The 144179-nt window shown below is 48.6% G+C and overlaps 1 long non-coding RNA gene across 1 annotated transcript; it reads right to left on the reverse strand.

Moving 5' to 3' along the window:
* Positions 1 to 50689: 50689 nt before the first annotated feature.
* LOC101902228 (uncharacterized) lies at positions 50690 to 98350 on the reverse strand. The gene is made up of 5 exons (XR_003037536.2): positions 98199 to 98350; positions 95797 to 95890; positions 54050 to 54121; positions 53255 to 53399; positions 50690 to 51564 (listed from the first exon to the last, which is right to left on the reverse strand). It is a non-coding gene; the product is annotated as an uncharacterized lncRNA (long non-coding RNA).
* Between the last annotated feature and the right edge of the window lie 45829 nt (positions 98351 to 144179).

Below are 144179 nucleotides of genomic sequence, written 5' to 3' on the forward strand. Positions count from 1 at the left end.
AACAAATGTACCTATGACATTTTACCTTTGGGGGATCAGAATTTCTGCCACACAGACATGGCACCTGAAGCAGAGATAGGCCCCACCCACAGCAGCCTGGCTGTCCCAGCCACACCATCACAGGCACCCAGCAGAGCCGGTGGTCTCAGACATGACTGCATGCCTCTGTTCTACCCAAGACACACAAGTCCCGGGACAGCCTTTCCTGGACAAGCAAACTGTGCGTACCCGTCCAGGCTGGAGCCCGAGGAGCAGGAGAGACGGGCGCCACTTTCTCCCTCTGGGCCATAAGAGGGAGACCAGCATGTCCCGGAGTCACAGCTGCAAGGCGTCTGCACAGCCGCGAACAGGCAGCCCAGCAGGCTCCCATCAGCAACAAGCCCGCTGCCCGTTTTCACATCTGAGCTCTTCCAGCCTCCTGCCAGGACTACAACACTAAGTCTAGGAATGGGGAACCGCACAGATGCACCTGGGAGAGCCCCCTGTGCTTGCTCCTGAAGAGACACATGCTGCAGAGGGAAAGAAAGCCGCCTCCACACAGAGTTCTCCTGAATTTAGAGAACACAGGGTGGGGATCACTGAGTGGGGACCGGCCAGCCAGGACTGAACCGCTCCCAGACCCACTTCCTGGGCAGACCCTGGCTGAACCCGCGGTGCAGAACTGACCACAAAGGTCTTACTTAACACGGACTCTTGAAGCCAAAGCCTGGCCAATTTCGTCTGTGTGGTTTGAGGCAAGTTTCGGTTTACTCAGGAACAGAAATAGAGAAAAAATCCTTATGCAAAAAAGCGAAACACATCAGACAGCTAAGGGGTGATTTTATCAGGCTGTTGCCCCAAGAAGGATGTGCACTATTGAAAACTTGGGGTCTTATCAGAGGGAATAAATAAGGGAGTCACTGCAGCCCCAGAAGCCACATGGGGATGGGTGAGGTGGGTCTCACCTGGCAGTGTGTGAGAACCGGGGCAGGGGGGTCCTTTGTGGGTGGCCACTGGTGGTAGCACCAATTGTGGGGTGCTGTCACAACACAGGCTGCATCCCCCAGAGCACAGGACTTGTCACCTGCCTCCAGGTACAAGGCATACACCCAGAGCCCAGCACCAGCCCCAAGGCACCCAATCAGTTGACTGGGACAGCCTCCAGGGAGCCTGACTGGACCGCTTTCACATGGGGACACGACCCATGGCAGGCTCCACTAGCACCTTCGCTTCTTGAGAAGATGCGACCAGGAGACAGAATGGGAGGACGCAGACCCACCAGCAGAGGACGGAGAGGTTGAGAAGCCACGTGGACAAAGCCTGAGACGGCAGGGCCAGGGGTGTCAAGAGGAAGCCAGGAGGAAGGGCTGGGAACTGGGGAAGGGAAGGCAAAGACAGAGAGAACCACGCTGCCGCTGACAGCTGAGGGCACAGCCTCCTGAGGAGCGGGGGTCTGGACCCTTGAGTCATCACCCCCAATGCATCCTTTATGGCCACCCTGCCCCAGAAAATCTGCTTTGAGGATCTAACATAGTCTGCGTAATTCTACTATTAATAAAAACATTAAGTGTTTTGTTTTGTTACAAATTTTACCATATACACATAAACAAAAAGAAAAATAAAAAATTACCTCTTTGGTTCCACCAGCCAGAGAAAGTATTGTTAAGCAGATGGGTTTATTTTTTTTCTGTATTTCCTCAGGCAGACTTAACCAACCATATATTTTGGTCCCACCTTTCTGAGAGGTTTAAAAAATTAGATGAGCCCACAATAAAATAATAAAAATCTAGTAAGGTTTTCATAATGCAAACTGTAGTCTGTTTAAAAGACTCAAAGATTTATTTACAGACTAGAGACCTAAGCTTTTCAAATATTTTGGTGTTGAAGTTTTATTCCTTTTATGAAATATTCAGTGGTTTTAGATCAAAGAGGGAGCAATTGTTGATCTGATTTTGATTGTTTTTTTAAAAAAATTTTTTCAAATGTTCTTCGTTTTCAGCAAAATTAAAAACTGACAAACATGTCAGGATTCTGATGTTTTGGGAAACTGTACTGTGTGTGAAATTCCAAAGTCTGAGAAGGACTAGCCTCATCTGTGGGGACACTGAGGCCCCCTGGGGTGCTCTCCATAACAGAGCGATGGTTACGGAGAAAGCTCTGAATTCCCAGTCCTGACGGTGCTCAGCCATGTCCACACGGGCGTCCTCTCAGAGGCACTGGCTCCCGCCGCGGCTGCAGGGTCTGGGGGAGCAGACCCCTGCCCCGCTGTGGACTCAGAGGCTGTTTGTTCATCGGGTGCTGGAGACACCACACCTGCCTGTCCCCACGACGCCTCACTGTGTTCACCACTTTGGGAGAGAAGGCACATTTCCCATGATGGAGTAAGTCACAGCCTCGGTTCCACCTACAGGAAAAAGTCAGCTCATAACACCCCTGGCCTTCCCATCACCTCTCAAGTTACACCTGAAAAGAGAAGGAAAATGACTGAATCCACTTGCCAACAGGCAATGACCTCCAGCCCTTCAGATGACAGAGAGGGAGGGCAAGGCGGGCAGCAAGGGGGTGACTGGCCCACATCACACCCTCAGGAAAGGAAGGGTGTCATGCAGACCACAAAGGTAAACCTCACATCGGCGGGCGCCATCAACCCTTGGGAAAGCCTTTCCAAGCTTGGAGGGAAAGTGACTTTTTAGTTAGCTGTTGGAATCATGGTGGCCATCCACCGTAAGCCCCGCTCCTGGAGACGTCTGTCACAGCTGGGGGTGGGGGTGGTCAGGACCTGCTGCCACCTAATGGGAAACAGCAAGTTACCTGCCAGGAGAGTCGGTGCGGGGCTCCAGGCTGGGGGGTAGAGAGCCCCCGGCCCCGTGGCAGAGGTACAGTGGAGGACAACACCCTACCAAGCCTCTCAATGGGGAGCCCATTCCCGCAGGCCAGAACTTTCTGAACAAGCTGCAGAAGCGATTGCAAAACCTGTTTTATGACAGAGAGTAACTCGACGGGCAGGGATGTGTGTTCTCAGTACATGCAGATGTCCAACCATAACACTGCACACTGGAGAATTCCATAACTAAACAGAATGGAAAAGAAGAGGAAAAGGAATCTATGCGTGACTTTACTGTACAGCAGAAACTAGCACAACATTATAAATCAGCTCTATGCCAATAAAATATATTTAAAAACTAAAAAATATATATATATTTTAGAACAGGTCCCCTTTTTTCCATCCAAACAAACACAGACTTGAATTCAATCCCCAAATAGCATCCCCAAGCCTCAGTTTTCAGAGGTGTAAAACACCTAAGCACCCATCCTTTGGCCTCTCAGGCTCAGGCCTCACACCCTGAGGAGCTGACCCTGTCAGTTACCGTCCTCTAAGTGCAGACACACGGCCATGAGTTGGATCCCAAACATCAAGCCGACCATGGAGCCAGCTTGTGTCCGTGGTCCAGCTGGACAGCGCGGCCAGAAGAGAAGGGGCAGCTCATGGGTCGCACAGGAGTCGCCTCCGTGAGAACGGGGTGGCCCAGAGGCAGAGGCCAGCCTGAGGGTGGCTCTGCAGGTCGGGGGGTGACACCAGAGTAGGGGCGCTCTACACACTGGCTGTCCCCTCATCTTCACAACACCTGCAGCTGGATCTAATCATTTCCCCCAATGCGCAGCACAGGCAGGGGGGCTCAGGCCCGTGGTAGTGGCAGGACACACCCCAGGCGTGACCACCTCCAGCTGTGCGCTGGGGTCAAGCAAGGATCTGGGGGTGAGTCCAGTCTGGAGGAGCGTGGCTGCCCTGAGGACGCACCAGCCGCCAGGCTGGACACCGGGACCCACCTGCTCAGGGAACCCATTCTCTCTACCACCAGTTCTGGTCCTGGCACTGAGGGTCTCTTAGCTCCCACAGGGTTTCTCCTCCAGGCCTCTCAGGGTGCAGAACTGCCATGACTTACTCGAAATTCAGTCAGACAGTCGTGAGAGCCTAGAGGAAGCCTAAGACCCAAGCCCGTCTACGTGGCCTCTGAAGCCGTCTGCTTGCAGTCGCTGAAGGGGACCCTGTGAAGGACCCATGCCCCCTAGCCCGACCCACCTAGGCTCCAGGTCTGCTTATGGCTGAAGGACAGGGCTGTGCCCTTCGGTCCTCTCGTCACCCTCAAGTCAGAGAAGGAGGATGGATGGAGTCAGGAGGGCCAGCCCCGTGCCCTGAAGGGGACCCTGTGAAGGACCCATGCTCCCCAGCCCGCCCTGCTTGGGCCCCAGGTCTGCTCATGGCTGAAGGACGGGGCTGTGCCCTTTGGGTCCTATAAAGGCAGCCTTCGGTTCTCCTGTCACCCTCAAGTCAGAGAAGGAGGATGGATGGAGTCAGGAGGGCCAGCCCCGTGCCCTGAACCCCTCAGTCTCCCACTAAGTCCCTGGGCAGACCTCCAGCAGTCAGGCTGACTCCCCCAAGGGGGCTCACTCCAGCCCAGGCTCTGAGAGGGAGGCCAAACCCCACCCTCCTTTGACTGACAGCGGGAAGGAAGCTCAGCCCGCATCTCCCCTGGGGTCACAGGGACCCACCACCAGCATCCACAACACAGTCACAGCGAGCCGCCTGAGCCCCAGTCGGGGTCCCCAGTGTGACCCCCAGAGCCCGGGTCCTCATCCGAGTAGTGAGGACGGGGCGATGGAGCATCCCTAAGGCAGGGCACATGGCCGGGACCCGTGACCACTAGGGCGGGGGCGGGGTGGGGGGGGGGGCGGCCTGGCCTCCAGTCCTGACGGGCTCAGCCTGGGCTCCCTCCCAAGCGCTGGCTTGTGTTCCTTCACCTTCTACTTTTTCAGTTGGATCTCATTTAATTGTTGTCATTTCATGCATTCACCCTGGGGCCCCGGGACGCCCTCTGCACCTTTAAACACGTCAGGCGCAGAGCACACAAAAATAAATTCAGTCTCAACCTTGCCACATGGTGAAAGGCAGCCACTTATAATAGAACCCTGATGTGTGTGTCCAGAACCTTTGAGGAGCACCTCCTGGGGTGTGGAGTGGGGAACGACCATGCAACAGTTTCACAGTCTCCAGAGTGAGGTGACAAGGAAGAGAGAAAAGAGAAAGAAAAACAGTGAGGGAAAAGGAAAGAAATGGATTTTGTTCTTTTTCTTCCTAACTCATTATCCTGCTGTGCTAGTTTCAAACAATTTTGAGGCCATTTCACCATAAATATTGAGCCGAATTCTACACACCTTGGCTAACGAAAATTTGTTCCAGCTGGAAAATCAGATTGCTGGTGATTACTTGATGCAGATTGCTTTATTTTTCTTTCTTTTCCCATGTTTTAAAAGTCTACATTCAATTAAATTCATCGGGACCATGGTCAGAGAACAGAAAATTGAAGATCCACAGAGAAACAAACTCAGATTCTATTTTCCATCAAATGGAGTGGAAATGCTGGAGAAGGGCATGGCAACCCACTCCAGTATTCCTGCCTGGAGAATCTCATGGACAGAAGAGCCTGGCGGGCTGCAGTCCACGGGGTCAAAAAAATAGTCAGATGTGGTGAGCAACATACATGTTTATCAAAAACAATACATGGATGATACCATGAAAAATTTCAAGAAAACTTTCAACTTTTTAAAGCATTTGCATGTAGAATGGATATGCCATGAAGGCAACTCTTTGCCTTTGCTGTCAGCATGGTTCCTGAAACCTGACAGTGAAGAATCAGTAAGTAAAGGGGGACATGAGCATAATGGGAAAATGCTCCTGTCACGTGAACCATGTTGATATCAGTTGAGTCTCTTTTTGAGGAAGTGCCTATCCGTTCTTTTTTCATAAACATTTCCTAAGAACGAAAGTATTTCTGAACATATGGGCCATGTCTCTGTTTTGGATATAAAAACTTCTGGCATTCCATTGACTTCATTTCATTCTGAGTCATGCTCTCATTTGCTATAAACATCGGGGTATTTTGATCAATTAGGAATAACTGAGATGGTCTGAGAACCACATAGCTATCACTGTCTTTCCCATGAGGGTGACGGATGGCCCAATGGGCTGTCTTCCTAATTATTTTTAAATTTGTATTTTCTATTTATTTAATGTTCCCAAAGCAGATGGTCTGAGTAGAGTTTTTGCTAAACTCCAGATGAAATGTTGCCTTGTCCAGTGTCCACAGTAAATGAAACAGAGGTTGACCAAGCCAGGCACTCAGCTGGTTCACCCCGTGCTGCCTTTGTAACACGGTCGCTACTCTCAACCCTTAACAGGAAATGTAACTGGGAACCTGTGATGCTAATATGGACAGTCCCTGTGAGGGGTCCATGAGCTCCAGGGATGAATGACCTTTTAAGACTGTGTCCTTGTGCCTGGTCTGCCATGCCCTGGAACTGTGTGGTCACGGGTCTACAGGTGCGTGTGCACACACACACACACACACATTCATTCTTTCCTTCAGAAAAAAAAAAATAGTAATCAAGGTCCTGCAACACAGCCTAAAGCAGTGGCCAAGACACACATAGTCTTTTTTCCCACAAAACTTAAATTCTAGTGAGAGAGGCAGACAAACAGGTAAATAACCACCTCAATTTCCAAGAAAGAGCTGGGAAGATATAAATCATGCAATTTGAAGGAAAAGAAAGCATAAAAAGGGTGAAACCTATTCTAAGGTCAGGAAGTATTTTCCAAGAGGGTGACTTCTCAGCAGAAACATGTATGTTGTGCAGGAAGAGGCAATGTGAAACGCCGCCGTCTGGGGGTGAGGTCAGTCCATCCTGTGGACAGAAACATCCCGCTTATGCTGGTCAGTGGTTTCCCCTCGCTGGGGAAACAAGAAACGGGGGGAAGGGGGTCTTGGCCCCAAGACAAGCCAAGTGGGTGCTTTATAGATGTGGGGCCTTTTCTTCACTGCTGTTTGCCAGCTTCTGGCCCGACTGAAATGGGGGCTAAGTAGAACAGGCTCTAGGCCCCCACGTCTCTGCCTGTCTTACGTGGTATGAGGCCATTTCCAAGTGGCTCCTGAGCTGTGTGTCCTCCACACCCACGCACATGGTGTGGGGGATGGATGGGAAGCTCAACCCACCTGCTCTTGGATTTTGTTACTATTTGGCTAGTCACACACAGGAAGTATTTATTTTAGAGACATTTTTGAGCACTTCTGTTTCCCCGGGGACCACCCTAGACACCAGGGGCTGAGCAGAGATGACACTGGGTCCCTCTCCACGGAGCACCTGGCTGACAACACTTCCCATATGCACTCTCTCAGCTCACACTCCTGACACCCCAACAGGTAAGGTCTCAGTCTCCCCAAGTGTAGAGAGACTCCAATCTCCCCAAAGGTCCCCAACTAGCAAGTGTCAGCATGTGGCCCTTGATACATCAGGAGGTAAAGTACTCCCAGAGCACTGCTCCCTGAGGCTCGCTCCCCATCTACTCACTCCCACATGTTTGGAATCCCAGAGTGAACTGTAGAGAAAAATTAAACCAAAGAAAAATTCAATGGGAAATTGATCAGCTTTCTTACCTATCAAGTCTAGACACACTATTCAGACAGTATAGTTTTTGTGCTTTTAACTTTCCATAATATTTCAATCCTCAGGTCTCAAACTAGAATCTAAGAAAACATTTATACACACACATTGCAAGCACACACATGTACACACAGGCACCTGGACATCTGCACACACACACACATACAAACCTGCACACACTCAAAGACACCTGCACACACACACACATACAAACCTGCACACACAGGAACACACCTGCACACTCAGACACAGGCACACACATGCACACACCTACACACACTCATGTACAAACCTGCACACACACCTTCACACACTTACACACAGGCATATACAGGCACACGCCTGCACATACTCACACACGTGTACACACCTTCACGCACATGCACACACTTACACATGTACACACATGCACACACATCTGCACACAAGCACACACATATACGTGCCTACACACACATGTACACACCTGCATGTACACACACCTGCATACACAGACACACACCTGCACATACTTGCACCTGCACACACACACACCTGCACACACATACCTTCACACACACAGGCACACATGTACACACCTGCACACACCCACACACATGCGCACACACTTACCTGCACACATCTGCACACACTCACACACACACCTGCTCCCGGGCAGTGAAGCACCATGTCAAATGAGAGGAACACATGCCAAGTGAGAGGCATCCACAGACTCACTTCGTTCCGTGTATTTTCTGGGTCATTTCTTCCAGCATAAGAGGAGTATTACTTGGTATTTTAGCAAAAGTCTACACAGCTCCTGGGTGACACAGCTAGTGGTCAACGCTGCCTGAGTCTCTGATTCCATAGTTTCAGGAGCAGATAGTGACAGTCTGAGATGTCAGGGGTTTTGCCAATGGCTGTCCAAAGCTATGTGGCCTCTGAGGACAAGAATCAGGGCCATAAGAGACAAAGGACATACACAACCTGATCCATTTGCCAGTTTAACCAAGATGGTGAGTTTTCAGCCTTTCCTTTTGTTTTGTTTGAGCCAGGGACCCTGTCTCCAACTCAGATCACACAGTGACACCACCACCAACCACCAAGAGATCAAGACAGAACTGCTGTAAGGAGGGGGCCAGCCCTCACCCTTCTCAGGAGCTGAGCAGACCCCTGAGAGACCCCCCAGTCCCCTCTGGTCATATGGATGCAAAGGCCTGTGTGACGAAGGCAATGAGTTAAGCATCCTTGAGGGGGTGGGGGGGCAGGAATCCCAAAGAGGGCACCCTGAAAGCGGGAGCATCCTGGAAAAAGCAGCAAATGAGGAGGAAACGTCAGAGAGAAGGAGGGAGGGAACATGTGAGCCGACCTAAATTGTCCTTTTTTATACCTTGAATAAATGTTGATCTTGTATTTTAAGATTTGCTTTTAACAGATAATGACTTCAGCACAAATTATAGGAAGGCCAAAAACACGAAGGATTACAGGGAAACAATATGTTCAATGTCATTTTCAAAGGTCCTTTTTGTGAGGAATTATAGTAAATTTCTCTGAATACAAAGTGACTTTGAACTAACTTGCACTGTGTGGCCGTCTGCTCTGTAACTCCGGGCAGGGCTATTATTATGCTGTCAGCGAGGGGGCCTCTTTTCTGTACCTGTCTGCTCCCTATTCACAGAAAATCCTGCCTCTGAAATCCTCTAACAAGTTGCTAAAACTAATAAAGAGGGTCATTATGCACTCTGAGAAGTCACACTGTTGTGTCGCCAGGGAGTCTTTGACTACATAAATGAAACATATTCCAGACCTTTCTTTTCTTTGTTTTGAACTCTTTTTTCCCCTACTCTTTCTACAAGAGCTCGGATGAAATCTTCGTTCCTGAAAGATAATAGACAGGCTTACTCCTCGCACTCTTTCAAACAGACCACACAACAGCAGATTTTCAGGGCAACCCAACGTGTCAAGTAGTTCTCACAGTTATCAGATCATCTGTTCCTCCTGGGGTTCAGAAAACAGGGTTTCATGCCCTTTGGGATGTGGCCGGAGAGAGAGCTGAGGATGCCTCAAGTCCCTCACAGGAACCGTAGGCCCTGCCCACCCAGCTCACTGGCCCTGCCCACCCTGTTCTGACCCCGCCCTTCCCTGCCCATTGGCCCCACCCACCATGCTCATTGGCCCCGGCCTACTCGTTGGCCCCACCCACCCACTCGTTGGACCCGCCCACTATGCTCTCTGGCCCTGCCCCCTTGCTCATTGGCCCCTCCCTGACCTGCTCCTCTGGCCTCCATTCCTCTAACCATGGAGGGGGAGGCCCTCCCCAGAAGGGACCACCCCTGTGTTTTCATTCAGTCTGAATTCTCTGAGGTTACAGAAGTTTCAGTGATATCTGAGGCTTTCCACTTCTCTCAAAGGCAGTGTTCTGTTTGTGTAACAACGATCCTTCTGGTACTTGGTATGTTGTGTGCCTGCACAGGTGACTCCCCCATAACCGTGGTCAGGGTCCCCCAGCTAGGAGAACTGGTGTGGCCGCTGAGGCTGACCTCTCACCCTGGCCTCCCTGCCTCCTGGCCCCACCTGGATCCTCAGCTCCAGCAAACACTGGGATCCTTTCTGTCATATGAATACTCAGGGCCCATCCCCACCCCTGGACCTTTGCATGTGCTGCTCTGCTCTCATCATGTACTTCCCCCTCCAAGAGCCTTCTCTGTTGCCCTCGATGAGAGCAGCCACATTCACCTCCTCCCAGCCGCTCCCCAGCTCAAAGCCTAGTTACGCACGTGAGTGTCTAAGACGACACTGCATTATGTATCAGTGTCATATTATGTATATGGGTCAGCTGCCTGCCCCTCCCAGCAGAACTGTGAGTCCACCGTCTTGCTCATGCCATTATTCCTGGTCCCAGCACTGAGCTGGCAGACAGAGGAGCTTGCCGTCTGTTTCCTGACTGAACACACAGGTCGGAATTAATGGAGGTCCTGCATTCCCCACTCGCCTCTCCAGCTGCAGCTCTTTTTGTTCAGCCAGGCATGTACTGCAGCCTAAGGCTTTATGCACTCATTTCATATGGAGCATCTTTCCATCACAGATGCTAGGATATAAGCAAGGGATCGTTGCTGCCTGAAGGTGCTCCCACCAGCCGCACACTTCCCACAGGTGCCCAGGCATCGTGGAATCCCCCTCGGATACTGGACCAGGCTCAGTGCAGCCCAACATCCCCACATGGAGCCCATCCCATGAATCTCTAGGACACTGTACGTTTTCCCCCACTGAATCCTTTATCGCATTTCATGTAACTGTCTCCCCAGATGTCTGCAGACTTCCTGAGGGCAGAGACTCCCTGCCTTTTTATTCTTTCTTTTCCTTTTCTTCACATTTTATTGAAGTATAGTTGATTTTCTATCTTTAGCACTTACTCCAGTGCTTTCGACATGATGGAAGCTCAACAAACATCTGTAAAGTCAATACAGTCTTCTTCCATGATTTACTTTCTGACAACTTTAAAGGCAAGCTCTTTATATGAAGTTTCCCCACAAGCACCTACATTCACAGACGCTCTTTCTACTCTAAAGTGCAGTGTATAAGGCTAACCGCAGTCTGCTAGAAACTTTGCAAGGGAGACTTTTAGAGCTAGACTCCCTCCTGGCCTGTAGCCTGTGTGGTCATTCTTCCATCAGCGAGTGGGATGCAGATGAGACTGCTCACTGAGCAGCTTCAGTTCCATGGAAAGCTAAGCCGGAGTGGTCACATCATCACCCTCCGTGCCACTGCATCTCCGCCCTGGCCCTGGCCGGCAGGAACAAGAACAAGATCTAAACCCATCGGCCACCAGAACATACTTGTTGGTGAGGATGACTGTTTTGATGGCCACATTCCACCTGAAAACCATGAGGAGCGGTCCATACACAAAGCCCGCGACAAGGCCGCCATAGGGAGGATGGGTGGTCGTGGAGGGCGACCCTCTCCTTAGAGTTCTAATATACCATTAAAGCTGGGGTGGTACCTCTGACACTGAGCATCTTGCACTAGAGATCCAGGACTGAAATCAGAAATGATTGATGATGCACTTCTCTTGTTCCAGAGAAAGAGTAAGACAAGTAAGACCCCCGCTCAGCACTCAGTGGGAACGTGAGGCTCTAGGGATGAACAACTTGGGGTTAGTACTGAGCTGGAGCCTATGGAGCAGCCCCCAAGAGGCAGCCTTTTCAAGCAGAAAACACCTGAGCTAAGGGCCAAAAAGTATGATGTGGGAAGCCAGCCAGTGGTTGAAGGAAACGTGTCACATGCCCCCACAAGCCGTTTGTGTGTGCATGTTCACACTGAGTCCTCCGGTTCACCAGGTGCCCCTGCACTTCAGACCCTATTTCTCATGTCCCACTAGGTGCGTGTGGCTCTTACATTTTGCAAATGATGACACTGAGGCTCACTCAGCACAAGAAGAAATGAAATTTATAACTACATGAAGTGACAGATGTTAAGTACACGTACCGCGGCGATCATCTTGCAGCATAGACGGACCTCAAATCCTATGCAGTCTGCCATAAACTTGTGCCATATTGCAGGTCAATGGTATCTCAATAAAATGGGGGAAAACTGAGGCTCAAAGCAGCTAGGTAACACTTGCAAAATGGCACAGCCAATAAGTAACAGAGAATTTAAAGTTCTCTCCAACACACAGCCTACATCCATGAAAACAGAATATAAGAAGGAGAAATCTCCAAAGGGCGTGCGTGCACAAGTTTTATTTTATAAACCCTGTTGGGGTTGAAGCATGTCAGAGACCCAGGACCAGGAAAACAGGAGTGAACATGGAGGGTATTCAGGAAAGTGATGTGCGAAGAATAAGAGAAATTAACTGTCTCTGACAGGTGATACATGCCTCCAGTTCCAAGATTCTCTTCTCAGGTAAAAATGGGCACTCATGAGGTGAATGTGTTAGGGGACACATGTGGGTTCTTCAAGAAGAGAGGGACCCTGCCCTGGCCTGAAGACAGCAAGGGAAGGAGGAAGGTTGAGAGGGAGGAAAAAGAAGGGAGAGAAGCACCAGACCCAGTAAGTGCTGCAGTCAGGGTCTCTTCTATGACCCTGGGCATCCAGCTCCCCCCACCCCACAAGAAGACCCATGTCCATGCTCTGCTCAGCCACCAAGAACCGTGTAATGCATCATTACGACCCAATCAGTTTCAACAACCTTCCTCAGGGAAGTCGCTTCCTACATTTCAAATGTCAGACTTAAAACAAATCATCAGGTCATCTCCCCATGATCTATGAAAAAAAGTATTTCCAAATGAATGCTGTGTACAGCCACCACTATCTCATGACTAAATAACAAGACCTGTTAAAATATTTTTATAGCCAAGATCCTTCCAACTTCAGGAGACCTCTGAGACCCAACAGACCAAATGTTTAAATTCAGAATCTCTTCTTAAGTAGATGCCAGAGTTAAAAGCTTCCTAGTTTTCACAAATAGACATTATAAACCCTGTTTTTTTCCACTTCTAGATAAAAACTCTGGCAAGAAAATGGGTATTTTCTGTGCTTTTCCCAAGCAATCACTTCCAAATGCTCTTCCCTTCTCTGTTCAATAGGTAATCAGACTTCACAATAAACGCAGGTTCTCTGGGCCATCCAAAGCTAACTGAGTGTGCTTGCAAGATCTTCAGGGCACAGCACACAGCCTCTCCCAGGGCCCAGAGAGCCCAGATGGGAGCATCACGTACTTGCTCTGAATCCACTCTTCAGAAATGAGGAGGCCAATTTTTCTGGAACAGACCAAGCAGCTCAGACTTGAAGACGTTAAAAATAAAATCATTTTCTTAATTTACATCTTCTTGACCCTTCTTTACTAAAATTGGTTATCTCTCGTTACACCTTTTTCTCTTCGCTATTTGGAGAAATTCACACATGTGAGATTGTAACCCCTCTACAGGGGACAGATGATGGCCGACTTTGGACCCAAAGGTGGACATGAGACAAAAGTCCATCAGCCTTCCACAGGCTTGATTCCACTCTTGAGACCTACTGTGGCCCCACTGTTTCTCTGGAACTTCTAGCTCACAATGCATTACCGTATTAATTTTGTTGACTTTAACAATCACCTTGGAAGGTAAGCAGCATGGCCACAGTTTTCCAGTTTCACAGCTGAAGGAACTAAGATGCCAACATTAAACATGGTGTTGCCCCAGGGAGACCCAGGTCAAGCCCAGACCCTCTTCTCAACACCTCAGGTGACCCCTGCCCACCACCTCCCCACCTGCATGCACCAGCCGAGGCCTGCCCAGAGCCAAAGTTCTGGTTCTCCTACCTGGTTCCCACCTTCACCTCACTTCTCTGCCTTCAGAATCCACTCCATCCACCCAGACCTCAGTGAACCTAATGCCCTTCTCAGAGTGGAATTAGAGTGAAATGACTGAAAACACCAAAGACACACTGAACAGCACATATTCGTCTTTTGTTTAAACTTCATTTCAGTCCTCAGCTTTTCAATATTAAATTGTGAGTGTTAAATTGCAACCACTTTGTTCTTCTAAACCACAGGTGATGGATGAAACAGTGAACCTCATAACCCAGAGAACCATGAACTCACAAACAAGACATTCATCCAGGGCTTGAAAGGTGTTCCAGTGTACCTGCTGGACCTTAGGGAGACAGTGTGACATTTATAAACAGATCTTCAGCCTCTACTCCCTGGTTGTTCAGTCACCAAGTTGTATCTAACTCTTCACAACACCATGGACTACAACACATCAGGCTTCCCTGTCCATCACCATCTCCAGGAGTTTGCCCAAGTTCATGTCCATTGAATTGGTGATGCCATCCAACCATCTCATCCTCTGTCATCCCCTTCTCCTCCTGCCTTCAATCTTGCCCAGCATCAGGGTCTTTTACAATGAGTCAGTTCCTCCCATCAGGTGGCCAAAGTATTGGAGTTTCAGCTTCAGCATCAGTCCTTCCAATGAATATTCAGAACTGATTTCCTTTAGAGGTGAATGGTTTGATCTCTTTGTAGTCCAAAGGACTCTCAAGAGTCTTCTCCAACACCACAGTTCAAAAGCATCAATTCTTCGGTGCTCAGCTTTCTTTACAGTACAACTCTCACATCCATACATGACTACTGGAAAAACCATGGCTTTGACTAGATGAACCGTTGTTGGCGAAGTAATGTCTCTGCTTTTTAATATGCTGTCTAGGTTGGTCATAGCTTTTCTTCCAAGAAGCAAGGGTCTTTTAATTTCATGGCTGCAGTCATTTCTGCATGGCTACGGATAATTTCACCATCTGCAGTGATTTTGGACCCCAAGAAAATAAAACCTATCACTGTTGCCATTGTTTCCCCATCTATTTGCCATGAAGTGATGAGCCCAGATGCCATGATCTTAGTTTTTTGAATGTTGAGTTTTAAGCCAGCTTTTTCACCTTCCTCTTTCACTTTCATTGAGAGACTCTTTAGTACCTCTTTGCTTTCTGCCATAAAGGTGGTGTCATCTGCATATCTGAGGTTATTAATATTTCTGCCAGCAATCTTGAGAAGCTAAAGGCAAAGGATGCTGGTGGGTTTCTCCAGATTCTGATCTAAAAGTGGAAAGTGAAACTGTTAGTAGCTCAGTTCTGACTCTTTTGTGACCTCATTGACTGCAGCCAATGGCACCCCACTCCAGTACTCTTGCCTGGAAAATCCCATGAACAGAGAAGCCTGGTAGGCTGCAATCCATGGGGTCACTAAGAGTCAGACATGACTGAGGGACTTCACTTTCACTTTTCACTTTCATGCATTGGAGAAGGAAATGGCAGCCCACTCCAGTGTTCTTGCCTGGAGAATCCCAGGGACAGGGGAGCCTGGTAGGCTGCCGTCCATGGGGTCACACAGAGTTGGACACGACTGAAGTGACTTAGCAGCAGCAGCAGCAGACTGCAGCCCACCAGGCTCCTCTGTCCATGGGATTCTCCAGGTAAGAATACTGGAGTGGGTTGCCATTTTCTCCTCCAGGGAATCTTCCCAACCCAGGGCCTGAACCCACGTCTCCTATGTCTCCTGCATTGGCATGCAGATTCTTTACCGTCAGAGCCACCAGGGAAATCCCTGTATCTAAAAGCAAGCAAGTATGTAAAAAGTGTCTCAGTCACCTCCCCCAACCCCCATCAGGCTCCAGCCCTGGTTATCAGTCTTGATGTGCTCACTCCAAAGGCAGAATTTCCCGGCGTTCAGCGTGCTCCCAGTGCTTGTTTCATAGGAGACAGAGCTATTGGCCAACTTCACAGCATGTGACCATCGATGCCAGCAAACCAGCACCTCGCCAGGCACGACATCAACAGCAAGTCAGGCTGTACCACTCGGTCAGACGTGTTTATCTTTGCTAATATGTCATAACCTCATTTACATTTTTGCTGGATGACTGAATCAACACTTGCACATTTAACTCCACAGATAAGAGACTCTACCCAATGGGGCAGACACGTGAGGACAGCCGCTCTGCTGCCTGGAGCTTCCTGCTGTCATTTCTCTGCCTACTTTCAACATAGAGGATCAAGTTACTCCTTCAGAAAATAAGCAAAACAAATCATTAGTGATATTAATCATTGTCAGTTTATTTTTCCTCCTCTTTTTTATTTAGTTAGGTGCTGACATGTATAAGCTTTAAGTAAATTGAACGTCCACTTGTATTTTATTGCTCGTTACAAACCCTCAACCCGCAGCAAGAGGCTCCGTTTATGTTAGAAACAGCAAAATCAACGTAGGTTCTGAGTCGCCCCTGACGGACGGAAGCCCCTCGAGGATGCCCCCTGCTCTGCAAGTCCCTCAGGGACGCTGCTGCCTCGAGGGGCTCAGACGGCCTGGATGACAATTCTCCCACCCATTTCCGCTAACCCCACCACCCCCATTGCTGGGTTTAGCTCATAGGCAGTGCAGACCCACATCATTGGCTAAATTTAAAAAGCAAACCCAGCAGGAGAGCAGTGTGGGCCACACATTCCGGGGTCTGCAATCTGCCCGTTGCCAGGGCAGCCCTCCCATGGACCTTGGACCTGTGCTCAGATCTGGAGCCAGGGGAGGAGCCGCAGGCCTCGGCTGTCCGGTCAACAGTCAGCTTCGTGTGCCCCTTCACGTCGGTGGAGGACCCTGCAGGCTGTGTCTCCAGCAGCTGGGATGGTTTTATGCTGACCCAGCTGCCTTTTCTCCCTGCCCGTAGAATACACTGTCAAAGCACCGGGTCAGCTGTAAGCTCAAGCTTGGAATCTCGTAGCAGAGTGCAGTGTGTCACCTGCAGTGTGTCCCCCACGAGCCCCAGACCAGGGCCACCCAGTGCCACCAGACTCAGCCACCAAAGGAACACAGCCACTGCTTGTGCCCTTCCAGAAAAACCAGGACACAGCAGCGTGCCTTTCCCCAGCACATCGCAGGTACAGATGTCTTCCGAGCAGGGTCTCTGCACTTCTGGAAGTGTGCCCAGCACACCGTCTGTGGAGGCCAAGTCCCTGCCTGAGGTCTGTAGCTCGTGAGGACTGGAGCCAGGACCCGTTGACTGAACCCCAGGGCTCTGCGGGCCTTTTGAGAAGCCAGCTGGAGAGGAGCTGGTCACATAGTTCCATTTCCTGTGGGCGTCACTTTGAAGATACTTTAGGTGAGGAGGTCCGTGCACCTCTCATCACTGCCTTTGAGGTCCTCCCCGGGCTCTTCCGCAGCCCCAACAGCACCTGGTCCCTCTGCCCAACAGTTGCTAGGTCTCAAGCACACCACCCACTGCATGAGCCCACTTGATTTCATTAAGGACTACTTTTACTATTACTCCATTACTTTTACTATTGACTCAAACCACCACATGTGAAGGACCTTTCAGACCCTCTCAAGTCTGGGCATCCCCTCGGAGACTCAGAGGACTTCCTGGAAACGGAGGCCCTGCCCTCAAAGGTAGGTGAGGCCACCTTGTCTGGAGGGAAGAGGGAGGGGGGATGCTGCCTGCTCACAGCAGAAGCGCATCCATGTTCCTAGCGACTCACATTCTTGCCATAAAGTTCAATCCAGTAATGCGTGTAGATGTAACATCTCACACCACACTGAGGCTCATTGTTTTTTTATTGGAGAGTAACTGACACCCAGCATCATCCTAGCCTCAGAGGTGTGTTCTGAGATTTATATGCATCTCAAAATGGGCCCCTGGAGGAGGGCATGGCAACCCACCCCAGTATTTTTGCCTAGAGAGTCTCATGGACTAAGCAGTCTGGGGGTCTACAGTCCATGGGGGTCGAAAAGAGTCAGACATGACTAAGCCACTTTCACTTTCACTTTCCCCCATCAGAGGTGTGGCAGGACAGTGCCCACTTGCTCAGTGGGCTTGCCTGTGTCAGCTTGCCCACCTTTGATGGTCGCTTAAATGGGGCACAGTAAGGGCCCAGTGCCTGGGTCTCCTGGGGAACATTTTCACTGTCTCCTGTCCTTCCACTGATGCTCTCAGTTTCACAGACAACGCTCCTTCACATATGGTCTAAGAACTTTTCAAATTGTTGTTTCGCTGATCTCCGTCGGATGAGCCCCTGAGAGGGGTGTCTCGGCATCCTGGGCACCCTGGGACACTCGGACGTCAGCCCTTCTGGTTTCTGAGCCACACACCCTGGGGACTCAGTTCTGGGGCAGATCCAGGGGCCGGCGGGTCTGATGGAGGCCCTGCCTCCAGGGAGTCCTCTCACTCATCCTATGAGCCAAACGCTGGTGCCTGCCCCTCTGTTAGAGGGCAGGGAGGGGTGTGAGGGGCTCAGGAAACCAGCCATGGTCCTGGGGTTGGGGGGCAGGGGTGGGAGGCGAAGAGCAGCTGGGAGTCCACAGAGTCCACAGAAGCCACGTTCTATACAGTGGCTGTCTGCTCCAGCAGGAAAATTTCAGATTGCTGAACTACCCCTAAGAACCACTTCCTTGGGTATTCCTTGGAATACCGCTTACCAACCCCCAAATCTGTAAATTCTGGGCTGACAACAGTACCAGCACACTTGATTTTTAGGTCTTGACTGCATGCCACTTCCAGTCTGCCTGCTGGAGGAACATCTTCTGCAATGTTCCAGCACATCTTGGTTCCAACAAATAGGATAATTACAGGAGGGGGAAGGAGGAAGCCATGCGGGCAAACAGTAACTGAAGCCTTTGAAAAACCCTCAAAAAATGCCATGCCCAAATGTTGGTTCAGGCTGCAAAACAAAGCTTTGAGGAAAAACTCATTTTCCCTTTGTCTCCTGAGAAAAAATGCAATTTTCATCAGACATTGAAGTCCTTTGAGGTAAAGAATCCATCCCAGTTGGCTAAGTTTAACCAAAAATATCAATGCAGTAAAAGTATGATATAGAACTAAAGACCGGATACTTAAGGATGACTTCTCAGGAAAACTTTCAACAAACATGAAATTATAGGTGACTCATCCTTCCAACTCTTATGAGTAAAAAAGAGGCTTGTGGCCCCCAACAGGCATACAGGACATGTGTGAAATCCCTGCCATACTGACGGGCTTCTCTGAATTTGAAGAAATCCTCCCTCCTTCAGCCAACATAAGCTTGAAAGCCTGAGAGTTCTGTGGTTGTCAGAAGCTATACAGCAAACCCAAAACACAGAAGCAATTTGTATTCCAGAGGTTTTGGTCTTTTTATGAAAGTCAAACCAAATCGCAGAATCTCTTTAGATTCTTGAGGCCACAACGTCCCATTAGAAACCAAAGCAAGAGTTTTCTTACAAAACTGTACCCAAAAATTGTTACGGTGAACGATAAATCCCAACCAGTCTCTCTCCAGTGCCAAAACAGCAAGGAGGAATTACACAACATCCTCAGCGTTTTGAATGAAGGAGGCCCTGCACCTCCGCCTGTGCTGGTGCCTCTGGCCTGAGTGACCACCCCTCCCGATGGAGCCCTGGGGCCCTCGAGGCCGGCCCTGCATCACCCCTCCATCAGGGACAGGAACAGCAGCGTGACTCGGCCAGGGCTCAGCTGCTGGGCCAGACACACTGACCGCTTCAATACCCCCACCTCACAGGTCAGTCGACACTTCATGACATGTGACACCTGACCCTGCAGTGTCTCCAAGCACCCAGATCACAGACGTTTCCCAAGGAACAGCAGTAGGGAGCCTGGTGGCCCTGCACTGCGTGACTGCAACATAGGGGTCCTCATGCTGCCCCGCATCAGGGCGTGTGATCTGGGAACCACTCGCCCTGCCCCCCAAGCCTGGAATCACTAGACTTGCTCTGAATGCCACACAGGCAGAGGGCTGACCACAGAGGACAGAAGCTTCCCAGGCAGAAGCTACCAGGCATCTCCAAGCAGGAGGCATGTCCCCCTTGATGGTGTGGCAGGTGCGTGCCTGGCCCTGACCCCTCCTCCACACGTGCCTGCACCGTGGACACGGAGACTAGAGAGCCGCCCCAGGTCCTGTGACACCAAGAGCCACGGAGATGCCGAACACCGGGACAGACTCCCGTCCACCTCCCCACCTGACGGCCCCCCCCACTCACTCCTCAGGGCCACTTCCCCACAGACATCTGCCCTGCTGCAGGGTAAGTAACCAGTAACTCCCATAACCACAGGGTAACTAACTAGTCACCCGGTGACTACAGGGACGAATAACTAGTAACTCCCGTAGCCACAGGGTGAATAGTCATTCCTATAACTGCAGGGCCAGTGATTGCTCAGGGCTTCGATGGTAAAGAATCCGCCTGCAGTGTGGGAGACCTGGGTTCGATCCTTGGGTTGAGAAGATCCCCTGGAGGAGGAAATGGCAACCCACACCAGTATTCTTACCTGGAGAATCCCCGTGGACAGAGGAGCCTGGAGGGCTACAGTCCGTGGGGTCTCAAAGAATCAGACACAACTGAGCGACTAAGCACAGCACAGCACACAGTGGCTAAAAGCCACACCCACTGTCATCCCATCCCCTGGCCCAGATCAAAACAAGGATGACAAATGCCCACACACCAGGAGAAAAGCATGAATGTGGTCTCCCCATCAGTCCTGGAAGGACTCCCCAGAGGAGATGAGCTTTAAGGAGAATTTAAGAAAAGGTATATGCATTAGATAGACCCTAAAGTCAAATGCCTAGAGAAACATGAAAGAAAGGGGAAACTGTAATACCATAGGCACACGTGTTTATAGCGCTGTTTGAAGGCTGAGCAAGGAACAAGAAGTCGGAGTCATCCTGCAGGGTTATGGAATAATTTCTGGCTTGAACCTTACAAAATAGTAAATTTCTCTTGGAGAAGGAAATGGCCACCCACTCCAATATTCTTGCCAGGAGAATCCCATGGACAGTGGAGCCTGATGGACTACAGTCCATGGGGTTGCAGAGAGTAGGACATGACTTAGCGACTGAAGAACAATTTCTCTTGCTAGAAAAATAAAACAAGGTCAGGAGAGGTGGACTTAGGGTAAACTGGCCACCTGCGGTTGTGCCCACCACTCGTCCTCCCCCAAATCTCTCTCCTCCAAAACAACCTCCAGCCTGACAGATGAAAACACACCAATGCGCCAGAAGTGAAGAGCCATCACAATAGACATTAGGAGTAAGTGATATGCGCTAAGATGCTTCTCACCTCACGCAGACAAGCTATTATCTTAACAGAACCGTGTGCTGGGTGCTTCCACCTGTCCAAATAGCAGAAGCAAGTCTCTGCAAAGCGCGAATCCGAACGAGACGTGCACAGAAGCTCAGAAGATTAACTGTACGGAAGCAGAGCGCCGGAGCGGCCGACAGCACCCCTCCCTGGCAGCCATCAAAGTGGCCATGTGTTTGTCTGCCTGTGCGCGTCGCATCCTACTAAATACTTTCACAGCACCCACCACATGCCAGATGCTCACAGCTCTAGACCATCTCCAGAATGTGCGTGTGATGTGTCCATGTGTGTCTGTGTGCGCATATGTGTCTGTGTGCATGTGTGTCTGTGTCTGTGTGTGCCTGTGTGTCTGTGTGTATACCTGTGTGTCTGTATGCATATGTGTCTGTGTGCAGGTGTGTCTGTGTGTGTATACTTGTGTGTCTGTGTGTGCCTGTGTGTCTGTGTGCAGGTGTGTCTGTGTGTGTATACTTGTGTGTCTGTGTGTGCCTGTGTGTCTGTGTGCAGGTGTGTCTGTGTGTGTATTCCTGTGTGTCTGTGTGTGCCTGTGTGTCTGTGTGCATATGTGTCTGTGTGCATGTGTGTCTGTGTGTGTGTGTCTGTGTGTGCCTGTGTGTTTGTGTGCATGTGTGTCTGTGTGTGTGCCTGTGTGTGCATGTGTATGTTTGTCTATGTCTGTGTGTATATACCTGTGTGTCTGTGTGTCTGTATGCGTGTGTGTCTGTGTGTGCCTGTGTGTTTGTGTGCGTGTGTATCTATGTGTGTGTGCCTGTGTGTGCCTATGTGTGTGTGCATGTGTGTGTTTGTCTGTGTCTGTGTCTGTGTGTGCCTGTGTGTCCTTGTGTATCTCTGCGTGCATCTTAGTAGGTGTGGGGTGCCCCCTCCAAACAGGTCACCACCCTCATACTGCCACAGGAAGGCAGGACCGGCCAGGTCTCGAGCTGTGTGACCCACAGAAAGGATGCAGGCTACATGTCTTCTGAAGACACAGCTCCTGTTTAGGCCGCATTTTTCCCTTCCTTCTGCAGCTGTCTAGCTATGAAAAGCCTGGAAGAGACATCAAAATGCAGTTATTTTTTACATGGGGCACATTCCATAAAACCCGAGCTTCTCCTGCGGAGTTGACACTTCTTTTCTGCTAATCCCCTGCCTCTCATCTTTCTCCCTTTCTCATCTCCCTAATCCATCTGATTCTCCACTCACCTTCTGTGGCTCCAGGCCTGGGGCTCCGCCCCCGCCCCCCCTGCTCTCGGACCTAAGAACAGCACCACACACTCTTTGAGGCCCGGGGTGGCAGGGCTGTGTTGCCGGCAGCCCAGACTCGGCTGTGCTGACCCCAACTCCAAGGAATTCAAAGGTGTGTGTCTGGTTATGAAAAGGTGCCATGTACACCGTGCACTAACTAGACGCTGGGCAGTGAAAACACAGACTAGCTGTCAGCAGCCAGGGGGTCAGGAAGCGTACTCGGAGCTCTGCAGCTCCGCTCAGAAACCGTCCTAATGGCGCGCCTAGCTCCTTGAAGGTGGAGTGGAGGATTTACCAGTACCTTCTGGGATTTCATTATATTTATCCATTCAATTAATGGATGAAAAAATAGTTGCCACAGTGACTACAGAATGACCCCCCAAATGTAAAATGACCCCAGGAGAGAAACTGCTGCTGCCTGTCTGCCCAGTTCTGTCTGGAGTCTCAACACGGACATGTGTATAAGGACTGGGGGTGGGGGGTAGCCAAGGTGTGCGTGTTAATAAGCAATTGATCCATCATGTAGCTGCTGTACATGCCAGCCTGGCTTTACTCTGAACCCAGGAGTGAAGGACAAGACCCCATCCCATGGGCCCCTTGGGCTGGCCAAGAGGAGAAGACCAGAAACTCCTAGACAACGGGAGAAGTGTCCAGTGTTAATTCATTTGTATGGACTGTGAGTGCAAAGAAATTCAGAAAAGGAAAGATTCCAGCAGGTTAGAGCCACGGAGGAGAGGAACTCGAGTGTGTCCTTGGAGGGAGGACAGAGCCATGGGCTCTGCTCATGTGGCCGGGCCGGAGCTGGGGCCGGAGTGGAAGATGGCTCTGGATCAGATCTCACTGGGAGCCCCTCCTATGCAGCATCGGGGGTCGGGGGTCCGAGCACTGGTCACTCTACCTTCCTGGGCCTCGTCTGTTCAACCACAAAATGAAACAGACACATCTCCTGCATTTCCAAATCCTGTAACTAATGGTTCATACAGCAAAGAGTATTAGCTACGGACTGTGTGCACATTAGAAGGCGTTAAGGAAAGAAACTTGGACAAAAAGCTATTTTTTAAAAAGGTGGTAGGTTTACTCTGGATCAATGAAAACTATGTTCATACAGAAACCTGTGCATGAACATTTATAGGAGAGCTATTGAAAAAGTCACCTAAAGATGGAAACAACTAAAATGTCCTGCCATGAGCTAATGGATTTTCTAAAAATTGCGGTACATCCAAACGATGGAATTCTACTCATCTGTAAACAAAAGGACTTTGATGAACAGGACAAAGCACACGAAACTTAAAGGTTACACTGAATAAGAAAGCCAGTCTCAAAAGTCTGTCTGCTGTATCATTTCATTTAGACATTTGTATAATATCCTCAAAGATACAGGGTTACAGAAGAGATGAGTGGATGTTAGGAGTCCACTGTGGGGTGGGTGTGAATACAAGGGGCTAACACAGAGAGTGGGTGTCATGGGGTGTCAAGAGTCTTCTGGTTTTCGTAGTAGTTACATGTGTATGAGCTTCCCTGGTGGCTCAGAGGTTAAAGCGTCTGCCTGCAATGAGAAATACCTGGGTTCGATCCCTGGGTTGGGAGGATCCCCTGGAGAAGGAAATGGCAACCCACTCCAGTATTCTTGCCTGGAGAATCCCATGGATGCAGAAGCCTGGTGGGCTACAGTCCACAGGGTCGCAAAGAGTCTGACACGACTGAGCGACTTCACTTTCACTTTCACTTTACATGTGTATGAAGTTCTCTAGACCTGTATGCCAAAAGATGTTTAATTTACCATATGTTAAACAAGGAAACTATAAATAAATAAGTAAAAGGCAAAGGTAGTGGGGAGAGGGGGGCTGCTGCATGGATGAGATTTTCTGTGTCGAGTTCCCAGGTCAGATGTGGGAACAGGCAGTGGGGGAGCAAGTAGGCCTCCAGCTTCCCCGTCCCCCAGAGCTAGATTAGCACACAGACCCAGGCTCAGCCAGGCTAGCTAGGAGGAACAGCCCCAGGTTTTGGGGTGAGCGAGCCGTGAACCCACAGAGTCTCTGAGGCAAATCCTGAGGACGGTGGTCCAGGGACCGTTGACTGGCTCGTGTCCTAGGCAGCCAGCCCCCAGCCACCTGGGTCCCATGGAGCACCTGAAATTGGACCTTAATGGAATAAACCACGCAGTGTAAACAAACCAGCAGAAACGTATCTGCAGCCATGAGGAGCCCCTGACGTCTAAGAGTATGGTGGAGGCTGGTTCTCTGTGTGTTCTGGTCTGGACTGCATTTTCTTTCAAAGAATTCAATTTCTTTCCAAAGCAGGTGAGGAGAAGGAATGTGAGGCCAAATGATCAGATTTCATCCGCAAAGAACAGGAGTGATGGAATCAGCCTTTACATTAATCCTCATCTGCAGACACGCTTCTCTCCGAGTCAGCAGGTGCCGAGGAGGGGGCCAGAGGTGACAGCTGACAAAATCTGCTCCTTCCTCTGGCATTGCAGAATTTCTTCCTTAAACCCTTGGGCTTGGGGTCTGGCATCAGAGTTGCCCTCACTTGCATGAGAGGCTCCCAATGCCCTGAGGGGTCCACAGGCCTGAGTTGGGCAGGGGCCACGTCTCCGGGAAGCAGGGCAGGAGGATCTCCTGGGCATGTCTCGCACAGTCGTGTGGCTTGAACAGGACGTCCCATTCTCTGTGATGCCCCAAATTACTGAAATGACCCACCCTCTCTCCCTGGAAGGGCTGTGCAAGGGCCGTGCATGCTGCCAGCAGGGCCCCCGCAGTGTGACCACCAGCCGGAGGCCAAGCCACACCTGCACGGCTACACTGAGGTCCAGGGCGGGAGGCCGCCCACTGGACTGGATGGTGTGGGTCCCCTCAACTGAACCTCACCACCTTCGTTCCCAAAACAAAGGGTTAAGGGAGCCTCCCTGTTCCTAATATCCTTCATATCAGAGGATCCTCAATACTCCTTTCGGGAATAGAATTCTGATTTTACCATACAGCAAAGTGCTTTGCAAAGTGTTGGTTTTTACGCCGACATGAGGTTGTGTTAGCAAAGTGCTCAACAGGCCTGAAGTGAGTGCCCTGAAATGGAGCCAGGGCACTCCACCTTCTCTGGCCCCATTCTGTGGGACCAGAGCTTCTGCCCCGGGACTCTCCGAGGCCTGGCATTAGACAAGAAAGCACAGCCCTTCCGCGAGGATGCTGGTTTCCTGGGCAAGGTGAGGAGTGTCCCAGGAAAGCACCCCCACCCCAGGCTGACACCCCAGTTTCCTCCTCTATACAGTCCAAATGCAAACCTTCCATCCCCAAGTCACTTCCAGAAAACAGGCTTCTGGAAACAGAGTCCTCCAGCTTAAATCCATTCATGTATGAACACTGTCTTCATTTCGAAGAGTGACCCTTTCCTCAGGCCTCCTAACACATCTAATCAACTGCAATGATCATTTTATAACGTTGGTGAGGATACCTTTATTTTCAAATGTTCCATAGATATCTGATGAGCTCTTACAAATCTACAGAATTTTTAAAATATCCAGTTTCTCTTCTTTAAGCTCAATACAGCATGGAGACAAATACTGCTCAGATAAAAATCTGCCTGAGGACATTTGAGAACCTCCTAACACTCAGAACTTCTCAAGTACTCCATCCAGGTCCCCTAAGAACAAAGAACCCTGGTGAATACCCCCAGAAGTCTGAGATGGAACCTTACGTGGGCTGAGGTCAAGCAAAAAACCATCGCTGAACTGAGTGTTTTAATTTCAACATTCATGCAAAATATTTGTGTTTTATCTTTTAAATTTAATATTTATTTTATATTGTGGTATAGTTGATTTACAAAGTTGTGCTCGTTTCAGATGTCTAGGTTTGTCATAACTTTTCTTCCAAGGAGCAAGCATCTTTTAATTTCATGGCTGCAGCCACCATCTGCAGTGATTTTAGAGCCCAAGAAAATAAAATTTGTCACTGCTTCCACTTTTTTCACTTCTATTTGCCATGAAGTGATGGCACCGGATGCCATGATCTTAGTTTTTTGAATGTTAACTTTTAAGTCAGCTTTTCCACTCTCCTCTTTCCTCCTCAACAAGAGGCTCTCTAGTTCCTCTTCGCTTTCTGCCATTAGAGTAGTATCATCTGTGTATCTGTGGTTGTTGATATGTCAGACTTCAACCGACATTTATTAAACCCATTTGGTATACACTTATGGAAGTGCAGTGTTCATCCTCCTTCATATGACATTAAAGATGCCACAAGAGAGCAGAGCATTTCATGGCAAGTCAGTGAGAAAAGCAACCTTTTCTCTCACCAGCATTTCAATGTTTCTAAGATGAGTGTTTCCATATAAATTGGAGTGTGCATGTGTGCGCACTCCATCTCTCAGTTGTGTCCAACTCTTTGCGACCCCATGGACTGTAGCCCGCCAGGTTCCTCTGTCCATGGGGATTCTCCAGGCAAGAATACTGGGGCGGGTTGCCATTTCCTCCTCCAGGGACTCTTCCTGACTGAAGGACTGAACCCTCGTCTCTTAGTCTCCTGAACTGACAGGTGGGTTCTTTGCTGCTAGCACCACAGGGAAAGCCCATATATTCTCCACACAAACGTGGCTGTCCTGTGTGGCAGGAGGGCAGGGGGGAGGGTGGGGCCATGGAGGCGGGAGAGTCTAGGAAGAGGAGGGACAGAAGCCACCTGGGCGGGTCAGAGGGCAGGAAGGACCCAGAGCCTGTAGCCGCACAGGAGATGGCCGGACGCTGGACCAGGCCAAGCCCACTGAGGACAGGATGGGGCCTGAGGTCCATGCCAGGCGGCACCTCCATGGAGCCACGATGCTCAGGGAGCAGGTAAAGAGCATTTCTGGGGGTGTTGGCAAGGGTGTCCTGGGAGGGCAGGAGCACCTGAATCAGTAGTAGGTGAAGTCGACCCCACCATGTGACCCACTGAGGCCTGGATAGGACAGAACAACAAGGCCCCCACTGCCTCCCGGCTCTCCAGCTCTGGAACCCAGGACTCACAGCCATGCTCCCTCCAGCTCTCAGGCCCTGGCTCTCAGGGTCCCTAGGTGAGCAGACGGCAGCAGGTGGGCCTCTGGGCCTCCAGGACCAGGAGCTGGTCCCTCTGATTCAGATCTCTACACATGACTCTCGAGTGAACCCTGACTACGCAAAGGCTACTGGGTGCCCTGAGGTTCTGATGCTGGCTGTCCAGGGTCCACGCACAGACCAAGGACTCAATGCCCCCCCAGACTGCCGTCCGCTCACTCCCAAGGCTGGGGACCCCCAGGCCACCCGTGCTCTGACCAACCAGTTAACAGTTTTGGAGTTCACTCTACCACCTCTGGACTGGTCATTCATTGGTATGCTTCACAGAACTTGGGAGGAAGCGACATTCATGACAACTGGTGTCATAAAGAAGGAAAGTCCAGACCAGTGAAACGAGTTGTCGCACAGGGCCGGTCTGAGAGGACCCCAGACACACCTTCGGATGCGTCCTCCACCCGCACAACTGTGTACGGCACCAACAAGGAAACTCACTCAAGTCTCCTGACACAGGGTGATGGACAGGACCTCCGGCCCCATGGCCGAACCCAACCTGCAGCCCCACCCCTCCCCAGAGGTCAGGAGATCAGGCCCGCCCCAAGCCCCAACCCTAATCATAGGTTGCTCTCTAGGCACCAGCATCCATCCTATAAGTGTCCACCCTACAAGTGTTCAGGAACCCGCTGGCAGCCACCTCACAGCACAAACCGCGGTGTGATCTGAGGGACCCCGACCAGCAGGAAGACCCAAGGATCAGGGTCAGGGTCAGGGTCAGGGTCAGCAGCTCCCTCCCTGGACCAGGCACTCTCAGGATGCAGTGGTTACTGTGATCTTATTAACAGTCAGGGGGCTACTGAGGACACAGTGGGAACAGTAAGAAACCGTCTCATCCGGATCAAGGCTCATTTGGACACACAGAGCCCTTTAGCCAGACCTGAGAGAAGAAAACTCCTAGGAATATCACATTGCAAGTGGTTAAAAAAAAAACAAAAAAACAAGCACAGTTAAAATCATGAGATTTCAAGGATTGCCTAAAGGAAAACAAAAGGGGAAGCCCTTAGGAAATAGAGACAGCTAATAGAAAAATAGCAGGACTTACACAGAGATGGAAACCAGAAATAAAAGATATACCAAGTATATAAGTATAAATATTCATTTTTCTGGGGAGAAAAAAAACTCAAAATATGGGATTGCAATGAGATAGTCTACTTTAGGTCATGGTTTCACAGCTTCAGAGAGGCAGGGAAGCCCCTGTGAGGCCAGGAATGAAGGAGATAGGCCCACACGCCTTCTCCACAGGAAGACTGGGTGCAGCTTTCAGAGCGCACTCCAAGCCTTTAACAACAGGTATCCTGGGATTTGTTATAGAAAACTATCATTAAGAAACAGAAGATCCACTTTCCCTCCTTTCACTTCCACTTGCACGGCCACAGGAAAGGAGGAGGCAGAGGCGGGGCAGAACCCAGGCCGGTTCAGGGAGCAGGACGCAACCAAGGGGGCGCAACACAAGAAAGAAGAACACTGAGACGGAGTCTTCGCCTCTGGCTCCGGTGACCGTAGACAAATCATCACCCATTAACCAAGACAGAAAAGACGAAGGAGAGGAGAAATGTGAAGGCACAGCTTAGACATAGATTCTCCAGCACCCACAGGGGCCGAGTGCCCTGTATCAGGATGGCTCCAAGCAAGAAACGCCAATCTTGTGTTTTGAGGAAGACAAACCTCCAGAAGACAGAGGGCGGCTTTCCAGTCACACACAGCTGTGTGTGAGGAGTGGGGCCTCATGGGGTGGGGGAGAGGACCTCAGAGGGGGACAGACAGAGACTGCCAGCCATGGGAACCTGAGCAAAGCCACGGCCTCAGCCCCAAACCCTGACCAACCAGGCTGCGCTCAGGACGGTGGCCTCCCTGCTCCATCTCCTTGACGATGGAGCATCTCACAGCCACATGACCTGCCATCCGAGAGGCAGCATGCACACCTTCTCCTGAGGCGTAGACACCCACCTCGTGAGGAGAAGGCCATCTTCCTCCCATGAGGAGCTGCCCCCACTCCGTGGCCTCAGGTGAAGAAGAGCAGGGAACAGGAGCAGGGAACCCCAGACTGTAACTTCCAGGGAATGCGGAAAGGGCATCTCTGGTGCCTGAATCAGCAGGACTGAATCTGGGGTTGTTTTAAGTCTGTTTCTCAGCCTTGAACTTACATTCAGATGAAGCCAAAACAACAACATTAAAATATTATCAAAGAATTGTCCTTGGTGCAAGCAATTGTAGAAATGTCCTCTTCTACAAGGCATTTCTTTAAAGAAAAAAAAAAATCCCTGGGTTCTGTCTTTAAATTCAAGCATCCTCAGAAGAAGCAGAAGCCACGACCTCTGTGTGATACAGTCCAAAGCACACTAAGACCTCACATAGCATCGCAGCGTCCATCTCAAAGCTCTGCTGCGTTAGACAGCAAAGAGGGGTAACCAACCGCCAGCCTCTATGTGTGCTCTTCTAACAAGACGTGGAGTAATCGCAGGCCACACGGAAGTCTGGGCATGGGAGGGGAGGTGGAGGCCAGGCAAGGACCTCGAAGGTCCTCTGAGCAGACACTGGCCAAGAGGGAGAGGCTTCTTCCTGTCTGGCACTTGCGACTGTCTCGGAGCTCACCTTGACTTGGGCACATTAAATGCAGCCAGTCAGGGTGACGACCGGCACCTAGTGAGGGCTGAGCCCCCATGTGGCGGGCAGGCCATTTCCTTCCTGGAACCCCATTTTTGATGTAGTCAGTCTCGTCCCCCCTGCCCGTGCCAAGAGTGAGAGATCCTCAGGAATGTGGGGAGGGAGACTGATCTGATGATCTCATGTCCCTTTATGAGTTTGGCAGGGGGGGAGGATATTTTTTCCTGCCTTTTTATTTTGTTTAAATTCAGGGCTAGTGTGTGCAGCCCAGAGTAGTCCAGAAGAGAAGAAGTGGGTCCTAGAAGAGAGTCCTGAGCGGGCAGTGGGCGGGGGGCACTGGGGCAGTGCAGAGCAAAGCCCCCTGCTTTGCCTGAGCCTCAGAGGGCCCCAGGCTGAGCACAGACCCAGGTGGGAGGTGGGCAGCCTCGAGGTAGCAGCTGTGCAGATGGACCGGGGGCCCCGCGTCCCAAGTGTATCCTTGGTGTTTCTCCCACTCCTGCAATCAAGCTGAAGTCCACCCCAGCCACCTCAGGGCGCCCCTGCCAGCGTGCACTGCAGAGGGTGTTGAGGCTGGAGGATCAATTCTCTTCTCTCTGCAAAGACTCGCGTGCCTGTCCTGGCCAAAGCACTTTTCACTTTGTGAAAGGCAGCAATTCAGGACAAAAGGAGGAAAGATCCAGACTCAGGATGCAAGAAATCCAGACACGAGAAAAAGGTCTAGCACCCATGCAGGGAAGCCATGATCCACAAAGTCACCAAGATTTAACCACATTACACGCCTGAATCTAGCTGTAAACCTGATAGCGCGTGTTTACAAAGTCATGGAAGTCCACATATCACATTTTCAAAACCAACTCTGCAAACCTGAAAGCAGACTGATTTGACTGGTGGACATTCCTCGGCATGTTTTTCTACTTGAATTCTGTCCCTCACTGGAGCACGATGTCAGAGCTTCATAGACGCATTGCAGAAAACACGGGAACAGCTGAGGAGGTGGGGAGGGGCCGCTGCCCGAGCTGAGCGCCTGGCGGAGCCATCCCAGGCACATGGCGCTGAGGCTGCCCGGCGGGGTGGTCTACTTACACCCGACTGTGATGCACACACGGCAGGGCATTTTAGGAAACCTTCAGAGGTCTGCTTCTGGTTTCCTTTGCTTCTCCAAGAGGTAGTGCCACCTTCGCCTTGTCTGTGGGGGAGGAACAAAACCTAGGTCCTCGTTTCTCTCTCTGGGTGTTATCACTGGTCCTCCTGTGGAAGCGGACCTTCTGTTGTCCCAACAACAGGGCAGGACGAGGCTTTGACGCGCTCCTTTCACAGGGTCTATAAGGTCTGGGCACACTTACCAGGCCATGCTGCGTGTATCACAAAGCCAGCTGAGCTGACAAGCTCCAGAGCTCACAACCCCGACTCACTGAGCTGCTGCACAGCCTGCAGCTGCAGAAAGGCAGGGGAGGGGGTGGGGGGGGATGGAGTCCCAGGAGGACCCCAGAGGCGCCAGGAGCCCCTCATGACAGCAGCTCAGCAAGGCTGGAACCCAGCGGGAGGGGCTCCAGCAGTGCTGGGAGGGACCCAGACCACCCGTCACACCTGATGTTTGCAAACCGCTGGGTGTCTTAAGAGCACTTGTAAACCTGCCGGTGAGTAGATGTGCCTACATTCTCTTTCCTGATATTTGCAAAAGGTGGACGACCAACAGCCTGGATTTTCCCAACCAGAAAGCAGCCCTGGGCTGTAAGTCTTTCAAGGGCCAGGACTGGGTGTGAAGCAGGCATGAGGCAGGGTGAGACGCCTGCAGAGGACCAGTGCTATGCGTCTACTAGACAGACCTGTGCTAGAACGAAGGAGGAACCAGGTGGGGCATGGGGGCAGGGGAGAGGCCACAAGTGGGCATGCAGGAGAGCCGTCCTCACCCCCTCCTTACCCGTAAGCCTTCCCCTGCCCCAGCCTCAGGGGCTGTTTAAAAAGGGCCTTGGAGGAAGAGATGGGATTTAGCAAAAATGACTGGTGCTGAGTTCACAGAGCCATGTCACAATGAAAGTTGATTAAAAGGGTGAATTTACGCCAAAGGGAAAAATGAGCCAAGTGTTGACAGCAGTATAAGCATCTCAGAGAAACTCAAATGCTGAGAACTTCTGGCTCTTTCCAGGGCCCCCTGGGTCGTCGATGTGTGCACAGGCCTCTTTCTGGCTCCTGCTTGTGGCTGAAAAGAGTTCCACAGAACAATGCTCCTCCCTGCCCAGGCATCAGCCTTGGGTAGGTCCCCATGCGTTCTCCCTGGAGCATTCCCTAAGTGCCTACTACACGTCAGAGAGAAAGCAAACAACCATAGCTACATCCTCAGGCTTTTACACTCAGGAACGCACAGTGTCACTGGGTTCACTCGAGGAGATAATTTACTTAGGTCTGGCTGTCAAGACAGGAAAATGACATTCTAGTTCAAATGCCACTTTCTGCATTTAAACAGATGAAATCTGGGGACCAGAGCATCTCAGAACCTGGCTGCTCTGAGGGTGGTCCATGGTCAGCCGCATGGGCAGCACCTGGCAACGCACTAGAGCTGCAGACTCTAGAGCCCACCCAGACCTCAGACCACAGCCTCCTCCTAACAGGACCCCAGGGCTCCTCAAGCTCATGGGAGTCTAAGAACCAGCGGTCTAGAAGAACAGTTCTCAAACGTCACCCGAAGGGACAGGCGGCTGGTGCCACCCCCGAGTTCCTAACTGCTGGTGCCCCCGAGCTCCTGATTGGGTGGGTCTGGGTCTCCAGGAACCATGCTTGGAGAACTCATCTCGGGCACCCTCACCACGCCACCAAGCCTGCATCTGTCCTGCCGCCGACTGTGGGAAACTGATCCAAGTCACTAAGCCTCACCTGACCTAAAGCAGAATCACCAGGAGAGCTTTTAAAACATGGGCTGCTTGTCCCAAAACACGGGCTGCTGGCCCCAAAACATGGGTTGCTAGCCCCAAAACATGGACCACTGGCATCCCATCCATGTAGACACCTCAGGACATTCACATCAACATGAAATTTAGGGATATCAAAGATAAGAAAATCTTCTTTAAAAAATGAAGAGGTGGTTGAATTTCTGAAGATTTTCATAACGTTTCTGAAGAACTGGAAGCAAGAAGACAGTTTGTAAACTGTGTTTAAATGTGAATATACTTCCTTTACTCTATAGGGTGCCGACTATCTTTGGCCACAAAAGTAAATGCAGTTTTTTCTTTCCACTTTCACTCAGCATTCGTGACGTGATTAAAGCCCATTTCCTCATCATTCTACCCCTCCTGTACATCTAACTGCAATTTTAATCAGTGGTCATAAGTACAGAAAAATTCTTGATTTTTCCTCTTGTCTTTTGCCTTGGCCTTAGCGGCCGCCCCCATAAATCTTCACTCCTCACCTGGCCCACCTCCTACCCAAGAGAAGACAGAGTCTGACTTAGTGCCCAACAGCTCTCTGCTTTGGATAAAGACCTGGGGAGAAACATGGCATGGTGGGAGTTTTTTAAAAACATTTTTAAAATATCTTTTTAAAATAATGTTAACTAGAGGGTGGAGACTTGTGAAATCACAAAATGTTAAAGTTCAGGAGGGCTGACCTGTCTTTGAAACAACATTCTGTTGATAGTGGCTTATTGAACAGGGCAGGCGGAGGGGGATAAATAACCTCAAAACAGATGCAAGCAGACATCTCTCCCACCCACAGGGCGGCAGTGGGGGATGGGGGGGGGGTGTTGCCTGGCTTCAGGGTTCGCTCCCCAGACCCACCTGCTGCCGCATACCTGGCATGCAGCGGAGCACTCCTAGAGAGAACTGAGCACACTGCCTTGCCTGAACCAAATGTTCTGGGGTCGCCTGCAATCGGTGTCTCCAACAGCACTTCAGCATCAGAAGCAGCTGAAACCACTGAGAATCCTGTGGGCACAGCTGGGGGCTACCCAGGACGACCTGCCGGGATGCTGCAGAAGCTGGGCCAGCCTGGGGGCCCACCTGACCTTCGCCAGCTTCCTGCCCATCGCTTCTTGGAACTGAGTCCTTCCCTGGCCCTTGACGCAGGCTTCTCGAAAGTCTTGCACAATCAATCCCTGGGCGCACACTGGCCCTCCTTGCCCTCTCCTGCCTGGCAGAGCACACGATAAGGGAAGCATTTGCTTCAATTCCCTCCTTCTCTTCGCAGTCTCCTGGGGTGGACTTTAGATATCGGTGCGTCTGTATCTACATCTCTGCCCTCCTTCACCTGAAAGACTTTGTTATCAGAAAGAAAGCACACGCTCCGCTCAGAAGGATGCCAAGGCCTTCCTGACTTCCCTCTGCCCAGCCAGTCTTGGGCACGAGGTGTTTCCTGTGTCCTCGGGGACAGTCACAAGTAAGAGAAGCAGAGGCAGATCTCTGCCTGTCTTCTCTAAAGCCACTGCTCGTCCTGCTTCTCTGGCCTCTTTGAGAGAAGACGGCTGATCCTTCCACATCCAGGCTCCAACCTGAGCCAGTGAGCCACCCTGCAGCCCAAAGAAGCCCACGTGCTCTCCAGATTTGGATTCTAGAGGAGGAGGACAGGGTACTCCACCATTCGCTAAACCTCAGCCCTCCCTAACCTGGTGCCCCAGAACCACCCCCATGAAGTCAGGTGAAAACTGCAATCTGTGCTTTCAACTTCTCAAAGTTTTGATTTTTCAGGAAGTCCACCAACACCCTGGACAGCACTGCCACAAGCCTCGGGGTCACCCCAAGCTCCAGGCTTCCTCATGGCCACCTGATTAGCACACGGTCAGTGCTGGACATATATTTGGAGTAACTCCCTGCCTGTCCCAGCCGACCTGCACTCAGCCTGCTACAGGCCATGACCATGCACAGCTGGCCTTTGTGGCTGCAATCCCCAGCTGCCTTGAGAGCACAGGACAAAGCCTGGAATCCCCAGGACTCACTAGTCCTGTCAGGTCCTATACGCTGCTGCTCCAAACCCCTCCTGGAGGTCCCAGCCTCCGCCAAGCCGCGTGCATTCCTGAAACCTCATCTCCATGTGCACTGGCCCCAAGCCTCAGCAGTGGGTCTCCAGCAACCTGGGAAATGGCATCTGGCTAGTGTCTGGTCCAAGGAAAGCCACAGTGCATCCTCGAGACACTGCTCCCGCCTCGCCCTCCTCTGTCCAGAGAACCCCACGTGAACTCCCACCAGCCCCCGAGAGCTGCAGAGGCATGTGGCAGACGTCTTCCACACCAGGGCCACACACACCTGGCAGGTCCCACATCCAGTATCCAGGGCCACCGTGACGGACAGACAGACCCTCGGAGCTCAGCCACTCCCACCAGCCGCCAGAGGGAGGAGCTTCCCACCACGTGTGCGCCAGGGAGGTCCTCGAGGGGCCGATGGGTGAAAAGATAGAAGGAGATGAGAAACAAGATGCAGGAGAAGGTGCTCTGGGGTCCCGGGGGCAACAGGAGAGAGAGCAGGATGGCAGCAGTCACGTGACAGCTGGCAGGGAGCCTGCGCTGGTACAGGCCTCCCTGGGTCCCGCACCCACACACCATCCTGCTGAGTCCACAGCAAGACTGTGGGAAAGAACAGCACCACCTCCAGTTTCTCCCCTGTCCATCCCCCATGGGAGCTGAGATGTGATCCCAAACGCAGGTGAGGAGTTTGGTGTGGGACCCTGACCCACTGCTAGCACGTTCTTGAAAAAGCCACAGTTTTCCCCTCAGGGGACCACATCCAGGGGCAGAGGCCATCCTGCCCCTCCTCCAGCAGCCCCTGGGCCCCGAGCTTCTCCACGGCCTCTCTGCACAGAGCACTGCGAATGCCTGGCCGTTCCCACTTTCAAGGCCACTGCTGTCCAGCCCTCCTCACGTCACACTTGCGTGTTTTCAGACAGCCCGAGGGCACCTGCAAGGACCTGGCCTCGCCAAGCCACCAGCCCAGCCACGCAGCTCAGACAAATACCCACGGTAAAGTCATTTGTTCCAGACAGCCTGTGTCACTAATGGAAACGCCAAAGTGCCTTGAGGTGGGCAGCCTGGGGTGTGTGCCGGTCAGGAAATCTCATCAGATTGCTTCAAGATTTCCTTAGTCTTCGCTCCAAAATACCAACTGCATCGCAGCCATATGAAAATCGAATCCACCAAGTAGATGGGTCTGTTTTGAATTTTTATGTAATTGGAAAAATGAAATAAATTCTTTAAAATTTGATTCTAATTTGCCTTAGCCTTTTATGGATTTTGTAGCTAATCAACCAAGATAGCACTTATTTCATTCTTCCTTAAAGTTGCCCCCTATACAGAGCCTTCATTTGTGAATAAAGATGATTGACAGATATTAGTATTCTCAGTGATTGCTGTTATTTAAATTTAGGTTACTTATTTACTTTTCCATCACAGAGGAATTAAAAGAAATAGAAACTGTTTAGCCGGCCATCTGAAACATACTGGAAAATGCTCTGGAGATTTATGTAGTGACTTAAAAAATAATTACAATTTTCTGCTTTGTCTAGAACATTAGGGAATTTAGGGGCCCATTTTGAGAGTTGTAAAAGCCAGAAATTAAAAAGAAGAAAAATGCTTTTCTTAAGGCGAACCTACTTAACATACCAACTACCAACTAGGGCTTCATGTCTAGGAACAAATGAACGAGTCCTAAACACACAAAGAAAGGGAATGAAGTAGCTCTCATCCCACGGAAACAAAAAAGGAGTGAATATGACTTCGGGACTGGACTGTCTAGATCCTCTGGCCATGCTGGGTCAAACCGTAAGTGATACAGGTTCCAAACTGACTGAGCAGAACGAAATGCCACTCACCATCTTTCCGTCTTGAACGTGAGGCTGGACACTCGGTGTGAAAGTGGAGGCTGACGTCCAGCGCCCTCTCCTCCAGTGCCCTCTCCCCCAGCACCCCAGGTGGCCCGTGATCTGCCTTCATCCAGCCCTTTCCACTGTGTGTTCCTCACACATAGGACTCTTTCAGCCTTTGGGACAACACTACAAATTTTAGTATGAAAACCCTGGGTGTGAGAATCCAAGTCTAGAACTTTGGGAGCATGGTACAGGGCACCAAATTCCATCCACCTCTTTCAGACAACTCATTCTCAATTTGCAACAAATAATTTATAGTCAGAACATAATGCCTGCTAGACCACCGTCATTGGAAACATATGTCAGTGCTGTTGTGGCTTCAGAAACCATCAGAAGTCATTTTATTTCCCATTTCAAAGACCAAAACAGTAGCTTACATTTTTAATACATAACCAATTGTTTGAGAACATCTGGAGAGCTATACCTTTCTACGTTTATAGACAGATTCTTTCTTTAAAGGCAAATAGGAAAATCTTATGAGGTCTCTTTCCTACAAGTCCAATGCTCCCCAGTCCGCCGGTAGAATTCTTTTGCCTGCGTACTCACTGTTTCCATATTATCCAGACTCGGAGATACATCACAAGCTCAGTGCCATTAGAATAAAAATTATCCTGCCTTGGATTGCCTATCAAATCTCACACTTTCCTTAACTGTAAAGTTTCACCAAGACACACATGTGAACGCACAAGCACAGACACAGGCAGCAAAGAGCGAAAGTGAGGCAACCGCGGCACCTCCATCACTGCTCCTCAAGGACCAGTGAGCCCAGAAATGCTGACTCTGTTTCAGAGATGGCTTCCCAGAGACCAACACGCCTGCAAGAACCTACATCTTCAACATCTTCGAGTTTTATAAAGTGTAAGATGTAAGGGTGTGTATGCAATTTTCCAGGAAATCCATCCATACATTTGCAGTTGTTCCGTTGCATCTCAGAAAACAGAAAACCTGTGCTGATTCAAAACCAGCATCCAGTGGCCTCCCACTCTTAGGACCTGGTTTAACTGTGGCCGACACCGGTCACCACGCGGCAAGGCTTTGAGCAGCCCCTGAGGGCCAGCAAGCACGAGAGACGAAGGACACACTCAAGCGGACTTTGAGTGTCAGTCACTGGATTTGCTGGACAGTCCGGCGCTTAAGACAGCCACCTCTGGGTAAGGGAGTCCACGTGCATTTAGGACTATGTCTCCTCCACCTTGAACCCAAAGACAGTTTTTACTAAATGTTCTACACTTTCCCCTCCTGTGCACCCTGTGGGGGCTCCATTTATAAACCAACTTGCCCTCTGAAGGTGACTCAGCCCGGGAAGGGCAGTGACATCCATCCTGTCAGCACTTCTTCGTTTCTTCTTCTCCTTGACCCAGAAGACCGCAGACTGTCCTACAAGCTATTTCCCAGAGTGTGGTCCCCTTTGACTCCAGGCCTCACATCTAAATGAGTAAGTGCACACAGACACACACACACATGCAGATGCACAGACACACACTCATGCAAGCACACACACACACACAGACCCCGGCAGAACTGGCTGCTCACAGAGTAATCACACAGCCATGGATCCATCGTCACCGGAGGGGCTCTGAGTCAGGTGAAGTAATGGATAACCAGCAACCAGCCGCTGACCACTTCATTTTCTTATCGAGCCTGAAATGGGTCATGGGACCAGCTGGCCTGGTCGGCTGCATGGGCCTCAGTTTCCCGCGGTGGCCGAAGGAGCAGGTCTTATTTTCAGCGGCAAACTCCATGTGACATCACAGCTTCTAATGATGCTGAACGTTCAGCAGATCTTACTTCACACACAGGCAGTGGTTACTCTCCAAAATAAGAGTGTTTCATTGGCTCGGGCACTCATTTTCAGCTCCCAAATCTCTGCTGAACCTCTTCAGTCTTTCCTCTGCCCAGAAACACGTCTGCTCTTTTACTGTGGGTTTACAAGGCACACTTGGCATGCGGTGCAGCCCCAGATGCTGACTCGGGCTTATTGAAGGCAGGTGCACACTTTAATATACGTGGGCAAGGGGACCCCCTTCCATCCCATAAAAGCAGCCCTGGCGTGTTCTCATGCAGAATCTCTGAGCTCTGTGTTCACAGCTATCGCTTTTACATATCAACAGGAACAAATCAGAGCAAGCACAAATCATGTTCCAACCCTACAACAGGACCATATAAGAAGGGTCTGAACCACACTTTGGGCCCTATTCTCTGGCTGAAAGGCACCCACGAGCCGCACTCCTCTGTCCTGGGCGTCTCTGTGCTGACGTCGTATAAACACCACCACACAGCACCTCGGGGACAGGTAAACGCCAGCCCATGTTTCCATCAAAGCAAGATGTGTGCCCCCTTCATCATCCGGGAAAGAGAAGCAACTCCAACAGACAGACTGCTGTCTGTGCCAGACGGAGCTACGGACAGGCAGCCCACAGGAGACCTGCGCCCTCTGGGGACCAACCCCACACGCCCCAGCCATGGTGCCTGGCAGCAGGCCCAGGAAGGAAACACCTCCTGGGCAGGCCTGCTCAGCCCCGGGGGCAGTCCAACGAACACGAGGAAAGAGGCGCAAGGCTGGGAGCCCTCTGTCCATCTTCATTTCACGGATGAGGAGACTGGCTTGGACACCAGCCCCGGCTTAAGCCTCCATAAGCCCGGACGCAAATCCAGGTTGGTCCCAGCAGGAAGTCTGGCTCCGCGTTCAAGGCCTCAGAGACAGGAGAGCAGGGCCCGCCTGCCCAGATCCAGACGACGGGTCTGCAGAGACACACGCACTGCTTCCGGGCACCCAGGCGCCCCTCCCTGCCCTCTTGTCTCCTCCCTTCCCACCTCCCCTGGTTTCCACCTTCCCTACACGGGTAAAGTCCTGCTGATCCAGACGAGATGCTTCCATCATTCTGTCTGATGTCTTCAGAAGGCTTCCCGTCTGAAAGCTGCAACAGCACCGCAGGCCCAGCAGGAATGGCCTTGCCAACAGCACCTCAAAGAAAATGGGCACGTTGTGCAGAGGATGGGTGGACAGCACCCGACCTGCAGGGCCCCTCACATGCAGGTCAGCACAGGAGCCCTGGCTAGAGGTGACCTGCACACAGATGCCACCGTGGGGGCCCCAGGCCTGCGCACTGAGGGGGCTCCCGCTAGGCCAGGAGCATCCCCACCAGGGCCACCAGCCAGCCTTCCGGCGCAGTCGCTGGTGGTGAACCCTGGGGGTAAGTGCGGTGTCATCTCGTCCCCGGTCACTCACATCACTTCACACTCAGGAGCGGGAGGCTGGGTATTAAGCTCCCTTGTCCAAGACTGAGCATCTTAGAGCTGCCTTGGTTTCCTCCACATGACCACTGTAATGGAGCATCCACCAGGCACCAGGACAGGACGCCACACACACCCAGGCTCTCCTGACCACAGGGTGTCTGGTCACAGAGCCTAATGGGCGACAGTGTAGTTTTGGTTAAAGAGACATCCACACGCTCATGGAAGCAGAGAGTGACCGCGAGGGTAAGACTTCCACGACAAGGACGCGTCTCCAAGGTGACTGCTGTGTCCATGATAAAGGTCCTGGGGACCAGTATCCCCCTCAGGCTTGCTTCAGGTTGACCAGACTCTGGAGTGGGCATCTACCACCCACTGCCAACCGCGGCTCCAAGGCCGCTGCCCACAGCTCTTGTGGCCTGGTCACCACAGTGCAACCGTGGTCCTTGGACAGGGATGCTTGCCCCAGGGAGCAGGATGTGCTCACGTGGGAGTCACCCCTCCACAAGCACAGGCAAACAACAGGCTTTCTTCTCGGACCACAGGAAGTTACTGGACTCCACCAGGGGGCAGAACGCAGTGTAGATGGCCTGAGTGGCAAGAAGACGAAGTAGACAGGCAGGTGGTGGACAGGTCTGGCATGGACCTGGTATCCCCAGGCCTGGGGGGCGGCCCCTCCCCTGCCTCAAGCAGCAATCAGAATCTACACACTTCGCAGAGGTGAGCATTGGGCGGCCATTGTGACTGGTGGATAATGAGGAGCTTAGACTCAGAAGGTGAGAATCATCTAATGATCATGAAAACTGCGGTCTCCGGGGCACAGAGGCTGGCAGCCCAGTGATCCTGAAAACCAGGGTCATAGGGGCACCACAGAGGCTGGCAGCCCCGTGATCATGAAAACCAGGGGTCACCAGGGCACCGCTGAGGCTGGCAGCCCCACGATCCTGAAAACTGGGGTTACCAGGCCACCCTAGAGGCTGGCAGCCCCATGAACCTGAAAGCTGGGGTCACTGGGGCACTGCCGAGGCTGGCAGCCCTATGATCGTGAAAACTGGAGTCACCAGGGCCACCAAAGAAGCTGGCAGCCCCATGATCATGAAAACCGAGGTCACCAGGGCACCACTGAAGCTGGCAGCCCCGTGTGCACCCGTTGCCCCCTGCAGCCAGCATCTGGAGTCTGCCCTCAGAGCGAGCTGCTGAGCTACAAAGAGCGAGTGTGGCCGGTGATGTCCCGAAGTGGGGAACCACAGCGGTCTCCTGGGCTCTCCACATTCGCCAGCCCCTCTGCTGAGCGCCTGAGACTGACCACTCCTCTGAGCTCACACCCACTGCAAGGGTGGGGAGGCTGTGACCCGCACGTCTGTGGGTGGTGGGATAGAGGCAGAGAGAGTTTAAGTCACTTGACTAAACCCACACAGCAGGCCAGCAACAAAGATGGGTTCAAACCCAAGCCTGGGTGAATCTGAAATGCATCTGAGGGCCAGGACGGGCTCATCTTCAGTCCTGCCTGCAGCCGACAGCTCAGGACTGGCCCTTGGCCTGCACCCCCTGCAGTCCCTGCACACCTGCCGTGGCGCTCAGGCCGGGGCCCTGCTCGTCTGGGAAGTGAGCAGGACGTGGGCTGATGTGCAGTGCTGAACCAACACACCAGGCACCCAGAGCCACTCCCCGCGCAGACAAGTGACGCTGTGACACGCACGCTGGAGCCTGACCTCGCAGAGGACGCTGCACAGAGGGGCAGACCCCTCCCACCCAGCTGGGAAGCAGGGGGATCAGGGGGTACATCCAGGACCAGAACTCAGAGCTGCTCAGACGCTGTGCTATCCTGCCATCCAGGATTCCGAGAACGCCCGACAGGAAGGTCACCACGAGCCTCTCATCTGGACACCCGGCCACCATCTCAGAAAGGATGCTCAAACTGAAAAGAATGTCCTGTTCCCATGACTGGTTCGTCTTCCTACACCCCCACGTCTTGGCTGACTGACCAGGCCACCTCTCCTCCACCAGAGCTGGTATGGGGCTCATGGTACACCAGTCACCCAGGGCCAGCACAACACCCACCATGCAGGAGGAGCTCGAGAAGTAACAACTGACCGCTGCAAACAAGGAAAGCCGTGTTCACAAGAGTCTGTAATCTCAGGGACCTGAAGGGTGGGACCTTCCTTCAATTTCGGACAAGCCCAGCAAGGGTCATGCCAGACTCTTACAGAAGACTCACTGTCACACCATCTGCGGTACAAGCCTCGCCCAAGGTTCAGAGGGGACCCTGCCCCTGCCTGGGGCCCTGGGACATGAGCCCGGCTCCTCACCCAGCCGGGGACCTGTCCACCACCTCTTCACAGACAGCTTCCACCCCCTGCACTGGCAGCCCCCCTCAGTTGCCCTTAAAGGGAATCCCAGGCAAAGGGGCCCTTGTCCATTATCCCTTGGGCCCCAGACACCAACCTAGACACACAATGGCCAGGACAAAATGCCACGTGTGGAAAAGAATCGTATCAAACCCCGGCTCCGCGGTCAAGGTGAGTGTGAAGCAGGAATGCTGCCATAGCAGAGCTAGGACAGTGCTGAGAAATCCGAGCTGAGAAGGACGGAGGGGGTCGAGGGAAGGAAAAGGAGGTAGTCACTACTGTGTTAATAGCAGTAAAATTCTAACAGAACAACAAAGTCAGTGTAAATATGGGGAACCAAATAAGCCTGAACTCGGGAAGTGCACGGAATTGCTCACTTTAGATCAAAGCTCTTAAAGATAAACATTGTACAGAGGAAGAGTCAGGCGGGGGGTTGGGGGTGGGCGTGGGAGGGCGGGGGGCTGAACCACAGCCTCTGCTTCTCTCCTGCAGCTGTGCTTCTGGGAGAGCTCTCTGCTCCCCCAAGGGTGAGAAGCCCTCCTTGGGAGGGTGGGCGGCAGTGCCCAGCTGCGGGCACCTGGTCTCTTCCACCATAACCACCATGGGCTGGGTGCCTGTCGCGTGCCGGGTAGCAGGCTGGTTGCCAGTGCCCTCACAATAACCCTGAGAGCCCCACTTTCACTCAGGAAGAGGGCTCTGAGAGCTTCAGGGACGCACCCAAGACCTCAGCTGGAGACTCAGAGAACAGGGCCCACTGACCCCAACAGCATGATCAGAAACCAGGTTCTAAAATAATTCACCATCTATTACTAACCAAGTTCCTGTGAGGTATGGATGAGTGTTAAATAACATCAAGTCCTTTAAACCAGTGATTCCCCAGTGTGGTCTGGGCACCCTCTCAGGGAGTCTAGGAGGTCAAACCCTGCTCCTGACCTCGGTGGGCACCACATGCCTCCCCTCTCATCTTCCAGGAGGCAAGCGAGCTTTTCCTGAGGCAACATGGTGAGTGCTGGCCCTCTGGTCTGACACGCCTGGGGCTCAATCTCATGTATATTGTAATTTAAGTTTTTCTCAGTTTCATTGTTCAAGACGGTCCATGTTGATAGGTATAACTCACACCGACAAAGGCTCTCGGGTCTTCACTCACTTTTAAGAGCCTAAAGGAACTGTGAGGCCGCAGGTTCAAGGCTGTCCCACCTAAATCACCAGACAGATCCGGACGTACAGACCTGCCAGCGGGCTTCCTGCGTCCGCCTCTTACGGTTCACTGGCCACGCTGCAATGTGGAAATCCTATTTAATCTGAGGTAGGTGTGGTACTATTTATAAAATGGGTGAGTCCTGCAGTTTTCATAAGGAGGTTTATATTGCATACTTGAAATCTGGAGGCTTTTCAGGAATGTATCATAAAACCACCTCCATAAACCGTCTCTCAGAGTAGCATGATAACACCTCCAGGAGACTCTCGCCGTCAGCAGGTTATTGCAAACTTACACAATTTCTGGGATCATCATTTTTACTATTATTCTTAAGGGAGGCCAAGAAATCCTCCCATAGTTTTGAAGTCTTATCAGGTCCGTGTTCAAAGGTTTTCACTTTCTCCATTTTCTCGCTTTTCCCCTGACTGACAATCAGCTACAGTCCTCACTGAGTAGGATTCTGCTTCAAATCTCACAACGCAGGCCCAGCGGAACATGGTGTCTGGTCTGAACAGAGCTTTAGCAACGGGGTTTTAGGTGCTTGTGTTGGCTAATTTGCTAACACATGAAGCTGCTCAGTGGTGTCTCAAATTCTTACTTCACTAAGTTATCTAATCAGCAAAATAAATGGTAAAGTAAAAAATCTATCCTTGGATTCATAATCGGGAGAAATGTAGATCCAGATCAATATGAAACTTAAGCAAAATTAACAGTTCTATTGAACTCAACACTGTTAAAATGACAAAGATGACATGGTGTATACAAGACAAGGAGGAAAGTGGACCAGGACTGTACTGCCAGGAATTACTGTCAGAATAAATTAACACTCTCTGAGAACCAATGTCAGTCTCTGCAGTAGGCAGCATGCATTGGAGGCCAAGGAAGGCAGAAACACTTGGGAAAAGGGAAAATGAAAAAGTTTTGAAAACTCTCCCAAAATGCAAGTTTCTGCAAATAGAGACTTTCGAGAGTACAGGCCGAGATTTTGGTAAACCTAAACCAGAGCCTGGAGCTTTTGGGAACAAAATACACCAAAAGCCACTGTGTCGATCAGGAACTATTTCAGCATCTATGACATCATTGAAAACTCATATTATTCTGTGTTGTATTTTCTCCAAGAGATTTCAATCCAACCCCTGTATCCTCGTTTCAGTTTTATGATAAAATCAAAAACTACCCAACACATTCTGTGTGTGCATGCTCAGTCGCTTCAGTTGTATCTGACTCTTTGCGACCCTATAGACTGTAGCCCACCAGGCTCCTCTGTCTGTGGAATTCTCCAGGCAAGAATACTGGAGTGGGTAACCATTTCCTTTTCTAGGGGATATTCCTGACCCAGGGATTGAACTTGTGTCTCCTGTGTTGCAGGCGGATTCTTTACCATCTGAGCCACCTGGGGAGCCCTGACACATCATTATATCAGCCTTTAAATTGAGCAGCAGCCACTGATGCTCCCAAAGTTTGAAAGAGTAAAACTACAATAAATTATAGTATCTCCACAGTGCTGAGAGCATGAATTTTGTTGAAACTGTAATTAGGCCAATGCTGACCCCCAGATTCTAAGAGCTACACTGGAAGGGTCCTCACTAGGGGCACGTTCCCCCAACACACGCTTGCTCCTGCTGTCTCTGGGGGGGAACCCAGTGAGGATGGCACTGCTGCTTCTCTCCCTCCTCCCGGAGGGAAAGAGTGGGGGCTCAGGGCCTACCCCCAGCCTGGCGCCCACTCCCCAGCCCCATTGGTGGGGATTCAGTGGATACCGGCCACATGGGGCCAGTAGCAGTTGGGACAGGTGGCAGCCTTGGAAAGCAGGCTGGCGTGGGGGCTCCACACAGGCCAGGACCCTCCTGTAGGAAGTAGATGCCCCTCCCACCCACGGGCTTTTAAGCAGCCAGGAGGCTGGGACACAGACACGGGGTTGCAAAGCCCACGGGTGCTGGGCTGTGCTGGGCTGTGGGCTGATGCTGACAGTGAGGCTCACGACCCTACAGCCTAAGTTCAGGGGCCAGGAGGGTCTGAAAGGGCTTGAGCCCTGCTTGTCCAGCAGCTGCAGAGGTGCCCAAACCCACAAGCTCTCACACCAGCACAGCCAGTTTCATGAATTATGTTAGGATTTGACTATTAGGTTTCGGAGACATGAACTGTGATTTTATCCTTAGGAGGATCATAAAGTTTTATTAATTATGACAGAAAAGGAGAATTGTCTCATTCACAGGTGTCTCCTAAGGATCTAGAAAAATATCTTGTCCAGAGCAGGTGCCCCCACTGAACAGTTTTGAATGACAGAGGCATTTATTAAAAAGAGAATGTGCCACAATCTTGAGCTGAGAAAAAGAAATAACATGATGAAATAACTACAGACAGACCCAAACGTGAAGCCTGGGCTTTAAAAGGCTGGTGCCCAGAATACTCTGCACCGAGGAACTCCGTCTGCTTGAATAATCAAAGAGAAACTAGACTGGCTGGAAAAGCAGGTTTAGACCTATTATCAGATAGGGAGTGTTTTTTAATAATGAAATCAAAATAAAGGAAGACAGGAGAGGTATCTTTGAAAGAAACGTTGAGATTTTAGAAGCTGATTTGAGACTAAAGAAATATGAAAGGGAAATGACATCTTAATGGCAGATCACAACGGGAAAGCAGACAGATACGGGGTTCAGCACTTGAAGAGAGGGTATTGGGAGACAGGGCTGGATTTGCGCCGTCACAGTTCACAGGGTAAATGGGGCCCAAAGACATTCAATGCACGAGATCTTGAGACAAGCCCTCAACAAGCAGACTAGGATGATTTCTCCAGAAGAGCCAGAATCTGGAAACTCCAGAGAAGCTTGTCCTAAGGCTGGGAGTGCCTGGGGGTCCATGGGGGTCCATGGGGCTTTGCTCCCTGAACAGAGTGTGAAAGAGTCAAGCTCCTGTTGCAGATACCAGCAACTCAGATAACCCAAACATTATTTCACCATGAGTACCCAGAGCGGGTAGGTTAAAAAGTAAAACCAAATCAACTAGAGCTGAGCTTGAAGAAAGAAAGAGAAAACTCAAGGCACCTAGTATAAGGAGATGGCTGAAATCCCCGAGGTGACCCATCACCCCAGGGCCCAGCAGGGTGAGGTGTTGCCACCGTGGGGCCAGGTTATCACACCCACATAACAGGAAGCAGGCAATGGTCCCAGTCACAGTGGGAGCTCAGACCAACTCACTGCGAAGGGCCAGACACCCAGGACTATGTCCCCAGTGAAGAGATGGACAAGGACCCTTCCACAAGGATACAAATTCTTGTCTGTCTCATCCTGGGCTATGGAAGGCAAACAACAGCAACCACCGAAGACTATAAATCCCAGACAACAAAACACGGGTGTGTGAGGTTTTAAAATGGCCCACCAACATACTCTAGGAATCCTGTAAACAACAGGACCACCTTCAGTAATTCTCACAAAAACAGGCATAAAATTATTCTGGGAAAGGCCCACCAACCTCAGACCCAACAGGATCTCAACAGCTAAAGTTCTGCTAAAGATGATCTCACAGCCCTAAAATACAAAACACGTGAAGAAAGAATCGCGGCAATAGGAGTCGAAACAAAGAGCACACAGACAAGTGGAACGCCTAGAACAGCAGGTAACAGGACACTTTACAGAGACCATCACACGGGGATACTTAAACAAACAAGATGTCCAAGAATGTCTTATAACCTTATAAAGAATGTGCAGTACTTACAGGAGCCAACGAAAACTTCCACAAGTAAAAACAATGATTAGAATACAAAATTCAATAGGTCCATTACCCACAGGTTAATGAAAAAGTATTAAGTTAGAAGGTTTGAGGAAATTATCAATAATGAATCATACAGAGATATAAAGATGGAATTTATGAAAAAGAATGAAATAAATAGATCCAATTTATATTAGAAGCTTAAAGAACTTCTTGAACTTAAAGAACTAGCAATCATTCCCTAACGTGTTATTCTCTATTCCAAGTACTTCTTTTGTCTGTATTTTCAGCAAGATCTAAACATAAGTTCCAGAAAGAACTTGAACATGAGTTATAGTCCTAAATGTGAGACACAAAAAACTTGACAAATGCATAAGAGCTTATCTTTATGATACTGCAGCATGGAAAACTTACTTAAAACAAAAAAATCATAAAAAGATGAACACATTTGATGGTATTAAAATTAAAACCTCTGGGAGACTTCCCTGGCCATCCAGTGTTAAGACTCTGCACTTCCAAAGCAGGGGGGCATGGGTTTGACCCTTGGTCGGAAACTAAGGTACCACACGGGGTATGGTATGGCCAAAGATAAATTTTAAAAGAAATAAAAACCAATTTAAAAATAAAAGTAAATTAAATTAAAACTTCTTCATGACAAAAGATACTACAATCAAAGTGAAGAGCTAATCCACAAGAGAGAGATATTTACAATTCAAACCATGTAACTCACAAAAGATTTTTTATCCAGGATATATAAGAATACAACCAATCAATATGAAATTAACTCAGCAATAAGCAAATTATATAAAATCAGAATTTCAGAGATGATGAAAGCCCAATAAATGCCGCAGAAGTAAATATTTCAAGCCCTCTCTAGTAATCTAGGAAGCCTGGTGTGCTGCAGTCCATGGGGTCACAAAGAGTCAGACATGACCAAGCAACTGAACTGAACTGAACTACTAATCGGGGAATGCATGCTACAGGAAAGAGAATACCTACCTCTGCCTGATTAACAAAACTTAGTGGGTCTCACCCCACACAGTGCTGCAGGGACAGGAAGACAGGCTGGCTCCCAGGCCTTCTGCCAGAGTGCCACTGGTTCAAATTCTTAGCGATTTGGCTGGGTCAGCATTAAAGATGACCATGTACTTCCCAGTGCAATTTCTCTCTGGTTACCAACCCTCACCACACTCATACTCAAATCCTATCAGAAAACCACAGGAATGCTCTGCAATGTGGACAGCAATAGCAAAACCATCTGTCCATTGGAAGGAAATGGATAAAAGTTGCTGATTAATATTAGGGAATATTATAGAGCACTTAAAATAAATGGATTATGTTTATATATATCTATCTCAAAAAACATCACATAAAGTGAAAACAAGTAGCCAAATCATATAGTATCAATTAAGCACATTTTAAAGCATATCAATAACATATTTATGTGGATATAAACTTAGGGGAAAGTCCCAAAAGATGTATGGAAAGTAATCAATGCCAGGATGTCTCTGGTGATTTCAGGATGGTTTTCCTCTGTGAAAGGCAAGAAGAAGAAGGATGAGAAAGAAGGTGGCTTTAAATAAATCTTTATATCTTATTTATTTTTAGTGAGAAATTATAAGTTAACAACTCTTTTATCTTGGTGGTGCCTTCCCAGGTGACTCAGTGAATAAAGTATCTGCCTACAATGCAGGAGAGACAAGAGACATGAGTTTGATCCCTGGGTCGGGAAGATCCCCTGGAGGGCATGGCAACCCACTCCAGTATTCTTGCCTGGAGAATCCCATGGACAGAGGAGCCTGGAGGGCTACAGTCCATGGGATTACAAAGAGTTGGACAGGACTGAAGCAACTAAATTCACACATGGGCCATCTATTAAAATATTTACATTTCATGATTGAAATGCTTTATCATTCAAAATGATTTTAAAACCTAAATGATTACAGATAAAAGGAATAAGGAACTCAGCTTCATGTAGAAACCCATGCTAAGGAGAGGAGCTGGTCCTCCAAAGATAAAAAGTGGGCAAGCGCCAGTCAGATGAAATAATCACTGACTTTATGTATAATGTTCCTCTTATTTGTCTCACATCTGACCTTAAAGCAACTCTGAAGCACTTAACAACAAATGACCCTCTTATAACTGACCTGTCAAAGAATTATAAAAGAACCAGACTATGAATGATGATGTTGTGACAGAGGACCCGGGCTGAAGGAGGTTCAGGCACTGTTATGAGCCCAGGACTTGGGATAGGCTGCTAGGATCTGAACATGGGCTCCAACACTAACTAGCTGTCACCCACACAAGACAACTGCCTCAGTGACCCTCAGCTCTATCGCCTGCTGAATAGGGATTGTGCTGGTCTTACCACAGGGCAGTAATAAGGCTTAAATGACAGAATTATGTAAAGTGTTTCCTTAGTACCTTGGAAGAAGCCTAGTAAGTACTCAATAAATCTTAACTATTATAACTATTATTTTTGTTACAGAAGTTGAGCATATAGCTTCTAAGTTATAAACTTAACTCTCAGTTTTCCATCAGTTAGGCTAAGCAAAAAAGTAAGTCAACCAGTAACATATATTCCATAACTTCAGATGGATGGATGGGAGGATGGATGGGTGGATAGATGAAGGATAGATGGATAGATGATGGATGGATGGAAAGATGAATGGATGGATGGACAGATGGATGGATGGGAGGATGGATGGACAGATGGATGAATGAATGGGTGGATGGATGGATGGACAGATGGATGGATGGATGGACAGATGGGTGGATGGATGGACAGATGGATGGATGGGAGGATGGATGGATAGATGGATGGATGGATGGACAGATGGATAGACAGATAGATGAACAAATGGATGGATGGGAGGAAAGTAATATCTTACTAGTGTGAAGGTTTTAATATATTTTCCAGTCTGAATTCTAAAAGGGTTTTGCATGGTTCTCCACAAAATGTACGTGAATCAATAAAGAAGGTATCCAATTCAATACAGAGAAACTCCAACTTCCTATCCCACTGAACTTGGCCCTGATCAATGCTCCAAAGCCCTGATGCACTGAGAGAGTCTCTGAGGCGTACACACTGATCAGCCACGACAGACATTTTACTGGAGGTTCTGGAAGGCGGGGTAGCTGAGTACGAGCATGAACAGGTGGACTAAAGCTTCTCTCCTTGTCCCTAGTGTGTTTCCATCACTAGAAAATGGTTTTCAGTGAGTAGCAAAATTGCAAGAGAATAAAACTTAAAAGATCACTGCCTTTCCAGCCTCCTCCCCAGAAAGTATCAAATCTTGGAATTTTATTCTTCCAAAGTTTTTCCATTGGCTTCATCACTCTAGCATTACATACAAGAAAAAATTCCTTTGAACAGGTGCCCTATTTAAGAAGACATTTATAGCTGCCATAAAAAAATACAGGAAATTTATTATTCCTCCTCCTTTTTTCATTTTTTTTCCCAAAAAGTTAGAACAGTAAATTGGGTCTGAATCACAAGACTTGCTGTATTTACTGTCCCTAAATCTTCACATGTACAGAAAACAAAGTTCATATTTCTTTTCCTTCCTTCATTCCCCCAGCAATTCTGACATACTTTCCCGGGGTTAACTCCAATTCTGAATTTGTAACGAGTCCTTGAAATGGCCAAAAATAATAATGAAATGCTCTCTTCAGGAAGCCCTGTGCTCAGTTTCACACGTATAAGTTACTGCTGCTGGCCGTAGAAGACTGAGTAATCAGGTGTTATCTTTACACTGAAAAGCACTGTACTCAAGACCTTAAAAGCCATCATTACGGGGACGGCCTCGTGAACTTGACAGTTACTTTCTTCATAATTACCTCTATCTCATATAATCACAAGGACTTGATGACATTATTATATTTAAGGCTCTATTTGTGCTATGGTAGGGAGTTTTAAAAATTCCCAGATGTTCTACAAGCCATAGAAAAGGATGGGGAAAAGCAAAGGTACTTGACTCATCTTCTTATTAAAGCAAACTTCTGTCTCCCCTTGGGCACGGCCATACACCAACCCTGTGGGAAGTGGACACTCGGAGAAGACCTGACTGGTGTTGAAGAGTGAGTCCCAAACTGCCTCCAGGCCACACGTCTGCAACATGCAGTGTGGTATCCCCATGGTCTGATTCCCAGTCATTTCTTCTTGTGTTTGGACTTGGCGACGGAGGCTGCAACCCAGAGAACAAGCAAACTTCCTTTCTTCTCAGAAGACGGCTTGGAAAGGGCCAGAGTCAAGACACTGTTTTAAGAGGTGAATTATCTGTGGAAGAAAGAGGGGCGGTGGTGGGTTTGGGGTTTCTGCATTGAGAATTCCACAGCACACTCAGGCGATTCCTCCCCACTGTCCTCCTCCCAGGAAGCCCAGCATGTCAGAACAGAGCCTGGGTCTCGTCTAGAAGAGCTCAAAGGCAGCCGGCCCACAGACAAATAATCCGAAATAAATATTACAAACGAGAGGGTGAGACATGACACCTTGGCTAAGCCTGGGCCAGGGAGAAAGGCCGAGAGGCTATGTGAGTGAGGCGCGCACCAGCTGGGAAGCGGGGCTCGGGCGGAGGGCCTGACCCCAGGCTCAGAGCAGGCAGGCAGGGCAAGGATGTGCTCTGTTTTGTAACCTTATTTTATGGCTATCTGCTGGTGGGCCGCTTCGCCTGGTTCTGGTCTATTTCAACATCCATTTATGCTCTGCAGCCAGTTCCTAATAAACACATTCTTTCGTCTACCTTGCCAAGCAGGAGTCCTCAGACCTGGACCCACCCCCGTAACTGGAGAAGGTCTCTTCTCTTGGCTGGGGGAGCGAGCGCCCCTCCCCGCCGAGAGCTCCCTCCCCCTCCCAGGGCAGACCCGGACCCCAGCAACTTGGAGAACTTCACCCAGTGGAATGCACGGGATGTGATCTAGTGCTGAAAGAATCCACCTTGACTCTCAGAGCCGAAAATGAAATCAACTAATGTTACTGGCAATTCCTATTCAATATTTTGTTCCTGATCTAAATCACAAAATAACTTAAGACACAGAAGAAAAGAATACTGCTCAGAGAGGACAGTTCACAAAGAACAGCTAACTCCAACAAACGATGCCACTCAAACATCATGGTGCCTCCTTGATGGAGCTTGGGGGGCCATCTGGTCTGAGGCAGTGGCCCCAGTGTCAGAGCAGGGAACCTACACAGGTGACCGACAAGCTCTACGAAATGAAGTGGCTGGGGCTTCAAGTCTAGGAGATTGCTTATGGACTTGCCTCGGCCAGGAATAGAAGTTCTGACATCTAGGGTGAATAGGTGGTTTAACAAATGATATCATCTAGTATCTTTCCTCCATAAACAGGATTTTTGTGAAAATCATTGTTCCAGAAAAGAGGTACCTAAGAGGTTGTTAGGTTTAATGGGCACTGGACATACCAGGCTCTCGCCAAGAGACAAACACACTGAAAGAAGGACAAGGATGTAGTGGCAGAGACAGAGAAACAGATGTCAGAAACAGCCATAAAAACAAAGGAGTTACGGGAACACAGTTCAGAAAATGAAGGCCGCCTCCCCACGTATCACGGGCCCTGCCCTCCCTGGCCAGCGCTGATCTGCAAGGCCACGCTATGACCACGCCGGAGCATAACAAAGGGGACTGGAGAAGACTTCACACCGTTATGAGTGGGCACAGATGTCATTCCCCTCTACTGGCTGAGCTAATGAACTACACCACTCACTCTCACGTAATTGCATGAAAAAAACAAGTCTGAGACCAAAAAACAGGAAAAGAAGCAGCAAGAATAGAAAAATGCAGTTCATTTCTGGGAATTCAATGTTACTTTCTGTTACCAAGTTCTCTTAACCTAACTGGTTTCAAAAGGAGAACAAAATAAAAATGAAGCCATGGAGGCATGGTTCATGCCCCTACCCACCACCTGGCTCACTCCCCAAGTTCCTTTCCATTTACCATTTTAGTTCTTCCTACCTCCATAGTTGATGTGTTTGGTTTCAGTTGAGCCGCAAGATACCTTTGAATTTTTTTCTTCCACATCACATTTACAGCAAAACATGGGTTCCTTACAATTTAATCCAGAAATCAGATGACTTCCAAGTACCATGTTTTCAAGGACCTGTATTGAAAACAAAGTGTTTTGTCCTGAAAGGTGGGTACACCAGCTAGAGAGTCTGTGGCACCAACACGCCCACACTGAAATCACGGCTCCAAGATGGCGATCCCAAATGGCTCAGAACTGACCGCTGCACCGAGGTCTCACCAAGGGCACGAGTCAACTCAACAGGGCAAGATGCTAACCCTCCCTCACAGCAGTTACAGTGAATCCGTTTTATCTTCAGTGCTCATTTTCTCCATAGCATTAGAGCCATGTTATGTGTGTGTGTGTGTGTGTGTGTGTGTGTGCATGCGCTAAGTCACTTCAGTCGTGTCTGACTCTTTGTGACCCCATGGACTGTAGCCCACCAGGCTGCTCTGTCCATGGGATTCTCCAAACAAGAATACTGGAGTGGGTTGCCATGCTCTCTTCCAGGGGATATTCCTGACTTAGGGATCAAACTCACAGCTCAGTCTCCTGCATTGGCAGGCCACTACTACCACCTGAGAAGTCCATGTGATTTATATTCTCAATCATTTTTTTTTAATTCCTTGATTTTATTTTACACAGCGATTTACTAGAACGTAATATAAACTCAGAAAAGTAATGAGAAGGTAGAGTAGAATACTGTAATTGTAAAGAAAGTGGCTGAAAGAGGGAACCATACAGACCTGGACCACTTTATGCGTCTCCACAACGACACAGAGCTGCTCGTATCTGAGATGGTATCAGAGCGCTTCATTCTAGTAAAGAAAGCAAGACATGGTTGACACTTTAGTCTGAGTCCCTCTTTGGGAGCAGAGGGATCACCACACAAAAACTACACACAATTAATACTTAAGTAAGATAAAAAATATTAGTATAGGAGGCAAATCTGTGATTGAAGACACTAAGACAAAGTCAACTGACATGTCTAAATGTGTGATGTGTCCCAGTACCACTAACAATCAGATGAGTGCAATGTTCTCAAGGCTCCCTGGCTCCACGGGCACACGAGGTGATCATGTCTACCCAGATCTCTCTGAGGCCAAAGGCGAGCAAAGAACAGCTCTTTGAACTTCTGGTGGACTCAGAAACAAGGCGACGTGTGGACAAGCCATCAGTCGCCTCAGAATCTCAAAGAGTAGAGCAAGACTTTGAAGCAGTTGAACACATAATGATTCGTTATGATGAAAAAACGTGGGCCCCTTTATCACTCACTGGTGGAGAAATTGTACAAATTTCTCAATTCCCTTTCACAAAGACCTGCAGCCCGTGACAGATCCACTGCAGAAAAGTCAGGCACTCCCTGTGGGACAAACTCGTTGGTTCTTTACGATCTGCCCAGATTCTAGCTTTGAGGCACATGGACACTTGAATCTGCAACAATTCACCAGCTACACCCGTGAAATCCAGATCTGGGCACACAACACACTTCCATGTTCACAGCACACATCCTGTCAGCCAGCATCAGGCATCAAGTCTTAAAATCCCTACCAGGAACGGTAAAAATATTTAAACCTCATTTACGCGGGATCACTCAGTCATACAGTCATTCAACAAATAGTCACAGAATATTTTGTCCCCTAGAAACTATAGAAGGGACAAAGATGAATCCGACACAGACCTTGTCTCTAAAGAGCTGGCATTAAATGCAGAATAAACCACAAGGCAGAAAGTCACAAAGCCTCTGGAGAGGACCCCGGAGAGGCAATGGGGTCTCAGGGGAGAAGGGCCTCCTGCTGCCGGGCATTGTGTCAGCCGGCATTATACAAAGGCCACCTCCTCTAACTCTAAACCTCACAGTGGGACAGTTTTTCTCATCTGACAGCCAAGGACACTGACTAAGTTGTGTGATGCGGCCAAGGTCACCAGGCAGGGAGAAGAAAGGGCCAACCCTGAACCTTGGCCACCGCCGTGGTGACAGCCCGTGGCCCCATCCACCCAGGCCGCTCCCATGGCCACCTCTCCCCAAAGCCCTGCTCAGCTCCAGACCCATACACCCACCTAGATATTTGGATAAAATCTGTAGCCTCTAGGCAGCCTGTCAGTTTTATTTGCTTTTTTTTTTCAGTTACAGAAATCATCAAAGATTGGATTCGTAGTTGCTGCTCTCAGAGTTAGCAACAAACAGACTAAACAAACACCACATTTGATCAAACTCAATGTGTTCAAAAAACTCTTTCCTTCTCTTATACAAGCTTCACCATTCATTACTAAAGATGGACAAGGTGAAGAAATTCACATATTCAGGTCCAGTCTGGTCAGGGTTATTTATTACACGTATACACCATGATCTGCACAGGAAAAGTAACTTCAGGAGATAAACATGGTAGACTAGGATTTAATCCAAATAGTTAAACCAGTGACAGCAGAAACCAGGGGCCTTTCTTCAGTCAATGCAACAGAAAATGAAAGAGAGAGGGGTCTGGAACATGAAAATCAAGGTTTGAAGGTCGCTCTACTGAGGCAGAAAGACAAGGAATTCTGTAAGCAGTTTCACAGACAGACTAGATAATATTCTTCAGAAATAATGCAAGTACTTGGAGTGTTTAAGACAACAGGTATTTAGAGAATGGTGCGATTGGTACACCCATAAAGCACAGTGATAAAGAACTGATGGAGACCAAAAGATCATGCATCTGGTCCCACCACTTCATGACAAATAGATGGGGAAACAATGGAAACAGTGAGAGACTTTATATTCTTGGGCTCCAAAATCACTGCAGATGAGGACTGCAAACATGAAATTAAAAGACACTTGCTCCTCAGAGAAAAGCTATGACAAACCTAGACAGCATAAGAGACATTACTTTGTCAACAAAGGTCGATATAGTCAAAGCTATGGTTTTTCTAGTAGCCATGTAGGGATGTAAGAGCTGGACCATAAAGGCTGAGATACAAAGAATTGATTTTTTCAAATTGTGGTGTTGGGAAAGACTCTTGAGAGTCCCTTGGACTGCAAGGAGATCAAACCAGTCAGTCCTAAAGGAAATCAACCCTGAATATTCATGGGAAGGACTCATGCTGAAGAAGAAGCTCCAATACTCTGGCCACCTGATTCAAAGAGCCAACTCACTGAAAAAGACCCTGATGCTGGGAAAGATCAAGGGCAGGAGGAGAAGGGGGCGACAAAGGATGAGATAGTTGGATGGCATCACTGACTTAGTGGACATGAGTTTGAGCAAGGAGATGGTGAAAGACAGGGAAGCCTTGTGTGCTGTAGTCCATGGGGTCATAAAGAGTTGGACATGACTGAGCGACTGAACAACAGTTATGTGCTTAGAAGACCATCGAGGAAGAGAATTGTGGATATTTTCACACAAATACAAAATGTTAAAAATCCATTTTTGTTGAATAGTTTAAAACTTGTTTCCAAAATCTTGAAGTAAAACTCTTCTGGTGACAGGCTCCTCTGTCCATGGGACTCTCCAGGCAAGAATACTAGAGTGGGTTGCCATGCCCTTCTCCAGGAGATCCTCCCAACCCAGGTCTGCATTGCAGGAATTGACCTGGGGATGCATTGCAGGCAGATTCCTTACCATCTGAGCCACCTGGGAAGCCAGTCTTCTGGTACCAAATACACCAATTCAGGCAAAGCCAAAGTATTTGGGAAGCATTTTTGAGGAGGGTTTCTGTTTTCCTTTTCCTGGCCAAAGGTAGGGTTGGATTGCGGTGGGGGATGGGAGTTTGGGTTTTATGTTGTATTGTTTTTTTAATCTTTACATCTACAAAACAAAGGGACAGACAGCTAGTAAACCTCTGAAATGATACATTATTCCCTGCTGGTAAACCTCGGGATAGCTGGATAACTATATGGAGGCTGGGCACACACATCCTGACTTCCCGCATCCGAACACCCTCAGGAGGAGGACCTGCGGACAGACAGCACGGCCCAGGCTTCTTCCCACTCTGGCATCACGACTGATCTCTCCTCACAGTGTACATACTTTAACAGGAACTTTCTTTCAGAGACAAGCAGCCATGCAACAACCTTCCAGACGTTCCACAGAAGCAAGAGATCCATAGAATAGACACACGGTCCCACGGACAGAAAGTCCTAAACTGGTAGGCTGCTTTCCTATCATGTATCCTACTAGATATTATATTATACTTTTTGCCTTAATTCCTTTTCATCAATAGTTTGACAAAGTTATTCATTTATGCAACAACTCGCATGTTCAAACACATGTATTTGTTTCAACACAAGGCGGAGCCCAAAGTCCCACCACCCACTCCCTTCTATGGGCAGGACGCTGGTTTGTGTAACAACCCCCCCCACCTCCGCCCACCTTCTCCACTGGCCCTGCTGCAGCGACAAGGGGCCCCTGCAGGTATGTGTTCCCACCCACCAGAGCTCCTGGAAGGTTGGGAGCAAGACCCACACAGCACCCAACACCTCCCGGGCCCTTCATGAGGGTTTAGGATGAGGACCTGCCCTGATGCGAGTCCCCAGGGGTCCCAACCAGTCAGAGGAGAATGGAGACCGCGGGGTTGGTGGGAGGAGGGGCTGGCGCTCAGAGGAGAATGTGGAAGGATGAGGGCTCTGGAGAAATCCCAAGCAGAAGCAGTGTTGTTGTCACTGCGAAGGCCCAGGTTCAAAGTTTCAGCATCACGGAAACACATCCCTGCGCCAGGAGGACACCACTGAGAGCTGCTGGCAAAACCCAAGGCCAGAGAAAGTCACCACACCCTCAAGACAGGCATCTTCAGAGAGGCACTGTCCCAGCTGAGTGGACAGCAGGCTGCATTCACAAGAAATCACGAGAAATCAACCAGCAAACAGGAGCTGGGAGATATCTGTGTTCCATAAACTGCATGGTTAGTTGACAAAACTGTGGACACCGCCTTCCCCATAAAGGGCACAGGTAAAACATCTAAACAGCATCTAAATTAACACAATACAGATAAAAGGGAGGAAATAATCATTAGCATCCAAAACAAAGCCATCTCGCTGTCTCCAAAATCAAGACAGTCGCATTAAAGAGCTGTTTCATATAAGATGACCTCACAGAGGCTCCACCTCTCTGCTAGAGAGACAAGCCCTAACGCAGCCTCCCTCACAACGCGGCCTCCCTCACCACGTGACCTCGAGACTCAGAGCATAAATTTATCCACATAAAGGGCTCGTGTGCCATTTTTTCCCCTGGTGAATGCCACAATTTTGGCAAAAATGAAATTCATAGCACCAACTATTTTTGTTATGCAAACACACTAAAAAGAATTCTGGCTATTTTTCATATTGAATCAAAGCATGTTTTCCATCTTGGCATGGCTCTATAACTGAATTCACTTTCTCTTCTCAAACCCGACTAAGCCATTGTGAATTCACTTTCTCTTCTCAAACCCAACTAAGCCATTGAAACCTATTTTTTAATAACATGTGAAAAACTAGTCCAAGGCAAGCTTAAGTACCAGCCCTCTGAGACGCTAACCTGACCAGGCTGCTTGTGAGTCCGTAGGCGTGCTGAGACGTTCTGCTGTGAGTGAAAGCGCTCAGATATATTCTAAACTGCCTGCAGTATTCTGAAGGACACCTTCCCATCAGCCTCAAATTATCTTAGATTTAGAAGTTTAGAAGCACTGACCTGGCCATTTACAGTGGAGGTCTTACCAACTTTCGTGTTATGAAATAAGATTTTTGCCAACTTAACTAGCAAGGCATTCACTTAAGGTCACTCCTCATAATAATTTTATGAGAAACTTGCACTGTAGCTAGTCTCAGAAAACATGATTTGGCCCTTAGAAGATTCATATTTGTGTTGTGTAGCTGTGCTACATAAAGCTAAACAATAATTTTTAAGGTGGAAATTGAATAGGTTTTTTCCAGATTCTCCACCACTTTAGTCATTTACAGTGAGATGGTTCTATGTTTCAAGCTGTTGTTTCCTTTTCACAATTAGGACATTATAACTTCATAATTTTATGCAAAAAAAAAAATAAAACCTATGCTGAAGGAGTGAAAGGCATGAACATTTTAACTAACTAAATCTTGAAAAACCTCTGCTTGTGCAAAGGAAGAAGCGGAACAAATCATCTACTATTACGTGGTGAAGAGAGACACTGTTCTTCCAAATGTGTGTAATCCTCATCTGAAGACTTCTCAACATCCAGGGTCACTTCTGTACATAGATACCGTAACATGTGCACTTCGTAAATATTGGCGTCATTCCCTGACACCTATCAATATCCTTAGGTGGAAAACGCTGTACAAAATGAGAAACGCAGTGTGCGCCAGGAACCAACATGGTTCTGCATCTGCTGCCGGCTTACCACGCCTGCCCGCCTGCAGAGACACCCAGCAGGCGGACTCTCGCCCGGTAATCCTGGCCCACGAGAACATCCCCTCTTGCCGGGCTGGACCACTCTCCCCCAACCACGGTCGTGGACCCTGGCTCTCCGAACAAGAGAGAGGCAAGCGGCACCTAAACATCAGAACAGGAATTTCTGAAATGACTTGACAGCTGTTATTGTTTAAAGCTTAGGAGAAATGATGAAGAGAAATCAGAATTTTGTCGTGTTCAGGTTTACAAGTGCTTTCATCCTGATGTACACGTTGCTGCCCAAAGGGGGTCATTGAGACTCCCTCCTCACCACCGAGGAGCTCTGGGGCCAGCCCTGTGTCCCCTGTCAAGTGCCATCCTGGGCCCTAGAAACCAAGAGCCCACAAACCTCCACAGCGAGCTCCCATGTTTGTTCAAAAGATATGGATGGAAAATTCCATTTATCTTAGCTGAAAATCTTAACAGCTTACTTATTGAACAAAAATAGGACTAAAATTATAATATTCATTCATTTTGAATATACCACCATTTTTTAAATTCATTTATTTAAGTATTTCCTATTAAACTTAGAGTCTGCACTGTACTGAAACAGCAAAGAGTCTAAGAGACACTTCGAGCCATCAGGGGCATGAAGGGTATCACTTCCTACCAGTTGGAAGTGACCTACACACGCTCATACAAGCACACACACGTGCCAAAGAGACAGCAAACATGGTCGGAATATGTTGCCATGATCTCTCCTAAAGCCTCGCAGATTAAAAATGGATAACACACAAAAATCCAAAGTTTGGGGACCACGGTGACTTCTTCAATTTCCTTCAGCTTTTTTTTTTTTTTAAGCCAGTGTCAAAGTAACTGAGATATTGAATAAACAATCAAAATAAAGAAGCATTAGCACTTAAGCTCAAAAAACACATTCCTGCTCACAGACAGGGAAACGAAGCCCACAGAACCAAAGTAACTTGCTGGAAGTTGTATATAAATCAGAGACAAGAACTTGGAGGAACTGTTACATTTCCATCGTAATTACAATTTTTGAAACTTTAACATCTCTCTTAATCATAAAGTACAGTACTTCTTTCACTAACATGTTTTTATAAGTTCAGAGAGCTGAAGTAACTGTGAACTCCTTGGATTCCATTCCCTGTGATAGAATTGGAATGGGCCTTTTACAACGTGTTACAAATTCCAAAGGCAGGAAGGAGGGACGGTCGGACATCTCAGCTGGAAGGGGGAAGAGAGGTCTCCTGAGAGCGCCCTGCAGTCAACATGTCACTTAGATAAATTAATACTTCACTCCCCAAAGCTCAGCCAGATATTTTTATTTTGTTGGGGGGTGGTAATTTCTGATTTATGGAGAGTCTCAAGAATTCGTTGCTTAATTCTACTTTGGTAATAAAAATCTTTGGATATCCCTGTTTTGAAATCCCTCAGACAGTCCATCATGGAAAGCCCTCACCTCCTGAAAGACACTCGGCCACCTCCTACTGCCTGCCTTCTCACTGACGGTCCCTCGAGAAGATGTCTAAACTGTAAACAGTCGGGATTTAAGGCCGTCACCATCAGGGAAACGTCTGTGTGCAGCACACCCACCCAGACCCTGAGCTCTCGTGTGCTGGCGTGGTTCTCTTGATGACTGTGCTATTGAAAGATGTGTGCTGTGGGGTCTCCAGGGGCTGGCAGCTTACTTTTGCACAGCACTCTGGATACACAGACTTGACTCTATACCTTCCAAACTCAACATGGTAGGCGCTTCACTCGACACAGGAGACCAAACGGTGCAGCCAGACCTGGGGTGCCAGAGTTGGGGGGTGGGGGAGGCTCCTAAACAGTCCATGGAATTCTCCAGGCCATAGTACTGGAGGGGGTGGCCTTTCCCTTCTCCAAGGGATCTTCCCAACCCAGGAAGCGAACCAGGGTCTCCTGCATTGCAGGCAGATTCTTTACCAGCTGAGTTATCAGGGAAGCCCCAAAGGTCGTTAAATATGTAGTTTCTGCAACCAAGTGGCACACACAAAGGGTGCTATTTTGATTAACCTAAGTGATCTGGGCTCCCCACATGGCATGGAAGCTACCAAAGAGACTGCCTGCGTGTGACATACATTTCTAGTGAAGCATGTTGTTTGAGCTGAACACAAATGAAGACAGCAAACGATTACTTTCAGAAGTGAACACATACACAGCAGAGAAAATCCTCCGTGAGCTTCCTCTTCTGATAAATGTGAGCAGACGCTCTAATAGGAATCTCTGTTTTCATAACCCGAATAGGAAAATTACCTGAAACTGACACAAGAGAACTCAACATTATTTTGTTTTCAGAATGTGTAACTTTTGGGGGCTTGTCAAGTTTGGATGTTTCCACAAAACAGGAGACTTTTCAACAGTGTGCACCTCCCTCTGTGACCTCCTGACTCCACACCTGCCACAATTCTGCTTCCATTCACCTGCTCCACCTCAACTATTCCTTCCCAGAGGTCTCGTGCTGGACACCCTGCACAGTGAGGACTGAGAAAGCCAAATGCAGGTGGGAAAGGTCCCCAGAAGCAGAAGGGCTGGCTCCCAATAGCTGGACACGAAGGCTGGGAGCAATGGACGAAGTGGCTGGACTTTCAGCACCTTGGACTGATGGTGGCTTGACTTCCACCAAAATGGTGAGGAGATGACCATTCGAATAGAATATGACCCCTTAAAAATGATAAAGGGCTTCTCAGATAGCTCAGTTGGTAAAGAATCCACCTGCAATGTAGAAGACCCCGGTTCGATTCCTGGGTTGGGAAGATCTGCTGGAAAAGGGAAAGGCTACCCACTCCAGTATTCTGGCCTGGAGAGTCTCATGGACTGTACAGACCATGCAGTTGCAAAGAGTCCAACATGATTGAACGACTTTCACTTCAAAAATGATAAAACAAAGCCTAAATTTTAAATTAATATTATAACTCAAGGATGGGAAAAAAGTGATAGATTAGTATCTTTTTAATTGTACTAATGTGTTAAGGAAAGAACCACACACCTGAACAGGTGCTCCCCAATAAGCTGGTGAGCCAAGGTCCAGAGGCTGGTTTACATGCAGAAGGCTGACTGGCAAATGGAGGCACTTGGCCTGGAAATGACCTCAGACACCTCACTGCCAGGCGAGCACCAGCTCCAGACACATGGGAGACAGCACCCCAGCCCTGCCCTCTCACACGATGGGATTCTGAAGGAGAAGGATCGTAAGAATTGGTCCCTGGGCTCTGGGAACCACGCGCTCCAGAGGGGAAAGCCTGGTGCAGCCCCTGCCCTTCAGAGGTCAGCTTATCCCCAGGTCCCGTCCAGTCTGGGCGGCAGGATGCCGTCCTCAGCAACATCCTCTCAGTTTCAGGGTGGACATGTTTGCTCCGCTAAAATGCCATGTAAACCAAGAAAGGGGGCCCGCAGGGAATGAGAGCATCAGCCAGCCTTCTGCCTCCCACGCACGGAGCTTCAGCAGAGGCCAAGGTCCATGGGTGGCCGAGGGGAAGGAGAGGCAGAGACCACCTTCCCCAAACCCCAGGTCCCAGAGGCCCCTCTGCGTAGGGCCAACCACCCCCTCTCTTGTGATCACACCCATCTTCCTGATTTTTTCTCCATCTCATCCTCTTATTTTGACATGGAATTCAGAGTGCTCCCAGTTCATTCCCGGTCCCTTCTCTTCATTTCTGTGGTGGCATGTGTCACTCACCTGGCCTCTACCCGATCCCCGCCCACTGCCCAAGGCTGTAGAGCCAACACTTGAGGGCACAGGGATTTGCTTCTCATGAAATGAGGTGAGAGGAAACCCTAACGGTATCACCGTCGGCGGCTATAGGACTCATCATGGACTAGTCCCCATCTGACCCTCCCCCACCCCACGCATGCTCCACAGGTGAGACATCGATCTTATTACTACAGTCAACATTTATGATCTTCTTTTATTCTATCTGACATCCCAAAAAGGGACTTTTTTCAGGTACAAGTATCCAATTTTAAGTATAGGTTCTCCTGAGTTTTAACCTGTAATTGTTGTGTTTTCCACTTTGCCCCTGGTTTAAGGACAAAGGCACTAATAAAGAAGGTGAGGCTGTAAATCACTCTGAATCAAAGTGGCATTCTTCATCTATATAAAAACCATTAAGTATAGGCATTCATATAAGCAAAGAATGAGGTTACATAAGACTGAGCAGAGAGATGATTTTATGGTGATATTTTATGATGATACTTCTTATGACTGCCAGCAACTTGGAGGCACATGACTGGAACCATATTATAATCATTTTGGTGAATTTTTTGAGGTCACAGATCCAGATTTTATAAGGGAAAATATTATTTAAACGTTGAGAACATATTTAATGAGAATATTCTTACTGGAAATGAACATGTACATTATTGTTAATGAAAAGAAGCTGGTTTTAAAAGTAAAGTTTGCGTTTTAAGGTATTATCAGAAATTCAGGGGGAACTAATTTATTTTTTGAAGTTAAAAAAAAACTATAGGAAAACAAAAAAAAAATAAAATAATACATAATTGAGGCAAAGGAAATATTTAAAAATTACAAGGGATCCACCCCTTAATGGTCTTCATGGGGTTACCAGTCTAGTAAGCAGAGTCCATGTGCAATTTAACTTTCATTCCATCATCTAATACATGTTTATTAAGAGCAGTTGTGGAAACAGTGATAAATAAAGCAGGCATGTTTCTGAGCCCTCAAGGAAGAGGGTCTCAACAATGAAAGGGCAAAATAAAAATGCTTCAGGGAATTAAAAATCAAAATGAACAACAACGGTAAGAGATATAACCCGCCGATTTAAATGAATTCAAGTCTCTAGGTCTAAGTGGATTGCACTCAAAACGCTAAAAGAATGTGCAAATATGATGACAGAATCATTGTATTTCAACTTCAGAGAGAACAGACGAGGTGCAAAACATTTAGAAACAGGCAAGTGCCCTGACTTCCCAACAAAGGAAAAGATCGAGAAAAATGGCTAAAAATGGTCATTTAAGAGCTTATGTCAGCCTCCAGAAAAATTCTTGAGTACGTTATTAAATAGAGGGTAGAAAAACACTTTCATAAGTGAGGAGGTAGTCACTGGAAGCAGCACTGTTGCACCAGAAGTGAGACTCGACAAAGGAGGCCCATTATGACTCACTGGCCAAGGTACCAGGGCGGGACGGAAGGGAAGGCTGCAGACACCTGCGAACTTCCTCTCAGTCAGGTGTTTAGCCAAGTCTCCTGTGATATATTGTACGGGTGGGGATAAAAATTTAAAGATACAAATAAAGCCTTGTAGATTTCTAGCTTATTGAATTGCCAAAGATTGTTAATCAACAGAGCGAGGTCAATCTGAACTGCCAACAATAGGCTAAACTGTTGAATTGCCAACGGTATGCTAAATAGCAACAATATGTTAAGTCAGTTCATGGGCCTGACTTGGTGGACGCTTCAGGTTAAAAAAAAAATGCAGAAAACACAATATTTGAGCCAACGGGTGACCTTATACAATATGTTGCATAACAGGATCAAGATTCAGAAGGTCTCAATAGACTGGGACAAACAGCCAAAACCGACATTAGATACACTACAGGATAATCATAAAGTACTTCCATCAGACTCAAAAATAAACTGCCCAGCTTCCTCAGAGGCACCAAATACATAGCTACACGTGGAGTAATTTCTTTGAGGGAAATCCAGAATGTGCCCACACACAATGAGTGAGAAGATAACCCCACGGAACAGGACAGGAAATGCTGTCGTACTCACAGCATGAGTCCCAGCCCACAGGACACCGTGAGAGCCAGAGAGATCTCCAACATCCAGCCTGGCCCCAAGGAGGTGCTCCGCCATGCATCCCAGCTTTGAAGGCTCCCACCCAGCAGCTGGGCCACCAAGATATCCTGCTCTGAAAGCCAATGGGGGCTTCATCCTCGAGTCCTGAACAGGCACATGTGTGCTCTCCACAGCTGTCCCCAGGCTCAGCGAAGAGGGAACAGACAAAAACACCCATCTCTGCGGCTTTCCCTGGAAGGGGTTTGACCACATCATTTATAGGTGTCTGAGGACCCAGCACCTAGTCAGAACAGGAGCTGACATTCCTGGGAATTTTTTTTAGTAAATTCCTGGGACATGGATAACTAATAAGAGAAATTTTTATTCATTCAAAATATTTATTGTGACAGACACTGTATTTAAGGATGGAGACAAAACAGAGACAATGACATGAGTGGCATGCTCCGCGTCCTCCAGGGACTTGGTCCAGCAAGCGAGATAGATGTGTGAAGTGAGCACTGCAGGACAGCATGGTAAGACCCCAGTGGGGAAATCCACCTGGTGCAGCTGACAGGAGAGGGACCACTGAGCCCACTGGAGGAGTCCTGGTGGAGGGAGAAACTGGGGTGGGTCTGGAGAATGAGTATCATATCCCAGATGGAAGACAGGAGCCAAAGGTACCCCCACCCAGGGGAACAACATGTGCCAGTGAGGGAAGAGTGGACACCTGGGAGGCTGCGGAAGCCAGAAGCGGAAGGGGGCTCTGCCAAGAGTGTGACAGGAGGGCTCAGGCCCTCGGCGGAGAGGAAGGCAGACCCTGCTCTAGGTACTGGATCCCAGGACCAGAGACTCAGGGCCCAACACCTGCTCTCATGGAGCTCCTAGTCCTCAGGAGTTCACAGATCACTATGCAGTCACACAAATGACAGTCAAGGTGTGGGGCTGGGGAAAACAGGTAAAGGTCAAAAGATACAAACTTTCAGCTATGAGATAAATGAGCCCTGGGGTGTGATGTACAGCATGGCAACTACAGTTAACAATTCTGTCTGCATATTTGAGAGTTGCTAAGATCTGGAAAGTTCTGAGAGAAAACAAATTATGTAACTACGCATGCTGACGGACGGTTAACTAGATTTACTGTAAGCATTGCACAGTGTGTACAAATACTGGGTCACTACGCCATACACCTGAAACTAATATAATGTCGTGCGTCAATTATACCTCAATAAAAAAATAAAAAGACAGTTGTGACTGCTGCTAGAAAGGGCAGGACCAGGATTAAGGATGCTGATGAGGCACTGAGCTATAGCCTCCCCAGAGATGTCATAGGAGGCGCTCCTGGACAAGCAGTGTTTGACCTGAGGTCTTCAGGGAGGAGGACCCTCCAGGAGGCAGGCGTTCTTGGCAAGTCCCCGAGGCAGGCAGGCTCATGGCACCCAGGAGCCTCAAGGAAGACCCGATTCCCCACCAGTACTCTCTTCACTCTCAACTGAAGTAAACGAAACTCTGTGAATACAAACTCTTTATACCATCCAGTATCCAGGGCACTTTCACACACAGAAATTAATAAGTAGTGATTATTTCAGAAGCCCATCAACATCTGAATCTTCATGTCATCACTTGGTCTTCCTCCAAATTCTATCCACTTTTCGTGCACCTGTTCAGGTGGCAGCCCTGCCTAGCAGCCTGTGAACAGAGAGCAGAGACTCTGCTCTCGGCAGCCAGGCTCGGAGCGTCTGTCCTGCACTGGTGTTCCATGCGCCATCTTGCCCGATGGGACAGCAGTGGGAGGGCCCGAACAATGTCTCCGCTGTTCCTGTTCCCCCACGGTAAGTACACGTTTAACAGAGACTGACATCTGATTTATTTCTCACCTCATGGAACTTAGGCTTACAGAGCTTATAATCAAATCACAGAAAACACAGAAAAGCAGACATGCGATAGGTTTGGAAGGCAAATAGTATATTCACTGGGTTAAAAAAAAGTTCCTCATTCCAACATTATCTCTGTGTACTTTCTACAGAAGTATAGCATAGCTGTCCTTGAAACGCAGGGGCTCTATCTCGCAAATGAAAAATGAATCTTCAGGCTAAGGATATAAAAACCTCAGGTAGGCCTTTCCAAATTGGTGTGGGAGTGAAGGGTTTGGAGGCAGTCCAGTCTAAGCACACAGAGACATTTATCACAGCTGCCCAAGTTCATCTTCACTGCTATGTTAATACGAAATGTTCAGCAGTTATTTGGGTTGAGTTAGATTTATTACTACTTTTAATTTAAAAGAAAACAATCAAGGAGAAGAGGGTCCTTTCTTCTCTCCCATTGAAACATTTGTATTCCAAAGACAGAGCGTTTAACGTGGGAGAAATCACGGCTACAATTCATTAGCGAGAGGGAAAACCCATTCTCATCACATGCAGTTATTACAGAAGGACAGTTCTCTCCATCCATGGACAGAACACCGTGAGACATTCAAAACCCAGGGCAGGTGATCTGCTAAGAGCACATGGGGCTCCTGCCCACAGCTTGTGGGTCTTGACCACGCCAGGGCTCAGGGCCCCAAGTTACTCAGAAGACCCTTGGAGACACCTCCTGAGGAAAGCTTCATCTGGGCTTCACTCTGCAGACTGCTCACCAAGTATTCTCAGGGCAGCAAAAGGCTTGTTCACATCGCCAAGAAAGAGAGAGATTTTTGAAAGCACAGCAAAACTGTCAGGCATGTTTCCAAATACAACCAAAGATAAAATTAGATGCTACCCGAAAAGCGTGTTTGTGCAAACTCTAAGCAACATGTGAGTGACCGTAACTGTGATGTAAGTGCGGAGGACTGGCCCAGTGGACGTGTAGAAATGCATACTGCTCAGCACTTGGTGTTCTTAGTGAGACTTTCTGCCTTGAAAGTCTCTAACCCTGACAATCTGGACATCCATCGGTCATGCCTTGCACATTACAAACAACACCCCACTTTCTGGAAAGGTGTCAAAGGGCCCAGCCAAACAGCTACTTTTCCCAAGTACAACTGATAGCAGATGACAATGTCCAGCTCTTCTCAAGATCCTGACAACTATGTAACAACAAATAAAAAACATCCCAGTGATTTACTGTTCTAATTCTACACTGTTGAGCTCTGTGTTTCTTTAAGGAAGGTGCAAGTGTATGTGTGAGAGTCGTGAAACACGGTGGTTGCCATGGTGATTATCTGTGTTTAGAGAGCACATGAAGTAAAGGTCCATGTTGCGGTGGAAGAAGAGTGCATGCTAGCCATGGCTTTCACAAGTCTAAATCACGTTAAGTCCTCAGTTTCAAAGAAATGCTGAAAAAAGGGAATGTAAGTTTTATCTGGAAAGGCCCTAAGTGCCAAAGTGTGTTTTTGTTCCAGGGGCAACTTTCTTCGCAGTACTTAGATGAGCTCTGAGAACTGAGGAGAGGACCAGAGGGCTGGTACACCATGGAGAGGGGATTTTCTGATCAGAGAGCTTGCCATGCTGCTTTGTGGGGGCATCCACTGGCCCCCCTGGCTTCCTACAATCTGCTTTGCAGCCCTGTAACACTGATTGGTAAAGCCCAAGTAACCAGTCTACCAGAAAATACCAAGTCCTTTTACCTGGCGCTGCCATCAGAACCGAACTTAGTACCTGTCTGAGACCACACTGCACTCACAAAGGTTAGGAGATGCGGGGTGGCAAACTGATGGAGTTGCTCTCACGCTCTCACGTCCAAAACAGCAACTAACAACAACAACCTGATTCCAAAATGGGCAAAGGACGTATTCAGAAGAAGATATGCAAATGGACAGTAAGCTCATGAAAAGATGTTCAACCTCGCTGGTCTTTCAGTTCAGTTCAGTTCAGTCACTCAGTCGTGTCTGACTCTTTGCAACCCCAAAATTCGCAGCACGCTAGGCCTTCCCATCCATCACCAACTCCCAGAGTTCACTCAAACTCATGTCCATCAAGTCGGTGATGCCATCCAGCCATCTCAACCTCTGTCGTCCCTTTCTCCTCCTGCCCCCAATCCCTTCCAGCATCTCGGTCTTTTCCAATGAGTCAACTCTTCACATGAGGTGGCCAAGTATTGGAATTTCAGCTTTAGCATCAGTCCTTCCAACAAACACCCAGGACTGATCTCCTTTAAGATGGACTGGTTGGACCTCCTTGCCATCCAAGGGACTCTCAAGAGTCTTCTCCAACACCACAGTTCAAAAGCATCAATTCTTCAGTGCTCAGCTTTCTTCACAGTCCAACTTTCACATCCATAATGATCACTGGAAAAACCATAGCCTTGACTAGATGGACCTTTGTTGGCAAAGTAATGTCTCCGCTTTTGAATATGCTATCTAGGTTGGAAATAACTTTCCTTCCAAGGATTAAGTGTCTTTTAATTTCATGGCTGAAATCACCATCTGCAGTGATTTTGGAGCCCCCCAAAATAAAGTGTGACACTGTTTCCACTGTTTCCCCCTCTATTTTTTTTTTTTTAAATTTTATTTTATTTTTAAACTTTACATAATTGTATTAGTTTTGCCAAATATCAAAATGAATCCGCCACAGGCATACATGTGTTCCCCATCCTGAACCCCCCTCCCTCCTCCCTCCCCACACCATCCCTCTGGGTCGTCCCAGTGCACCAGCCCCAAGCATCCAGTATCGCGCGTCGAACCTGGACTGGCAACTCGTTTCTTACATGATATTCTACATGTTTCAATGTCACTCTCCCAAATCTTCCCACCCTCTCCCTCTCCCACAGAGTCCACAAGACTGTTCTATACATCAGTGTCTCTTCTGCTGTCTCGTACACCAGGTTATTGTTACCATCCTTCTAAATTCCATATATATGCGTTAGTATACTGTATTTCTGTTTTTCCTTCTGGCTTACTTCACTCTGTATAATAGGCTCCAGTTTCATCCACCTCATTAGAACTGATTCAAATGTATTCTTTTTAATGGCTGAGTAATACTCCATTGTGTATATGTACCACAGCTTTCTTATCCATTCATCTGCTGATGGACATCTAGGTTGCTTCCATGTCCTGGCTATTATAAACAGTGCTGCAATGAACATTGGGGTGCACGTGTCTCTTTCCTTTCTGGTTTCCTCAGTGTGTATGCCCAGCAGTGGGGTTGCTGGATCATAAGGCAGTTCTATTTCCAGTTTTTTAAGGAATCTCCACACTGTTCTCCATAGTGGCTGTACTAGTTTGCATTCCCACCAACAGTGTAAGAGGGTTCCCTTTTCTCCACACCCTCTCCAGCACTTATTATTTGTAGACTTTTGGATCGCGGCCATTCTGACTGGTGTGAAATGGTATCTCATAGTGGTTTTGATTTGCATTTCTCTGATAATGAGTGATGTTGAGCATCTTTTCATGTGTTTGTTAGCCATCTGTATGTCTTCTTTGGAGAAATGTCTATTTAGTTCTTTGGCCCATTTTTTGATTGGGTCATTTATTTTTCTGGAGTTGAGCTGTAGGAGTTGCTTGTATATTTTTGAAATTAGTTGTTTGTCAGTTGCTTCATTTGCTATTATTTTCTCCCATTCTGAAGGCTGTCTTTTCACCTTGCTAATAGTTTCCTTTGATGTGCAGAAGCTTTTAAGGTTAATTAGGTCCCATTTGTTTATTTTTGCTTTTATTTCCAGTATTCTGGGAGGTGGGTCATAGAGGATCCTGCTGTGATGTATGTCAGAGAGTGTTTTGCCTATGTTCTCCTCTAGGAGTTTTATAGTTTCTGGTCTTACGTTTAGATCTTTAATCCATTTTGAGTTTATTTTTGTGTATGGTGTTAGAAAGTGGTCTAGTTTCATTCTTTTACAAGTGGTTGACCAGATTTCCCAGAGAAGAGCTGACACCTATCCTGCTCAAACTCTTCCAAAAAATTGCAGAGGAAGGTAAACTTCCAAACTCATTCTATGAGGCCACCATCACCCTAATACCAAAACCTGACAAAGATGCCACAAAAAAAGAAAACTACAGGCCAATATCACTGATGAACATAGATGCAAAAATCCTTAACAAAATTCTAGCAATCAGAATCCAACAACACATTAAAAAGATCATACACCATGATCAAGTGGGCTTTATCCCAGGGATGCAAGGATTCTTCAATATCCGCAAATCAATCAATGTAATACACCACATTAACAAATTGAAAAATAAAAACTATATGATTATCTCAATAGACGCAGAGAAAGCCTTTGACAAAATTCAACATCCATTTATGATAAAAACTCTCCAGAAAGCAGGAATAGAAGGAACATACCTCAACATAATAAAAGCTATATATGACAAACCCACAGCAAACATTATCCTCAATGGTGAAAAATTGAAAGCATTTCCTCTAAAGTCAGGAACAAGACAAGGGTGCCCACTTTCACCATTATTATTCAACATAGTTTTGGAAGTCTTGGCCACAGCAATCAGAGCAGAAAAAGAAATAAAAGGAATCCAAATTGGAAAAGAAGAAGTAAAACTCTCACTATTTGCAGATGACATGATCCTCTACATAGAAAACCCTAAAGACTCCACCAGAAAATTACTAGAACTAATCAATGACTATAGTAAAGTTGCAGGATATAAAATCAACACACAGAAATCCCTTGCATTCCTATACACTAATAATGAGAAAACAGAGAGAGAAATTAAGGAAACAATTCCATTCACCATTGCAACGGAAAGAATAAAATACTTAGGAATATATCTACCTAAAGAAACTAAAGACCTATATATAAAAAACTATAAAACACTGGTGAAAGAAATCAAAGAGGACACTAATAGATGGAGAAATATACCATGTTCATGGATTGGAAGAATCAATATAGTGAAAATGAGTATACTACCCAAAGCAATTTATAGATTCAACGCAATCCCTATCAAGCTACCAACAGTATTCTTCACAGAGCTGGAACAAATAATTTCACAATTTGTATGGAAAAACAAAAAACCTCGAATAGCCAAAGCGGTCTTGAGAAAGAAGAATGGAACTGGAGGAATCAACCTACCTGACTTCAGGCTCTATTACAAAGCCACAGTTATCAAGACAGTATGGTACTGGCACAAAGACAGATATATAGATCAATGGAATAAAATAGAAAGCCCAGAGATAAATCCACGCACATATGGACACCTTATCTTTGACAAAGGAGGCAAGAATATACAATGGATTAAAGACAATCTCTTTAACAAGTGTTTCCCCCTCTATTTCCCATGAAGTGATGGGACTGGATGCCATGATCTTAGTTTTCTGAATGTTGAGCTTTAAGCCAACTTTTTCACTCTCCTCTTTCACTTTCATCAAGACGCTTTTTAGTTCCTCTTCACTTTCTGCCATAAGGGTGGTGTCATCTGCATATCTGAGGTTATTGATATTTCTCCCGGCAATCTTGATTCCAACTTGTGCTTCCTCCAGCCTAGCGTTTCTCATGATGTACTCTGCATATAAGTTAAATAAGCAGGGTGACAATATACAGCCTTGATGACTCCTTTTCCTATTTGGAACCAGTCTGTTGTTCCATGTCCAGTTCTAACTGTTGTTTCCTGACCTGCATATAGGTTTCTCAAGAGGCAGGTCGGATGGTCTGGTATTCCCATCTCTTTCCGAATTTTCCACAGTTTATTGTGATCCACACAGTCAAAGGCTTTGGCATAGTCAATAAAGCAGAAATAGATGTTTTCCTGGAACTCTCTTGCTTTTTTAATGATCCAGCAGATGTTGGCAATTTGATCTCTGGTTCCTCTGCCTTTTCAAAAACCAGCTTGAACATGTGGAAGTTCATGGTTCACGTACTGCTGAAGCCTAGCTTAGAGAATTTTGAGCATTATTTTACTAGCGTGTGAGATGAGTGCAATTGTGCAGTAGTTTGAGCATTCTTTGGCATTGCCTTTCTTTGGGATTGGAATGAAAGCTGACCTCTTCCAGTCCTGTGGCCACTGCTGAGTTCTCCAAATTTGCTGACATATTGAGTGCAGCACTTTTACAGCATCATCTTTCAGGATTTGAAATAGCTCCACTGGAATTCCATCACCTCCACTAGCTTTGTTCGTAGTGATGCTTTCTAAGGCCCACTTGACTTCACATTCCAGGATGTCTGGCTCTAGGTGAGTGATCACACCCATCATGACTATCTGGGTCGTGAAGATCTTTTCTGTACAGTTCTCCTGTGTATTCTTTCCACCTCTTCTTAATATCTTCTGCTTTATCGAGCCCATCTTTGCATGAAATGTTCCCTTGGTATCTCTAATTTTCTTGAAGAGGTCTCGAGTCTTTTCCATTCCTTTGTTTTCCTCTATTTCTTTGCATTGATCACTGAGGAAGGCTTTCATATCTCTCCTTGCTATTCTTTGGAACTCTGCACTCAGATGCTTATATCTTTCCTTTTCTCTTTTGCTTTTCGCTTGTCTTCTTTTCACAGTTACTTGTAAGGCCTCCTCAGACAGCCATTTTGCTTTTCTGCATTTCTTTGCCATGGGGATGGTCTTGATCCCTGTCTCCTGTACCATGTCATGAACCTCTGTGCATAGTTCATCAGGCACTCTGTCTATCAGATCTAGTCTCTTAAATCTATTTCTCACTTCCACTATATAATCATAAGGGATTTGATTTAGGTCATATCTGAATGGTCTAGTGGTTTTCCCTACTTTCTTCGATTTAACTCTGAATTTGGCAATAAGGAGTTCATGATCTGAGCCACAGTCAGTTCCCAGTCTTGTTTTTGCTGCCTGTATAGAGCTTCTCCATCTTTGGCTGCAAAGAATATAATCAGTCTGATTTCAGTGTTGACCATCTGGTGATGTCCATGTGTAGAGTCTTCTCTTGTGTTGTTGGAAGAGGGTGTTTTCTATGACCAGTGCGTTCTCTTGGGAAAACTCTATTAGCCTTTGCCCTGCTTCATTCCGTACTCCAAAGCCAAATTTGCCTATTACTCCAGGTGTTTCTTGACTTCCTACTTTTGCATTCCAGTCACCTATAATGAAAAGGACATCTTTTGGGGGTGTTAGTTCTAAAAGGTCTTGTAGGTCTTCATAGAACCGTTCAGCTTCTTCAGCATTATTGGTTGGGGCATAGACTTGGATTACTGTGATATTGAATGGTTTGCCTTGGAAACGAACAGAGATCATTCTGTCGTTTTTGAGAATTGCATCCAAGTACTGCATTTTGGACTCTTGTTGACCATGATGGCTACTCCATTTCTTCTAAGGGATTCCTGCTCACAGTAGTAGATATAATGGTCATCTGAGTTAAATTCACCCATTCCAGTCCATTTTAGTTCGCTGATCCCTAGAATGTCAACATTCACTCTTGCCATCTCCTATTTGACCACTTCCAATTTGCCTTGATTCATGGACCTGACGTTCCAGGTTCCTATGCAATATTGCTCTTTACAGCATCAGACCTAGCTTCTATCACCAGTCACATCCACAACTGGGCATTGTTTTTGCTTTGGCTCCATCCCTTCATTCTTTCTGGAATTATTTCTCCACTGATCTCCAGTAGCATATTGGACACCTACTGACCCAGGGAGTTCCTCTTTCAGTATCCTATCATTTTGCCTTTTCATACTGACATGGGGTTCTCAAGGCAAGAATACTGAAGTGGTTTACCATTCCCTTCTCCAGTGGACCACATTCTTTCAGACCTCTCCACCATGACTCGCCCGTCCTCGGTGGCTGTACACGGCATGGCTTAGTTTCATCGAGTTAGACAAGGCTGTGGTCCATGTGATCAGATTGGCTAGTTTTCTGTGATTATGGTTTCACTGTGTCTGCCCTCTGATGCCCTCTCACAACATCTACCATCTTACTTGGGTTTCTCTTACCTTAGATGTGGGGTATCTCTTCACGGCTGCTCCAGCAAAGCACAGCCGCTGCTCCTTAACTTGGACGAGGAGTATCTCCTCACAGTTGCCCCTCCTGACCTTGAACGTGGAGTAGCACCTCTCAGCCCTCCTGCGCCCGTGCAGCCACCACTCCTTGGATGTGGGGTTGTTCCTCTCAGCCACCACTCCTGACCTTGGGCATGTGGTAGCTCCTCCACTGGTCTTTAGGGAAATGCAAATCAAAACCACAATAAGATACAACTTTACACTCACTAGGATGGCTACTATTAAAGAAAAAAACAACAAGAGTTATTAAGAATGTGAAGAGATTGGAACCCTTGTGCACTGCTGGTGGGAATATAAAATGGTATAGCCCTGTAGAAAACAATATGGAGGTTCCTCAAAAATAGAATAGAATTACTGTATAATCCAGAAAACCTACCTTTGGGTGTATATTAAAAAGAAGTGAAAGCAGAGATTCAAACAAATACCTGCACAAACAAGTTCACAGCAGCATTATTCACAAAAGCCAAACAGTAGAAGCAACACAAGTGCCCACTGGCCAACGAACAGACAGTCACGATGCGATATAAACACAGGGTGGAATGCTGCTCAACCCTAGAGAGACAGGGACAACCCTGACACAGGCCACACCAGGGACAAGCCTTGAAGACACGATGCTGCATGGAATGAGCCAGTCACAAAAGATGAATACTGGGTGATTCCACATGGATGCAACACCTGAAAGTCAAATTCATACAGACAGAGAGTAGGACAGTGGTCACCATGGGCAGGAAGGTGGAGTGGACAGAGAGGTGGTGTTCAGTGGAGACAGAGGTTCTCGTGAGAAAGATGAAAGAGTTCTGGAGACGAGGGTGCGGATGGGTGCACGACGATGTGCATGTGCTCAACGCCACTGACTACACTTCAGAATGGTTAAAATGGTAAATTTCATGCTATGTACAATTTCATGTTTATACTACAATTTTTTAAAAGGAGCCCCAGGTGCAAACGGCCTTTGGGTGAACGTTTGCACGGCGTTATTACTAACAAGCAATGGAACGTCGATGTAGCTGGAGTCATCCTGTTTGTCTAACAGTAAAATGGTGACATTCCCCAGTTAATGGCTTTCATTATAAATGCCCCAAACAAAAACTTTTGCAGCTGAGCGATATTTACAAAACTAAGATCATGGCATCTGGTCCCATCACCTCATGGCAAATAGATGGGGAAACGATGGAAACAGTGAGAGACTTTATTTTGGGGGGGCTCCAAAATCACTGCAGATGGTGACTTCAGTTCAGTGCAGTTCAGTTTGGGCTTCCCTGGTGGCTCAGAGATTAAAGCGTCTGCTTGGAATGCGGGAGACCTGGGTTGGATCCCTGGGTCTGGAAGATCCCCTGGAGAAGGCAATGGCAGCCCACTCCAGTATTCTTGCCTGGAGAATCCCAGGGACGGGGGAGCCCAGTGGGCTTCCGTCTATGGGGTCGCACAGAGTTGGACACGACTGAAGCAACTTACCAGCAGCAGCAGCAGGCTACAGTCCATGGGGTCGCAAAGAGTCGGACACGACTGAGCGACTTCACTTTCACTTTCAGTTCAGTTCAGTCACTCAGTCGTGTCTGATTCTTTGCGACCCCATGAACCCCAGGCTTCCCTGTCCAACACTAACTCCCAGAGTTCACCCAAACCCATGTCCATTGAGTCAGTGATGCCATCCAACCATCTCATCCTCTGTCGTCCCCTTCTCCTCCTGCCCCCAATCTTTCCCAGCATCAGGGTCTTTTCAAATGAGTCAGCTCTTCACATCAGGTGTCCAAAGTATTGGAGTTTCAGCTTCAGCATCAGTCCTTCCAATGAATATTCAGGACTGATCTCCTTTAGGATGGACTGGTTGGATCTCCTTGCAGTCCAAGGAACTCTCAAGAGTCTTCTCCAACACCACAGTTCAAAAGCATCAATTCTTCACCGCTCAGCTTTCTTTATAGTCCAACTCTCGCATCCATACATGACCACTGGAAAAACCATAGCCTTGACTAGACAGACTGCAGCCATGAAATTAAAAGATGCTTGCTCCTTGGAAGAAAGTGAAAGTGAAGTCGTGTCTGACTCTTTGTGACCCCATGGACTGTAGCCTACAAAGCATTTCCATCCATGGGGTTTTCCAGGCAAGAATACTGGAGTGGGTTGCCATTTCCTTCTCCAGGGGATCTTCCTCACCCAGGGATCAAACCCAGGTCTCTAGCATTGCATGCAGATGCTCTACTCTCTGAGCCACCAGAGAAGCTATGACAAACCTAGGCAGAATATTTGCAGACATTACTTTACCGACAAAGGTCCATCTAGTCAGAGCTATGGTTTTTCCAGTATGGATGTGAGAGTTGGACTATAAAGAAAGCTGAGTGCCAAAGAATTGATGCTTCTGAACCATGGTATTGGAGAAGACTCTTGAGAGTCCTTTGGACTGCAAGGAGATAAAACCAGTCCATCCTAAAGGAAATCAGTCCTGAATATTCACTGGAAGGACTGAATCTGAAGCTGAAACTCCAATACCTTTGGTCACCTGATGGGAAGAACTGAGTCATTGGGAGAAGGGGATAACAGGGGATGAGATGGTTTGATGGCATCGCTGACTCGATGGACATGAGTTTGAGCAAGCTCCAGGAGTGGTGATGGACATGCAGGCCTGGTGTGCATGGGGTCGCAAAGAGTCGGACATGACTGAGCGACTGAGCTGAACTGAACTGATATTTACAAAAAAAAATTCCTCCTTCCAGGTCCTCAGACCAAGTGGCCAGTCAGACAATGATGGGGCCTCCCCGTGGGGCCGCTCTGAAGGCAGGCAGGAACCCTCCCCTCGCTGCACTGACTCAGCTTCAGGAAAAGGCTGCCCTGAAGCTTCCTCAATTGTTTCATGAGGTCTGAGAAAGTTATTCCTAAGAATCTACAAGCTGGGACAATGAAGATCACAAACTGATTTTGAAAATATAGTCATTCAAAGGATAAGTGGGTGGAGGTGCAACAGACACCTCCAAAGGAAGCAAGCAGCTCTCTGTGGTCTGAGGTCAGGAGACCTGTGCATCCCTGACAGCCAGCAAGCCCGGGGTTTAGGTCAGCAGCACAGGGCTGTCTTTCCTTCGGGGGAGGGGAGAGTCATGGCATGGGAAGGAGTTGGAACGTTGCTGTAAGAAACTGAGTTTGAAGTATGAGCCGGAAGCGCAGAAAACTAAAGAGACACAAAATAACCAGGACACGGTGACATGTGACTGCATATTCATGCAGGTAAGCGTGTTCACAGATTCCTTTCACCAGAGCCAAATAGCGCCCCCCAGAGAGTGCTGTCCACGTGAGGGGGCACTTCACTCCAGAGCACCTGACTCATCCAGGTTCAGTCGCAGGACAAGAATCCAACATCTGACTGTCAGGAGGTCCATCGGTAAGAAACTCACCATTGTGTATTAACCCTTCAACATTGTGATCTTCATGCCACTGAGCTTCGTTCACAAGTATTTATTTTAGGGGTTGGAAAAGTTCACACTGCATCTGGTAGTGGTTCCATCTCACTGACTTCAGAAAACATTCAAGGGTGTACCCCACGGGGACTCCCTTGAGAATGAAACGGAACTGAACCAGCCAGATCTTCTTAAAGATGAAGGTATCAATACTTGGTAAACACAATTTCTGGAATCAAAGCACATTTAAGCCTCAGCCTGTACTGAAGAGAAAGACCTTTTTAAAAAGAGTGAGGGGAAGTGGGCTGTTCCTTTTTTTCCCCTCATTTGGTTAAAGAATAAGACAGCATATGGTACATAGTGGGTGGCTGCTCTGAGCTTAACATGGATGTGTTTAATCCAAAACGGTTTTTGTTGCATTCTCTACATAGAACCAGCTGTTAAAACTGATCGGTGGCTGAAAAAGTAGGAGGAAAAGAGTTCAACATCCTGGGATTCCCCAAAGCAATGTTCACCAGTTGCCCTTCGCTCTCAACACCACCTTATCGTGCACTTGTGGGCGCAGCCCAGCTGACTGAGTGCGGACGGCATGCCAGGCACTGTGCTCCTGCCTCACGTAGACCTTGCACCATACCTGTGAAAGAACATAGTCTCCATCACCCGGAGGAGGAAACCAAGACCGCTGCTAACTTGCTGAAGCCATTCAGTTGCTAAGCTGCTCCTGAACCGCAGAAGCCAGCCCCTGGCCCGACTGGCCCTCTGCATCCAGGGGAAGGAGACAGCCGGGGAGCTCCCTACCAAGCACTTCTCCACGCTCAGCTGAACTTAGCACGCTCCTCCCACGTGAATCTCTTTTCACAAATGGACCAGCATTTCTAGGCGATAATTGGGTAAAAGTGCTTTAGGAAGTGATTCTTCCACTTCACCCCAGGGCATCTGGTTAAAGTGCAAGTTCTGGTTGAGCCCGTCTGGGAGGGCAAGCGGCTCCAAGAAGCTCCCGGGAGACACTGCGGGAGTGAGTACAGGCTGAATACAGGGAATCGGCCGTCACTGGGACAGGTCCCAGACCAGCACGATGTCAGGCAAGACACAAGACTGTTCTCAGCACCTCAGAAAGCTTTCAGAGGGCACCCAGTCTACAGCCCTCCCCCCACGGCACCCCCCACCATGCCCTCATCACCCTGAGCCCCCACCCTGCCCTATCACCCCAACCCTCCATGTGCCCCCATCATTCCAACCCTCCATGTCCCCCATCACCCCAACCCTCCAAGTGCCCCCATCATCCCAAGCCTCCACATCCCCCATCACCCCAACCTTCCATGACCCCCCATCATCCCAACCCTCCATGACCCCCCATCACCCCAGCCCTCCAGTCCCTCCATCACCCCAACCCTCCAGTCCCTCCATCACCTCAACCTTCCATGACCCCCATCACCCCAACCCTCCATGACCCCCCATCACCCCAGCCCTCCAGTCCCTCCATCACCTCAACCCTCCATGACCCCCCATCACCCCAACACCTCCACATCCCCCCACCCCACCTCACCCCAGAAGAGACAGCAGTCATTCTAGGAAGTAGACAGGCAGTGGTCTGTCCTCTCCAAGAGCTTTGGGGCCAAATCCAAATAAGCATTCTGGACAGGGGATTCACAATGTTCACAACTTGTACAAAAGTGGTGCGTTAATTAAATAGTGATTCTAGTATTCGAGGACTAGACAGCCAATGACACAGTAAAAGAATATTTCACATGAAAAGCTATTCACAGTAAGTGGGAAGATGTGGTTATAATGTAATTATACATAAGATAAAGAAATAGTAGAAGATCCCACATCAAAACTTCAATGGCAGCTATCAAGGGCTAGGATGTTAAGATGCTTTTATTTCTTTTGCTTATGTGTATGTTGTAAACCTTTTAATTGTCTCAATTCTGAATAAGAAGAACCATAACTTTGACGGCATATCTGAAAGATGACTCGGAGCCCACCGTGACCCTCAGCAGCAGTGAGCTGGATGAGCAGGTGTCGGGGCCCCGGGCACAGGCGAGCAGAGCACCTGGGATGCATTCCTGCCGCACACGTGAGCCTGAAGGCAACTCGCCCTCCAGAGCCAACCTCCACCTGCAGGGAACACGGCCGTGAGAGGGCGAGTTCAAGGGCTGAACATGGAGCCAGAGGACAAGGTCAGAACAGGGGACACTGTGGAGCAGCCCAGGTTCTGCGGGAGTTCGTGAGGGGCATGGTCTGCTCTGTGTGCAAAGACTCAAGCGACGTCATGAACAAGTGCCGTGTGTGAGAGGGTGTGGGTGCTCCGGGCTGGACGTCTGTGTCCCCACCGCGTTCACGAGCTGAACCCCAACCCCCAGCATCACAGCATTTGGAGGCGGATCTTCGGTAGGCAGCTGGGTTTAGATGAGATGATGAGGGCAGGGCCCCATGATGGCACTGGTGCCCTTATAAGACGAGCTGGGGACCAGAGCCCTCTGTCACGTGAGGCCACGGCAAGAAGGCGGCCGTCTGCCAGCCAAGGGAATGGTCTCACCAGATCCCTAATCAGTCAGCACCTTGACTGTGGACCTTTCAGCCTCCAGAGCTGTGAGAAGTGGCTGTCTGCCGTTCACGCCAGCCCAGCTCTCATGTTTTGTCACAGCCTGCTGAGCGGAGACCCGCAGCCCCATGGGAACAACCAAGCATCGGGGAACAATTTTAAGCCAATCAGGGTAATTTAGTTATGTAAGTAGATCAGTGTTACTAATTCTAACACTGGCCTCATGTCACCTAAGAAATGTCCATAGTTCTTAGAGATGCAGTCTGAAGCAAGCAGGAGTAAAACGGAATATTGGTCCAGGTATTTCTTTACCTGTATAAAAGGAGAGCGTGGGCAAAGCAGCAGAGCATAGTCGCTGTGGAGTCGGTTGACAGACTCACCAGTGCTCACACTCCTCTTCACTCCTCGGCTCTGTGTCTTAGGTTTTCCATGATGAAGTATTTTAATGTGGTCAGGGATTCCAATCTTTCTCCACTCAAGCACAATCCCAAGGTGAGCTAGGACACAGAGCCACCTGAAATACATGGGTGCTTTTACACTGAAAAAAGAGCTTCTGTGCAAAGTGAACTTCAGACATCTCACAGACACCTGAGCATGGAGACGGCTGCAGGAAATCTAGGTTTGCAGAGCTCTGAGGAGGGAACTATGTCGTAATGAAGCTGTCGTAATGACTGGATTCTGAGTTCAGAAGCAGTTTGCCCAGAAACACAGAGACAACAATGGGGGTAAGAGCCGGTATTCATGCCATGCTTTACGGCTTGTGTTTCTTCATACGTCATTTTATCTCAATCCTTTCTCATTTAATCCCTTACTTCAATTCTAAGATGTAAGATTACTCTCTACCTTTGACAGACATTCCTGCAGAGTCGCTCAGAGCAGGGAATGTGAGACAGACATGGCCTCGGATCTGTCTGCTTGGCACCTCTGTGCCTGGCAGATGCAGACCTGACACATCACTTCCCAACCTAAAGTCCCTCAACCCGCAGCAGCCAGGTGGTGGGAGCAACCATGCGTCCACAGAGACGAAGGTGGAACATCACTCAGTCTCAGAAAGGGAGGGGACTCTGCCAGTGACTACAACATGCACGAACATGGAGACGTCACGCCGTGTGAACTGAGTCAGACACAGAATGACACACACGGTATGATTCCACTTTGCACGAGGCCCCTAGAGCAGTCAGGCGCGTAGAACTGGCATGCCAAGGGCTGGGGAGGGGCACGTGGTGAACTCCTGTCTCATGGGGTCAGAGTGCCACTTTGGGAAGGGATAGAGGTTCTGGAGGTGGGGGCAGTGATGGGAGCACAGAGTGGAGGCGCTCCACGCTGAGTGCTGTGCTGTGAAGTGTGAAATGTCACGTTCTGTCTGTTTAACCTCTGTGCTCAAAATCCTTCCACAGCCATCACCCAGAGGAGCAGTGCTCTCCCCAAGGCCTGATGTCAGGAGCCCACCCTGGGCCGTCCTGCAAAAGCCCTGTGAAGAGGCCACCCTGGAGGCAGACGTGTCCAGCATCTTCACCCCGGGCTGCACACGGACCATTCCTTCCTCCTGGGGTGCGCCCCTTCCCCGGTGAGCACCCCGCTCTGAGCCGCACCACCTGCCTGTCACCCCTGCTCTGCCCCCACTACACACCAGCCATATAAGTCGCCACCTTGCAGGCCTCAGCTTCCTCACTGCAAAGCGGTGTGACACACCTGCTGGTGTGGCGATTAAGTGAGCAGGCACATGTACAGCCCTTAGAACGGGGCCCGGCACAGGGTGAACACTTGTCGCCCGGAGACTATCCTCAGACAGGGCTGCAACCCATGGTCTCAGCAAGAGGCGGTGCCCCCTTCCTCTGCTCCCCACGCCGCATCTACACACGCTTCTTTTTCTTTTGTTAAAGAAGTAAATAGTGGCATTGTGTGTGTAAACGTGTGGAAGCCGTTGGCCTGTGGGCCCTGGAGGTGAGACGCGGTCTGTCACTTCCTCGCCCAGCACAGCAGCCCGGGCCCACCCCCCACCCATCCAGCTGCTGCAAGACTCCGTGGAGGCTGGGAGACCAGGGCCTCGGCATGTGCACCTCAGGACGAGGAAAGCAGGGCTCGCCTAGCCAGGCGCAGCACCGCCAACCTCACCAGGAAGGTTCACAGCCTTAAATAATTCAGACGTCTAAGCCCCACACAAGTTAAACCACTGCTACGAGGCAGTGAGCAAGCACCGCACTGGCTGTGTGGGCGCCGGGGTGCCCTGGGGCAGCAGATCGGGGCCTGCCTCTGGGCCCTGCCCCTCTTGCCCGTCCCTGGGTCTCGCCTCCTGAGCAGAGCTGCCCTGTCAGAGTCTCAGGGCGGGGGGCAGGTGGGGGCCAGTTTGGGATCCGAGTGCCCCAGTGAGGCAGCTGTCACTACCCACGACACGTGTCAAAGGGTTTCTGCACTGCTCACCAAAAGCAGCGGCTCTGACTTTACCTTGAACCATAGGTAGAGCCGAGGTTTCCACTTACCCCACTCCCCCACCCCGCCCTCCTCACAGGATATGTTAAGCCCAGGAAGAATGCCTCAGTAAACATCGTTTTCTGTTTAAACATGTTAATAATTGTCAAATTTGGTTTGAGGGAATGTTTTATTATAATGGCTGTTAACAGGAAGGTCTCCAGCTGTCAAATCACCTCACATGCTTCACAGAGAAAACTTGAGGAGTCCCAAGGGTGGTCCAGGACCTCGGCGTGGATTAGCAGCCGAGGAGATGGAGTTGGGGGGTGTGTGGAGAACACTCAGGACAGAACAAAGAGAGACTCAGACTCTCCACTCAGGGGTGCCTGCTTGTTCCCAGGCCCTGTCCTGACACGTCCCCAGAGGTCCAATCAAAAGGCAGAACCAGCTGTATGGGGGCAGGGGCTGGCAGGCGAGGCCAGAGACCCTCCCAGGCCAGGGGCTGCTCAGTGACCACCCTGAACAGCCAGGTTCTGCCACCAGCAAACCTTCCCGGATGCACTAATAAGCACTGATTCTTTCATCCTTTTAGAAAAACAATCATCACCTTCAACCAATTTGGGAGCAGTTTTGAAGAACGTTTGAGGAGAACATTTTCAACATCTATTTCCTCCATGAAGCCCTATGGAGGCCTCTAGAGTTGGTCCTACATCTTGAATCTTGAGGGAGCGCTGAGAGAGGAAATACTGAATTGGGAACAGGTGCAAGGGGCTGTGCCCAGGAAAGAGTTGAGTTTTGTGTTAAAACCTGATTAGCAAACCCATCGGAGAAGGCAATGGCACCCCACTCCAGTACTCTTGCCTGGCAAATCCCATGGACGGAGGACCCTGGTAGGCTGCAGTCCATGGGGTCGCGAAGAGTCGGACACGACTGAGCAACTTCACTTTCACTTTTCACTTTCATGTATTGGAGAAGGAAATGGCAACCCACTCCAGTGTTCTTGCCTTGAGAATCCCAGGGACGGTGGAGCCTGGTGGGCTGCCGTCCATGGGGTCACACAGAGTCGGACACGACTGAAGTGACTCAGCAGCAGCAGCAGCAAACCCATCCCTTTATCCACTTTGAGAGCTTCTCCCAGGGACCCTGGCCAGAAGAAGGGAGGCCTTGCTTTCTAAATGAGATGAACACCTTAAAAGCTGTAAGTTAAACACCTTCTTAGGTTTCACAGCCTTTGAGAAAGACTTTTTCTTAGAAGATTCCTGTTGTAAATACTTTTGTTAAATAAACAGTGTTCTTAATCATGTAAATCTGAGTTGCCCTGAGTTGGATGATTTTGAATGAAAAATCACTCTTATTTTTCCCACCAAATATTCAAGACCTTTTGACTCTCTCGAACCTAAGACTCCACTAAATCCAGACACACGTTCCCCCAAGAATTTGGCTGGTGTCCCAGGAGCCCTGCAGCCTTCCACAGCCTGGCCCTCGTTTCAGCCGCCCCCACGGGAACATTAAACACAGGACAGCACACGGCACGCACAGAGCCTCGCTCCACAAGACATGAAGCCATGGCCGGGCCCCAGCCCAAATGCGGCTGGCCACCAGTGCGGGGTGGGAGGCTGTCTCTGCACACACCCCTGTGACCCCGCAGGTCAGGGGCCAGGACAGCAAGACGGGCGCCCAGGGCCGTCTCCTGGACCCGGGTCACTGCTGGCCACCCCGTGGGCCGAGCAGCACCTCCTCCCGACTCCGATCCTAGCTGCACCATTTGGCCTGGAGGACCCCCACCCCAAGAGTGTTCAAGCAGGCTCCCCAGAGGCAGGGGAGCGCGCCTGGGCCCCCAGTCCCCACCCCAGGGCTTTCACCAGCTAATTAGCCCTGGAGCCACTTGCCTTTGTTCCCTGCAGTCCTGGAGGAACCTGATGCCAAGCTGTGAGCCCACCAGGCAGAGCGCACATTCCAGAACCTGGGCTGCCTGCCAACCCGCCTGCCGGAGGTCCCCACCCCCGAAACCCAAGCCCAGGGCGTCAGCCCAGCAGTCCCGGTGGGTCCCACTCTGGCACCGCAGCCCAGGGAGGGCTCCTGGCCCCGCCCCCACCCCAGTTACCACTGCCACAGAGCAAAGGTGGAGCAGCCCTCACCTCTGTTACCAGTGGCCCAGCTGTGGCTGGGGCAGGGCTCTGCTGACTCAGGGGCTTTCTCCTCTCATTGTTTCCAGTACCTGAGCCCTGACCCCAGATGGTGCTGAGCCCGGCCCTGTCCATCTGGGCAAAGTTGAGGCTACCTCTAAACCTCATCAAGTCTGCTTTTGGTGAGGAATACCCGAGTAGAGGCCTTCATCACCACCTGGGACACTGGGACCCCAAGATGTCAGGAGACAGTACCAAGAGGACAAAGCATTCTCCTGAAGCTTCCAACACCTGCCTTTGCTCATGGCTCACGTGCTGGTTTCCTCTCTCCTCTCTTGGGTCTCCTTGAATTTCAGTGACCCCACCTCTAAAAGGAAAAAGACCATTTGGGACCCTTTGGGGGTCTCATCTTCTCTGAACCCCAAGACGCTTGGAGGCAGCACCTGACTCCATCGAGAGTCCCCCTTCTCCCCACACCTTCACCCTGCCCCTCCCACTCTGCCCTCACCCCACTGAGCCCCAACATGCCTTGCACACAGACACCCCGGGCTTCCCTCCAGACTGACTGTCCTCCCAGACCACCCTGTGACAATCTGGGCCGGAGGCAGCGTGTCTGAGGCCAGGTTCATCCTCTAACAAAACTGGCTCCTTCTCTGACCGTCTGCTCTCTGTCAGCACCACCACCTCCTCAGGCAGCCGGGCTTACAATCCCACCCTGGTCACCCCGCTTCCCGCCACCCCCACATCCACCGTCTCTGAGCACCCACCAGCCCAACCTCCCTCCTGTCCAGCCCCAGCAGTGCAGACTCTGGGCTGCTGGCGTGGACAGCTGGACGGACCCCTGAGTGGACCACTGAACGGACCCCCCAAGTGGACCACTGTCGTCTGGAATCCGGAAGCACTAGAGCAGAGCTGGGCCAGGGAAGGCCCATCTCCCCCTGACCCTGGGTCCCACCTGAGGCCTCAGTAGGGTGGGTGTCAGGCTCTGGACTGGGTACTGACTGTTAGGATATCAGAGCCGAGACTCTCGTGCACGGCGACGACCAGATGCCAGCCCACCCGTGAGCACGGCCAGTCCCTCCTGTCCCCATAGGCTTCCTTTCACCCCCTTCCCTGGACTCGCTCTTCCCAGGGCCCCCACTCCCCTTCCTGCACAGCCGGCTCCGCCCCCTAAGAAGCCCCCCTCCAGGAAGCCCACCACGCCCTCCGGCTCCTGAACAAACATTTTCTCGACCTCCACCAGGACACATTCCCCTTCAGAACCACTCTCTGTCCTGCTTGAAACTGTGGACTGTCGGCTCCTCTTCCATCCTTTATAGAACCTTTCATCCTGAATAAGGAATAGAGAAGCCAAGTGGCATTGCGTGGCTCCTGCTATGTGTGTAAAAACACAGAAGCTGGGGGCAGTCCCCAGCCATGGTCTCCCCCAGCTCCACCCCAACTGGGAGTGACCCAGGAGCGAAGGAGCAGAGAGGTAAACCCCCAGACAATGAACGCAGGCCGCTGTCCTAATGGACAGCCATGCACGCCAAGGAGCCTGGGCAGCGGGTGGTAGGGTGAGGGGGGACTTACCCAGGCTCCAGGATGCAGGCTGGCTGCCCCCGGCTCCTGGGTCAGAGGCCAGGCCTGCCCCTGTCAGCCTGTGGGTGACTACAGGCCCACCCCGCACCCAATCGTCCTCCCCACTACAGAAAGACTCACACACATTCATCAGAAAGGACTTCGCTCACTCTGCTGAGTTGATATTGTAGGTTCTGTTGTCCTAGAGCACCAACACTGAACAACAGGAGGAAGCATTTTCATGAGAAAACAGAGAGGCAACCTCAAACTCCTGCCAGGCTCACATGGCCAAAGGTAGGTGCTGCTGGATGGGGACACCCCCAAGCAGCAGACCAGCACGGCCACACAGAAGGTGTCCCCTCTTAAGGCCCTGTCACCACGGGTGCACCCCTCTGGCTCCTGTCTGTCACAGGTCTGAGCCCAGTCCCTTGGGCCATTTCTCCAGAAGCCGATGGTGGGGGTGGGGGAGTTCAGGGGCGGGATGCGGCTGCTTCAGAGGAGGCGCACCCCCTCTGCTGACGCACTGAGAGGCAGAAGAGCTGGCTCTCCACTAGCACAGGCTCCCAGCCCCCAAGCTATTTCTACAGAAATACAACGTACCCCTGGGTAGAAATAGCACTCGTGGCGACCAGGAATTTTCTTTTCTTTTCTTTTCTCTGTCCCTCTACAGAAGCTAAAGATACTCGCACCATAGGAAGAAAGATGAGCGGAGAATAATTTAAGATACCTCTGAAGCGCCTGCTTGGGCTATTTTTACTGTTTCTCATTCCATTGAGACAGAAGGCTCTAAAAACGGACGAGGAGAAGCCAAGTGTTGCTACAGCCATCTGGTGAGTCCCTCGAGTGCAGACGCCCGCTGCATTCTTGGGTCCCCACAGGTGACACAGACGGGACAGTGCAGGGATGCGGGGTGGGGAGGCGGGGAACGGGGTGACCCCCCAGAAACAAAGGCTGAGGTGGACCAGAGGGAGCTAATTGTTCACAAAAGAAGAGACCGCCTTTAAAATCAGCTAACAGAAGGAAGGTGGAGGAGCCCTTTTAAAGCAGAATTCCAGACAGAAACGCTCCTCAGGCCTGAGGTACGGCCCAGCTCTCCTGGGGTTTGCAGTCTGCACCCTGCCCAGCTCCACCTCCTTCCCAGGACGGCACCTCACACACCCAGGGCCCTGCATCCTGGGTCAGGGGCCTCCTGAGGGCACTAGCACAGCCCCTCCTCTCATCCTTGGACCACCCTGCGGTACAGCGCCTGCCACCGCCTTACAGAGAAGGGAGCCAGGCCCAAATGGGACAGTCCACCACCCAGTCACAGAGCAAGAAAGTAGGGAGCCAGGCCCAAGGGGAGTCCGTGTGTTCTGGCCCCTGGGACCAGGGCTTCTCTAGAGAAACTGGCCCCCACCCTCTCCCCCGCCCCCTCTCCCGTTTCTCCTCTCCCTCTCCCCCCAGATCCCTGGGCAATTCCCCGCATCCACCTCCACACCTGCTTATACCCTTCTCCCACCCAGGACACCCTCTCCCATCCTCCAGGTTGCTCTTTCTGAAAAACTGTCTGAAAAATCAATAAGAAGTTCTTATCTAGGCCGTGGTGGTTGTTTAGTCGCTAAGTCACATGTGACTCTTTGTGACCCCAAGGACTGTACCACACCGGGCCTCCTTGTTCTTCACTAATCTCCCAGAGCTTGCTCAAACTCATGTTCATTGAGTCAGTGATGCCATCCAGCCAGCTCATCCTCTGTTGTCCCCTTCTCCTCCTGCCCTCAATCTTTCCCAGCATCAGGGTCTTTTCTAAAGAGCTGGCCCTTCACATTAGGTGGCCAAAGTACTGGAGCTTCAGCTTCAGCATCAGTCCTTCCAATGAATATTCAGGGTTTATTTCCTTTAGGACTGACTGGTTTGACCTCCTTGCAGTCCAATGGACTCTCAAGAGTCTTCTCCAGCACTACAATCAATTCTTTGGCATTCAGCATTCTTTATGGTCCAACTCTCACATCCATACACGACTACTGAAAAAACCATAGCTTTCACTATATGGACCTCTGTTGGCAAAGTGACGTTTCTGCTTTTTAATACACTGTCTAGGTTTGCCATAGGTTTTCTTCCAAGGGGCAAGTATCTTTTAATTTCATGGTTACAGTCACCATCCACAGTGATTCTGGAGCCCAATAAAAGAAAATCTGCCACTGTTTGCACTTTTTCCCCATCTATTTGCCATCAAGTGATGGGACTGGATGCCATGATCTTAGTTTTTTGAATGCTGAGTTTTAAGCCAACTTTTTCACTCTCCTCTTTTACCCTCATCAAGACACTCTTTAGTTCCTCTTCACTTCCTGCCATTAGAGTGGTATCATCTGCATATCTGAGGTGGTTGATACTTCTCCCCCTCATGGATCACAGTCTTGTCATAGTCAAGGGGCTTGTGTAACTCAATGAAGCTATGAGCCGTGGCGTGCAGGGCCACCCAAGACAGACAGGTCATAATGGAGAGTTCTGACAAAACATGTTCCACTGGAGGAGGAAATGGCAAACCAATCCAGCATTCTTGCCTCAAGAATCCTATGAACAGTGTGAAAAGGCAAGGCCTGGCATTACTACTAAGTTTTTTCAACCATCTTTTGCAGAAAGTGCTGAATTCTCTGAAAATGAGGACAATGCTTCACTCTCCCCCAAATGCCTAGAAAAGGGCTAAATGTGAAGTATCAGGTCCACCAAACCGGAAAACCCCAGTTTCCGCAGAAGTGATGGAACCCCGAGGACAGGTGGGCTGTGCCCCTCACATTCAGCATCCAGACAGTTCCTCCAGGTTTGGTGGTTTCTAAATCACTCCTCAGGGCTTGTCCCTGACGCGCTAACCCAGTCACAGCTGTTTGGGAAGCAGCGGAGGACCCGCTCCCGATCCTGTAAGGCGTCTCCTCAGCATGACCAGCAGAGTCTTCTTGTGCAAAACACCCGAAGGAAAGAGAGTCTAGAAATGGGGAAGGAAAAGCACCTTTCTCTCCTTTCTGGGGAAAACTGAGTTCTCCCAGCCAGCGAGGCAGGCACGTCTTGTGATCCCAGGGCCCCTGCCCCAGGGCTCCTTGGGGGGAGGCAGAGAGGTCATGTGTTCTTCACGAGTAAGGGGTGCTCACTCCCCCACTAACTCTGGCCCTGACCTGAGCACCTCGTAAGGAGCAGCAGGACGTGTCAGCCAACCAACAGCCCAAGGCTCCACCACAGGAACAGGGACATGGAGCATGTCTAGCAAGCCCTGGTGCTGGAGGAGCCAACAGCCTCATGGTTGCAGCCACACAAACCATGACAGCTGTGCCAGGTGGCTTCTGGTCCAGGTCTGACACCAAAGCGGCTGAGGGGAGACGAGAGAAACTCACACTGACGCTCCTACCACGAAGCTCACTGTCACAGCCATGCTACAAGACAGATACTCTCAGCAAAGAGAGGGTATATCTCCAGCTGCTTTTTAGGGCCAAAGGGAAGAAAAGTTAGTGATTTTGTTAATCATTATGATCACAGTCATGCCCCTGACAAAATATAAAAGAATGAGGGTATATCTCCAGCTGCTTTTTAGGGCCAAAGGGAAGAAAATTTAGTGATCTTATTAATCGTTATGATCACAGTCATGCCCCTGAAAAAATATAAAGAATCAACAAATTAAAATAATTTCCACTTTGAGTCAAAATAAAACTCATTAATTCAGACTCTACAGAGACAAAGTCATTTTAAGAAAATCAACGTTATCCTTTTATTGTAGAAGACACAAAACTGCAGAGAATGCTAAGACACCCAAGAGGGGAGATGTGGGATATTCTTAGGAACCTCCCCAGAAAGATGAGCTGGGAGCTCTTGACTAACACTGCTGAGCCGGTCACCGCCTCTCAGTCACTCGGCACATGGGTACTCAGAGTCCTTCAAGTGTGGCCTGATCCAAGACACTGCTGTCCCACAGCAGAGCAGATAGACATGCTGCCGAGCCTGGAACCTGAGACGTGATGACACATTTCATGACGAAAACAAGATCCTACAAGTCAAGTTCATGAACAAAATCAAATATGTGGAAGTATTCTTGAGCACTGAAGGGTTATCCTGATGCTAGCCAACTTCATCCACATAATCCCAGTTGTCTAGTTCTTTAAGCAGCAAAACTTGAGTCGGTTCTCAGATATTCCAGCCGGCAGATATTTCCCTTGATTTGGATAGAACTTTCTCTCCATTTAATTTGTTCTAACTCTGATATGACTGTGTGTCTAGAAGAGATTTGAGGTTCTGGAATCAAAGATATCATTTATCACTTCAGAGATAAGGAAGATGAGGTCCAGGAAAATTAAGTGACCCTCCAAGGTCAAATAGCAAGCTGGCAGCCAAACCAGAACAAAAGCCCAAGTCTCTTGATGAACCTAAAGGTCTTTTTTCCACAAACTGCTTGATTTGTCCTCTAGTAAATCACACAGAGTGAAGATAACTTACAATACAGGTTCAAGAAAGGTTTAGGATGCATAATATATAAATATCTCCTATGAGCAAATAAGAAATCAAGAGAGAAAATAAAAACAGGCAAAGATATCAACAGACAATGCCCAGAAGAAGGAATCTAAATTTTCAGAAAAATATCTGTAATATATATCACATCACTAGTAATCAGGAAAATGAACAATGAAGCAAAACACAACTTCACATTCATAAGATAAGCAAACATCTGAAGTCTGGAAACAGCTCTTGAGGCCTGGAGTGTGGAGCAGGGAGACCCACTCCCCGTGGTGGGGGGCTGGCCAGGAGCTTCCACGGGTGCAACCACACTGAACAGCAGTCAGCAACACCTCAGCAAGTCAGAGGGGGCACCAACCCCAGGCCAGGACACACCCCAGAGGAGTGACGAGCACGCTGCACAGGGGAACACAGACAGCAACGTTCTTTGCATCATTTTACCAGGGAAAATACTGGAAATAATTTAAGATAACAATTTCCTTGATAGAGTGGAAAATCAATTGGGAATGTATAAATAAATTCTGACTCATTCATACAGTGGTACGATGAAGAGCATTTAAAATGAATTAACTAGCTCTACACATATCCATAGGACTAGGTCTCAGACACACAATTATGAGAGGCAAAAAGGTGCAAAACATAAGCTGTACAGTAGGATACTATTTGTATGATTTTTAAATACCCTCCAAAATACCATATATTATTTTAATTTGATACACACTTACATGGTAGAGATGAAAAGAGGAATTTGCTTCGCAGTGAAGGTGCTAAAGCACAGATATAAACAGTACACCCCTGCTTCAGGATAATGATTACCTGGGAGGAAGGTGAGAAATTACAGCCAGAGGCAGGGCTGGCACCATGGAGGGCATTCAACTCTGCCTCTATTTCTATTTTCTTTTTAAAAGTTAGGCAAAGGATGGAGAGGGCATATGTGTAACTGTGGCTGATTCACATTGATGTATGGCAGAAACCAACACAATATTGTCAAGCAATTAGCCGTAAATTAAAAATAGATAATTTTTTTTGAAAAGATAGGGCAAAATGTTGTATTTGTGACTGTACTCTGTATTTTATAATCAATTGAGAAAATAAATTCTTAATAAGAAATACTTAACACAACTTGTCAAATATACTAAAAAGCAATGTCCCAGGCAGAATGTGCATCTAAACAACAGGTGGTGACTGGGGAAACCTGCTCTTTCTGAGCCCCACATATTTCCTGCTGGGATCCATAAAAGGGTCAAACTTAAGCAGAAGTCTTTAAGGAAGACTGGTTCTTCCTGGTTAGGCTGAGACACTTGGACTCCTCAGCCTCAGTGACCTTCTTTTCAGAAGACAATGTTCCTAGAACTCTTACTGGCTGTCCCAAGCTGCTCTTTTATTCTTATTTCATAGACAGATAATAGACAATAGATTTATAGATATAGCTCTATAATAAATGATAAATAATAGGTATATATATATGATAAAGATCAATAATAGATAAAAGATAGATACTGATGATAGATATAGATTAATAATAAATAATAGATAAATGACAGATAATAGATCTAGGTGGACAGATAGATACAGACTGATAATAGATAAAGATGATAGATAGATGATAAATAACAGATAAAATGAGTCACCTATCCCATGAGGCTCTCTCTGATGTTGGCTTTCTCTCCTTCCGATTTATAAGATACTGGAGTTGGGGGGTGGGGGGCTTGGGATACGAAAGGTAATAGAGAGAAAAGGTTGCAACCTAACTCCCCTCTTCTTGAACATGGGCTGGACTTAGTGACCTAATTCCACAGAACAGAGTGCAGAAAGTGGAAATGGTAAGTGTCCAGTGAAAGGGCTGAGCAGACACTCTTAACCAAGCGCACGTTCACCTCCACCAGAGACAGGGGGTAAGTCAGACGTGCCCTCCTCTGATAGAATGGGCTCAGAAGGAGCTTCACACCTGTGGTATTCTGTCCAGAAACCCGCAAACCCAGAGAGTCAGAAACTGCTCCATGACTTTCTATCTGACCTTAAGTGTGACCACAACTCCTGAATGCCATGTCCCCAGAGGTGCTAAATGATATTACCATTGAGTGGAGAGGGGGCCAAAAGGGCTTTTGAGGTTCTCTTTTCAAACCTTGAGACACAAGTCTATACATTTGATGGTTCTCAAAACCAGGGACTGTCTGATACAAAATGCTGCCCTTGTGAGGATTTTAATCATCACACAGAATTCAGATCAAATTTTCTGGGGCCTGGACTGCAACTGTCTTTGGAAATTAACTATTCCATAAACTACTGATGAAACCTCCTGACTGATGCTTGCTTGTCCCCTGGCACTTACTGGACACTGCTGCTCTTGGAGGCTGGCCCCCAAGAGGAGGGCACCAGTGACACAGCACCCCCCACCCCCGCAGGATGCACCCAGCACACCCAGCCACATCCCGCCTCTCCAGCCCCCAAGCCTCCAACCTGCCCCTCACCAGACAGATGCTTTGGTCTCAACACTCATCCCTAACTCAGAAAGCCCTCCCCTGGCTGGTCCTGGCCATGTTCTGGAGCCTCTGGCCCTCCGTGTCTCCACAATCATCACAATTTTCACCTCATGATCACTGTCACACCCCCATAGTCCACCTTCTGCTCTGTCCAGCCTACGAGCCCCAGAGCCACCTGTGCCGGGCACCTGCCCAGCACATCACAGATGTTCACCTGATCACTGCTGAAGGAGATGGTTTACACACTCCAGGCAGAAATCCCCCTGAAAACGAGCAGTCGGAATTGACCATGGAAGCAGGCAGAGCGGTCATTTCAAATGAGAGGCATGGAAAGGTCTCCCAGACTCCAACCTGTTAAAACCTTGCTTTGGGGGGAAGGAGGTAGAAATACAAAGCCCATTTTTGGGAGAATAATTAAGTACACAGGAGCGATGATATGTATGCATTATGACTAGACTCCCTAAGTACATAACTTGAAAAAACAGAATGCAAAGTCAGGGGAAGTCCTCCCCACAACTGTGCTCCCCTTCAGGGCACTCAATCCTCTAAAATACAGTCAAAACCTGGTCCCAAGAGCAGTGCTGCCGGAGGAACTAGAGACATGTCACTATCCGGAAGCCACTGTCCTTGCTTTCTTCTGCCACAGCTTACTGGAACCAGTATAGAAGCCCAGGTTGAATCTCTGCTTTGAAAATTAATTTGAGTAGTGTAAAAGACTTCCTTCCAAACCTCTTGCTTTCTGATACAATTCAATGGAATCGTTCACTCTGAAACAAAAACTGACAAATTCAGCCTTAAGAACCTACCTAACCTGTGCATCTAAAAAAATATTGAAACTCAAATATTTCAGGGTTAAAAAGCATCCTTTTAGGCATATGGTGCAGCACATGGGGCCACAGACCATGAGAGCAGCTGTTGTTGGTCAGAACGTTCCCCTCTCCTTTCTCCGTGGCCACAGTCAGGAGAGAAGGGACCAACTCTCCGTGATTTTCCGCGTGCACGGGGACTGTGAATTCCACAAGTTTCCAGGCCCCGCCCACCGCATCCCACTCCGGCCAGAGAGGGTCGTTAATATTAACCAACTAATGCTCCAACTTCCATCATGTGAGGGAAAGACATTACTTGTTGCCCAAATAGCCACATACCAAATGGATGAATTCACGGTGACTCTTAGAAACAGCACTTGGAGAAATTTCCATGGCTGAGCACAGACTGCACCGTCACCCCTGCCAGACTCCAAGGACACAGCACCACACTCACCACTGGGGCACCAGAAGGACAGCTGGACCCGCTTCCCCGCTTCCCCGAAGGACTGGACATCCACTCAGGATGCCCTCGGCACCCTAGCAATGCCAGGCTACATAGTAATAGATCTTCCTCACAGATACTTCTCCCCAAGTGTCAAAGTGTACAGAAAGGTTATTCACCTTTTCACTGTTACTTATTACATAATTATCTGTTATGATGTTTCTTATTGCATTGTTACTTATTCTGTTGTTGCTACGATGTTACTTATTTTGTAACAAGCAGTACCCCTACCTCAGGGTGCTGTGTGGCTCAGAAGTCAGCCTTCCTGGGCTCACATGATGAAAGAATTTTGTTTGTTTGTTTGTTTTTTGGTCTTTGGGTTTCTCTACAAAAAAAAGAAAAAATTAATTAAGAAGAGAATTGGTCTTTGGCCTTCTAATTTACACATCTTAGATTCCCACCCAAGCTGTCAGCCTTGGAGAAGACAGCCAGTGAATCCTGCAAGTCTGATAAACTACAGACTGATCCAGCAGAGCACTTTGCAGTCCTGGGTGATATTGCGCAAGGCCAAGTGAGCAACGATCATCTCTGTCGAGATCCTGGTTAAATGGCCCAAATGTCTCCAGCCTCAGTTTCCGCACCCACTCAAGGTAACCAGCCTTCCTCAGGGACTTCTGTGAGCATTTAAAGTGACACACAGAAGACACCGTACACCCACCACTCCCTTCCCCCCAGCTTCTCAGAAGAACTCCCACCTAGGAGTCAAGAAGATTCCGAGAAACTCCCAACAAACCTCACAACCTAAACGCAAGTCAAGTGAATGCTTTTATACTCACTTTAAATATTTATAAATTCATTTGGATTCTATTAATTCACACGCTGTGATCATTTCATCAAGGACCTTCCTTAGGAAAAGAAATCTGCTTCACAACTAAGACAAGTTACAGTGCCAAGAATATCAGACATAGGATATTCGTAAACCCCAGCAGTGTTTTCCTGTATCCTGATGCAGTTCAGGAACTCAGCTCCCACGTGCTGGTTGTCGGTCCCTCTTATCAACCACCAGTGTAGGTGACAACAGGGAGCGCTGGGTTAATGAGCAGGAGCCAGGATAAGTGCAGAGCAGGAGAAATTCATTTTCGCAACAACATTTATAATTGGAATATTTAATAACTTGGTCTTATTTTCTCTATGAGGACTCCAAATACAGGCTCACACAGACAGCTCAGCCTCCGAAGGAAGGACAAAGAGGCCAAGAGCCACCCTCTTGCCCAGACCAGCACTGCTCGTGTCCAGTCTCCTGGCAGCTGGGAGCTGATGCTGGCATGCCCTCCACACTCCACCTGGGTGCAAATTTGCATGTCACCTTCCCAGTCCTTGACCTACTTGTGCAGCCAGATCACTGCCTTAAACTGTTTACCCGAGATGTGTTTTGACATGCATTTTTCTCTTCGGCAAAACCCTCTGTGATTTATGGGAAACTAAAATCATGTGTTTCTCGTTAGTTTACACTTTAAAACACCAAAAATGTTATTTTGTAGAGCTATTTCAATGTCCACAGAGTTTTTCAAAGACTTTTTTCTTGGAAACAGAGGTCAACATCTTGCCCAGGGAAACAACCCCCAGACTCTAAGGACCAGGTTTGGCTCCAGACCTCCAAGTCTTTGGATATGCAGAAGGCATTCTGTCCAGCAAAGAAATGCCACCAGCAGAAGAGTCCCAGAGTCTGCTCAGTGTACCATGAGGGCAAGTCTGCCATTCCCTCCAGGGTGCCCGAAGAGTTTACATCCACCCTCCTGGGGGACCCTGGGGTGGGAGTCATTTTGCTCACAAAATCAGTAACATAGAGTCCATTTTCCCACTCAAATGCATCTTTTGAGTACTGCCAGACAGCGCTTGAAAAGATGTACTTGAAGAGATGCCTGTTCTGTTTCAAAACTTTAAACTTAATTACAAACTGTCTTCACTTAAGAGTGTTTTGAGGTTCCTATCTAATTCAAATTGGGTGCATTACTGTGAAACCAGGGAAGATCTGCAGACAGGAAAGTGTGCCCCTCAGCACTGTCCAGCCTGCACCCCTGCATTCCCTCCTCCTCTCCTCTGCAGTCCTGTCTCCCCCCGGCTTCACTCACTGGCCTGCCCTAGCCCGTCTCCAGCAGTGTGACCAAGTCTCCCTAAGTCTGAAGGACGCCATCCCTACCCTGGGAGACCACCCTGAACCACAGGCTCTAACAGTGGGTGAACTTGGCTGCCTCTACTTTAATGCACACTGTAGATACTTTTGCACCATTTGGAGCAACTAATGGCCTGTCAGACACTTGGGAGTTATTCATTTCTAAATACAGATTCATTTTAGATACATAATGTATGGTAGGTTATAAGATGCATCTCAGCATGTTATAGAAGAATGCTCATCTCTTTTCAAAAGCAATTATCTAACAAAATTACTACTATTAGCTGTATATGGAAGTTGTTATAAAATCATGATTTATATTTTTTTTATGAACGCACTAGAACTCCTAGAGTGTCCTTCAGGGAAGCCACAGGAAGCACCAAAGGTGGCTGTAAAAAGCAAAGACACAGAAAGGCTGCCTCAAATGAGGCAGGAGACCAAAGAGGAAACAAGGAGCAACCCCATCTAAGAATGTCCTGCCAGCTCAGAAGCTCCAAGCATCCACCGGGTGTCAACTTACCATTAATGACACTTTTAGAACTGCTCTGTGAAACCAACCCAGGCAAGCACTGTCATCACAAGAATTCACTTATTTATATCCTGTCCTCTCATAGCGGCAGCCATACCTGATTTCATATGTAAGGATTTCAGATGGAGAATGTTGATTAAAGGTCGCCATGGCGACCACACATTTGTGTCTCCATGGTGACACTCACAAATGGGAAAGACCCTTAACTTTAATTTTATTTAAAGTTCCAAAAGATGTTTTCTCCTCAGACTGCATAATATAACAAGGCTAAGTGGATCTTGCTCTCTGCTCCACTTGTTCTTGGGAAAGCAAAGGGAGAAAAAGGTAAAGGGGAGGGAGAGGTGAGAACTCTTTAGAATAGATAAGATGCGGATTCCTGTTTCTTGCCTGGAACACAAATCAATGGCCTTTGATAAAGAATAATAACAGTGTCCGATAATTAAGCATCTCCTCTTTTATAGCTGTCTTCCTACTGAATCTTAATGGCAGAGGTCTGTCCTACTTTACAGATAAGAAGACTGAGAAGCAGGGAACGGGTTGGCCTAAGGGTGTACTGCTGGGAAAGGACGGGACTAGGGAAAGACAAGGCTTTCTGACCCCAAAACTCCTACCACTCACTCAAGGGTCTGAGCCAAGCTGCCACTCACCCAGCTCAACTGAGATGGGAAGAGCCCGGATGAGAAGCAAACTAAGTCCTGAACCTCAGCACCTGATCTCCAGACAGAGATTTCAGCGAGACTCCATCAGTCATACCATTGCAGGGAGATGTAGGCAAATGAACAAAAATTGAGCGGGGGGAAACAATGGTATTGCTCTCAGAATACCCAGCAAGCCAAGAAGGTGACTAGAAGGTGGCATGACAGTGACATATAAGACAGAAAAGCCTAGAACTCTTGGGCAAGGAGAAAAGCCTCTCCAACTTTGTAGACCAAGTGTATGCAGAGAAGCTGAAAACAAAGTTCCTTAAGACAAAACCCAACTTTTCATTAACTTTATGTTTAAAGTATAGCTGCATGTGTGCTAAATCACCTCAGTCCTGTGCAACTCTGTGCAACCCCACAGACTGTACTCTCCAGGTACCTCTATGGGGATTCCCCAGGCAAGGATACTGGAGTGGGTTGCTATTCCCTCTTCCAGGGGATCTTCCCGACCCAGAGATCAAACCTGTGTCTCTTACTTCTCCTTATATCTCCTGCAATGGCAGGCAGGTTCTTTACCACTGAGCCACTTGGGAAGCCCCAAAGTACAGCTTTTTTCCCACATGTCCTTCGCTGTTCAGTGGAAGCCTTGAGGAGCCTCTTCAATCCCTCTGGGTGGAAGGCTGAGCTGAGTCCCAGAGCCCTGCTCTGTGCCCCTGTCTCTAGGAGGGTGGTCAGGCTCATCCAGGAAAGCCCTTCTGACCTGAGTGTCTCCGTGTGACCACTGAATACATCATCTCAGAGCCCCGATGTCCCACTCACGGTCCTGCTCATCTGATCCCTTCTGACCCTTTTTGTGTGGGTGCTCAAGCCCCTCCCCCAGTCAGCCTTCATTGGGAGGGATGTGTCCCCTCAAGACTTCCTGTCTAGGGAACTATACCTGATGTATGTTCTATCCGACATACTCTGCAAACTTCCTATTTTCTTATAACATATTCATGTAAAAAGAAGGACATCTGGAGAACATGTTCTCATGTTTTCATAATACAAACTTTCATTCTGCAAATCCATCTACTGCATAAACAACCCTCAGGCAAAAAGTAGAAGCAACAAGGAAATAGCCAGTCTTCCTTCCTCACTGCCCCCACTCCCTTGACTGTTCAGTTCAGTTCAGCTCAGTCTCTCAGTCGTGTCCGACTCTTTGCGACTCCATGAATTGCAGCACGCCAGGCCTCCCTGTCCATCACCAACTCCCGGAGTTCACTCAGACTCACGTCCATCGAGTCAGTGATGCCATCCAGCCATCTCAACCTCTGTCATCCCCTTCTCCTCCTGCCCCCAATCCCTCCCAGCATCAGAGTCTTTTCCAATGAGTCAACTCTTCGCATGAGGTGGCCAAAGTACTGGAGTTTCAGCTTCAGCATCATTCCTTCCAAAGAAATCCCAGGGCTGATCTCCTTCAGAATGGACTGGTTGGATCTCCTTGCAGTCCAAGGGACTCTCAAGAGTCTTCTCCAACACCACAGTTCAAAAGCATCAGTTCTTCGGTGCTCAGCCTTCTTCACAGTCCAACTCTCACATCCATACGTGACCACAGGAAAAACCATAGCCTTGACTAGACGGATCTTTGTTGGCAAAGTAATGTCTCTGCTTTTGAATATGCTATCTAGGTTGGACATAACTTTCCTTCCAAGGAGTAAACATCTTTTAATTTCATGGCTGCAGTCACCATCTGCAGTGAGTTTAGGTCACCTATTTTCTGGCCTCTGTAATGGGGCCAAGGAAATGTGAACAGTAAACAGGAAGGCAGTGCTGTGCATGCGGGCAGCCCCCAGAACAACCACTGAGCAGAAGTGACAGAGTGTGGCCGGGGTACAGGGGACAGCCCAGGGGGGTGGGGGAAGCTCTGTGGTCAGCAGGGGGAGTGAAGACACTGCTGACTCAGCTTTGGAGGTTACTTTTCAGTAACAAGTATTAATGTAACCAACACTGTGAAGAGCACCTTGCTGCTCTCATCAAAGCCGGTGAGGCTGTGAGTCTAGACGTCTGAAACACAGTGTATCGGGGGCCCCAGAGAAGCAGAACAAACAGGAATACAGATACAGACACAGATACATGTGACATAATACTCAGAGACAAGGGAGGGGGTGGTTTCAAGAACTGGCTTGTGCAGTCATGCGTTAATGGGACAAGCCTGGAGTCTGCAGGGCAGCCCGCAGCTCCCGGGAGGGGTAATGCTCTGGTCCAGGGGCCACGGCCCTTCTTCTCCAGGAAACCTCAGCATTTGCTCTTCAGGCCTTCAACTGATGGATGAGGCCGCCCACATTGTCAAGCATAATCTTCACTTAAAGTCAATTAAAGCCAAAGACGTCAGCCATATCTGCAGACTACCTGAACTAGGTTTGTTTGTTTGTTTATGTTAGAATATAGCTGATTAGCAATATTGTGCTAATTTCAGGTGTACAGCAGAGTGACTCAGTTATACATGTACATGTATTTATTCTTTTTCAACTTCTTTGTCCGACCAACCAACTGGGCACCACAGTCTAGCCAAGTTGATACAGACCCAACCATTGCACAGGAAGAAAAATGGTTTTCTTTAAAAGGAAAGTGCCCGAAAGGGCAGGATGTCCCTGGGGCAGGCATGTGCCTGGGGACAGGGGAAGCAGCACAGCAGGTGCGGGGGAGACGTGGGGCTGAAGGGGGTGATCCGCCACAGCCAGTCCAGGGGTCTCCCTGGTAAAGGTCACAGACAGGAAGCCACCAGCATCCAGGAGGTCAGCAGGTGTTTTGAGTGCATTTAATGGACAGTCATTTCAAATGGCCAAAACAAAGCGTCACCAAAGCAAAGCAGTGACTCCCTTGCGGGTTCCCACTACCTATGACTCTCAGTCAAAACTAAGACCTTCAAGCCAGTTTCCTATGCTTCATGACAATGCAGTGGCCTCTAATTTCTCCATCTCTTTCACTTTTTACCACAGTGAACAAGCCTCGAGCACCCAAGGAGCTTGTTTGGTGCAACTGTCAAGGCTGAGAAGGTCGCTGGGAAGATGGGTGGGTGGGGGCAGGCCTGGGAAGATGCACACAAACACATTAACACCTTAAAAACCCTTCTGCAGGAAACTTCATTCAGTTTGGGGTGAATTGAAATAGAAGTGACTAAAATACACAGATTCCTAAGACAAGAGCAGCATCACGGTAAGAATGCCCTTATTATCCCAAATTAGCTGCAAAAATCCCTTCAGAGACTTGACAGAGAGGTAAAAAAGAGACTTCTCACAGCATCACAGAACAGGAAAACCCCAAGATAAGAATACTCATACAATACAACTGTTTCATAACACAGTCACACAGGCTTTTAATACCCAGCAATTACAGCAAAGGAGAATTAAAATTGCTGCGGGAAGTGAGGACGAAACATTGGAAAGAATTCACACTAACAGTGAAAGAGAAAAAGGAACTCTGGTTAAAGTCTTAGGAATCCCAGAGTCAGGAGGGCGACATGAGGAGGGCAGCTTGCGCGGGACCCGTCTTTGCCCCCAGCTCACCCCCTGCCCCACAGGGCCTTAAGTGACCAGGCTGCAGAGCGGACTCAGAGAGCAGCCACGGTCCCTGCCTTCAAACCTCTTAGCATCAAGCCAACGTCCTCTTTTTTCTGAGCAATCTTGTAGTTATGGAGTATTCTATCCTCCCCAGAAAACTGAGTGATTAAAAAATAAAAAAACCGGCAGGAATGACGTCTGTGCAGCCTGATATCAGTCAACTGACCCTGCCGTGTCATGTCCTAAGCAGCACACACTTGGGGTGGCCAGTCCTGCTCACCGTGGGTTGTCCACTGGATTCTCCTCAAGACCCTGGGGTGCAACAGGCAACAGACACTGGAGCAGCCCATGGGGATGGGAGAGAAAGCACGTCCACGCAGCTGAGGACTGCAGATGGCTGGCATGCCAGCGGGCGATGCAGAGGTGCACACAGAGGTACCGTGAGGGCACCAGAGCCCAGGGGAGGAAGGGAACACCTGACTGAGAGCTGGGAGGTTCGCCCGGGGAGAAGAGGAGGAAACCCACCTCAACTGGGGTCTACGACGTGGACCAATGTCGTGCTGCAGGCACTTATGCTGGGACTTAAAGGGGAGCTGAGCTTCAGGCAGAGAAAGAGCGTGTTCCAGGCAAAAGGGCAGGACAAACATAGGCACAGACACGGAAGGTAGGGCAGGCAGGATGTCAGCTCCACCTCAGGAGGACCCAGGGGTTCATCCCACAGCCTCCGTTAGCCTCAGTGTCCAGTTCATAGGCAGCAGATTAGGTCAGGACACATCACGTCAAACGATGAGGACTCAAGGAAAAATTCGCACCCCTCCTGACATCCAGCTAGGCTATGTGCTTGCCTAAAAAATTAACAAAGATAAAAAATAAACCACATGACAACCTTACGGATCTTTTAATTAGTTGAATTAGACTCCTCTGGCTCAACTTCATTTCCCTCACTCAGTATCCAATGGGCCCGCTGTTCTCCAGGTATGACATTCAAACCAAGTGCCCGTGGACGTCACTGCGGTTCACACGTTTCCAGATTCACAGCCACCTCCCCTAGGGCCCCACCATGAAGCTAGTGCACAGATGTCCCAACACAGCCTCCAGACGCTGAAAAGTACTCGTTGTCACCACTGTCTGCTGGGCAGCCAGGAAAGAGGCACAGAGATGCTGTGGTGCCTGCTGACCACTGGGCTCTCCCTAGAGGTAAAGATCTCGCTCCTGAAAAGTACTGACATGCTCCAGCAGAAACCTCTGCGAAGTGTGAACCAGGTCCCTGAGAGCTGAGATGCCTCCCAGGCTGGTGTCCAGACCTACACTTAGGAGGCTACCCCGGGGAGGAGCTGCGGTTCAGCAGGCATAAATCACCACGTAGCTGCTGCAGGAATAACATGACAACTGCTACAGGCATGTGCTGGCAGACTCGCCAATTCCTTCATCTTACACATCACTTCTGCAGTATTTTCCCCAAACCTGGGTGAAAAAACACAAACTTCACTAAATGATCTATTCACATGATTGAATAAAGGTGGATATCAGTCAGCCTGTAAGTGTGTTTTAAAATAATAAGAAGATAAGAGGGCTGATGACCTGAAGAATACTGAGCGGTCTAAAGCCACTTTTTAATTTAAAATTTTTACACTTTCCACTGACTAAGAACAACAATAAAAGCTCCTCTGATCCAACCCAAAGGCAACCACATGCTCATCCTCTCTGAGCTCAGTTAACAGGCTCTGTGTGTGTGAACCATGTCCCTGCAGGAGTTGCCTACATAAAGACGGAAAGATACACACACACAGTTGGGGATTTGTAAACTACAGTTTCCTGTGTAAACCTGCACTGATTTTCCTCTGACTATATGATAAGAGGTGTGATGAGGATGGATGGTGTCCTTGGCATATGCAGATGCCACAGGCAGTTTGAGGACGAGATGGTTGGATGGCATCACTGACTCGATGGACAAGAGTTTGAGTAAGCTCCGGGAGATGGTGAAGGACAGGGAGGCCTGGCGTGCTGCAGTCCATGGGGTCGCAAAGAGCTAGACACGACTGAGCGACTGAACAACAACAATAGCCAACCTTCCTCAAAACATATAGACAGTGTCCTTCTCCTTCAATACCTCACTTAAAGGACAGTAAAGTAATAAAGGGTTGATAAACCAACAATGATGCACAGACGGAGGGGGTGAGAGGTAGGTGAACTTAAAGGCGTGAGAAGCTACAGAGAGGAACTGACAGTACAGGAAGGACACTGGGAGCCCCGGTTCCAGGGGGCTCAGGAGGGCTTTCCTCCAGGTCGACCCCAGAGGCTTGGTGTACCAGGGTATCAGAGCCAGGAAGGACCGCACCGAGGAAACAGTGCAACCAAACCAGAAAAGCAGAGGCAGAGGCAGAGGAGCGGGCTCTGGGCAGGAAAATGAGGAAATAACTGAAAGTTATTATATTGTAGGAAGGTATTGACTCCACATGCATTGATTTCCAACCAGATAAATACCTCCAAGCCAAAACGAAAAAACAAAAAATCTAGAACTTTACCCTAAAACATCTGACCACTACAGAGGAAAGAACTAATCATTCTAGTATACAGAAGTCCCCAGTAAAACATATTGTCACATCTAACACCCTAAATCAAACCCCATCAATTCACAAACACCATTGGTTTTTAGCACCTCACTTCTAAATTAAAAGGTCAGCCAAGAATCACCAACATAAAGCCTTCATCTTAGAAAAAAAGGCCAGGATAAATAGGAAAAAATACAGTGGAGTATTCAGGAATAATTTGAGTGCTTCAATTTGTATAATCATTATAAATGGTATCATATTCATAAAGCAAAGACAATGCAGTAAGTAGAAAAATTAGAGAAAGATGAAACTTTTAGAGCCTAAAACACATGATAAATTAATAAAAAGAGTGAAAGATATATTAGGAAAACCTCTCCAAAATGAGAACTCTGTCTCCTAAGGAGACAAATCTCTATTATCTATTGAGATAACAGACAAGAAGTATATAGAAAATTAGTCTAAGAGGTCCAAGATCTAACCAGTAGAAGTTTGGAAAAGAGAATGGGGAAAAACAAATGGGAAGAAATTATCATTGTATTCAAGAGACTTTTCCAAAGATTAAAAGATACAATCTCCAGGTTTAAAATGCTCCCACATGCCTAGAGTAATAATAGGTGAGACAGGACCTACACCTGTTGTACACCTAGCTACAACATTGTGAAATTCAGAATACCAAGAATGGGAGGACGTTGTCTTAAGGAAGAAAAATCAACCACAGTGTAGAACAAAAGGCATCGGGCAGCTTCCTTGTCAGTAACAGCAGATGCCAGTGACAATAAGAGATCCTCTCCAAACTCTGAGAGTTTCTTTCTACCTAGAGCTCTTTTCATAACTGCAAACTGAGACCGAGAATAAATTGTCAATATCTTCAGAAATGGAAGAAAGAAATCTTCAGAAACTTTTTCCTGCACTCACTACACCAAAAAGGTATTAGAGGAGAGGCTGGCACATTCAAAGGATCAACCAAAGATAAAATCTCAGGATCTAGGAAGCAGTAAAACTAAACCAGGGAAGCAATGAAAGAAAGTCCCAGGACACCAGCCTAGCAGCAGGCCTGGAAAGAGTGATGTCCAGATGGAGGAGGGAGACCCTTTGTCTGGGGCTGGGAAGGTCTCTGGGGACAATTAGATTGAACATCTGATTAGACAGACTGGGCAAAGTTGGTTACAGCTGAGAATATAATAAAGCAAAAGGCCAACACAAAAGTAAAAGCAATTATAAACTCCAGGAAAAGCAAAAGGATGTACAGGAAAGAAAACCTTTGGCTCTGCAATGAATAATATTTGCACAGTCACAACAATAAATTATATATCATTTTCCTACTTAAATATTTAACCCAAAGAGATGAATGGATGAGATATTTATGGTTTCAGAACAAAATTAAAATGTTATAACTCTTGATATTTTAAAAGTAAGAAAAGAAATGACAGAAGTTAAGAGAAGAAGGAGAGCCGAAGGGTAAGGGATCAGTGTCAGGATGTGCCACCCTTACAGCCCCACAGAATCCCCCTCACCACCAGAAGGACCCCACACATGGAGTAACATGCTTTGTCATCATCGTGATATTCATAATACTTTTTAAACAAGGGGCTCTGCAACTTGTCCTGGGGCAGAGTGCACAGTTAGAAGCTGACAAACTCCCTGTTCTTAATGCAGCAAGAAATCAAGCTCTACTTATGCTCCTTAAAGCACCAAAGTAACCTAGCAATGAAGGGACTCAAAATGTGGATGACTATCTTGAGATACTGGGAGAAATGTTGATGAGGATGTGTAAATCCTCAACTATCCCATCAAAACAGAGAAATAACAGTGTAAATCAATATTTAGGGACTGACAATAACAGAAGAAACAGCTGAAAGAGAAAACAGTCGAGCCTGAGTAAAGGGATGAAGGATGAGGTAGGGTGAACCCAGAGACCACTGCTTCTTTTTGTAGTTCCCAGTGTGATCTACCAGGGGAGAACTAATAGATTCAATGGATTAGATCTGTTAGACAGAGTGCCTGAAGAACTATGGATGGAGGTTCATGACATTATATAGGAGATGGTGACCAAGACCATCCCCAAGAAAAAGAAATGCAAAAAAGGCAAAATGGTTGTCTGAGAAGGCCTTACAAACAGCTGAGAAAAGAAGTGAAGTGAAAGGCAAGGAGAACAGGAAAGAGATATCCATCTGAATGCAGAGTTCCAAAGAATAGCAAGGCGAGCTAAGAAAGCCTTCCTCAGCGATCAATGCAAAGAAATAGAGGGAAACAACAGAATGGGAAAGACTAGAGATCTCTTCAAGAAAAGCAGAGATACCAAGGGAACATTTCATACAAAGTTGGGCACAATAAAGGACAGAAATGGTATGACCTTAACAGAAGCAGAAGATATTAAAAGAGGTGGCACAAATACACAGAAGAACTATACAAAACAGATCTTCATGACCCAGATAACCACAATGGTGTGATCACTCACCTAGAGCCAGACATCCTGGAATACAAAGTCAAGTGGGTCTTAGGAAGCATCACTACGAACAAAGCTAGTGGAGGTGATGGAATTCCAGCTGAGCTGTTTCAAATCTTAAAAGATGATGCTGTGAAAGTGCTGCACTCAATATGCCAGCACAATTGGAAAACTCAGTAGTGACCACAGGACTAGAAAAGGTCAGTTTTCATGCCAATCCCAAAGAAAGGTTATGCCAAAGAATGTTCAAACGACTGCACAATTGTACTCATCTCACACACTAGCAAAGTAATGCTCAAAATTCTCAAAGCTATGCTTCAACGGTACATGAACCAAGAACTTTCAGATTTTCAATCTGGATTTAGAAAAGGCAGAGAAATCAGAGATCAAATTGCCAACATCTGTTGGATCACAGAAAAAGCAAGAGAGTTCCAGAAAACATCTACTTCTGCTTTATTGACTATGTCAAAGCCTTTACTGTGTGGATCACAACAAACTACAGAAAATTCTTCAAGAGAAGGGAATACCAGATCACCTTACCTGCCACCTGAGAAATCAGTATACAGGTCAAGAAGCAACAGTAAGAACCAGACATGGAACAATGGAATGGTTCCAAATCAGGAAAGGAGTACGTCAAGGCTGTATACTGTCACCCTGCTAATTTAACTTATATGCAGAGTACGTCATGCAAAATGCCAGGCTGGATGAAGCACAAGCTGGAATCAATATTTCCAGGAGAAATATCAATAACTTCAGATATGCAGATGACACGACCCTTATGGCAGAAAGGGGAGAAGAACTAAAGAGCCTCTTGATGAAGGTGAGAGAGTGAAAAAGCTGACTTAAAACCCAACATTCAAAGAACAAAGATTATGGCATCCAATCCCATCACTTCACAGGAAGTAGATGGGGAAACAATAGAAACTTTATTTTCTTGGGCTCCAAAATCACTGCAGATGGTGACTGCAGTCATGAAATTAAAAGATGCTTGCTCCTTGGAAGAAAAGCTTCGACAAACCTAGACAGCATATTAAAAAGCAGAGACATTACTTTGCCAACAAAGTTCTGTGTAGTCAAAGCTATGGTTTTTCCAGTAGTCATGTATGGATGTGAGAGTTGGACTACAAAGAAAGCTGAGTGCCAAAGAATTGATGCTTTTGAATTGTGGTGTTGGAAAAGACTCTTGAGAGTCCCTTGGACTGCAAGAAGATACAACCACTCCATCCTAAAAGAAATCAGTCCTGAATATCCATTGGAAGGATTGATGCTAAAGCTGAAGCTCCAATACTCTGGCTACCTGATGCGAAGAACTCACTCATTTGAAAAGACCCTGATGCTGGGAAAGATAGAAAGCAGGAGGAAAAGGGGATGACAGAGGATGAGATGGTTGGATGGCATCACCGACTAATGGACATGAGTTTGAGCAAGCTCCGGGAGTTGGTAATGGACAGGGAGGCATGACATGCTACAATCCATGGGGTCGCAAAGAGTTGGACACGATTGAGCGACTGAACTGAACTGAACTGAATGTGATCTACTTTTTTAACCTTCTATACATATTACTTTCATTTTTAAATCAACTTTTAAAGGATAATTTAAAAATCATAATACAGCAAAGATATAAATGTATTCTAAAAACTAAAAAAAGCAACTAATTCACATTTCTAATTTATCTAATACAAATGTTATATGATTTATATTTTACAACAGGAAATGGCAAGCTCAGAACATGTATGACATAGTTTCTGCCCTCTAGACATTCACTCATGTTGTAAATCATTTCGTCTCAGACAAGGTCAAGGCTATCCAGAGAAAGAAGAAATTATCAAAGCCAAGTGGCTTACAATGCTCATGTTTGCTTTAAGGGGGCTGTTTGACATCCCCCCCTCATTTTTTTTAACCATGACACTGATTTCGAAAGCTAGGCATTTGCAAATACCAACACAACTTTCAGCAAATGGTCCCTATTTTGGTTAAGGACAAAAGCGGAATTCTCTTCGTGGAAAAATAACTACTTAGTTATTAGTGTTCTAAATAAAACAGGGCAGCAGGGGCTTTGAGAAAGCCAGCCGACCCATCAACAGCTTTCCCCCTGCCTAATGCAAACATGAGTACTTCATTTTCAACAAGGCTGGATGAATGATCTTTCACAAGCAGGTTACAACAGCTGCTGCTGCTGTTCAGTCCCTAAATTGTGTCCATCTCTTTTTGACCCCATGGACTGCAGCACTCCAGGCTTCCTTGTCATTCACTATCTCCCAGAGTTTGCTCAAATTCATGTCCAATGAGTCGGTGATGCCATCTGACTATATTATTCTGTTGTCTCCTTCTTCTTCTGGCCTCAATCTTTCCCAGCATCAGGGTTTTGTCCAATGAGTCAGCTCTTCACATCAGGTGGGCAAAGTGCGAGAGCTTCAGCTTTAGCATCAGTCCTTCCAATGAATATTTGGGTTGATTTCCCTTAGAATTGACTGATTCGATCTCCTTGCAGTCCAAGGGATTCCCAAGAGTCTTCTCCAACACCACAGTTAAAAAGCATCAATTCTTTGATGCTCAGCCTTCCTTATGACATAGACACAGAGTAGGAACGCTAAGCATTTGGTAAGGTGCTGACACCCATGTCATGAACGGAAGTTGCAGAGGGTCCTGCACTGTCATCCCCGCCTTAATGGCAAAAGCAACTCAGGCAACAGCCACACCCCTGCTACCAGATAGTCATTCCACAGTCCAACCAAGTCTTAAAGGCTCAATTTCCCCTTCCCAGCACAAGTTTTGTTTTCTTTTTAAACGACAAGGAAATCCTAGCATGAGAGCAACAAGCGAGGCATAAATCCAAACTTGGCATTTCCTGGGTCTTACTTAGTTACAGTATCTTCGTAAACTGTCCAAATGCCAAGATGATCAAATTCCCTTAATATGAAAGAGTTGTTAATTGTCAATTGTCAATCACATGACAATCTCTCAAAGCTGCTGTAACCGAGTTGACCTCACCTCACAACGACTGAGGAAGGAGGGGCTGCAGATGAGGGCAGAGGGAAATGAGGAGCACAGCCCCACAGCCAAGGGCGTGTGGCTCTGGTGGCCACTGGAGGGTCAAGGTCCTCTGATCACCCAGTGCAGGGACACTTCAAGGAAGACAAAGCCCATGCGAGCAAGAAACCCATCCTGTCCCATCTAAATGATGGTATTTCCTGGGGAAAGAAGGATCTGTCCCCTCAAGCAGTGGTCAGCAAGAGGTGGACCATGACCTAAAAGGGGGACCACCTGAACGATGCCTACCTCCAGGTGCCCACAGCCTGTGGTGGGAAACACAAGGCAAACGTAAAAGGTGGGGAGCAGGGGCAGGCGGGGTCTTCTAGGGTGCTACTGGCAGGAGGGAGGGCGCAGAAGCAAGGGGAGCGGGAGGAACAAAGCGCAGGAGGACCACAGGATGAAGCCGGGATGAAGCAGAAGCCGCCACTGCCTGTCTGCAGCTGGGCAGCCCGGCCGCAGGGCACAGCGGCAGGCGGGCTCCAGAGGGACCCACAGAGCGTCAGGAACAGAAGACATGCATGGGGATGTGGGTGTGGCTCTCCCGCCCACCTCCACCCCAAACTGTGGCAGTATTAGCAACTTTTTAAACTTTTCATCTTGAAATAATTTATGAGATGCAAAAAACAGTACAAAAACCTTCCATATACTCTTTATTCAGATTCACAAGTTTAACACTTTATCATCCCCTTTATATTACATATAACACATTTTATGTATTTCATATATAATATATAATCGCATTCTTTCTGAACCTTTTGAGGGTTAGCTGACAATCTCCTGCTTCTTCACTCCCAAATTCTTCATCATGCATTTTTTCAAAGACAAGAACATTCTCCTGCATGATAATAAACAATCAACATTCAGAAAAGCGAGCTTTGATTTGTATTACCTCCATATCAGATTACACCCAGCATCCCAATAATGTCTTTCCAGTCCATTTTACCTGATCCAGAACTCATGTGTGGCACACAGTGGTCCTGTCTCCCGAATCTAATTTATTCTAGAACACTTCTTCCACCTCCCTGGTCTTTTGTGATACTGGCACCTCTGCAGACTTCAGGCCAGTCGCCCCTGGATTTGAATCAGACACAGGTCATGCATCTGAGCAGAGAAGCTCGGTAGGAGGCATTATGGAGGGACCTGCATGCCAGTGAGGCCCATGATCTGTGACAGAAGCTTTGATTCCTTCATTGTTAAATACCCAGGTTTCTTCACTACAGAACTGTCATTTTTACCCTGTGATTAACACTATGGGGAAGACCTTGAGACAATGTAAATATCCCATTCCCCTCAGACTGTCAACCAACGGTCTCAGCATCCATGACCGATTCTGACCTGCTGCTGCTGCTGCTAAGTCGCTTCAGTCGTGTCCGACTCTTAGCGACCCCATGGACTGCAGCCCACCAGGTTCCTCCATCCATGGGATTTTCCAGGCAAGAGTACTGGAGTGGGATGCCATTGCCTTCTCTGATGCCAACCTGAACAGACCTTATTCTGATGGTACACAGTGGGGATTTTCTAACTCTGTTCTTCATGCATTCATCAGATGACATTCTGCTGTAAAGAGAAGTTTTCCTTTATTCTCTGTTTACTTACTTTTTAGCCCCATGAACCTAAGGGTTCCTACATGATTTGGTGACTCACAGCCCATTCCTGTCCTCATCTATTCTGCCACTCAGGTGACCCCTCGCCTGCAGGGAGCGCCCCTGGCCTGTCCATGCTTCTGTGGGCTGTTCTATACCATAAGAACACTTCTTCACCTTCTGACTTACTGAGACAAGTCAGACTCATCTTGGACTTCCTCCCAGCCCTGAGGTCCTCCAAGGAGTGTTGGTTTATTTAGTGGGGCATAATATTTAGAAACGAAGCTCTAAACACACATGTCCTCCGGTGTTAGCAACTTCTTACAGGGAAGCATTCAAGTCAGTCTGAGGAGGCAGTGAGCTTTGCAGAAGGAATTTCTAACTGGTTATATGATATTTAAAGCATGTTTTAGCAAATCCACAAGAGCTGTGACCCACACTGTCCCTGTTTTTATTTTCAGATGTTGTCATGGAGGCTACAGTGCAGCTATTGATCTGAAACTCCAGGTATTGTCTGATGCATGAGCACCTCCAGTCCAGCTGCATGGCTACTTCCTTGACCATTTGTGAAGCCTCTGTATTTGTCAAGAAGAGTAAACTAACCCAAATTGGCTCTTCCTGTACGTCAACTTTTTGGCAAGGACATAATAACCCAACCAGGGCAGTTGCGTTTATCCTGTAATAAGCACTCATGTAAGCACGGGATCCACCAGAAGCTGTAAGACTTAGGCGGTTGGAAGCACTGTCCCCTCTCGATGACCGAGCCTGCTGTCTGAGCAAATGGTCCATGTCCTCTGAAGACTTCTCCCAGCGCCTCACAGAGGCTTTCGCACCCCTTCTCTGTCAGCCTCCAAGTCCAGCTGCATTCTACCTCCTGCTTTCATTGGCTGAACCTCACCACATAAACCTAAATGTTTGGCGACATGTTATTCTAGCCTACCACAGTAAAATTAATTTGGCGGAAATAAACGAAATAAGTAAAACCTCACGGGAGGAGTTTACTACTGTTCCATGCCAGTTTCAAAGCTGAAAGTGGAAGGATTAGCCCAAATTTCAGCAGCTAGGTGGCACACAAAAAAAGAAAATATTTATTCTACACAGAGAATTTTTTAAGCATTGTAAAAATTTTGCTTCAATAAAGTGTATCTTGGGCCACTTTATTTCTAATATTCTTCACTCAATCGAGGGCAGGAAAAGACACTGCAGAGAGGTTTTCAACGGGAAATGGTCAAAATAAAACCCGTTCTCAAATACCCCTGCCTGTTAACTAAATAGAAACTAGAACACATATTCTCAGCTTGTAATAAGACAAAACATTTTCTGTGTTATATCCATAAAAAGATTTTAGACCAATATGTTAATAATTTTTATCCCTGAATGATGAAATTATTTTCATATTCTCATATCTTTTGCAGCTAAGTTTTCTTCAATGTATATGTATAACCTTTGCCAGAGATTCAAAAGATAATAATAAATAGAAGTTTACAAACAGCGGAAAAAGAGAAGTACCAGTGCCGACAGGGTTAGAAACCTCACAGGAGACAGTACCAGGGTGGTGATGAGGAAAATGGCATTTAATTTCACTCGGTAAGATGTTCCACAGCTAAATTTAAGAAATTACAGAGATGTAAAATTTCTTAGGACAGTAACTCCAGAAAACTCATCAGTTTTTCACTTACCAATTGGTTTTCTGCCAATTCTCAGAAGAAAAGGTTTAGTTGTGAAAGACTGCTTTACCGTGCTGAACCCTAAAACAATATCTGCTTCCTGTGGACTCTGGAGACCTGAGTCTCGCTTTGAATGCAGGGCGGGCGGGACCCAGAGCACAGGGAGAGGCTGCCAACCAAGGGCAGAGCACCCCAGATGGTCCTCTGTGCTGTCCTGTTTCAGTATACCAAGGAAACACATTCACTCAACAAACGTTTTCTCAAGACCCGCCACGTGCCAGGAGTTCGGCTGAGCACCAGTAACACAAAAATCAACAAAATATGGTCCCTGTCTTCCTCAAAAGTTCAGCATACTGTAAAGCAATTATCCTTCAATTAAAAAATAAATACACTTAATAAAAAAAATTGTTTTTAAGTTCAGGACAAGGAAAACAGTCTATTGAAAGTGGAGAAGGCTTTCTGAGTGGAAGTTCTCCTAAAGAGAAAGACAGTGAATGAGAAAGGCACAGGAGTGGGGAGGGCGGGAACGGGTGGTGGGGGCGGTGCGGAGGTCTACCCACACAGTGCTCAGCTCCTAAGCACTCTGATAAGCCAACTACTTTAGCCCAAAGCTCTTCAAAGCAGAGAGAAAGCACACTTCTTTGCCTTAATCACTTCTAATATCAAACCACTACTGCTACCCTAATCTCTCCGGTTACCACACCACGTGAAGCGCTTCCTACAACCTCAGAGCTGAGTGCTCCAGGCTGAGAGACGGCACCTCGGCAGGAACCTGTGGGTGGCACCCCAGTTCTGACCATGTGTGAGGAGGGGGACGGCAGAGAGGGTCGGGGCCTACTGACCCCCGGTGCCATCCAGGGGCCTGGCCAGCAGAGTGAGAGGCATCTGCAGCAGAAATGTGGGAGTTCTGCCCCATGTGCTCAGCACTGACCCTTCCCTACAGGCTAGCCAGACTCCCCAGCTGCCAACCTGCAGCCCTGCCCGAAGGAGGATGTTGTCCCTCTCCACCCTTGCTGGGGAGTTCGCCCTTCCCAGGAGTGGCCCTCAACCAACGTAGCAGAGGAATCACTTCTCCGCCCCAGCAGGGTCACTCAGTCACAAGACTGCACTGGCCCCCAAAGATCCTGGGAGGAATAAGGCTGGATGCCCCCAGGGAAACCTGCATGAGTACCTGCTTCCCTCCTGGGGCTCACCCCCTCCCTGGGTCTCCTAGCATCAGCTCCCAGGCAAGCTGCTCGCCCTGGAACTCTTACCTCCAAATCCACCCTGGGATGGCGCCCACCCACTGCAACCCCCTCCCCCACCCCCCAGCTCCAGATGGCTACCAGCTCGCTCACCACATTCTGCCACCATCCCCAAACAGGGTGGCAACCCCGCCAACTGCAGGGAGGCTCACACCATCTCCAAGGCTGCTCCAGACACTCCTCAAGTCACTAGAATCCAGCAACTAGAGTCTGGGAAATCTTTGTTGATTTTATATTTCTAGCACATGGATGGAATACTGTTAAGGATTTTGGTGTGCGCTGATCGTTCAATTTAGTTAATATATCACTTATTTCCAAAATGTTTCTTAAGCACTTGAACTTTTCTCATATTCCAAGCCACAGTGATATATTCTAGACACATTTATCTATTACAAATTATAACATTTTAAAAAGTTATGGGACTTCCTGCGTGGTACAGCAGATAGGAGCCCACCTGTGAATGCAGGGGACACAAGTTCTATCCCTAGTATGGGAATTCCACATGCCACAGAGCAACTAAGCCCGTGAATCACAACTGAAGCCTGTGCACCTAGAACCTGTGCTGTGCAACAAGAGAAGCCACCTCAACGAGAAGCACGCACACTGCAACAAAGAGTAGCCTCCACTCACTGCAACTAGAGAAAGCCCCATGCAACAAGGAAGACCTAGCATAACCAAAAAAAAGTAAATAAAAATAAATTAAAAGTTACAACATTACCTGAGGCTAATTTAATATTATAATCAACTATTTTTCAATAAAAATTTAAAAATTAAGAAGTTATGTGCAAATCATTTTCTTGTTAATATTTATTATAAGAAAAGAATGCATTGATTTTGCATAAGAAATAAGATCAGCTTTATCCTTTTGTGGAATATACCTCTTTCAACTATGATGTTCCTACATTTTCCCTTAAGAATCTAATGAAAACAATAAATAGAAAAATAAGCATTTACATATATATACATATTTTTGCATTTAATATCTGGGTCTAAAGATTAGGTTCATTTGGGATCTCCAGATTAAGAATCCTGGCCTTAAAATATGCAAGCATTTTAGGGTGAGGCAAATAACATGAGCTGTTTTTCATCATCACTGTGCTAATGAAATACACTGTACCAGACTCAGTCATAAACACAATTCCTCTATTCAGCTGTGTGGCTGCACGTGAGATTACAAATCAGCTCAGTAAATACTGATGGAGTGCCTGCTTTATGGCCCTGAGGGAGGCGACAGGCTCATTGCCACATTCGTATTGAACAGTCCACACGCCCCATTGCTGGCAGCCAGGTCACATGCCACCTGCAGTCACTTCAACAAGAAATGGCCTCCGTCTCAAGACACCCCACCCCTCCCAGACGCGCACCCTCAGCACCAGCTTCTGCTTTGTGCCTCGCCACGAGATTAAGACCATCTGATACCAGAGTACACAACAGTATCTTGCATACGTTTTAATAAACACTTGGTGAAGGAATGAACTAATTCACTGACTTGTGAGATCATCTGGAAAAACAGGTGACAGCAAATGCTACTCTTTCCACAACTCAACCCAGCAACTCTTGACGTCATGCTCCCGTGCCGTCCGTCTTGCAAAACGCACACACACAACAGACTCCTTGCTGACACAAATAAAACTTAAAACATACATTCAAGCAGAGTGACCAGAGAGGGGTGGTTGTTTTACCGAGCAGCGGCGAGCATCAGCCCTCCTACACTGTGCCAACCCCACGCCAACTGGCCCGGAAGCACGGGAAGCGAGAAGCCATCCTGAGCACCCCACCTCCACCTCCCTCCACACCTGTTGCGGGCCTCAGCCTCCACGTTCCACCCTAGGAGCCTCCAGTTCCCTATGTGAGTCGGGGATAACCCTGACATACCCCCGTTAAAGCAGTACACCCATGGCTGCACGCGGCAGTTGTTCTGGTTTATGGCCCAGCCTATGTGGCACCCTGCCACCCTCCAGCCTCAGAGGCAGCGCACCCGCCTTGAAGTCCTTAACCTCAGCGCCAACCACAGCGTCCTGCAAACGTGATGCAGGAAGAGTCCTCTGACCAACTTACTGTGAGCCTTGACGGTGCAGCAAGCAGCATACTGGGGGCCAGGGTGCAAGGACAGTGGGAAGGATGGTGTGTGGGCTGGTGCTGCCCGAGAAGGGACAGGATGCGGCAGGCTCCAGCAGGCGGGCACAAGGTAGACAGGCCGAGCCAAGCACTGCAGCTGGAACCACGAGTGCACAGGTGGGAAGGGAGGCCAATTTCTGTGTGGTGGGCTTCTATAGCTGTTTCCTGTCCCCAGGGGAGCGGGGGGCGGGGCGCAGAACCAGAGGTGAGAGGTGAGCGGGATGGTCGGGGGCTGAACTGGAATATCTAGTGGCCAGGGAGGGGAAGATTGTCATAAAGTTCAGGATTAAAGCTCTTACTCCAATCCTGAATGTACGCACCATGGCAGAAATCTCAAAGCCACCACGAGAACACGAGCTCCAGACAACAGCAGCAGGGGCTCTCTCCACAGGCGCTCCTGGGGACACGCAGGCAACATGGGTTTAGGAAAGAAGGGGGCCCCAGCCCCTCGTCAGAAGCCAGCTGGGGAGGGCCCCATCCTGCAGGTGACTCCAGTGCATAGACTGTGGTCTGGGTGCTGATATGTTAATACATTCCTCTTTTAAGTAGGATTTTTGCATTTTACAAGAGATGTTTTAGAGACCACGCCCAAACAGAAGTGCAGAGATCTCCTGGTCTAAATTTCAGACTCTGAGGTAGGTCTTTGAGGAGAGAGCCCTACTTCTTGGTCAGGGGCCTGCTTTCCTGGCAACTTCCAAGTCACACTCCATAGGTGGCCTAGTCCCTCCACCCACTCATGTGGACGAAGCGAGAGCTCTGCTGTCTCTCCTCCACTCTCTGCATCCAAGGCCTGGATGGAGTTCAAACTCACCCACTACTAAGTCCCCAAACCACTGCTGACTCTTGAGGTGCTGGCCGTTTATAGAACCTCTGAAAAGACAGAGTGAGGGCCAACTTCAGCAAAAGCTTGAGGTTTTCAGTCAAGTAATAGCCCACTGTTGTGAAGGTCGGTGCTGGCACGAGAACAGCCCCAGGGCCTATAAAGCTGCTTTTCCATAAAACCTACTCAGGCCTTGTAAACACTCTGTCCTCTGTGGATGTAAATGTTCTCAAGGTGTATTAATGAAACTGAATCACTTCCAGTTCGGCGAGTTATTAATAGCTGCTGACTGTTCCCCCCAGTTCTTAGATTCGCAGGGAGAAGGGGGTGGGGCAGGGAATTCTGTTTACCTGCATAGCGAGAGTTACTGCTTAACCAAGCCGTGCTCAGCATATGTGATAAGAGACCAGAAAGTAAGAAACAGTGTTTTTTCCCTTGGAAGTTAGCAATTAACTTATGAAAAGCACAGAGATGTGCTGGGCTGATTTGACAATGGTTTTAGAAGGTGGCATTCACCTTCCACTCACCCCATGTCAGCAACTTGCGACCTTGTAAACAGACCAAGGAAACCCAACTGAAATGATTTAGAGATGGGGTGCACTTAAGTGGAATAAAGCACTTTAGCACCGGGCCTGAGAGGTGTGTGGAAGCCAGAGCACACATGCAGTCGGTCCCTCCTGTGCCCCCAGGCCTGAGGAGGCTGTTCCCTGTCCTAGGGAACCTCATGCTCCCCAGGCCAGGTGGTAAGAGCTGCTGGGACACGCCCCTGACCTGGGGCTGGCCCTGCTGGGAAAGGAAAGCTGAGAGGAAAGAAGACATTGTCCCCTGGGCATTCGTCTTCATGACTTCCTCATACCAGAAATCTGAGGACGCAAGACAGGATATTCTTTTTTAAATTTACCTCTCAGGAAGTAAAAGGGAAAAGTCTTTCCTGGCACATTTTTCTCCTATGCTGCTCTGGAGTCTGCATGCTCACTAGGTACTAGAATGTTGGTGAAGGGCACTGAGAAGGAAGGTTGTAACCACCCCTCTCAAGGATCAGCACTTCTGCTCTCCTGGGCATCCGTGAAGACGTACGTTCTTAGAGATGAGAGCTACTGGCTGGGTTGCAGGTCTCCCCTGACCCACCAGCTCTGTTGACCCTTGGGGGCAGCCAGCTGTTCCTGGCAGGAGGCACCACAGGCCTGACTCTGCTTCAAATATTCATGTATACTTCTCATTCCTCTCATGTTTACAACTGCTTTTTAAATTTGGCTGTGTTATTGCAGAGTTGTGAGCTCTTTAAGTGTCACCACAAGCATTTGATTTGTGCTCTTCACTTAAACTCCTGCATTTTAATATCTAACGTATCCATTGAGAAAACAGCTTTGTCAACCTGTTTACGGCCACTCTGTTGCAGCAGTTGTACTTCTCTGTTGATCTAGGTGTGTTTTTTGTTTACACTTTTTATTTAAAAAAAAAAAAAAAGGACATTTTGAAATGGTGTTTTACGAGCACGTTGTTGAGTCCGGGAAAGTCCCACAGTTTAACGAAGAATATTATCAATGTGCCACGGATAAAAATCAAGGACAAACAAAGGTCCAGGTGAAAAGGTAATTGAAACATATTACCCGATGATGCTTATCCGATGGAGGACGTTGCCAAGAATCCGTTTCCTGGGTCCTTCTCCTCCAGACGCTTCCTTCACGTCTCACTCTCCTCCTCCTTCTTCCCTCCTGTGGGCCCGGAGGAGAAACCAGGATGTTTGGGGAAATGAGAAAGACACTGTGGCATCTGTCTCAAAGGGCCGTCAAGCCATCATCTCAGAGGAGACCCATCTTCTCAGGGCTGGTGGCTTTCTGCTCGACCTTCGGGTTGAGGGTGGCCACTCGCTTCGCGCGCTAACACACCAGGTAGAAGCGAATCCCCAAGGGCGGTGCCGGGCTCACACCTCAAACCAGTCAGACACTCAACAGCAGGTCAAGGGAACATCCCAAGGCTCCTCCTCAACTGTCACTGCGCCGAGGGGCCGTGTGAAGTCGTGCACACGCAGCACAGCCGCGGTATCCATGGAAGCGAGGCCTGCCAGTGCACAGAGCGAGCCGCATCCCGTGCTGCCCACCCGCGCGCGAGGCCCTTGGCCCTCCTGAAGGGAGACGGGAGCGGGAGCGGCAACGGCGTCCCGCAGGCAGCCCCGGGAGCAGACAGGCCGAGGCCGAGGCGCGAGGCCCCCATGCTCCGGGCAGAACCCAGTGCGGACAGTCCTCTGTGGACAGCCGTCTACCGTCGCCCGTCCAATCTTCGCACCTCGCCTCACAAAAATATATCTCCGCTTCCGGTTCTGGTAGCGGGTCTGCCGCCGTGGACGCGCCCAGATGCACGTGCGCGCGCACACATAGGCAGGCATGGACGCGCAGGCACGGTCGCGCATGCGCACACACCTGGTCCTTCGGGACACCTGCCTGAAGTGCCCGAGCCTGCACCTGCGGCACCTGGGGCGCCTCCAGGACTTGCATCCCCGCACCCGCCCCTCCCGCCCGCAGACCTGGCCTATCCTCAGGCCATAGGTGAGGCCCGGCCCACGCTCTTCTACTAAATGGATCATTCCTGCCCTTGTCTCTGGTTTGTTCCTGTGCTCCAAGTCCCCGCGCTGTGCGCACACCTGCCATCTCAGATGGGCCCCCGCGGGGATGGGTGCTGGAGAGCAGCCCGACACTTAGGAGACACCGAGAAGCACCAGACCACGCACATGGAGGCTGGCTCATCCTCACTGATTCTGTGTTTCTTTTCTGATTGCATTTTACAGATGAGGGGATCATTGCCCAGAAAGGACAGTTTGCCCCAGTCACACAGCTAACAGGGCTGGTGACAAGGTTTGGATTCACATCTGCTAGACTCCAGATTCCACGCTCTTTCATTTAACTGAAGTCTCCCAGAGATCAAGACATAGCCCAGGAGAAGGAAGCCGTCCAGGGAAACATAGGCCAGGAATAATATTAGGTGAAGGCTAACGGCCACACTGAGCATCAAGGCTGTCCCCCTGGCTGGACCTGCAAGGAGTGAGCATCGTGGTTGGTCTTGTGTTAACACCTCCTACCCGGACAGCCCGTGGCTTTTCTGCTCTAGGACCTTGGCACCTGATCCCATGGCTCAGCATTGGATCATCCGGGATCCAGTGAAGTGGGGAAAGCCCAAAGCCTCTACAGATTCACACAGTGTAAGGAGTGAGCCTGTTTGACTCATGTCAGTGCCTGACCAGAAAGGGGGCTCCAGGTAACTTAAAACCCTCTCCTTTGACAGGATCTAGATGAAGGTCTCACTGGTCCTGCCATCTCGCTTCTGCAAGGACTCTTGGACCACATTCTATCCTGGTGGCTAGAATCTGGCCCCACATCCAAAAGTTTGAACTAAAATACAGTTAGATTTTTCACAGAGTTGATTGGTTCCACCCTAAAGCTGCCTGCTATTCTCTAGTTCTAATGCCTGAACCAGAGTAATAAATAACTGCTTATATGGCAACAATAAAGAAGAGGATCTGGAGTTAGAAATGTAAATGGTTTTTTTTTTTTTTTCAAGGATGTTATCCTCATAATTAAACAACCTGTTAACAATTAGTTTCTTTCAAACAACACCCTCTTCTATTTAATGTTTTATCACATTTATTTTTCTGTGATTACATATTTAGACACAAGGACTTCCCTGACACAAGAAAAACCATGTATATTGTCAGGGTCCATTTTACTTAAAAAAAAACCACAGTTGTTTCACTTACATTTTGATAACTATAATTCTGGTTCTTCAGTGCTGGAGGACAACAAAAATTTACATATTCCCCCTGAATACTTCTAAATTTAAAATGAACTCTGCCCTCCACATACAAACATAACTTGGCATTCCTTTGTAATCCTCCTCTTCCTACCCTGAACCCCATCTCTGTTGGACACCAATCTCTGCAAACCTGTCCAGAGCAGGATGCTGCCAGATCAGATATGACACTTCACAGACTCCCGTTTTTCTCATAATCCCCACTCAACCAAAGAGAGATAGAAAGAAAGATAGAAGGCATTGAAGAAAGACTCTATTAATTTTACAGCCTTTCAATTAAACTATTACCTCTGCCACTTCTAAGTCCTCCTCTGACCATCTGGGAGAGTACACCAAGACATAACCCTAAGACTAACAAGCGTGAAGCTTGCTTGCATTTTTCAGAGATCGGGAAATCAAATACATGTTTACTGAGAGCTAAATTCCATGAGTGCTATAACTAAACAGCTGTAACTAAACAGTGTGTAATCCTATATCCATATCCCAACACTCTATGCACTCCAATGTTCATAGCAGCATTATTTACAATAGCCAAGATGTGGAAGCAACCCAGTGCCCATCAACATACAACTGGATAAAGAAGATGTGGTATATATATATATACACACACAATGGAATATTAACATAAAAATTAGTGAAATTTGGCCGTTTGAAGCAATGTGGATGGGCCTAGAAAATACTGTGCTTAGTAAAATAAGTCAAACAACGACTAATACTGTGTGATACCACTATATGTATAATCTAAAAAATAAAAACAAAGGAATATATATATATACATATGCAAAATAGGAACAAACTCACAGATATGGACAACAAGCTAGAGGTTATCAGTGAGGAGAAGGAAGAGGAGAGGGGCAAGATGTGGTGGGGGTTAAAAGGTATAAACTACTATGTATAAGACAAGCAACAAGGACATTCTGTACGACTCAGGAAATTATAGCCATTATTTTGTATTAACAATAACTTTAAGTGGACCATATTCTGTAAAAAACACTGAACATTATGCTGTGCACCTGAAACTCTTATAATATTGTAAATCAACTCTACTTCCATTTAAAATAATTAATTAGTTAAAAAAAAACAACAAGCAGCAGGTCCAGAACGTGGAGGACCCCAGAAGCAGGGGCAGAGGAAACAGAGCCATGTAGGATGGCACCAAGAGCCAGGCCTGGTCAGAAGCCACTGCAGCCTGAGGCCCACGTGTGGAGATGAGCCCAGAAGACGGGGCTGAGAGCACAGGGGCTCCCCGGGGGGCTTGACACCAAGATTGCCATCAGATACTCTGATTTCAGGTAAGGCTCAGTCACTTAATTTTTTTAATTTACTTTTTAAAAAATAAAGTACTCTCTGTTAGGAAGTTGCATACTGATTTTCCTTTTGCTTGATTTGTATCAATATTACACCTGTGCTTAGTTCAATGTCAAATTGTTCTGTGAGACTTGTGAAGGAAAAAACCTTAAAAGTTCCTGCCCTATTTTTCACTCCCCGAAGGCAACCACTGTCAGATCTTCCAGCTCATTATTTTCACATTGGCATGCGTGTCTCAGAAGAACTTGCACACATTGCTACTTTAATCTCAGGGATTATCTGCTGACTCTCCCCCCAGCCCTGTGTACACACATGTACATTTTCTTTCCAACAAGTTTCCAATTTAGTTTGACCAATATTCAGAGATCACATTATTATATCTCTGGAAATCCCATTCACAGATTATTCATGTTATCCAATCGTTTCTGTCCCTGGCTGACACAGGAATTTGCTTATCTGTTTTTCATTTACTTATATTTCTATGCTCCTATTAATTCATTTCCAATTCTCTAGTTTTGTAAAGCTCCTTACAGCACATTCAAATGCAAACGTGTGCTCCCTGCTGTCCTTTACCTTCTGGCCCATGGTTTATGCCATTCTAACATCATTACTGTCCACTGAGCAGCACCACCAGAAAGGAGGGACCACGGGGGATGTCTACCCTGCCCTTCTTGCCTGGAGCCCAGAATCATTTAATGCTGCTTGAACCTAATACCTTCACCAACTGATGGCTTAATCAGGGCTAGGGCCCTTGGGAGACTGAATCACAAGAGGAGGAGAAGTCGCTGAAAGTGGAGATGGGGGATTCACTTTCAGCGCCCGTGTCGGGTTTCCCGAGCTGTGCTGCAGGCGGACCTGCAGGGCTGATGGGAGCGAGCCTCAGCCTGAGGGTGGAGACAAGGCCCACTGTCCACACAGCACGGCCTGGGCCCTCTGCCCCGGCCTCCACCTGTCCTCTGAACGACCCTCAGTCAGACTTCTCTGTGCTGTGTCCTTCTCCTGGTCATCTCGGAGCCTTCTTTCCCCAGAGACAAGGGAACCCGCTGACGCAGGGCTAAGGAGGTGTCTTTCCTCTTAGCCCCTACCACCCTGCTCCTCCCTCCTCCCAAGCAGACTGTGTTTATCACATGAGGACACATTTTGGTGCCCCAACCCTACAGCCCTGAAGTGACTGGGGCTTCAGAACCCCTCCTAGGAAACCTGGAAAGCAAGGGTGGGGTACACTAGCAAGGCCCCAGCCTTCCCTGTGGCCGGTCTCCCCCAAGCCAGAGCCAGCGCCCCACTCCAGGCTCCCAGCCCGTGCATTTGAAGAAGAGCGCTGGCTAGAGAAGGACAGGTCTGGACTCTGTTTACCAGCCGTGTGATGCTGGGCAAGTCATTAAACCTCTCTTAAGGACTTTATTATTTGCAAACTGGAGATAACAATGCCTGCCTTGAAGAACCATTATTATATTTATAGTTAATACATGGAGAACTTCCACTTGCAACAATATTAAGGATTTAATAACCTGGAAATTTTCCCACTATAATACAGTTTAAGATACTGCATAAACCATGAGATGCCTTTTAAATGCCTAGCTGGATTCTCAAAAAAAAAAAAAAAAAAAAGAAAGAAAGAAAGAAACTCCCTGAAGGCCAGAAATGAAACCAAAACCAGAGTGAGAACGGTGTGAACCCACACTGACAACTCCAGGGAGAAGGGGCTGACAACCTTGGCTCCCCAAAGGGACAAGGAGGTGGAAGGGAAACTGCCACATAAAGACACAAGTCTTGAAGAATCCAGGAAACAATGAACTGGGGAAAACTCACCCCCAACACAGGCAGAGAAAGAGAAAACCTTTCTATCTCTAATGGGTTTTTTTTCCCCTCTGAGAATTCAAAACCTCAGGGCAGCTCACAGTTTCGAGATCATGCTATTTAGCTTATGCTGATAGAACTATTGTATAGCAACTAAAAAAAAAATTTAGTGATTTAAGATGAAAATAACTAAAAATGTAAGAAATGAGGCTTTTTTTAAAAAAAGGAAGACACAGACTTAAAAACCAAATAGAGCTTATAGTTATAAAAGGTATAGTCAATGAAATTAAAACACCTCAGTGGATGAGTTTAACACACTATTAGACAAAGCTGAAGGAAGAATTAGCAAACTGAAGATAAACCTGAGGATATTATATAGAACACAACAGAGAAAGAGAAAAAGAGATGAAAATAAATGGAGATAAAATGAAAAAGTCCAATATCCAACCGAGAATTAAAAAGATATCTAAAAATGTGGCATGTAAGGTGACCAACAATAAATATTAATGATTTTGCTTTTAGTCCTTATATTTATGTAACTCTGAAGCTCAAATGCTATTAACCACAGGAGCACAGAGATTGCTATAGATCTTGTCCATCTGTATTCATGGAATATTATAAATGTAAGGAAACTTGGCAGTGACCTGATTATACAACTTAATAGATAAAGCTGAATCTTGCCCCAGCTCAGTCACTTACCAGCATATAACTTAACTCTCTGAGCTTTCATTTCTTCAGTTGTAAAATAGGAATAAAGACAACTAGTCTTCAGAAAGACTTTCTGTGAAAATCAAAAGGAAAAAAATGCAGGGAAAAGATGTAATATTGAGTCTAGTACAGTAAGCATCAACAAATTAAAGCTATCAAGACTTCTCGCCATTCATTTCCATTTCAAATGATAAAATAGAAGCCCCCAAAGATCAATCATGTATGGATGTGAGAGTTGGACTATAAAGTTGAGTGCTGAAGAATTGATGCTTTTGAACTGTGGTTTTGGAGAAGACTCTTGAGAGTCCCTTGGACTACAAGGAGTTCCGACCAGTCCATCCTAAAGGAAATTGGTCCTAAATATTCATTTGGAAGGACTGATGCTGAAGCTGAAACCAATACCTTTCATCAGCTGATATGAAGAATTGACTCATTGGAAAAGACCCTGATGCTGGGAAAGATCAAAGGCAGGAGGAAGAGGGGACAACAAAGGATAAGATGGTTGGATGGCATCACCAACTCAAAAGACGAATTTGAGCAAGCTCCAGGAGTTGGTGATGGACAGGGAAGCCTGGCATGCTGCAGTCCATGGGGTCTCAAAGAGTCGGACACGACTGAGCACTGAATTGAAAGATAAATCACTTCTGAGGATCACACAGTATATTCCTAGTAGCCCAAGAATTAGAATCCAGTTCTCTCAACCTGTTCGTGTGCTCTTCTATCGAGCTTCACCCCTGGGAAAAACAGACATAAGGGAGGTGGAAGTGGAGTCTTGGGAGACACGGCCAAGTGTCTCCATCCTGGCTCAGGGCAACTTAACATACTACGTGAAGATGCAGTAGACATTCGCGACACAAATAAATCCAGGGTGATGAAATAGTAGGCCTGTGGGGAAGATATTTCAGGCAGAGAAGTAGGGGTGAGGGGGCAGACACACAGTTCTGAAGGATGCAACGGCCAGGGCTGGTCTGGTTCTGGTAAGAGGCCCATTTGGGGCTTGCAGACAGTGGAGAAGCAGCTCTGGTCTGTCTCCCTTCTTTGAGGACACCCATCCCCTCAGGGGGGCCCATCCTCACCCAAAGGCCCCATCTCCCAGGACGATCAGATCCAGGGCTTGGCCTGTCCCAGTCCATCCTGGCTGCTCTAACCAAACACCACAGACTGGGTGGCTTATAAACAATGGGATTGATTACTCTCAAGGTCAGGGTGCCACCACTGTCCCGTGAGGGCTGCCATCCAGGTCACTTCTTGCCGTGTCCTCACACAGAGGGAAAGCTGGGGCGTCTGGGTTGGGGGGGCTCTCTCATGAGGACTCCAGTCCCATTCATGAAGGATGCACCCTCTCACTATCGCACCACCTCCCAAGGCCCATCTCCTGACATCACCACGTTGGGTGCTAGGATCTCAACATAGGAACCTGGAGGGTGGAGGTGGAGAGGTGAGCCTTCAGCGCTCTGACATGACACGTGCAGAGAGTGACACGTGCTGCAGGTATTCACAGACCAGGGACCCTAAGCCAGCCTCGGAGGGTTAACAAAGTCTGCGTAGGAAGCAACTTCTAAACTGAGGATCCCGATGGGGGAACAAGCCAGTAAGTCGGCCAGGGTGGATGGGCGGAGGGGGAAGAAGATCAAGTGATGAAGCCAGGGACACAGGCTGCAGAAAAAGTCAGGCCCAAACTGCAGAGTGCTCAGGCCTCTGTGTGTTCGGTCGTGTCTGACTCTGTGCGATCCCATGGACTGCAGCCCACCAGGCTCCTCTGTCCATTGGGTTCCCCAGGCAAGAATACTGGAGTGGGTTGCCATTTCCTCTTCCAAGGGATCTTCCCGACCCAGGGATCGAACCTGCGCCTCCTGTGGTCTCCTACACTGGCAGGCAGAGTCTTTACCACTGGGAATTCCCCCATCAAACTCGAGAGCTTTAACTCAGTCTTGAGGAGCCAGCGCCCTGGCAGGGGTGAGCAGAGCAAGGCAGCGACAGGCTCGGACTCCAGAGCTTCTCTGGCTTCTGGAATTCAGGGAGCGGAAGCCCAGAAGGCAAGCTAGAAGTTACATAAAAACATTTCCAACTCCCTTGGGCTGTATCCTTTGGTTCAAAACAAGGTCCACCCATGGCCCAGCCCCACCCCACGCCCCGCATTGGGTCAACATTCAAATGTTAGAGATAAAGAAAGTAATAAAGATAAGACAGGGTGTGAACCCGAACGCTGGCCTCAGAGCCCAGACAGGTGTGCAGACAGCACGGCCTTATCCAGAACGCGTCTCGGACGCTTTCCTTGTACACCCTCTCTTACAAAACCAGCGGCGGGCTTTTCTTTTTCTTTCTTTATCATTTGCTGTGACAAAAACAAGCAGCTTTTTGTTCTAGGAAATAAAACTTACACTGTAGTTCTGATGGTGAAGGTGATGGGTGTGCACCCACTAGGCTGGGGTCACTCCTCCTGACCCTCCAGGTCATGTCACCTGGCTCTTTATTGAAGACCCCCACAGATGCCCTCAGAACCTGGGTCAGGGGAGGAATATTCATTCTAACCAAGCTCCCCATATTACTCCCTGTATGACTGTACTTTGCTCTGGCCGCCACGACAAATGGTGCACGCTGAGCGCCTTAGCACAGCAAGGTTCCTTCTCTCATGGTTCCGGGCGGAGAAGCCTGAAGGCAGTGTGCTCAGGGGTCTGCTCCCTTGAAGGCCTGGAGGAGGCCCCTCGCCCTCCTCCCTCCTGCTCCTGGTGGGAAGCTGTCCTCAGCTTGTAGACACCTCACTCCAGTCTCGCCTCTGTCTTCACGGGCCATCTCCTGTGGGTCTGCGTCAAATTGCCCTTCTGTTGGACCACAGGAGTCATGGACGAGGCCCCACCCTAGTCTGCTGTAACCCCGTTTAGCTGGATGGCCTCTGCAAAGATCCCATTCCCAAATAAGCGCACTATCCCAAGGGCCAGGGGTAGGATTTTAGCACACTTGGGCGAACAGCATTCAACCCATGATGGTCCCCATGGGTTCACGGCTCGTGAACTTCCAAGCATCTGGGAACGTGGGTGACAGATTCCCTAACGGCCCATTAAGGTGCAAGGTCACCACAGCCACGTGGCGCCCTGACAGGCTGGGGTCCTGCCTGCCTACCTGGTTGGATCTGGGGTGCAGGAGGGGGAAGAAGAGGGTGTGGGCAGAGGTGAGATCCACAGAACTCCCCCTGAGGAACGCACGTGGGCCACGGGCTCCGCACACAGGCCAGCCACCCAGGTCTTGTCTGGACCAACGCAGTTCACCAAGAACCTGCAGCACAGACAGACACATCTCACTCTCACCTGAAGACAAAACCCGGACCAGAGGACTTTCTCATCCAGGTGCAGGTGTATCGATGGTGAACCCAAGTATTCACTCTGCCCATGCACAACGAGCGTCTGCTCAGGGACCTAATTCACATCCTGGCTCTGTCCCTCACCAGGGGATCTTGCACAACGTACATCAGCCTCAGCTTCCTCACCTGGAAAATGGGCATGACCACAGGAAGGACCTGGCAGGATTAAATGAGATAATCCATGAAAGGCTCTGGTCACATAAACAGCATTTAATACGTGTGAGTTATTCTTCTGGAGCATGACGGCCACGGTTGCTGGTGACAAACTAGTATCTGATGCAGCTGACTTCGCTGTGCCAGCACTTAGCCTCACTTCCTCCGTGTGACTGTGTAACTTGAAAGCCAACTATCTCCTCTGACATCAATGAATGAAGTCAAGAAAGTCTGGAGAGGACAAAGTGTGTTTTGGTCAAGACTTCTTTTTTTTTAATTAATTAATTTATTTTTTTATGGAAGGATAATTGCTTTACAGACTTTTGTTGTGTTCTATCAAACCTCAACATGAATCAGCCATAGGTATACATATATGCCCTTTGAACCTCCCTCCCATCTCCTTCCCCATCCCACCCCTCTAGGTTGATAACCACCCCCTTGTTTGAGTTTCCTAAGCCATACAGCAAATTCCCATTGGCTATCTATTTTACAGATGATGGTCAAGACATCTTGATAAACCATACACAAATACATCTCCTTGGGGATGACAGAGGGAGGGCTGGGTCTTGGAATCTATATTCATTGTACTCTCAGTAGCCTACTTAAAAAATAAATAAAGCAAAATTGCTATTTACTGAAAAGTTTAATTAATGCCCCATGAGAGGTAATATGATTTACTCACACATATATAAAAATAAAATAATGATGTTCTCCCCAAACTCGGTAGAGCTGCCAGGTGAAAAAGAAGCTGGTCCAAAGCAGGAAGTCACCAGTAGTGACTAAGAAACCCCGCATAGCGAAGGCCTTGGGCCTGTTTATCTAAACGCATGAGGGTTGGTGTCTGTGAAACGGGTGGAGAAGGAGAGCAGACGGCCACTCGCCCTCCTCCACGGAGGCTGCCAGGGGAACTGCTGTCTTGGCCTCACTGCATCTTCAGCTGCAGAAACCAACACGAACACATCAGGCCAAGGGCCAGGGTCCCCCAGAAGGCTGCTTTGTCATCTTCTCCTTGTCCCCTGCGTCACAGCACTGCAGCCTCTGGGGTCACAGCGCTAGGGCAGGACTTCAATCACAGCCTTCCCAAACACACAGCACCAGGCTATGCTGTGTCTGCACGTCAATGACCCACTTTCTGTCGAGGACCAGAGGAGAGCTGGTTACACAACAGCACAGATGTCGGATCCCCGCTTGGCACTGTGCAGGGTCCTTTCCCTCACGGACGGGGCTGCTGGGAGCTGCGCTCGAGGCCAGAGGGACCAGACACTCAGGCTCCTAGAGGCGTTGGGACATCCACGGCCAGACCAGGCTCCTGGTAGCTGGTGGGTCCCTGTGTTGTCTGCCCTCCACTTAGAGCTGAGAACAGAATGTTTTGTGCACTCACGCATGCAGTCCACTATCAACCCTTTGGTCCTGGGGGTAAGGGGGGGCAGGGGTTCCATGGGCATTCTGCCTGACCCTGTCACACCCACTCCACTTGCCACCCTTCCCTCCACTCCGTGATCCTAAGGAGAGCTGCCAAGGCTAGGTTCTGATGTGTGTGATGAAAACAAACACGCAAAAGGTGAATAATCCATTTGAGTCAATTCACATAAGAAGCATATTTTTTGTGCCTGCTACATGTTGGGCATTTTGTGGAGTCATTGGCGTCAGAGTGGACAAGACACATGACCTGCTGTGATGGTCTCATGGGCAATCAAGAGAGGCCCTCAGAGCCCAGGCGAGCTTGGAAAGGGGGGCGAGGGGAATGCATCGAGGAGGAGGACGGAGGAGGGGCCAAGGGGAGCCAGGCTGCCTCCAGTGGAGGAAAGCAGGACCACCAGCAGGACTGGAGCCCGGGGTCGGGGGTCACAGGGATGGAGGCCAACCTAGAGACCCCAGGTTGAGAGCCAGGGGTGGGGCAGATGCCTCACCAAGTCCAGACCTCACTCTGAAGACAGGAGAGATTTGATTCAAGGTGATGATCAGATTTTCATCAGAGAAAACATCTACCAAACAGGGTGAAGGGCAGATGGGAGGAGCTCAGATCAGGGGCAGGAGGACCCCAGAGAGAACTCACCCCACAGAGCCCAGGACTGGGAGCTGGATTCCTTAACCCGAGGCTCCTGGGGACCAGTGACTGCGAAGCGAGCACCGGGCTGAGCACAGGAGGTTTAAAGATGACCAGGTCACAGTTCAGCAAGAGACGCCAGCTCCCCATCTCCACGGTCCTGTCCACAGAAGCTTCTGGACATGGCGTGCGAGGGAGAAGAGGCTGAAAGTCCCAGTGAGCGGCTCCCAGGGATTCCACGTGGGGCGCAGATAAACACGGTCCTGCCGTGAAGACACAGCTGCTCCGTCTGCACCTGGCGCTGCTCATCACCGGCCCAGACCCGCTTAGGCGGCGCCAGGGCTGCAAGAGGCCCCTCTGTCTCCACTTGCTCTGCCAGCCCAGCCCCACCCTGCACCCATCCTCACACCCATGGCCCCCCAAGACCATGGGGCTGACTCCCAGCCCCTCAGGCAGGCAGTCCCTGCGCACTGCCCACATGAGCAACTTGAGCTGCTGGAAGGTCGTCAGCACCATCGCTCCAGTGCGTGCCCTCTGTGGAACCGTGTATATAACACACACAGAATGCATCAGACCACCTGCAGGACTGGCACCAAGACCACCACGCAGGGGTGTCTGAAATGAGGCAGAGTGAGGCTGGCCAAGCAGAGGAAAGCTGGCATGGCACGGACATCGGCCACAGATGCCAGGCACACGTTTAAGGGCTGATATGCGATTTCCAGGGGTCAGATGTCCAGGAACTTTCAAAGCCAGTTGTTAAGCCATGGACAGTTTGAAGTCAGCCATGATGAGAATATGTTCACTGTGGAAATCAGCAAATCCTCTGCAGGCCTCCTCCATCCCATCTCCTGACTGTCTCCTTGACAACCGTGGAGGAGGCTCTAGGTGCCTGCCCCCTTCTGCCCTCCATCTCTAGGGTCCAGCAGGAAGGGTGGGACACCGTGGAGTCTGGCAAACCTTGGGCTAAACCTCTGCTTAGAATTAGACCTTGATGCTATGAAGAGCAGAGGATCAGGACATGGGGGCGGTCCCATTTCCTTACCCCCACCCACTCCCACCCATTGAAGTGGGCAGGGGGTATGGGGGAGGGGGTCAGCTTCATGGCTACAAGTGGTGAAGAAGAGCTGAGGCTCCATTCACCCAAGAGGAAACTGAGGTGGGGACAGAGGGTCCGGCCAGGACCCGCTGTGTGCCACGCCTGGCTCCCTGTTTGTAAAGTGGGGGTGCCAGGGTCTGCCCAAGGGCGGCTAGGACTGAGGGGCGTGGTTCCTGGAGCATCCAACAGCGGGTGCAGGGCAAGCCCCACCCAGCTGCCACCTGACTAGTCATGAGACAGTCTTTTACCATCACAGCAGAAGCAGAGAGAGCAGCATGGACCGAGTCCTACTTCTTCTCTGAAGATCCCAGGCATCATGTTCCCAAGATCGCACTGGACTTCAGAGGCTCCTAACCAGGAGCTCTCCACATCTTTGTCTGAGATGATGGTGGTGCCCAGCAAGAGGCATGTCTGTTGGGCTCCTCGCTCCCTCCTTTCAGCCAGGTGAGTGGCACTGTACTCGATCCCCTGTGCTCCCAACCGCATCTTTTATGAACCTTAAAAGCACAGAATCATGCTCACTGAAGGACAGCACCCTGCAGCAGGTTGAGGGGAGCACAGAATGAGCCTGCATAGGAAACTCCAGGACCCCTTGGCATCCCAGCCTGGGGAGCACCGCCCCCCCCCAATTCACGGGGCCCAGGTGCATGGCCCTGCCACCACCCCCACTCAGGGGGCCAGTGTCTGGGGGTCTTGACGGGGTGACCCCATCACAGAGAGGGCTTTTTTATCTAGGGATCGAGAGATCTCTATTGCAATAAACGACGTGTGCCTCCCCACAAAGTAATGTAAACCAATAACAGGCTCCAATAATGCCATTTTTTAAAAGGCTTTAAATAACTTTCTCAATGCAAAACAACCCACTCAACCAGACTTAAGTCATTTTATGGGCCAGCTGAACCAGGGGTGCTCCAAGAGCCTCACTGAGCCCCGAGTCAGAGCCCTTACACCCACCACCAGTCGGTGCCCACTGCTGTGGGTTAGACAGGTGGGCTCCATGTGGTACCTACCAAGGGATGCGTCTGTCCGCCCCTCACTCCCTCCCTTCCACAGGGTGGATGTCCTTGTCCTCCTTGATTTCCCTGTGCTCCTAACCACATCTCTTTTATGAACCAAAAAAAAAAGTTCTCCTGAGCGCCCCCACTCCTGGTGAACCTGGAGATGAATTCAATGGCTGTGGTTCCCGATAAGTGAACCTTACGGGCCTCACAATGGGATCTCCAATCCACACCACGATGAATAGCAGCTCAGCCAATGCCAAAGCCTGATAGCCAGCTTGCTGCCTTTTAATTGAAATTTCAAGTTGAGGTTCAGTTTTCAAAGGAAGGATGAAGCCCGTCAAGGTCACCCAGTGCGGGCGCTGCTGGGAAGACCGCACACGTACCCACCCAGCTCCTGGGAGGGCGGCTCACTGCGGCAGGAAGGGCTCCTGACAACTTCCAGCATGTTTTCCAGCTATAAATAGCCTCCACGGCATGATCTATGCGAGCGAGGAAGACTGGAACAAAAGTAGGTTATTGACTGGCAGATGCCTGCCTTCCACTGGGCACTGGAGCATCAGAGATTGGGTGCTTTCCAGCTAAATTTAGCGTCCGCGTTCATGTGCTGGCGAACAATGCCCTTTAGAAAAGCCACATAAATCGGAGGAGGAAAGATTACTGAAATTTATGGAGCAATCACTGTGAGAAAGCCCTGGGCACAACGCTGTGATAAATACCTTGTGAAGCCCCCTGCCCATCCCCACCTTATGTTTCTTGTTAACACGAGGGGTCCATTACTGAGCATGGCCACTTCCCCAAGGAGAAGCCATCTGCATTTAGGGCTGCGCAGTAATCTGGGCCCATCCAGCCCAAAAAAACCCTCCTAGAATCACAGAGATGAGAGAGAGCGCTGAGCACGCAGTCCCCAGATTTCCCAGAGCAATCTCAGTTTTGTTTTGTTTTAGTTTTTTTGTCATTTTTTTTCCTTTTAATCACCAAGTCATTAAACATGAGGTAAGTAGGTTTTCATGTTCACTCGTGGCATAATTCTCCATATAAGTCCTGGCACAAGTCAGAGAACAATGTTTGGTCGGACTGCACGTCCTGCCTGGTTCTAGGGTCAGAAATGAGGACGCATTGTTGGTCTGAAGTCTACCATTTTGTAAATCGGTGGAAGGGATAATTCCCTGAGGAGAGTGAGCCAGTGAAGGGGAGAAGCAGGTCTCTCCAGGGCACCATGGTGCCTTGGAGGGAAGACTGATTGATAACCACACTGGTTGATGCTGCCCTGAGGTCCCTCCTGGGACAGCTGATTCTCTGGTGGGCTCACAGCAACACGGGGAAGAGTCTGTCTAATTCCAGCTCAGCAGCTGAATGTATGGCCTCCAGCCCTCTCACCTCCTCTGTTTCTTTATTGGTAAAATGTAAATAATAAACATACCTACAAGGAGCTGCAGGAGACTCTTGAGAGTCCCTTGGACTGCACCAGTTAATCCTAAAGGAAATCAACCCTGAATATTCATTGGAAGGACTGATGCTGAAGCTGAAGCCCCAATACTTCGGCCACCTGATGCAAAGAACCAACTCATTGGAAAAGACCCTGATGCTTGGAAAAATTGAGGGCAGGAGAAGGGGACAACAGAGTATGAGAAGGTTGGATGGCATCACCAGCTTAATGGACATGAGTTTGAGCAAACTCCGGGAGATGGTGGAGGACAGGGAAGCCTGGCATGCTCCCGTCCATGGGGTCACAAAGAGTCAGACACGACTTAGCAACTAAACAACAATAATCAGAAGTAGTTGTTGTGAAAATAAAACAAGGAAGCGCTGGTCAAGGCACTTATCATTGTATCTGGCATGTGGTAAGTATTCAAGAAATATTAGATCCTATGATGCTAGATGTTAGTGATTCCCCTAAGGGGAAAAAGAGTCATTTTGGGGGGAATGGGGAGATTCTGAGAATGTTGACTCTAGATTCTGTCTCCCTCTCCCCAGAGCCAGAGGATGTGAGGTGGACGGACAAGTGCAGAGCTGTGATCTTCCATGAAGGCATCTTCACTCCTTCACGTGTGAATAGAGGGCCTTGTATTTACAAGGAGGTGTTGCGACTGTCTACCCTCTTACAAAATGGGGTTGAGTCAGTGCTCTGATCTATATAGAAAGACAGTGAAGAACCAAGTCCAGACCACTGATCAGAGAACACAGATTGTTTCCATTTTTTGTATAATAGTGTGGATACTATTCACAGCACACGATTTTCAGAAATAAACTGAGCCCTAGGAGACGTTAGTGTAATCAGGATAAAGCAAAGTCCTTTCATGTGCTGAGCAACATTACGGGACTCAAAATAAGTTCTTTTCTCTTTAAAACTTAACGTCCTTCAACCATTTCAGGGCAAGACGTGACTACTGGCTGGAGCAGTGCTTCAGAGCAATGAGAAGCGCCTCCTGCCCATGGGAGGGGTGACCCAGGCTGGGGTTAGGTGACTGAGAATGGGGCTGCCTTAGGTCCCCCACCTAGGCAGTGTGTGCGAAGAGGAATGAGGTCACATTCAGAACTTCTCCCTGAGCTCCATCACTGCTGCAGTTATCTGAGCACATCCCATAATCTCTGTGAGCTTTCTTCATTCGTAAAAATGCAAACAAGGAGACCCACCGCCAAGGTTGTTGTGAGAATGAAACAAGCACCTAGCCCTGAGCAGGTGTGGAATTAAGACTCCCCATCTTAATGGAAGATCATCTGCTTGCCTCCTGTCCAACCCCTCCCGGGGCTTTCACCAGGTGAGGGAGAAATTGAGAGCAAGGCCAGTCCCAGGTGTGCCCTGCCGTTCTCTGCACCCCAATACCTTTGTGCAGACGACCTCAGATTATTAGAAACAGAAAAGCCATGTTTGCAAATGACTTGTGCCCTCCCCGCTGCACCAAGACTCCACAAGACCGTCCCTCTCCTGAGCAGCGACCTTCAGCAGGACTCCTCCACCTCCCTCTCTCTGCAGCACTAACCTGGCTGGTTTCCAGCCTGAAAACCACTTCTCTTTTGGTTTCTGCAACACAATACTGCTCTGGGTCTTCTCTTCCATCTCTGCACTTCCCCCCCAGCCTCCATCCCAGGCCCCCCTGTCCTTCTGATGGGCGCCCCCCCCTTCACCTCCTACTCACTCCCCCTCATCAGTTTCACTCAATAAATACCTCAACTCATCTCTCTAAAGTCAGTGCTCCCAAATCTGCATGTGTCACCCTGACATCTTTTCCAAACCTCAGAATAAGGCGTGAACACCCCAGTACCCAAAGGGGCCAGCCAGGTGGTATAAATAACTCAGGCTGGATGGGAGGATGGAAGGGAGCAGTGGAGACTGAGGCAGCGCGGGAGCACACAGTCCCTCCAACTCCACACTACTGCCATCTTGGGAGAATGAACGCTCGGTGCTCCAAATAATAAGGTTTTTCAAAAGAAGTCAGAACTGCAGATTTTTATAAGCAGTTAATGAGCAACCACTTCCATTTTTTTAATGGTGCAGGTTAAGCCCATACCAGGCACAAACCATCCTACCTAAAGCCAGAAGTGACCTGTTAGCAAACATTTATACATTATCCGAGACCAACAAGTTCAACTACTCATTTTAAGCCTCATTTGAAAGCCCTCTGGACCCTCAGATAAAACAGTCAGACCCCACATAACCTCCCCAAAACCAGCTCCTCTCATGGATCTGTGGTTCAGATATTGCCAACCCCAATCTCCAAGCACCCGGGTTTGAAACTTCCACAACCTCTTGGATGTTTTCTTTACTTTTCTCTCAGCTGGCTAGCTCTGCTCTGTTAAGCTTTGCAACAGGTATTGAATCTAAATCCTCCTTTTATTCCTGTGTCCTGAGAATTCCTGGAGAATTCCAGTGAATTCTCCACTGCAGCACTGCAGCAGACTCACTGGCCTCCCCAGCTTCACTACATCTCCATCTTAATTTGTCCATGCACTACAGGCTGGTTATCCTTCCTAAAATGCTCCTTCTCATGTCATTCCCCTGCTCCAAGCTCCACAGCATCCAATGGGCTCTGAAGTTCCATATGCTGTTCCCAGCCCAGCACTTGAGACCCCCTGGTGACCTGGGATGGGTACCACCAGTTATCCTTGGACATAGCAGGACCCTGTGGTTCCCAGGGACAGGGGCAGCTAAGCTGGAGCAGATTCCCAGCATCCCTTTCAGCTAGGCATGGCCACATGATGAGTTTTCATAGTCATTTCTGGGAATGCCCTCAAAAGGTGAACATGTGCCCCTCCCCAGCCCTTCTTCTCTGATCCGTTCTGCATCCTGACTCTAGAATATGATGCTACAACCTTGGACTGTCGGCTAAGGGCCTGCACTGAGGACCAGCATGAGGAATATAGACCAGGATGCAGTGGGGCCCCAGGGCAGCTGTAGAGACCACTGGGCTCCCTGTGTGTGCATTTTGTTTAAGCCTTCACTCCTCTTGGTTCTCTGTCACTCTCAGCCAAACCTCATCCTCACAAACCCCAATCCCTCCCAGCATACCTCTCCTGACTCCCTGAAGCAGATCCCATCCATCATCCAAACTAAGCCATACACAGTTCCCCAAGTGCATCTGCTTCCCACCTCCGCCCTGTCTCATGCTCCACCTGGACTGCTTTCTCATGATGAAATTCTATCCCTCTCCCAGGAGAGAGGACTCCTCTCTCAGATCTCATATTTCACTCCCATCAAGTTGTTCTTCATCCCCCCAAAGCACATGTTTCCTCGCCAAATCCCATCAGCTCCTCATTTGTTCCTCTCTCACTTCCCCTTGCATTATATTTATCCTAACACACACACATGCGTGCACACACAACCTCAGGTCCAGACATTGCTGCTCAACACACCTGGAATGGTGCGTCTCTGACAAGATGCGTGTGATTGAATTGAGAAGGAAAGCCACCAGCAAGAGAACAAGTGGGCCAAAGGTGCGTGCAGAGCCTCCTCGCAGGTTTCAGGCCAGTTGGGGACAGGGGCAGGGTTCTGGGGTGGCTCCATCTACACATGAGCTGGACATGCTGCCTGATGCACGAGCTGGCAGACCCATCTCCCATCACCCCTCAGAGCCATGCCACCCCTTGGAGCCACATCACCCCAAGGGGGAAAGTGGTTGCTTTGAGTCACTGCACCTTGCTGCAGGCTCTGCTCCTCCCCCCGCCCCCACCCCCAAGGATGGCCCTGACATCGCGGCTCAGTGGGCCACTGTCTCTCTGTCTGACCAGAAGCACATCTCACATCTCTGACCTGGGCAAGGCCTCCCCTGCACCTCCTCTACATATCCTGCCGACTTTGTTCTCAGAGCCTGTCTCTGAGCGACAGTCGGACGGACTCAGCCTGGCAGAGGGGCCGGGTTAGGATTACATGACATATGGCCCTGTTGGAGGCGAGCCACAGGCCAGCTTCTCCAGGGGCCGGCCTGTGTGCCTGCGCACTGCTCACCTGCGCCCCCATTACCTCTCATCGCCGGAGGCCTCGGACAAAGGATGACACTTGACTATAAGCAGCAGAGGAAGCACTGGGGAAAGAAGGCCTGCCTGCTCTCTGAGGAACCCAGGCTGCTGAGACTCGGCCAGCCAGGGCCAGAGGCTCCGTTCCAAGGAGCCCACATCGACATATGTTTCCTGAGGAAGCGCACGGCCCACAGGCAGGTCTGCGGCCCCTCCGTGGAGAGAGGCCTCCCGCCGGCCTCTGTTCTCCCAGCCACACGTCCTGCCTCTCCTGAGCATGGGTTTGCACTAAGGGGACCACAAACAGGAGGACAGGAGTATCCGTGCCACAGGCTGCCTGTGAGAGACTCCTGCCGGGTGAGGATAGGGTTGAGCAGGGAGGAAAGGATGGGGGTGAGGGGAGGGGGAAGGACCCAGCCTCCCTAAGCTAAAAGAAAAGGCACCTCCCCCCCAACTGCCGCCGCAGCCTGCGGGCGCATGCACCCCTCAAGGCCTCTGGTCCCAGCAGGGACCCTGCTGTCCCTGCAGACACAGAACATTCTCCAGGCACCTTCAGAGGGACTCATCCAGACAGAGACCTTGGCTCAGACCTTGGGTCTGTTGTTCTTTAACCCGTCCTTTGCTTTCACTCCTTTTTTTTCTTTTTATGTGCTACTTTTAACTTCCTCTTTACTTTTATTAACATTCGTTTCATCTTTTCCTCCTTTTATTCAGCAGGAACAAGAAGTGACTGTTTACAAAACCCACACCGCAGGACTGTGCCTCCAAGATGTCTTGGGTCTGGGGTCATCAGATGGTCTCTGCCAAGGGCTGGAGAGCAAGTGTGCTTGGACTCTGCAGGCTGCACGCTCTCTGTCATAGCCGCGTGCTGAAAGCGGCCATGGACAACACGTACACACAAAGGACTGTGTCTATCCCCCAATAAAACTTTATTTACAAAAACAGGCAGCAAGAAGATCTAACCTGAGGCCTCAAATCCAGAGCTAATCCAGATAAAGGAACCCAAGGGAAAGGTCCAGGAAGGGAACTGCCCTCTTCAACCTTTCATCCAGGCACACATTCTTTGTCCAGCCTCCCAAGACCCGTAGGACTGCCTGGCTCCCATGTGGATTTCTCAACAACCATAGTTCTCCATGTTCAACAACCTCCCAGAGCCCTGCTCTTCAGACCATGGACAGGACCTTCCCATGCTTGTCTGTTATCAGCGCCACCCTCACATGCCCTAGCTTTCATCTCCCAATGCCAGACCATGGGTCTTATCTGGACAAAGTGATAAATATGAGGACACAGCAAAAAAAAAAAAAATTACTGGTGGTGTCATAAAAGACGTCACCAAGCTGACATACGAGCTGGGTCTTTATCACACAAAGAAGGAAGAAAAGCAGGTTCCAGGTAGAGGAGAGAAACTGCTAAACAGAACACTGGCATGAGGTTTTCACCTTAGAAAGACAAACACTTTCAATAGGGAAGGATGGAAGAGGGCAGGACCAGAGGCAGAGATGCAAGAATGGGCTAAGAGGCCGGGCAGATGGGGATGAGCCCCCGGGAACATGGGGTAGTGGCTGGCATCATGGACTCTGTGTTGTATCCCCTGACACACACACAAACTCGTGTGCTGGAATCACCATCCCCACTGTGGTGGTGTCAGGAGGTGGGTCCTGGGAGGTGATTAGGTCATGAGGGTGGGGCCCTCATGATGGGGTTGGTGCCCTTAGAAGAAGAGATAGCAGAGAGCTTGTCCCGCTCTGCTCTCTCTGCCATGTGAGGACATGGTGAGAACCAGAGGTCAGAGGTCAGTCAGCTCCCAGACTCCCATCTGCTGGCACCTTGACCTTGGACTCCCAGCCTTCAGAACTGTGAGAAATAAAGGCTTATTGTTTAGCCCATCCATTCTCTGGTATTTTGTTCATGGAAGCCTAAGATAAGGCAGCCGAGAAATCATCGCAAACACAAACAGTTTCTACTATAATATTCAAAGAATTGAGTAAGCAGAGGAGTGGGCAAGTAGAGGAGCTAAGCTTGGGTTAAGACTAGGTTAGCTGCAGGGTTGGGTAGCATTCAGGTTAAGATGAAGTTTAGTTAAGACTAGGTTGGCTGTGGAGTTAGATGGCATTCAGGTTAGGGTTAAGATTAGGGTTTGGCCTAGAATTAAGGCCCCCACTGGTTTTCTTCCCATTTGAACACATGACTCAAGAGATTTTTGTGACCCATTGTAAGGCACAGAGTCTCAAATGGACTATTTTTCACATCTATTTTTAACACATTCATTTTTCACATCTCTAATCAAGGGCTATTTTACAAAGGTTCATGATGTCTCCGCTTAATCAGCAGTATATTTATTTCATAGCTGTACATTAAATAATGGTGGATTTTCTAATCAGCAGCATCTCACATTTTTTTGTAATATGCTGAATGTGTTCAACACACAATGGAAAATCAAATAGTTCGTGTTAGTTCAGAGGAAGCACAAGCATTGTGGGGTGTTGTCTATTAGTCCTGTCTCCAAGTCTTGTTTCCTAAGGAAGCTTTCAGACTCAGAAGCGTTTTCTTGAATAAACGTTAATCACGCTCTCTTATGCATGCTGGCTTGAGGGACCATAGAGCAACAGGTCAAGAGCTGGGTGTGTTCCTACAGCAGCATGTAAGAAGACAGAAAAATTAAAGAATAAGAATCAACGTGGCCTCGGCAGACACTGACAGGGGAGTTCTCAAAAAGTCTTAAAACAGAAAATATAGGGGAGAAAATATGACAGCAAGAGGTATGGAAGTTTGGTTCAGGAATCTAGCAAGCAGGTAGACTCAGTAAACAAAATAGCTATTTTTAAAACATCTTGTGACTCATTACCAACCTACTCTATGATTTGAGTTCATTTTGGTCTTTTGCTGTTGTTCAAACCAGACTGTGTGAGTTACCTTATAAACAGAGGGTCATGTGAGCATGCTAATTGCCTGAGTCTGCAAAGGGGCCAGAAATCCTAAAAGGTGCCTCAGCCAAAAACTAGGATCTCCCTGAAAAGGAATTTCTGTCTTCCTGTTTCTGGTTGCACTCCCAGAAGAGGGTTAACAGCTGGTGACGGGAACCCCCAACTCCGGGCTTCAGTGTCCAGCCACACTGGTGCCTCTTCAACACCATTTTCCAGCATCCCAAGTGGCTCCCCAGGGCCTCAGACCTGCTATCCAAATGTTGCTGCTTGATTCACAAGGCCCCCGAGAGGGCAGATGTGGCTGGTTCTCTCCTGTGTCCTCAGCCACCAAAAGCTCACTCCAGTCCTCCCTCTGTATCTCTTTTTTAAAGGTCCTTCCCTCTGGATTCCATGCATCCTCAGAGGCTGCCATCACCAGGCCAGGCCAGTGAAGGTGACAGTGACGGCCACACCAGAGCTCCTGTGACAGACACCTGTGTGAACCAGCCTTGCGACACAGCCCTCCTGGGGGTCCTGCTGCCTAGGTGACTGGCTCTGCATCTATAGGACTAAGAAAGAGACTCTGGCTGAAGCTGACCAGGTGAGGATGGACTCCTAACTGAGGTCCACAGTCCTAGGCCAGTGGCCAGTGGCCAATGAGTTTGCTGGGCAGGTACAGAGAGTCTGCTTAAAGAAGGACGATGAGGACTAGGCAGGACATGAGAGCCTGCTCTTGGAAATCTGGACAGAAGAGAGAGAGAGAGTACTCTAGGAGCAAACGGTCGTGTTTCCTTAACAGCAGAGCCTCAGAGAAGGAGCCAGAAGTCCTCTAGCTGCCAGGCCACGAGGCCACCCTGTTACCAGAGCAGACTTGGGTCCTGTGCAGCCTACCGAGCCCAGTTTCTGCAGGTCCAGGTCTAAGTCAGTTTCTGTCTTCCTTTAGAGCCCTATGAGCAGAGCATTTCCTGGCTTCTTGTGGAGTCTGAATGGCTAAGAGTCTTGTTTCCCACATGTATCCATACAGTCCTGACGGCAAGTTGAATTCCCTTAAAGTTAATTCATAAAACAAAGAACCATACACGTGCAGTGACCTTCACTAGCCCTGCTCCCTGAGCATCTGCAGCATTTCCAGCCTGAACTATGCCATTTGGCACTTACTACAGACAGTCCCTCAAGGTCACTCATTTTGCATTGGTTTTTCCTCCCAGCTGTTCATATACTTCCTCAGGGCAGGGCTCATGCCTCATGTGTCTTTTTTATCTCTCAAGTCCTATATGGCCTTGAATAAGGTATTGACAGTTAACCTCTCCAACCATCGGTATTCTTGTTTTCAAAACTGGAATAACAGTAGCAACTACTTTAAAGGGTAATTTTGAAGACTAAATGAGAGCATGTCTGCAAAGGGCTTGGCTTAGTGCCTGGCATACCGTGTGTGCTCAGTAAGCACTGGTGGAAACAATGATGGCAGTGCTGGGGATGCTGGTGGTGAAGGTGGTGGTGGTGACCATGGTGGTGGTCATGATGATGGTGCTGATGGTGAAATTAGTGATGGTGATACTGATGGTAGTGGTGATGCTGGTGGTGGTAATGATGATGGTGGTGAAAATATTTATGGTGATACTGACAGTGGTGGTGGTGATGATGGTGGTGGTGGTGATGATGATGGTAATAGTGATGCTGATGGTGATGATGGTGAAAATAGTGATGGTGGTATTGATGGTGGTAGTGGTGGTGATGGTGATGGTGGTGGTGGTGATGATGATGGGATGACAATGGTGATGATGATCATGGTGGTGATGGTGGTGGTGGTGGTGATGATGCTGATGGGATGATGATGGTGATGCTGATGCTGATGGTGGTGGTGGTGGTGATGGTGAAAATACTGATGGCGATACTGATGGTAGTGGTGATGATGGTGGTGGTGGTGATGATGGTGATGACAGTGTTGATGCTGATGGTGGTGATGATGATGGTAAGAGTGATGCTGATGGTGATGATGGTGAAAATAGTGATGGTGGCACTGATGGTGGTGGTGGTGGTGATGGTGAAAATACTGATGGTGATACTGATGGTGGTGGTGGTGATGATGATGGTGGTGATGGTGGTGGTGGTGATGGTGATACTGATGGTGGTGGTGGTGATGGTGGTGGTGGTGATGATGATACTGATGGTGGTGGTGGTGATGATGTTGGTAGCGATGGTGATGGTGGTGGTGATGATGGTGGTGGTGGTGATGATGGTGGTAGTGGTGATGATGGTGGTGGTGATGATGATGGGACGATGCTGCTGATGGTGGTGACAGTGGTGGTGATGGTGAAAACAGTGATGATGATGGTGGTAGTGGTGATGACAATGGTGGTGGTGGCGGTAATGGTCGTGCTGGTGGCGGGGTGGATAGTATGCATCATATAGTTCTGAACATACAGCAGTAACTTAGAAGTATTCACCGTCATGTGGGTCACCTGGCAATCCACACATACTCATGGGCTTTGACAGGAAATAAGAGGTAGAGATGAGCAGAAGTGAAGGCCAATACGTGTGGGGCAGCTGCCGGGACACCAAGCCAAGCCTACCAAGCAGGACTATGACCGTATTCACCTTTTGCAACACACGGGCAGAAATCCTAAAGATGAGGGGAAAAAAAATAGGCTCTGATAAATTAAATGACTTGCCCTGTTTTATAAAACTAAGAAATGACACTGC

This window comes from Bos taurus, chromosome 12 (assembly GCF_002263795.3).
Source record: "Bos taurus isolate L1 Dominette 01449 registration number 42190680 breed Hereford chromosome 12, ARS-UCD2.0, whole genome shotgun sequence".
NCBI classification, from domain to species: domain Eukaryota; kingdom Metazoa; phylum Chordata; class Mammalia; order Artiodactyla; family Bovidae; genus Bos; species Bos taurus.